General features: G+C 40.4%; 2 protein-coding genes across 2 annotated transcripts; one reads left to right on the plus strand and one right to left on the minus strand.

Moving 5' to 3' along the window:
• The first annotated feature begins 13,078 nt into the window (after positions 1-13,078).
• Positions 13,079-53,125, plus strand: LOC117346236 (vomeronasal type-2 receptor 26-like). The gene is made up of 8 exons (XM_033915641.1): positions 13,079-13,468; positions 15,438-15,529; positions 25,662-25,953; positions 30,680-31,468; positions 34,940-35,167; positions 39,110-39,236; positions 51,409-52,296; positions 53,106-53,125. The coding sequence occupies exons 1-8, from the start codon at positions 13,079-13,081 to the stop codon at positions 53,123-53,125; spliced, it is 2,826 nt and encodes a 941-aa protein (XP_033771532.1).
• A 10,802-nt stretch (positions 53,126-63,927) lies between these two features.
• LOC117346237 (vomeronasal type-2 receptor 26-like) lies at positions 63,928-121,564 on the minus strand. Its single transcript, XM_033915642.1, has 7 exons — positions 121,559-121,564; positions 118,139-118,308; positions 106,494-106,785; positions 105,125-105,910; positions 75,536-75,763; positions 65,309-65,435; positions 63,928-64,814 (listed from the first exon to the last, which is right to left on the minus strand). Exons 1-7 carry the CDS (start codon positions 121,562-121,564, stop codon positions 63,928-63,930), a joined length of 2,496 nt encoding a protein of 831 aa, XP_033771533.1.
• Positions 121,565-121,896: the final 332 nt, after the last annotated feature.

A 121,896-nucleotide genomic window follows, 5' to 3' on the forward strand; every position in this document is an offset into this window, starting at 1 on the left:
GACAGTATGACAAAAGTACTCTGGTTTCACAATTAACTTTGAAATTTCCCTTTGCTCATAAGAATCATACAGATTCCTGGACATATACACTATTCTATAAACCAGTGTATTGCAAACTGTGTGTCGTGGCACACTAGCGTGCCTCCTGAGATTTCGAGCGTGCCTGCAGGCAATCAGCTGGCTCCAGTGTCTCACCTTCTCTCAATGCATCTTCCTTGCGGACACCCCACACTGGTGGCTCAGGGCCCATCTGGAGGGCCTTTGCATTTGCGTGGATATTGATGCGATGACATGACATGCAATAATGTCCATGTGCTTCTGGATGCCTCATGCGGCAGCCACTACGTTTAGTGTGACATGGCTTGACAAAGTTTGCGAAACACTGCCATAAATCGTGCCTAATTTTAAGTGCTGTTTACAGGATGACACTGAGAATTTTTTTTTTTCCGGTACCAGTTATACCTTTCAGTTATACATTTTAATTGTAAAAGTTTCAATACAGGCTCTGGCATCTCTTACCCTGAGTCCAGCACTTCCCTTTCTCCCCTCCACTTTAGTTCCAGCATCCAGCATTCCCCCTTTCCTGCCTCCTTGTCTAGTTCCAGCATGTGTCTCCCTCCCCCCCCCCCCCATGGTCCATCTAACTTTTTTTATACCGCTACTGCACAACTGGTGGTTTAAAGAGAATTTGGAGAGTGGCTGTTTGCATGAGCTCTGCATGTCTCTGAGGCAGACAACACATAAGCACATAAGCAATGCCTCTGCCGGGTCAGACCTGAGGTCCATCGTGCCCAGCAGTCCGCTCACGCGGCGGCCCAACAGGTCCAGGACCTGCGTAATAATCCTCTATCTATACCCCTCTATCCCCTTTTCCAACAGGAAATTGTCTAATCCTTTCTTAATCCCCAGTACCGTACTCTGCCCTATTACATCCTCTGGAAGCGCATTCCAAGTGTCCACCACCCGCTGAGTAAAGAAAAACTTCCTAGCATTTGTTTTGAATCTATCCCCTTCCAATTTTTCCGAATGCCCTCTTGTTCTTTTATGTTTTGAAAGTTTGAAGAATCTGTCTCTCTCCACTCTCTCTATGCCCTTCATGATCTTGTAGGTCTCTATCATGTCTCCTCTGAGTCTCCGCTTTTCCAGGGAGAAGAGCTCCAGCTTCTCCAGTCTTTCAGTGTATGAAAGGTTTTCCATGTCCTTAATCATTCATGTCACTCTCCTCTGGACCCTCTCAAGTATTGCCATATCCTTCTTAAGGTGCGGTGACCAATACTGAACACAGTACTCCAGGTGCGGGCGCACCATTGCCCGATACAACGGCAGGATGACTTCTTTTGTTCTGGTCGTAATACCATTTTTAATAATACCCAACATTCTGTTTGCCTTCTTCGCGGCTGCTGCGCATTGCGCCGTTGACTTCATTGTTGTATCCACCAGTACACCCAAATCTCTTTCAAGGTTACTTCCCTCTAATACTAATCCCCCCATTTGGTAGCTGAACATCGGGTTCTTTCTCCCTATATGCATGACCTTGCATTTCCCTACATTGAATTTCATCTGCCATTTATTCGCCCACTCCTCCAGTTTGCTTAGGTCCCTTTGTAGGTCCTCACACTCTTCCGTAGTTCTGACCCTTCTACAGAGTTTAGTGTCATCCGCAAATTTTATAACTTCACATTTCGTCCCCGTTTCCAGGTCATTAATAAATACATTGAACAGCAGCGGTCCAAGTACAGACCCCTGCGGAACTCCGCTCGTGACTTTCCTCCAGCCCGAGTAGTGACCCTTCACTCCAACCCTCTGTCTCCTGCCTGCCAACCAGTGTTTGACCCATCTGTGTACGTCCCCATCCACCCCGTGGTTCCACAGCTTCCTAAGTAACCGTTCATGGGGTACCTTGTCAAAGGCCTTTTGGAAGTCAAGGTAAATGATGTCTACAGGTTCCCCTTTGTCCAACTGGCTGTTTACCCCCTCAAAGAAGTGCAGTAAGTTTGTTTGGCACGATCTTCCCTTGCAGAAGCCATGTTGGCTCGCTTTCATCAGCCCATTTTTTTCGATGTGCTCACAGATGCTGTCCTTTATCAGTGCTTCTACCATCTTGCCTGGAACCGATGTCAAACTTACCGGCCTATAGTTTCCCGGGTCTCCTCTTGACCCCTTTTTAAAGATAGGTGTAACATTTGCTATCTTCCAGTCCTCCGGAATCTCTCCAGTTTTCAAGGATAGGTTGCAAACTCGTTGGAGTATTCCCGCTATCTCATTTCTTAGTTCTTTTAGTACCCTAGGGTGGATTCCGTCTGGGCCCGGTGATTTGTCGCTTTTCAATCTATCTATCTGTTGGAGGACATCCTCATGGCTCACCTCTATTGCAGACAGTTTTTCTTCTTGATCACCATGGAAGATCACGTCGGGATCACATTGGATGTGTCCTCGCTTGTGAAGACTGACGAGAAGAATTTGTTTAACCTGTCAGCTACCTCTTTTTGCTCCTTTATCACTCCCTTTTTATCTCCATCATCCAACGGTCCTACTTCCTCCCTCGCCGGTTTCTTCCCCTTAACATATCTAAAGAATGATTTGAAGTTTTTTGCCTCCCTGGCCAGTCTCTCTTCGTATTCTCTTTTCGCTCTCCTAACCACTTGGTGACATTCTCTTTGGCATTTCCTGTGTTCATTCCAGTTTTCCCCAGTTTGGTCCTTTTTCCATTTCCGGAATGATTTTTTTTTGTCTCCTATCGCTTTCTTCACCTCATTGTTTATCCATGCGGGGTCTTTTGTTCGGTTTTTTTTGCACCCTTTTCTAAATATGGGGATGTACATATGTTGTGCTTCTTGCACTGTGCCCTTGAATAGAGACCAGGCTTGCTCTACAGTTTCTGTTTTCCTTGAGCTGCTTCTAAGTTTTTTTCTTACCATTGCTCTCATAGCATCATAGTTCCCTTTCTTGAAGTTGAACGTTGTCACTGTGGTTCTTTTCCCTTTTGTTGTACTTACTCCTAATTTGTACTGGATCATGTTGTGATCACTGTTTCCTAGTGGCCCTACTACTTCCACTTCTTTTGCAGGTCCCCCTATTCCGTTGAGGATTAGGTCAAGAGTGGCATCTCCTCTTGTTGGTTCCTTGACAAGCTGATCCATAAAGCAGTCCCTCACAGCCTCTAAGAATTCTGTTTCCCTCGCACAGTTTGAGTTTCCAATACTCCAGTTTATCCCGGGGTAGTTGAAATCTCCCATTACTGTCACATTCCTGTTGTTGCCTTCCCGCCTCAATTCTGCTGCCAGATCTTTGTCGTTTGCTTCCGTTTGTCCAGGTGGACGATAGTATAGACCCAATCTTATGTCAAGGCCACCTTTTCCTGGTAATTTGACCCATAATGACTCCAGTCCTTCCGCCTTTGGTTCTATATCCACTCCGGACGAGGGAATGGTGTCTTTTATGTATAGTGCTATTCCTCCACCCTTCTTGTTGGTCCTATCTCTTCTATAGAGTTTGTACCCTGGCAGCACTATGTCCCATTGGTTATCCTCGTTCCACCATGTTTCCGTGATTCCAATGATGCCTAGGTTTTCTTTTATGGCTATGGCTTCTAATTCTCCCATTTTGGACTTTAGGCTCCTTGCATTAGCGTACAAGCAATTTAAGTCCTGGTCTTTTCTTTTCTCTGCTGGTTTTACATGTGTTTTGCTACCCATACCATCCCCTATTTGGGCTGCCAGTCCCTCATTTCTGTTCCCTTCTTCCTCATTTTTTGGTGTATCTTTTCTGTTCCTTTGTTCCTTATTTTTTGGTGTATCTTTTTCGTCTGCATCCTGATTTCCTGATCTCTACTGTTCCTCTAATTTTATCTGTTTGTCCTTTTTGTTGGTCAACAGCTTCTGTTGTTCGTCTCTTGCCTGTTCCCAACATTTTTCCCTCTCAGTATCTTCTTTGGATACTCTTGTCCGAACCGTCAACGTCAGGTCAACTATCGGCTTTCCCCTTCTTCTCAGTTTAAAGCCTGCTCAATTTCTCTCTTGACGTTGTTTGCTAGCAGTCTCGTTCCTGCCTTGCTCAGGTGTAGTCTGTCCCTCCTGAAGAGCTTGTTCTTCCCCCAAAAAGTTGTCCAGTTCCTTACAAAAAGGAATCCTTCTTCTTCGCATGTTGTCCAGTTCCTTACAAAAAGGAATCCTTCTTCTTCGCACTATCTCCTCAACCATGCGTTTATTGCTTGTAGCTCGGTCTGCCTCTTCACGTCTGCCCTCGGTACTGGCAGAATCCCTGAGAATGCTATCTTCTGTGTCCTCAGCTTCAGTTTCCTTCCCAGGATCTTGAACTGTTCAATTAGTGTAGTCCTGCTGTAATTTCTCCTGTTGACATCATTTGTTCCCACGTGGATTATCACTGCTGTCTCTTCTGTTTCTGCTCCGTCCAGGATCCTCTCGATTCTGTCGGTGATGTCCTTTGTTCTTGCTCCTGGGAGACAGGTCACTAGCCGATCCTCTCTCCCTCCTGCTACGTGACTGTCCACTTCTCTCATGATTGAGTCCCCCACGACGACTGCAGATTTCCCCTTCTTCAGCTTCCTCACAGGTCTCAAGTCTGTATCCTCGGTGTGGTTTAGTCCTTCTCTTTCGGGGCACCCGCCAGTCTTCGTCGTCTCTGCTTGCATGACTCTTCCATGCGATCCTTCATCCTCGGCGTCTGTTGGCCCCTGTCTTCCATCTGTTGGCCCATGTCCTCCATCTTGTGTAGCTGTAGCTTCCTCGCTCCAGTGCTGCTGATGATCCTGCTCTTTTGCCTGCCTGTAGGCCTCCTCGATGAATCTTTCGAGCTCCCTTACTTGCTCCTCGATGTGGCTTTCTCCTGCGGGGTCCTCAGTTGTCTTGAAAGGTGCTTCTGAGATGTGGAGTCCCTCCAGCTCTTGAACCCTGCACTGCAGTCTACCAACTTCCTTCTTCAGGCTTTCCAGTTCCTGACACCGACTGCATATGTATGCCTGCCTTTCCGAGGGAAGGTAGTCATACATATGACACTCTGTGCAGTACACTGGGAAGCTCCTCCGGGTTCCTGCTACTTCCATTTCTCTTTCTTCGGAGTCCACTAGATGTCCTCTCCCTTGTCTTATGTTCTTATGTGTGTGGGCTCTGTGCTCTCTCCTGTGTTTGGCTCTTTCCTGTCTACTTCTTCTGCCGCTTTTTGTATTGGTGGGTCTGTTACTCTCCCTTGGGCCTCTTTCTTGTCCCCGAAGCCTGCTGCTTCTTTATCCTTTCCTGTCTTGTGTGTGTCTTATTGTGTGTTTTCTTCTTGTGCGTGTGCTCTCCCTACATGTGTGCTCGCTTCTTCCTTACCTGGTGTTCTGGAGTCCTTGGCTGTCTTTTCTCGACCCTTCTCAAGGCCCTTCGCAAAGGCGCTCTCGCTAAGGCGAGCGCCTTTGCCGCTCGCCTTCGCCGCGCGCCGTTGGCTCCCTTCCTGTTAAGGGGGAGTCGGGGCGATGATGCTGCTGACGTGGAGGGGGTGGGCGGAGCTTCCTCTCGCCGCTACCCGCTCCTCTCTGCTGCCTCCTTCAAAAAGAAAAGAAAAGAAAAACTCTTCCGGCTTCTCTCACCGGCTGTTTCTCCCCTGCCTCCGCTGCTTCTGCTCCTCTCCTCGCGGCTGCTAAAATGAGGCTCTGTCCATACATATTAGAAGCCAGCAGCCAGATATGTATCATACTCTTAAAAGGAACATTTTGAATTGTGGAATTAATTTTGAGTCTTTACCAGTCACATTTACCGAGCAGCATATGACTGGAATTTGAAACAGCGCGGATGGACACAGAGATATTTTGATTAACACATCACAGTGTTTAATTAGCACAAGAGATCACTTATGATGTGACCGGTGCATTAGCTATTTAGGTGGTTTCTACGACATGCAACTTTTTTGAGCAGTGTAGACTGCTGGAGTTACTGAAGCTCTCTCTCATTACAATATTATTAGAGCTGCTTATCATTTGACCGAGTGCCTATCTATTGTATTTTGGAGTTACAGCAGCATAGTTTTTGATTCTTTGATATTTACTTCTGAAGGGAACTGTTTTTAGTTTGAATTGACACTTCTGAATGGGCCAACCTTGGCGTCTATGCAATCTCATTCAGCATATAACTTCTCTTTACTACGCTTGTGTTTATCAGTTTCCTTACCCCCATCCCAAGGTAGGCTTACTAGATTTTCCATCTGGAAAATCTGGACCCATAGACCTGCCCCAGGCCCACCCAGTTCCACCCATCCCCACCCTATCATGCCCCAGTTCCGCCCCATCATGCCTCTAATCCTGCCTCAGCCCCGCCTCCAATCCCACCTCCACTGCTTGCTCTCATTGGGCAGGACATCTGCGCATGTGCAGTTATGATGCAATGACATCATGCACATGTGATGTCATCGCGTTATATCCGTGCTTGGGCAGGTGCCCTCCAGCCTGAAGGAAAGCTTTTCAAAACCTGGACAAAGTGCCAGGCTTTGAAAAGCTGTCTGGACCCCGGACATGTCTTCAAAAGGATGACATGTCTGGGAAAATCCGGACATCTGGTAACCCTACCCCAAGGCCTACCAGCTGAACAGTGTAGTCATGGAACTCTCTGACCATTAGGGCAACCTGAAGTTCATGAAGACCTTGTTGACCTTTCAACTCCTAATCTCACAAGACAGCAAAATCAATAAGCTCTCTGAGGGTGGGAGTAGAGGGGGAAGATTTGTATGTGAGAGTGGGGAACAGATGGGTTGATGGTGGGTGGGATGTAAGAGAAAGAAAGAGTAGGGTATAAGTAGGGTTACCATATGGCTCCAGAAAAAGGAGGATGGATTGAGACATCCGGGTTAGAGAATGACACAGTGACAAAATTCATCACCATTCCCGTCCCCACGGATAACTTCATGTCATTCTTTAAGGAGAGAGGGAAGAATCAGAGTATGAATGGCCACAACCACTGACCTGCAAGCTTTGCTTTGAGGAATGCTGGTGTAGAAGGACTGAGGCTGAAATAGACACTAAAAAATGACATGGGATTATTTCCCGCAGTTATCTGCGGGGATGGGAACGGTGATGAATTTTGTCACCGTGCCATTCTCTACTCCGGGTTATACTTCCATTGCTTTCAACAGAAGTTAAGCCCAGATGTCTCTATCTGTCCTCCTTACTTCCATCGCTTTCAGTAGAAGTAAAACTGGGATGGCTCAATCCGACCTCCTTTTTATGGATCCATATTATAACCCTAGACCGTATAAGTGATACGATTGCAGGAAAGACAGGGGCATATGGGCTTCAGTCAAATAGGAGAGGTGAGAGAGAAGGAGGCAGTCTGGCTGTAGGCCTCTATAGAAGCATAGGCATCATCTACTGCCACTTATTTAGAAACGTGATGGCAGATAAAGGCCAAATGGCCCATCTAGTCTGCCTATCCACAGTAACCATTATCTCTTCCTCTCTCTAAGAGATCCCACATGCCTATCCCATCCTTCTTGAATACAGACACAGTCTCTGTCTCCACCACTTCCTCTGGAAGACTGTTCCATACATCTACCACCTTTTCTGTAAAAAAGTATTTCCTTAGATTATTTCTGAGTCTATAACCTCTAAACTTCATCCTATGCCCTCTCATTCCAGACCTTCTTTCAAATGAAAGAGACTCCATTTTAAGTTTTTTGTTTTATTAAAACTTGTTATGCCACTTGTTCATACAACAGGTCCAGGCGGTTTACAAATATAGAACCAGTGAAAAAGAACTCCATCTTAAAATAGGACAGACCTAAACAACTCAAAAGCAAACATAAAGAGCAACGTTCACTCATATAAATACGTAATACACAAATATGTCTTGTACCAATGTCAAAACAGAGGAAACTATGCAAACCAAGTTCATCCCTTGTGGATTGTTTGCCAGTTTACTAAGACCCTTTTTCCTCTCTTAGATTCAAACAGTTTTTGTTGATGCAAACATCATCGAATACAACAAATACAACATCAAAGCACATTACATTAGAGATTTCTATTCCGCTATTACCTTGCGGTTCAAGGTGGATTACAAAAGAGATAAAAAATGGAGTGTTACAATGGAAGAACATTTGTCCTTTCTAGAGAGGTAAAGAGTAGGTTATGTAGTTTCTGTGTGGCGGGAAGAGGGAGGGGAAAGGACAGTAAGTTTGAAGTTAGGGCTATTTCAGGAATTTCTTGAAGAATGTAGTTTTTATTTCTTTTCTGATGTTATGGCTGTTTCAGGAATTTCTTCATCAACTTTTATAATATAATATACATAATAAAAGACAAATTCCAATTTCAATAAACCTATATCTATATGTGTTTGAACCTTTACCGTCCCTCTCCACACCCACCCCTCCCCACCCAATAGTACTTTCTTCCCAATGATACTCATAAGAACATAAGAACATAAGAAGCGCCATCTCCGGATCAGACCTTCGGTCCATCAAGTCCGGCGATCCGCACACGCGGAGGCCCTGCTAGGTATTCACCTGGCTTATTTTATAGCCAACCATATCTTTATATGCCTCTCTCAAGGAGATATGCATCTAGTTTGCTTTTGAAGCCTAGGACTGTCGATTCCGCAATAATCTCCCCTGGGAGAGTATTCCAGATGTCAACCACTCTCTGTGTGAAGCAGAACTTCCTGACATTAGTCCTGAACTTGCCCCCCCTTAGCTTCATTTCATGTCCTCTTGTCCGTGTCAAATTGGACATTGTAAATAATCTTCTCTGCTCTATTTTGTCAATTCCTTTCAGTATTTTGAAGGTCTCGATCATATCCCCACGCAGTCTCCTTTTCTCAAGGGAGAACAATCCCAGTGTTTTAAGTCGATCCTCATATTCCAGTTTCTCCATACCCTTCACTAGTTTAGTTGCTCGTCTCTGCACCCTCTCCAGCAGTTTTATATCCTTCTTTAGGTAGGGAGACCAATGTTGGACGCAGTATTCCAAGTGGGGTCTGACCATTGCCCTATAAAGTGGCATTATAACTTTCTCCGATCTACTCGAGATTCCTTTCTTTATCATGCCCAACATTCTACTCTCTTCATTTAACTAAATCCAATTAAGAGATCCAACTTAAAATCGCACTACGGCCCTTAGGATGCAAATCTTGCAAATATGAATCCCAGATTTGTATAAACAACATCTTTTGCTTTCTTATAATTCCAGCATCTCTAGCTTCCCAAATGGCCAACTGATGTAATTGGTTCCGCCAATGCCAAATCCTCGGAGGATCAGGGATCGTCCAATATTGAAGTATACATTTTCTAGCCAAAAGACTCATTTTCCTAAACAACGCCCTATTTCCTTTAGGTAAATGGCCAAAAGCTTCTGGCAAATCCAAAATAAAGAAAGAAGAACAGCGCAAAGATCTTCCAATTATTTTGGACATATGATTTATTATTCGCTTCCAAAACTGCTGAATTATGGGGCAAAACCAAAATGCATGACCTAATGTATGACTCTCCCTCCCACATTTCTGACATAAAGGTGTAGGAAGACCTCCACTATAAAACAATTGTGTTCGTGTGTAAAGAAACACAAGTCATTGACTAATGTATGAGACCTTATTTTTTGCTGGTTATGAGTCATAATTTAGGTCTCTTCATCCTATAAAATCAAGTTATAGGGGTCCTTTCATCAAGCTGCGCTAGCGGGGTTAGCACGTCAGGCATTCATCACACGCTAACCCCCGCGGCTGGCTGTTCAATGCAGGCGTTAGTGGCTAGCAAGGCAGGCGGTTTAACACGGTTTAACATGCACGTTAAACCCCTACCGCAGCTTGATAAAAGAACCTCAAAGTGTTATAGAAACTAACTGAAACCCCAAACGTCCATTAGAAAATATGGATTAGTTCAGATTTAATTGCATCTTTTTAATTCAGTTGCTTAAGAGACCTATATATATATTTATTGAATTTTGCATTGTTTAATTTTTTGTCACTTTATTCTTCAGCATTTGATATCTTTTATTAAATTTGGATGTTATGATATGTATTATCTGAAACTATTTTGCTGACCTTTTTCTGCATATTGTCAGACAAATAAGGACTTAGGTCCTGCCCCCACCCACTTTAGCCTCCCCAAACAGGTAAGTCTATGATATTACTACTGAATAAATGCTGGATTTGACTAAATCATGGAAGAACTTCTTACTTCAGGCCTGTGAGGTAAATGCTGCAATATTCATAGGAACTGAATGAGCATTGGCTCTTCTGCAATTTAGTAAAAGGAGCTCAAAGCAGGCAGATATTCAGGAACACAAAATACTTCCATACTGGGTTAGACCAAAACACCCTCAAACTTTAATGTCTGTTTCTAATACTAGACAATCCAGGCCAAAAGTACCTGGCAGGATCACAAAACTTAGCAAAATTCCATGCTACCTACTCACAGGGATAAGCAGTGGCTTCCTCAGATCTACCTGAATAATGGTTTATGAATTTTACCTCCAGGTATCTGAATGTTGTCAAAACCTTTTTGCAAACCAGCTACCCCCATCTTATTTTACCACATGCTCCAGCAATGAGTTTCAAAGCTTAACCATGAAGTAAGCTAAATCATATTTTCTCCTATTTGTTTTAAATGTACTGCTTAGTAATTTTATAGCATGTCCTCTAGTCTTTACAGTACAAGTATGCAATCGATTTCCATTTTCCATCCCATTCCATTTGGGATTTTAGAATGCTCCATCATATCTTCCCTCACCTAAGCTGAAGAGCCTCCAGCCGTCCTCTCTGCTCGTGTTCTGTTGGAGGCCAGGTTCCTGAAGAAGGGCTCCTCCCGAAACCAGCACGGTTGAACCTTTCCTCCTGGCGCGGTTTTTCCGTCGGTGTGACAGTTTTGGATAAGTATTGTTTATTTTTGGATATGTTCTTCACTTTTTGGCATGGTTTTTGATTTCATTGTGATTTTGTGCGTGCTTTTTGAGGGGGTTTGGCTGGCAGGGTTTGTGTGGGGGTCGCTCAGGTTGCTTGTGTTGTGTTGAGTTTTATTTACTCACTTTGATTGTTGATTGCTTTGATTCTTGCACACACAAGGCGCTCGATGATGATGTGTGGGTGGAGGCTTATTGCCTTGACCCAGAAGTGAAGTGTCGGAGCTGTGCTCCTATTACTGAGGGTTCACACTGAGAGCGCCCTATAACATCATACAGTGTGACATGCTTTTTTGACTTGTTACACTGTATTTGGCTTATAAGTTGTGAGACAAGTTTGGCACTGTGGGCTTCCCCCACGCAGATCTTGATGTGACTTGGTTGCCTTCCTTGTTTTTTCTAATAAATTTTATGACACCATATCAATAGAACAAATTATATTGCATGGATAACAAAGTACATTTCTGCCCAAACAATAATATAATTTACACATTGCACCACCTTTTTGGCAGACCAGTTTAAAAACAACCCCCTTTTTTTCTCAACAAACAGCACTGCAATCGGCTCATTTTTGAAAGCAAAGAAAGAACAGGAAACACATATCATTATTGCACACATTACTTAATTTCTCAGCACTTAAAAAGAGAATAAACAGATACACACCTTAACATTCATCTTCCCTCATTGCAAAATGGATCTTTTCAGCTGCACAAAGCTGACCTCATTGTGACATCATTAAGCTGCACCTTCAAGGTAGTATGCCACAATTAAAAGATGCGCTGGGTGTAGAACTCACAACCTCTGGATGACTAGCACAGGCGTTTAACCATAGAGCTACAGCAGCTTCTGCTTAGATAGATCTCACCACCCTTTCATATCATATTTGACTGATCTGCCTATGTATCATCTCATTAGATATCATGTCACATTCAACACAAAAAAAGCATTTCTGACTCACCAGGTAAATACGCCTGGTCCAACCTCTCAAACTCCCTGGTTCAACTCCCACCTTTGCTCATTTTAATAAGGTCCTAGCAGCTTCCTATTAGCTCTTATAACAGGGTCTACATGGTGGAGTTTGCCATTTGTAATGTGCACATTTCCCTTTCCAGGCAAACCTATTTTCAACTTACCATGGCTCGGACATCCTAAGCAGTGATGAGAGGAAACCTTTCCTCTGACAGCAAGATGACATTTGTGGATCACCTGGTTAATGTGTTTTATTACGCCTTGTCCATCTTCTCAAGCACCCTGGTTCAAATTCCATCCTCACCTTCACTTTTGTTTCCTTGCATCCTAACAGTTCTTATAAGTGGTGGAATATGCTGTTTCTCATCAGCATTCTGCAGCCAAAAGTGCATGAGATACTTTCATGTGCTCCCAACTACAAGCCATTCTAGTAGGAATGTGTTTCTTTTGATGCAATATAGGCATTGGCCAACAGCTATGAGTTAAATCAAATATCAGAGGGCTTGGACAAGTATTGAAGGATGATACATGTGGTGAGATGGATCTTACACACATTAGTATTGGTAAATGCAGTTTGGCTTGACATTTAGGGGGAGAAGTTGGGGTGGGGGAGGGTGTTCAGCATGAGACAGAACAGGTTGCATTAAAAATTAGACAATGGAGGCAGATAATAAAAGCTGAAGCAAAATATATTGAAGTAAAGGCATGGCTAAAAAGTTTTGGTGCCCAATATCAACAACTGAGTAAATGAGTAAACTAAATATTGTTCCAAAGTGAGTATAACAAAACAACAACAAAAAAGGACCAATAGTGAAAGTTATAAATATCTTTCTAGAGCGGCGCTCAGACTCCAAGAATGGAACTTGAAAGTTCAGCGTGGCGACCTAACCCCTACAGAAACTTTCAGTGAATCTATCATTGCACTGGACATTTATGCACTTTTTGAGAGTTAATAATTATTTACCACTTCATGAAGTTATTTTATAACCTTTCAAATTAGACAGTGCAATGACAGATTCACTGAAAGTTTCTGTAGGGGTTAGGTCCCCACGCTGAACTTTCAAGTTCCATTCTTGGAGTCTGAGCGCCGCTCTAGAAAGATATTTATAACTTTCACTATTGTTCCTTTTTTGTTGTTGTTTTGTTATACTCACTTTGGAACAATATTTAGTTTACTCATTTACCCAGTTGTTGATATTGGGCACCAGAACTTTTTATCTGGGTTAGTTTAACATGGCAACTGCTGGTTGGGATACCACATTATCCTTCACTGAACAACAAGCAGACAACATTTTTTCCTCTTTCAAGCTGTTCACCCAGGAAGATGTGTCTAATACTACAGTGGATTGGGACCAGCTGGCATATTTACAAAAAAGAATCATTAGGGCTGAACTACATGCAGCAACGCTGGCTGAGTATTGTCGGGCCAAGCGTATTCCTAGGGGACTACGGATGCGCACAGAACCCCGGTTATTTCTTGACAATGGAAATTTTTTGGAGAAATGGAATGCTATTTTGAACAAGTGTTTTCATGACTTAATGTTGCTTATTGTTGATACCACCAAACATGAATTAAGAACATATAACACTGAATATCAAGATAAAGTTACTGCCATACAAAGTGTAGAACCATAAGAACATAAGAACATAAGAACATAAGCAGTGCCTCCGCCGGGTCAGACCATAGGTCCATCCTGCCCAGCAGTCCGCTCCCGCGGCGGCCCAAACAGGTCACGACCTGTCCAAATCACCAGAAGGGGCCCCCATGCCACCTTGGTTTCCTATTGAGTCCTATCTTACCATCAAAGTCCTAGCCCTCCGGTCTTGCACATGCACGACCTGGTCGGGTTTCTATACTTATTTTCTGGTTAGCTTTCTCAGTATCCCACGATCCCTCCCACCAGATGATTTTGTAACCAAAATAGATTCCTTAAAAAAACAAATGGAGGAATTTAGAACAGACATTAGAAAAACTAAAATAGGCAAATTCAAACGGGATGAGGGCGATTACATCCGGGGGTTTGTTTACCCCTGGATGGATCGCAATAAACGCCTTCGCCAACCTAGGAAAATCACATACGCACAGACATCTAGTGGGTCCGGAGGTGAGGACCCCAGTTCAGATTCCAGCAGTTCAGTTAGTTCAGGTCCTGTACCAACTAGATCATATAAACAACTCCCTGTGAGTTGCAGTCCGTATGATGTTGAAGAGTATGAGACTTGAATAAGGTAGGATGGTGAATACAGTCTGTAACAAGAGCATGGGAGCAAATAGTGCAATGTCCACATTGAAAATGACCTTGAAGTTGTTGAAGATCTAGTTGGTAGACGGTGCAATGAAAGATTCACTGAAAGTTTCTGTAGGGGTTAGGTCCCCACGCTGAACTTTCAAGTTCCATTCTTGGAGTCTGAGCGCCGCTCTAGAAAGATATTTATAACTTTCACTATTGTTCCTTTTTTGTTGTTGTTATGGTTAAAAAGTTACCAGTTTTCCTGCCTGAAATAGTAATATAAACTATTTGCAAACCTTATTCAAGACTTGAACCCCTGATGTATGGAGGATAAAAGCAGTGCTTTAAGGCATAGAGCGAACTTTGTTTAAAACATAGAGTTGCAAGATGCAGCCAGCTTTTCAAGATACTTATAGAACATAGGACAATCAATGAGGTGTGGTGGGTGTGGTTAAGTGGGTATAAGAAGGTCCAGGTGAGCAGAGTTTCCTTTCTATTCTGTCCTATCGCTTATGCAGATGTTTGAGACATTACTCTGTCTTAGTCTTTTAAATTTGCTTTCCTATCTTTGCCTTTCACTTCTCTCTATTCCACAGAGCCATTAACAGCTACATGTCATTCTAATATGTTGTTTTATCTTTTCTAGAAGCAGCTTGCTAGCAGCTCAGATAGTAAGTCCAGGTGAGAATGATATTTTGTAAGCTACTTAAGTGTCCCTATGATAGAACCAAAGAAACCAACCAGCAAGAACTGACTTCTTTTTATGGACTTTCATTGTGTGTTATTGTTTATAATAGTTCTTCTACCTCTGATATCCCCCCTACTCTCCATTCCACAGGGCTGACAAAAAAGAGTGATAACACATTCAAGTCAAGGTGTGTTTGTTGTAAGAGCACTCATGCTGGTAGAAATTATGGTGGTAGCAAAATGGATATGTAAGTAAAATGTATGTGTTCACACATCTGAGAGGGTTTACTAATAGAGCTAAAGTTCATTCTTTGTAGAATCAAATTACAGGACAGTTTAAATCATTTGAGGAATGGTTCTAATGGTTCTAATGATAAGAATAGGTCAGGTGTGTTATGTGGGGGGGGGGACACTGCCTTTCAGTGGACATCAAATCAGTGTACATGGTTCAGGTGGAAAACTCTTAATGAGTGCCTAATGGGTTAGGCATCTTTATTATAAAAAGGGGTCAGCTGTAGCTGTTTATTTTAATAAGGAGTCCAAAGGTATGTTAGCACTTCTGTTACTTCTAGGTGTGTGTTGGAGACTGTGATGTGACATTCAGCCACAACTTCAGTGTTTAATTTTGGAGACATAGGTCTTTGTAACATGTTTCTCTCTATTCTTAATTTCAGGTTGAGTATGCTCATCACCCCAGTGTGTTTACCAGAGAGCAACCAGAAGAGCAGCTCAGCACACCAACTTGCACCTGGCCAAACGATTGTAGGTGAGAAAGCTTACTCTACTATTCTTCATTTGACTGTTAGAACTATACCTGAGTTATACATTTATCTCTCTCTCCTTGGCCGCTGCCTGTATCTTTCAGTCTCCCCCCCCCACCCTGAGCAAAGCTATCTGTCCCTAGCACAGTGTGGCCTTGTGTTTTTCCAAGAGGCCAGAGCTCAAGTACCAACAACTAAAATAGGTGAGAATTATATCATGCAACCTTTCTTTGCCCTTGTGATTAATTAACTACACTTTTTTTTTTTCACAGGTATTTAATGAGAGAACTGTACATGGATGAGTGTTAAGCTCTCTTTTACAAAGAGAAATTAACCAATCAACTCTTCATTGTCTCAATCCATCTTCCATGCTGTTTTCCTGGCCTGTCCAATTAAAATCATATACCATTTTTCACCTTGTGCTTATATATGTTTAGATTATAAATATCAGGGCCTATACACCTTTACTAAGTCACCTTGTTAATTTGAAAGGGAATGGCAGGATCCATTCAGCACTACCTCCAAAGAGAAACCCACACAGGAAACCTATAAACCAATATAAACTTTTTTAATAAAATTATAAAATATATTTTAAAACTTTCCAAACTAAAACTATATACAAAGGGGAAGAGAGACAGAGACAGAGAGGGTGGGTGGGACAGAGAGGGTGGGTGGGTGCCCCCCCCCCCCCCCAAGAGCAGCTTGAGCTACATCAGGAGGAGTCAGGAGGTGTGGAAAAGGCCAGTCATTGAGAGGACGGTGGCACATGGCTGGACGCATGCCCTCCCTCACCATCCTGGAGTCCATGGGCATGCTCCAATCTAGCCAGCCGTTCCATCAATGACTGGTGCTCCTGAATCTGGGTGATCAGAGCCTCCTCTATCTTCCCCAACCTCTCCAACACAGCCCCTAATCCTGGAACCGTCTGGGTTGGAGAGGTTGGAGGGTGCATGGAGGAGGCCAGCCTCCTCCTGAGGCTGGTCATATTGCTCTGGGGGGGAGCCAGAGAGGGAAGGGGATGGGGTGGGGTCTAAAAATAGAAGGGGCGGAGAGGAGGGGGAAGGGGTGTGACGGGGGAAGGGGTGTGATGGGGAAGGGGTGTGGGATGGGTGGCCTCTGGGCAGTGCCCTCGCCCAGGCCTCGCCTTGGGCCTCGGCCCTCTCCTGGGCCTCGGCTTCATCTGCCTCCCAGGCTTCTGCCTGCTCCAGGGCCTGCTCCTCCTCCCGGGCCTGCTCCTCCGCTACCGGAGCCTCCTGCTCCTCTGCCATCGGAGCCTCCCCCTCCTCTGGCTCCATGGCCGCCTCGTGGCCGGCTCCTGGACTCTCAGGGGGTGCAGCTGCTGCTTCGTCTAGACAGGAAGGAAATGGGATACCATCAGGTAGGTGAAGTAAACTATTGAACATGGCATTATTTTACTGCTTTCTTTACGTGAAATATTAATAAAACTGCAAAACATGCACCTCCTAAACGGATCTTTATAAACATTTAGGAGACAGGCAATACCCGGTGACGTCTGCAAGCCCTGCTGCTAGCTCTACTTGTGCTGAAGCAGTACCTATTTGTGAGGTAAGAATCACAATCTTAAAAGTCTTGACAACAGACAATGAGTTCTACTAGATTTCTATTATTACACCTTGCCCACATTTTGCCCTGAAAAAAGGAGATGTTAAGACAGAGGGTGGGAAATTGCAGTCCTCAACATCTCCTTGTAGAAAAGGCTTTCAGGATATGCATGAGAGATTTGCATAGCAAGAAGGCAATGCAGGCAAATCTCTATCCGTTACATTATCAGGTGCTAGAATATATATGTGTCTGTGTTTGTCTATCTCTTTCCTTAGCCGCTTTCTGTATTTCTGTCTTTATTTTTCCTCGGCTGTCCACCCATTCTCCCTTCCTTTTACCTTCCCTGTGTCCACCATCACCCCTTCACTGCTCCCCTTATCCAGCAGCAGTCCTTCTCCCTTTTGTGTTATCTCCCCCTGTTCAGCAGCACCTCTTTTCTGTCCCACTGTCCAGCAGAGGCCACCCTTCCTTTTTCTTCCCATCCCCCATCTCTTCCATAAGAACATAAGAACATAAGAAATGCCTCTACTGGGTCAGACCTGAGGTCCATCGTGCCCAGCAGTCCGCTCACGCGGCGGCCCAACAGGTCCAGGACCTGTGCAGTAATCCTCTATCTATACCCCTCTATTCCCTTTTCCAGCAGAAAGTTGTCCAATTCCCTCTTGAACCCCAGTACCGTACTCTGCCCTATCACGCCCTCTGGAAGCGCATTCCAGGTGTCCACCACACGCTGGGTAAAGAAGAACTTCCTAGCATTCGTTCTGAATCTGTCCCCTTTCAACTTTTCTGAATGCCCTCTTGTTCTTTTATTTTCTGAAAGTGTGAAGAATCTGTCCCTCTGTACTCTCTCTATGCCCTTCATGATCTTGTAAGTCTCTATCATATCTCCTCTAAGTCTTCTCTTCTCCAGGGAAAAAAGTCCCAGTTTTTCCAATCTCTCAGCGTATGAAAGGTTCTCCATCCCTTTTATCAGACGTGTCGCTCTCCTCTGAACCCTCTCGAGTATCGCCATATCCTTCTTAAGGTACGGCGACCAATATTGGATGCAGTACTCCAGATGCGGACGCACCATTGCTCGATACAATGGCAAGATAACTTCTTTCGTTCTGGTTGTAATACCCTTTTTGATGATGCCTAGCATTCTATTTGCCTTCTTAGCAGCCGCTGCACACTGTGCCAACGGCTTCATTGTCAAGTCCACCATCACCCCCAGGTCTCTTTCTTGGGTACTCTCATTTAAAAACATCCCTCCCATCGTATAGTTGTACCTCGGGTTTCTGTTTCCCACATGTAATACTTTACATTTCTCAACATTGAACTTCATCTGCCATCTCGTTGCCCATTCCCCTAGTTTGTTCAAGTCCCTTTGCAGTTTTTCACAGTCTTCTTTAGTCCGAGCTCTACTAAATAGTTTAGTGTCATCTGCAAATTTTATTATCTCACACTTCGTCCCTGTTTCCAGATCATTTATGAATACATTAAATAGCAGCGGCCCTAGTACTGAGCCCTGCGGGACCCCACTCGTGACCTTCCTCCAGTCCGAGTAGTGGCCCTTCACTCCCACCCTCTGTCTCCTACCCGCCAACCAGCTTCTGATCCATCTATGTACATCTCCTTCCACCCCATCTCCTTCCCCTGTCCAGCAGCACCCCTTACCTCGCATCTGCCCTCCAGCCGCCTCAAGCCAACATCCGGGAGAAAGGGAAGAGACCCAGGTGCGTGCGTGCAGTTAAATTCTAAGCTTCAGTGTGGCCTGCTTCCTGCTCGCCTTGCTGTATTGTACACAATACGGCTAGGCGAGCAGGGAGCAGGCCACACCAAACACCAAAAAGTAAACAGAACCCTACAGCTCATGGAAAACGGGATCACGGGGTGGAAGTACGCATGCGCGGATTAGGGTTTTATTATCTTAAGATGATTTCATGAAGAGGTTATGTGTACTGTGCTCACTGAATGGTTTCCAATATTAATACTCACCAGTTTGCGCGGCACGTTCACGCCGCACCCCCTGGAGAAAAGCCTGCTCCTCCCGTCTCAGAAGCCGGCCACGTTTGCGGAGGTCCTCCATCTGCATAATGGAGAAGGAGAGGGGGAGAGAGAGGATGAGTGTCATATCTCACTGTGACCTAACACTCTTATTTATGTCTTGATCTCTATAACACAGAAAAATTGGTGACATATTTTGCTGGCCTTCAGTGATAATAGGATAAGGAGCACACATGGACGTTAGCAGGCCACAATGCTGCATCCTGGGCTATAGGAAGCAACATGAGTAAATTTAGGTTTGTAAACCATTATGGCAATAGTTTAAATAAATGCATTCAGGCTTCTTCTCTTATCCTGGTGTGCCAATTAACTGGGTTGGCTAGGATGAGAAGCAGCAGCATGGTTATGAACTTACAAGTTCAAGGTGCTGAGGGTGTGCTGGGATATATTGCTGTATACATATGGCAAAGAGAAATTACAGGTACATATAGGTAATCAGGCAGGCACACTTCAATATTTAAATAAGTTTGTACTATAAATGAGCTGTTTGGCATCACTTACATGTGACACAAAGTTTAAAAGGTGCACTATATGAATGACCATGATTAAGAACTGGAGGTTGTAGTTCACATCCCACTCTGCCACCTTGGGGGGAGGGGGGATTTAAAAAGAAAGCAATATTCTGTACTGATTTATGTAAAGGAAATATTTTTACTTTATTCTTTGATCATTTGAATATGAATACTTACATTCCTGGGAAAGGAGGCCAGTCTATTGTACCTCCTGGTTAGACGTTCCCAGGAGGCACGGTATTGGAGGAAAGTCCTCCTTCTGCCCTCCACCTTAAAATAGTGGTGCTCCCTGGGTAGGAATAGGCTGGCTAGGAGCCTGGAGTCCTGCTCCCCAAAATTAGGATTTCTCCTAGCAGCCATCATAGAATGAATTGCGTTGTAAATATCGGCGATTCTGTGACTTCACAATGCTGAAACGGCATGATGTCACTCAGCGCCGCTTAGGCGTGTTCATAAAGCCGCAATGATGCTGATCGCAAAAAACGCAAATGGCGCCATTTTTCCGCATACGACGCCTATGCGGGACAAAGTAGGATTTAACAACGTCTATGCGTCAGATGTTAATTAGACGTGTATAGTATATAGAGGGCTGTAAAACAGCAAATTTTTGTCTCCTTTACACTTCTGTGCATTCGTGCTTCTGGTGCTTGATCTGTGATATTGTAACTTTGTGCTGTGATCTCACTGTTACTCCTGTCCCCCATCTTCTCCCTTTTGTTGTGTACTTGTCAATTGGTGTTTTTGGTCTGGTGTTGGTTTGAGAGATGGCTGACTACTTGGAGTTTGTCGTATGTGTAGTTGCCCACGATAGATTGTTGCGCAGAGGAAGGGGTCTGTCCCCTTTCCTGGGGCGTGGCCAGCTTAGAGGCAGAGGCCCAGGCCGATGCCGACCACGGGCCCCCAGGGTATAAAGGCCCAGGGACAACTTCCTTGATATGACAGATGAGCGGTGTATTGGTCTCCTTAGATTTCTACAATAACAATCTTAAACCATTTAAGGATGTTGTGATTACTTACCAAAGGAATGCCAGGGCCCAGTCTGATACATTGAGCAGTGCACAGGCATTATTGTTTCCTTAGGTACTGCTGTAAATGGATCACTCTTATCACATTGATCTTTGTCTGAGGGCCAGGTTGGAAAGGTAAGAAGTGGGGTAGCAAACTGGTGTGTGTGTGTGTGGGGGGGGAACTAGGGGTTGTTATGTCTCCCATTTGCTCACCGGTCCAATGACATGACCTCAGAGCCTGCAAATAGCATAATTAAGAAGATGGCATTACTAGGGAGGACGGACAAGGTGGTATTGTTCCATCTTGTGGTTTGTAGGGAAATATTTTCCTTCTTACACACCTGGGTTTCACTACTCTTCCGTTCCACACATAGCCTTCTGCTTACATTGCATATCATCTCACCTCATCTAGCTACAGTTGCATAACATTACCCTCACCTGCTGCATTGTTAGATTATACATCTGAGAAACCCACACAGGAAACATATAAACCAGTATAAACCTATCATGTCACAATCAGCTCAAAAAAGCATTTCTGGCTCACCAGGTTAATGCACCTTGTGAAACCTCTCAAGGTCACCGATTCAACTCCCACCCTCACCATCCCTCTTTTGCACAGCTTCCTATTAGCTCTGAAACAAGTATGTATGTATGTGGACTTTGTTGTTTTTCATCAGCATTGTGCATCACATACATTCATTTGCTCTCAGCTACAAGCCATTGTGGTAGGAATGGATTTCCTGCTATGCAATATCCGCACAGGGCAACAGATAGAAGAGTTTACTAAAACATCAGAGGGCATGGACAGGTATTGTAGGAAGGTGTACGTGTTTTGATGTATCCTAGAGACATTCCGGTTGGTATCTTCAGGGAAAACTGATTTCTTCTTTTGGTGATTATCCATTAACTATTTCTCTGTTCCCCAGGGTCATTAGCAGGTCTGAGATGATCATAAAAAAACAGCATAATTTGACTCCATGTTACATTTATTGAACCATACCTAAGAATATGGGTTTTGCATATGTGACGGCAGTGCTTTAAACCATTGAGCTACCAGTCTTTTGTCTCAACCGATTGTGATTTGATAGCTAAGTAGATCATACCTTACCACATCACTAAGGTATGCTATGACAGGGGAGCCAGAGACACTGGAGTGAAAGGTGCTGTAGCTCAGTGAGTAAAAGCGCAGTATTGATCTTCCAGAGGTTGTGGGTTCAACTCCCGGCTTGTCTTTTACTTGTGGCATATCTACCTTCCAGGTGTACCTTGATGATGTCACAATGAGGTCAGCATTGTGCTGCTGGCTACTTCCTCTTCCTATGAACTAGAAGCCACATTCAGGTCTGATCTGTGTTTTGATTCTGTTTCTAAGTTGGGCCAGTGTAAGTTATGAGATTTACCTTTGGTCTGAAGAATGAGCTGATTGTAGCAATGTTTTAAGACCAGGAGAGTGTTATTTAGAGCAAGATATCACTTCTAAACTATCCTCTCTCAAATCATGTCTCTGGGAAATCCAGAGAAAGCTCATTGGATGACTTAGGGTGCCTTTCCTGCCAGTCTTTCTGGAACTTAAACTAGGTTTATCAGAAGCCTACAATTCAATTGAAAGGAATTACTTTCCCCCTTGAATCCACCCTAAAAATTCTGGGAGTCACTCTGGACAAGAATTTATCCTTAGAAAGCCACACTGACCACATGGTCAGGAAAAGCTTCTCCGTACTATGGAAACTGCGCACCATAAAAAAAATACTTTGACGACACCTCTTTCCGCCTACTGGTACAATCTTCCATCCTCAGCATTCTTGACTACTGCAACATCATTTACCTTAACGCCACGAAGAAAACCACCAGGAGACTAAAAATAATCCAAAACACCGCCGTGCGTCTCATTTTCGACCTAAAGAAATGGGAACACGTCACCCCCTTCTACCACCAACTACACTGGCTGCCATTCGAATCACTCTGGCTTTATCTGTTTAGATTAGAACTTATAAATAACTGTATCAAGCAGATATATTTTACTTAAAATAACATCTCGTGGTTGGAGATAATGAAGGCATGGAGTAGCTTAGTAAAAAGAGTCTATTGGATGTGTTCTGTAATACTGGGTGATAGATTACCAATAAAGGGGACACAATAGACTGTTCTGGAGAGATACTTCATATCAGTCACACTAACTGGAATCTCAGGTGTATCCAAGGAAGAATAAGTCAAAAATAAGTGACGATGAGGATGATTGTTCAAAGGACTTTTTAAGGGATGAGAGGTCAAAATAAGTATATGAAACAAAAAGGAAAGACTTCTCAGGAAAGAGGTCACAAATATGGTTTTGAATAAAGTTCAATTGCTATAAAGTGCACTTAGGCATACACTCAGAATATGTGTAATCCGACCAAGAGCCGGAGCTCCTATAGCAGAACCCACCGTCCCATCACTATGTATGGCTATTAAGTGATACAATAAGGTATTTTTCTGAAATATCTAACTGAATTTTTCAATGGCAAAAAAGGATGTATAAATCCTGCTTAGTTTGAGCATGTTACAAGGTCCAGACATGGGCCATGTTTCATGGTCTTTTTCAAGGAACCCAGAAAGGAGAGATGAACTTTATTCAAAACCGCATTTGTGACCTCTTTCCTGAGAAGTCTTTCCTTTTTGTTCCAAGGAAGAATAGACACATTAACTTTGCAGAGTGAATGAACTTTTCCCTGTTATTATCAACCATATTATGCAGTTATATTATTAAACTATATCCTGCAGAAACATTGCAATCAAATTAATATTTGTTTCTGTTTTAACAAAGACATATAATCTATTATGTTATATTTAAAAGAAACATCCCATATTTTTAAATAAATGCAGATGTCAGGAGATGTCCCTTAAGGCTGAGCAGCAGGATCCAACGGAGACCATGTGGTATTCAGGTGTTGGTCAGCTAGAAATAGGGTGATCAGCTCAATTTCTCAGTATTTCCTCATTCACCTTCTGTCTAAATGCACAGGTATGACTAAGTCCAGACTAAGTCCAGACTTAACTATTTCTACCCATTATTCAGTTTGATAACATCATCAAGAACTCTATATCTTCGTGCCTCAGTTCTCAAATGTAACAACTGGAATAGCAATACAGAGCAATATCACAGGAGAACCTATTTCACAGCCTTAATGATGGAAGCTTACCTGGTTCTGGCTTTAGTGATGCTCTGTGACATCCAGTGTAATGCGGCTGAGGGTCAGTGCATACTCGGAAACTACTCATCAATACAACCACAACCAGGATACCATAGAGATGGGGACATCATGATTGGGGGACTTGTAACTATGGCAACCTTTTATCCATATGCTAATCCATCCTTCACAACTACTCCCTCATTTGATGGACTTGATTTGTAAGTAGAGTCATGACTTACTTCCATATTTATGATATGCTTCCAAATTTTATTTTAGTTGGTTACTTCATGAACTGCAGATATAAATAAGTACATATTATAGGTATCTTTGGATGTGGATGGCCTGCCTGAAAATTTAGAGCACTGCGGTGAGCTCCAGCCCCAAAGCATTCATTTTGTAATTGCCACTGGTTTATACCATACACTTGATAACTAATTCTCTGTATCTTCATTGCATATGTACAGTTCTCATCTCCTGTAAACCGCTCTGAACTGTTTTGTGGTATTGTGGTATACAAAAATAAAGTTATTATTATTATTATTATTATTATTATTATTAATGCATGCACAGAAATGACTTTTACCCCTGATGCAAGAATTAATGATATATAAACTACTATGGTATTACAACTGTGCAATGAAAGAAAAAAAAAAAAGTGTGCTTTACAGATTGCAGCATCCAGAGTGTTTGTTCCCCTTTCTCTCAGTTGTCATCATTTTTCTAAATGGTGGCAAATAAAGTAGAATCTTTAACAATTTTTTTTAAAATTAAGTGAACTCATGAGTTTTGAATTTAAATCACTTTTCACTCGAGGTGGAGTACACATGAAAGCTTGCTTTGGGGATTGTTCAAATGTTGTAAATATATTTGCAAATGTTTGAAGAGCTCAAAAACATGCATTTTCCGATGCATGTGTTTTATTGTTTTTGCAAACTAAGACTTTCCTCAGTAGTATTAATATGTGGCACTTTTAACAGAAGAAGGGGTGGTTTTCTGGAGGACTATTGGGAATAGGTTTCCAGGAAGCAGCCTGTCATTCCCTACATTCCTTTCCTTTTTTCCCTTCTCCCAACTCCCATCTCCCCTTCCTATACTCACTCCTCTTCCACCTCATCTCTTTTCTCCTTTCCTCTTTGCTTTCTACCTTCTCCTCCTCCCCAAAACTCACTTCCTTCTTTTTTCCCTTATCTCCTCTTTGTTTCTCTTTTACTCCCTCTTTTTTACCCCTTCTTTTCTTTCCACTCTGCCTTCTTCTCCCCTTCCCCTTCTCTTCCTGTCTGCCTGTCCTGTCTTCTTGCTTTCTGAATCACATCTTGGTCTGTGGTGAATATGAACTTCCTTTAGCATTTTCAGTTGTTCCACCATGATTTTGGTTTCATTTTTGTTGCTGGTAGCTGGAAACCTCCACTGATATTTTCAGCTGTTCCATGTCACCTTAGTTCTGCTTCTTCAATCAGCCTCCACTGGCTCTTGGGTTGTCAGTTTCTACATTTAGTAAGATGCATATGGATGGTCAGAAAAACAGAAGTGCTAGAGTCCAGTGATTAAGACTGTATGCATATAAGCAGGCTATGCAGTTACCTGCTGTGGCCTGCCAATATGGCAGGTATGGGCTGAAGAATAGAAAAAAACAACATGGAGAAATGAGAGAGAGATTAGTGAAATATGAAGTGTACACATTTCTATCTTATTATCATATCAATATGTAAAGTGGTGACCTGTACCTTTTCCAACCCTTCTCATAATCCTATTTCACTTTTCTCTATACTAATGTATATATTTCTGTATCTTATAGTTTAATGTTAATTTCATATTATATATCATTTATTCTCCTTGAAGTCCTATATCCTTGAACTACTATAACTTCCTGGCATTTGTGTCTGCCGTGAAGGAGATTAACAATAGCTCAGAGCTCTTACCCAACCTCACACTGGGATTCCACATTTATGAACCTTACAACAATCGGTTTTTAATGTTCAGAGCTGCTATAAACATATTTTCAGGATTGGAACCCGGGATCCCAAACTACAGCTGTAAAACATCTGGTACACTGGCTGCTGTCATTGAAGGTCTTCCAGCTGAGCAATCGAGTGAGCTTTCTAGCCTGTCCAGAATATACCGATATCCACAGGTCAGGGGGCATCTTAATTTTACTCCACACTCTCCTTATAAATCTTCCTAAGAGAAATCAATAATCAGCAACACCACATATTCAAAGAGTCATTTAGAGACAACAGCTTTGAAAAGATCTGCAAGTAAGTAAATAATTAGTGGGGGCAAATATTTAATCATTAGAGCACCTCACTGCACTGTCTCAGTACCCATTTGCAAGCAGGACTCAATCCCAGTGTAAAAGTAGGGCACTGTACGGAGAATTAGAGGGGACATGATAGAAACTTACAAGATCACAAAGGGTATAGAGAAGGTAGAGAGGGACAGACTCTTCAGACTGGTGGGGGAAACAAGAACAAGAGGGCACTCAAGAAAATTGAAGGGAGACAGATTCAGAATGAATACTAGGAAGTTCTTCTTCATGCAGAGGGTGGTGGATACCTGGAATGCGCTTCCAGAGGAGGTGGTAGAGCAGAATACGATTTTTGGGTTTCAAAAAAGGATTGTACAAGTTCCTGAAGGAAAAGGGGATTGAAGGGTATAGTTAGAGGATACTACACAGGACAAAATATCTAAAATAAAGGATCACTCACAGGTCACTGACCTGGGGGGTCGCCGCGGGAGCGGACTGCTGGGCGCGATGGACCTGTGGTCTGACTCAGCAGAGGCGAAGAATATGTTCTAACATGATTAATGCATGAGGATGGCAAGTGATATGGTGTCACAGGGTGAGAAAGGACCTAGATTGGCCACCATGAGAATGGGCTACTGGACTTGAAAGGACCATTGGTCTGACCCTTTAAGGCTATTCTTATAGTTTTATGTACTAAGACTAACCCCCCTCTTTTACAAAGGTGTGCTAAGCATCTTAGTGTGCGCTAACTGATTTAGTGCACGCTAAACACTAACGTGCCCTTTATAGTCTATGGATATGTTAGCATTTAGCATGCACTAAATTAGTTAGTGTGCTTAACACACCTTTGCAAAAGGACCACTAAGTATCTTAATAAAAAATTTGGCCCATGACAGCCTGTGTTTTAAATTTTTGCCTGTTATGTTATTAAGTTTGACACCCTTGTTCTAGGTGTACAATAATAATAAAATCATAAAAATAGGAAATAAATATTAGCACTTACAGGTTGGACAGACAGACATAACATTATTTAATTACTTTGATTAGAAGGGGTTTGAGGGTAGAGGTCTGCATGGTAATGGGAATTGCAGGAATCCCGCGGGTCCCACGGGGGTCCCATGGGAATCCCCCCTAACCCACGGGACTCCGACGAGGAATCCCCCCTAACCCACGGGACTCCCACGAGGATCCCCCTCTGGCCCACAGGACTCCCATGGGGATGGAAGGCTTTGGAAGCAGGGTTCGTCCATATAATATAATGGGCATGTCAGCCTTAGTAAAAGAGGGGATTTATAACAGAAAACAAAAAAAGGGTTCCACCAAAGAGATTCCACAAGGAAAACAGCAACGCAATGCAAACAGAAAAGAAACTGTGGAATTGATGATCCTGTCAAAAGTAATTGCTGCTTTTTATGGGGATGGGAGGGGATGGAGGTAATTCCTTGCGGGGATGGGTGAGGACGGAGAGGATCCTGACAGGGACAGGTGGGGATGGGTAGGATTTCTGTCCCCGTGCAACTCTCTATTTGAGGGTATTACTACAATTTTGTATAGGAAAGAAAGACATTTAAGGTTAAGATATTAGGGAAGGGAAGATTTCCATTGGTGCAGGAGATATGGAGAAGGATAGAAATTCATAAATCGAATGCATCCTTGAATTAAAAAAGTCTTCAGGTTCGACTTAAATTTATCCATAGAAGTTTCTTCGTGGAGATAAGAGGGGATGGAGTTCCATAATTGTGGTGCTTTGACCGAGAAAATGGAGGACTGTGTTGAGGTGTGGGTATTACTTAAAGGTTTTGATTTTGTGATCTTACGGGTCCTTTTACTAAGGTGGGGTAGCCGATTTAGCGTACGCTAATTGATTTAGCGTACACTAATCAATTTAGCCCGCGCTAAACGCTAATGTGTCCATTATATACTATGTACACATTAGCGTTTAGCATGCACTATACCAATTAGCACATGCTAAATCAGTTAGCGTGTGCTAAAACGCTTAGCGCACCTTTGTAAAAGAGGGGGTTAGTGTTCTTGAGGGAGTATATGCACAAATTGGGCACTTTCTATAACAGTGCGGGTACATTTTTGGAATGTCCATTCCCCTTCCATGACTGTCATCTTTTTGATTCCACACAGGGGAAAAAAGTCTTCTAAGATCCTCAGCCAGTAAAAATACTATACTATACTATAAACCAAATACAATGTACAATCAAAAAAGGAAGCATTTATTCTAAAATTCTTATCACTGACCTGGTGAGAAATAATACCTTTGTAGCAAAGAAAAATGTCTGGGGATTGTAAAAATTCTAAAGCTCCTGTTAATGACTGTTGTATTTTCCAAAATTGTACCCGCCTATGGAAAGGGAAAAGAGAGGCAGCTTTAACGAATGTCAGTATGCGCAGATGACACATTATTTAAACATATTAAATCATATAACTCCAGATTGAAACATAAATGGTAGATGAAATATACTTTAGAGAAGTGCCAAGTGATGCCCATTGGAAAAAAATAACCCAAATAGAGAATGACAAGAGGATAAATTTTTACCCATCCCAATGGAAACTCACTTTCCTGTCCCTGCCCCATTCCTGCAAGCTCTGTCCTCATCTGCACAAACCTCAAACACAAGTGTTCGAGGCTTGTGTGGTTAAAGCAGAGCTTACAGGAATGGGGCAGGGACAGGGATAGCAACAAAATTCACTGGGACAGGACAGGAAAATTGAGTTCCTACAGGGATGGGGGTCAAATTTGTCCCCATGTCATTTTCTATTACATGATGCTATGTTCCACATTAGCACCACCAAGACAAAATATCTAGGTATCATCTTGGTTGAAATATTCTATTGAGTAGCTGGAAGCCAAAGAAGCAACAAAATCTTAGGAATTATTGGGAAAGAAACATAAGAAATGAACACGATAATGTCAGTCTATTGCCCCAGGGAGCAACCCTACCTTGAGTGTTGTATCAAATATTGCAGCAAAGGTAGTCACTGAAAAACTAACAATTTTTTTCAGAAAACCAACCTTTTCCACCCTTGATAAAGGAGTTTTTAGCCACATTTTCAACTGACTTCATTCATCAGTTGTTTGAACCTGGCAGGGAAGTTCTTTCACTGGATCTAAGTGCAACATTTGACCGGATAAACTATTTTACCCTTTTTAATAGCTTACAATTATTTGATTGATTTTACACTCTTTGAACCAAAGGGGTCCTTTTATCAAGCCGCGCTAGCGGGGTTAGCGTGTCGGACATTTCATCACGCGCTAACCCCTGCGGCAAGCAAAAAACTAACGCCTGGCCAATGGAGGCATTAGCAACTAGCGCGGTAGGTGGTTTAACGCACGGCATTCCGTGCGCTAAACCCCTACCGCACCTTGATAAAAGGACCACAAAGACTTACAGTAATCTAACCTACTTGTTCTCAAAGCATAAATAACCTTCAGTAGATTAAATAATTCAGGTAGGGCTGTACCAAATGTTCAGATTTTATTTTATTTGGCCCCAGATTCATTATTCATATTCAGCTGAATAGTGATTTAAATTTGAATATTAAAATTCAAAGCTCTACTGTACTAAAAATCCTTTTGAAATAAACACTTGAGCTCTAATTTCATGTTGCTTCTTTATTTCTTATGCCAAAGCTCAAAGTACATTATTCTTATTTGGTATTCATATTATGCCAAATCACATTTTTCCTTATTCATATTCAGTCAAATAGAGAAATATGCTATTTGGTACATCTCTAGTTTCAACTGTCACATCATGCAGTGATTAAAATCTGCGATGATTAGAATACCCTTATTTCATTGTCTTACCACCTTCAGCTTGGTGGCTCTTTTTAGAATTACTTCTAATCTGTGGAAAGTTGACTAAGGGGTCCTTTTACAGAGGCACGCTAAGCGTTTTAGTGCATGCTACATATTAGCATGCACTAACCATGCGCTAATCGCTAACAAATGCATGTTAGTCTATGGATGCGTTAGCATTTAGTGTACGTACACTAAACCATCTAACGCACCTTTATAAAAGAGGGGGTAAATTTATAAGGATGTATTTTTTAGCTGTTTAGGTATGGATTGGGGATGGACAGAAATAGATGTTTTTCTAAAGTCTGTCTCCTACTCCACTATTTATAAAATACAGATGCACATCTAACCAGTCCCAATTTCAAGATTATTGCACGAGTTTGCTAACCTACTTTATGTAAAATAACCTTCCACCCTTAGGTTTTATGGCATTTTTGTGATAGGGAAGCTTCAGGGCAGAATTACAGTGGATTGTTCCTGCCTTGTTGAAATAAATAAATGAAAGGTCTGTGGAGTTGGAGGAGCTGGAGGAGGGTCCCAGGATGAGGCTTTAATTTTAGAATTTCATTGGAAGCAGTGATGAAAGCCACTTGAGGGAAGGGAGAAGTTCCTTTGCTCTCTTCTGTTTCTCCCTGAGATCTCAGTACAGCTCTTCTGCTACTGTATAACATTTGGCTTTAACATTTCATGCTTTTTCTCCTCTGCTCTTTACAGTAGCATTATGCTCTAACTATCTGATATCTGAAATATGATTTTTTTTTAATGACTAAGTTGGTGATAAATTCATTCTGTTATTTTCAGCAGATCAGCTACACCTCAGGGAATCTTGTCATGAGTGACAAAGTTAAGTTTCCTTATTTCTACCGGACTGTCCCCACTGAGTTGCACCTCTGTGCTGGAATAGTCAAATTGTTGAAGCATTTCAACTGGACCTGGGTCGGTATCCTTACAAGTGATGATGAAAACAGCTTGAGGGCTGTGCAGATCTTGAGAGAAGGGATTGAGCAGAACGGAGGTTGCATTGAATTCATAGAAACCATCAAATATATTGGTTCTTTAAAATATCAAAATGTACAAAACATTTACCAGAACATCCAGACATTTTCAACTAAAGTGATTATTTTGTATTGTAATAGACTCTACAAAGAGTTTATAACACATTCAGTCCTTTGGGATATAGATGGAAAGATCTGGATCATCACAGCTGACTCATTATTTTTCATGCCCTCAGACAATTCTGATGGGAAAAGCACCTTAGCTTTCACTGTGGCAAAGAAGAATATTCCAAGCTTCCACAGATTTGTCCGTGAGGTGAATCCTGCTGTGTTTCCAAGTAATTCATTCTTAAAGATGTGGTGGAAGGACCTATGTAATGACCAGTGTCCCAAGAGCATCCAAAGACCCTGCAGTAATAATGAAACATCTGAGTACATCTTACACTGTGATGTCATAGACTCTGGGGAAAGCTATAACATCTACAATGCTGTATATGGCCTGGCATACGCACTGCATGGCATGGCCACTTCTAGTTCAGGAAATAACACTATGTGGCCTGGAGAAAGTGGGAGAGTTGTGGATGTTTTGAAGTGGAAGGTAATATTCTTTGTTAGAGGAAAGTTATTTTCAGGAGGATGTGATGGTTGATAACTGCTCAATGTGAAAGGGAAGCAGGATGCAGAAAAGTTTGTATAGTCACACAGATGCTTTATGCCTAAAATCAGAGACATGAAATTAATGAAAAGACAGAAACTACATGGTAATACTTATTCTGCAGTTTTTCAGAGTTTTTTTTTTTAAATTTCACAGGTTGAATTAAACCTGGATTTTCAGTGTTGGGTCTAACCCAGTTGACAGTATTTAATATTCAGGTTCTTTTGGACTACCAGAAGTTCTGGAGCTAGTTGACTCTGAGATGGATTCTGTAACTATTTCCCATGTCAATGGCCATCTTAAAAGCAGCAACCGCTCATGTGTCAATCACTTGACTGTGCTTGTTACTGAATCATGCCTAATCAACCAAAATAGATGGCTGAAATATAGGCCTGGAAAACCCTAATCTACATCTTTGCCACTAGACCACAGCAGCCATACGCTGACTGTCAGGGGTATATATCCCTGATCAGTTGAGCTGACAGCGGTCAGCTGATTGGGGGAAGTTTCCTGCTATAAACAGCTGAGCCAGGTGTGGTGGACAGATGAACCCCAATCAGCAGGAGGGATGTCTAGTATCCAGCCAATTTGAATCTTTTGCTGCTCCATTGCATCCAAGGAAGCATTGGGAAGGGGTACAAAGGCCCTGATTGATCCAGGTGCCTATGACCTATCCTATGGGTGAGACATTAGGCACCTGGGTCAATCAGAGCCTTAGGCCCCTCCCTGATACATCCCTGGGTGCACTGAGAAGGGGGGCTTGCAGTTTTGAAGAGGCAGGCCAGCCAACTGTAGGAAGTAGGCATCCCTCTGACTAGTCTGAAAGGTACTGGGGTTGAGGTGAGTTTAGGGGTGCTGGGGTGAAGTATTGGGGTTTGGGAGTATCAGGGTGGAGTTGTTAGGATAGGAAGTTCAGGGGGAGTAGGTAGACTTAGACATATGTTTTGATTTTGCTCTTCTATGTATATTAGAATAGGACTCCTAGTATATGTGTCAAGTTAGGATACAAACATATCGTAAACTTGTATCATATATATACTATATATATATATATATAATGCAAAAGGAGCCGTTCAATAGCACTGTGCCGCTTATCTCACGTTCATTAATAATAAACACGATATGGATGTAGAAAAACGTGGCACTTTCCACTCATTCTTTAAAGAGACATGAAAGAGTAATCTCTTTTGTTTCTCTTTAAAGAATGTGTGGAAAGTGACACATTTTTCTATATCCATATTACATTATTAATGAATGTGAGATTAGCGGCACACTCTTCAATATCTATATTGCGTTCTTTGCTACCAAACAGCTACTTATGCATCACTTAGCAGCAACATCTGAATTTCTAACCTATGACAGCATGGATTTTAATAGAGCAATATGCAGGTACTGACTGTTGAAGTGGATCTGTAACACTCCCATTGCAACCAACATTTCAGACCTCTTAGGGGCCAAAACATGATCATGTTGTCTCTACAAAATAAAGTGATTGGGCAGCAAGAGTCACCTTTGTTGTTTGCTTCTTGCTTTCCAAGTTTTGGGAAGTTGTGATCTCCTGTATGTTTGTGATTGGCACCCAGTAATAGCAACAGAGCAGTGGGATTCCTTAAAGGGCACTGCTGTGAACTTCTCAAAAAGGGTTCCAGATAAACATCTTACCAGAACTCTCTTATAGGTTATGGTGAGCCCCTCCCAAACCCACCATATCTACCTGTCTACAACCCCAATAGCCATTATGGCTGCAGGTGGCACCTATATGGCAGTAGAATAGTGTTTAGGGGGTCGGTAGGCTTACATTTTTAACCATGAATGTAGTTGTTAGAGTGGTTTATGGGACTTGCTACTCCTCTCTATGGTTTACTAGCCCACTCCCCACCCCCACCTCTGTGTAGCTCTACTAGGCCTTCCTATAACAGATGCTGATGTTCTGGAGAAAGGTACGTACTTTTTTATTCTGATCTTTGTGGGAGTCATTGAATACTGGGGGAGTGGGTGCAGTCTTTACTTTATCTCTTCAGTGGTTATCTTGTCACTTTGGATACCTTTTTGACATTTATACCTGTTTTTATAATATCTAACTCACTACGTTTAAGTTTCATCCAAGATGTCTAGTAAAACCTTCGAATCCTGCAGGATGACTAAGTATAAGTCATCCTCCATCCCACCCACATGCTTCCCTAACCACTCCTCTAGATACACCCCTTTAATCAGCATTCAGAGGCATAAAATGTCCCTTGACACTTCCAGAAAATTGGTTTGATTATTGGCACTTGGACGACCTGATTTTTAGGTTATCCAAGTGCTGACTTGGGAAGGTTTTTAGAAGTATTTAAGTTTTGATTGTGAGCCCCATAATATACAGTAAACAGATTATAATTTTCCATAGTTATCCTTACCGTGTAGGTTGTTTCCTAACTTGACAACAAAGTAAATGGGGAGACCCAATGATCCACAGTGAAAGCAATTCACCAATGAAAACAAAAACAAAAACTGTGGATACAGATGTTCTGGAGATAATTTATTATACACTGACATATAAAAGCATGAAAATTCAATTAAAAAAGTACAATGATAAAAAATACAGTGATAAAAATCCAACCGGAACCTACACGGTCCGTTTTTCAGCAAACATGCCTTCCTCAGGGGTCCAATGGTTTGCAAACTCACATATAAAAAATTGGAATGAAAACGGTCTATTGTCTTTAAACATTTGAGCAAAGAACACTGCATTTTTTTGCTACTTTAGCTTGTCTGCAGTGTTCTTTGCTCACATGTTTAAAGACAATAGACTGTTTTCAGTCCAATTCTTTATATGTGAGTTTGCAAACCATTGGACCCCTGAGGAAGGCGTGTTCGCCGAAACACGGACCGTGTAGGGTCCGGTTGGATTTTTATCACTGTATTTTTTATCATTGTACTTTTTTAATTGAATTTTCATGGTTTTATATGTCAGTGTTTAATAAATTATCTCCAGAACATCTGTATCCACTGTTTTTGTTTTTGTTTTCATTGGTGGATCTTAACTTGACAAACAGACAGTTTACAGGTTAGATGCCAGTTATAGTAAAAGATTTTTCAATACAAGTTTTCCTTATATGACATATACTGGGGAGCTGGTGCCAATATACAAGTACATTTCTTTGTAATCCATCAGTCAAGGGCAGGGGAGTTAGGTGAAGAGGTATGTTTTTATTACTTTTCTAAAGTTGAGGAGTTCTTCAAGGAATCTAATCTGTGGGGCAATCAATTCCAGTGGCTCGTTATGAAGTGGGAGTAGGAATGTCATTTGGCAGTTTGCAGTAGGAGGGCACGGCTATAGGGCTACATATATCATTCTGGGAGTGGACGGACCCATTTGGGATATATCTCTGCAGTAAGCTTCACTCATAATATTGTTTCTCTTCGCATTAGCTTCATCATTATCTGAAGAACCTCCACTTTAAGAATATTCTGGATGATGAAATATTTTTTGATGAGAACGGTGATCTTGCCATTGGATATGATATTATCAGCACAGTATTTCGACCTGATGGGATACGTAGTAATGCAATTTGTGGACATTATAACCCTTACGCTCCACCAGAGAAGGAATTCACCATCTATGAAAAGGCGATCATTTGGGAGAGCACATTTACGGAGGTCAGATTAAAATAATACTAAAACAAGATAGAAAACATTGAATCATGCACGTATTGAGAGAAATTTGAGAAGATTCATACTAAACTGGCATTCTAGAAAAGATGTTCCAAATTGATCCCCCTTTATAAAATAGTGCCTAGATTGGATTCCCTTGTCTTACTTTGGGCAAGAGGACTTATGCCTGCTGAAATTTTGTGTAAATCTTTGTACTTAATTGATGACAGTTGGGTAAAGAAATCCAAGTATTCTGTAACATGCACCTAATTTCTGGGATGCCCTGACCTGCTCATTTCTCTACAATAGATATACCCATTTTGAGTAGTGTGCTATAAAAGTTAATGTCCATGTTATAGAATAGAATTTATGGTATCTATTTTTTTAGATGCCATATATAGAATTTATCCCCAAAAGCTCATCTGCAGATTGGGCCACTACTCATGCGTAGTATAACAGATCACTTGTTCGTAGAAGTCTGATCCCACCATTAGACAAGACTAGGTGAACACCCAGGGTTGCAACCTTTTGGGGCCAACAAAATGGATCTGACTCCCCAAATTAGGCCCATAACAATTTGATCATTTCCCCATAAATCGTTTGATATTGCCCTATCAAATTCTATACTATGTGAATTCTCTATACATCAGTTTAAGTAAGTATAACTTAAAAGAGGTTACAGCTTATTCAGAAAAAGGCTGCTAAATTGATTTTCAAAAAGAGTAGATATGATCACGTTACTCCATTACTGAGAACATTGCATTGGCTCCCAGTATATTGGAGGGTTCAGTTCAAATGTGCTAGTGTTGTATTTAAAAGTTTATATGGGAATTTTCCCCATTGCTTACTCTTTGTTTTAACGCTCAACAACCTCTTTCAACCAGAGGAATACATACATTTAAATTAATATTTCCTTCAATTAGAGATACTCGAGCTTTGGGCAGGCTTTCATACTCTATGTCAATTGCCTTGGTAAAAATTTGGAGTGACCTCCTTTCAGAAATTAGACTCCTTTCCTCTTTGACATGTTTTAGAAAAACTCTGAAGCCATATTTATTTGATAAATTTTTAGCTGACAAATAAGACTAAGGATTGGATTGGATGGCTGCTATTCAGTAGAGATAGATGGACTGTTGGCAGGTGTGAACTGAATGATTAAAGGAATGGAAGTAATCGATGTAGTAAACAACCAATGGAGAGTACAAAGGTCTTTTTCAAAATGGACTCCAATAAAATGGGTCAACATGTTAAATCAACTACAGGCCTGATTTTATATAATTCATCTAAAAAATTGGCACAAACTGCTGTGATTCTGCAAGGTGTATCTATCTTTTATAAATTTAATTCTAAGCAATGCTGTGTGATCATAAATCCATGCCTTAATGCTTCTGTCTAGGTTATGCATATATTGGTGCATAATCTATAAACTTGCATATACAGTGGAACCTTGGTTTACGAGCATAATTCATTCCAGAAGCATGCTCGTAAATCAAATTGCTCGTATATCAAAGCAAGTTTCCCCATAAGAAGTAAGGGAAACTGCTTTGATTGGTTCCACCTCCTCCACCCCCCCACGAGGCTACCGGCGCTGCTCCATTCTCCCCCCCCTTGAGGAATCTGATGCTGTTCCAAACCCCTCACCGCGATCCAGCTTCCCCCCCCTGCGAACCAGCATCCCCCTCCCCGCTCACATTGCCCCCTCTCCACCGCGATCCTACTTTCCCCCCTCCCGAGCAGTCAATGACACCCTTTACCCGTCTTGGCAACAGTGCCGGTGCCCGAAGATCCTCCCTGTTCTGGCGCGGCTGGGCGGTGCGTCGGAGATCCTCCTTCTTCTGGTCTGGGTTGGGCTGGACTGGCTTTGAGCATTTGCGCATGCTCAAAGCCGTCTGGTCTCGCTCTCTCCGAGATTGAGAGCGAGACCAGAAGGCTTTGAGCATGCGCAAATGCTCAAAGCCAGTCCAGCCCAGCCCAGACCAGAAGAAGGAGGATCTCCGATGCACTGCCCAGCCTAGGCCGCGCCAGAAGAGGGGTGATCTTCGGGCACCGGCACTGGTGCCAAGTCGGGTAAAGGGTATCATTCACTGCTCGGGGGAGGGGAAGTAGGATCGCGGTGGAGGAGGGGGCAACGCGAGCGGGGGGATGCCGGATCGCTGGGGGGATGCCGGATTGCGGGGGGGGGGGGTGCTCATATGCGAGGCAAGCTCGGTTTACGAGGCACCAAGTTTGCGAATGTTTTGCTCGTCTTGCAAAACACTCGCAAATTGGTGCACTCGTAAACCGAGGTACCACTGTACAACCTTGGGTGGATTTCTTCATAAAGGGGGTTAATAAAACCAAATAAATAAATGACTTAAAACACCACCAACAGTCTGCCTTCTTTTCAGCATCTCAAACTACAATTGGTGCATATATTTTTTTTTATAGAATCATACCTACCAAGTTGCACATATAACTTCCAATTTCAATTAATTTCAATTATAAGGTCTTAATTGCCAATTATCAGTGCTGACTAGGTCTACCATTCAAATAAGTTATGTGCATATATCAGCAATGTGTACTAGTGTATGCTCACAACTTTCTCTTGGTACTTCTCCTTCACGTTACACCTTAGCTACACACTTCATAGTGTAAATTAGTGTACTTCAACCACATTTCTCACCACTTTATTCTCTTCCACCTTCAATTCATTTTACTCATTCATATACGAGTATATCTCAATTTTTAAAATTTTTGTTTTATTTTTTAATTTTCTCACATAACTCACAAGGAAAAAAGAAGATGGATGACCTCGGTCCAGGACAAATGACAAAAAAAGAGGCATGAGAAATGTCTGCACCAACCAACAGTTACGTATACATTTATTGACACGATGTTAATAGTCCAACAAGTCCTTGATTAGCACATCAAATGTGATCCTGACTAGGATACAAGTTTCAGCGACTGCGTCGCCTTCCTGTACTGCCACAGGGGCTGTGGCAGTACAGGAACACCTCTATGCACTTTGCAGTGGTGAACAGTGTAAATTAGTGTATTTCAACCACATTTCTCACCACTTCATTCTCTTCCACCTTCAATTCATATTCACTCATTCATATATCTCAATTTTTTTATCTTTGTTTCATTTTTCAATTTTCTCAAACACATACTCACACTTTTTAGGACCCCCCAGAAGAAGGTGGTTTCATCGAAACATGGACTGTGTTGGGTTCGCACCACCTCACACATATGTGTATTTCACTCTTTGAATGTATTATTGCGACATTTGATTGACACGATAAATGATTGAATCAGGAACATCTTTTCCACAGTTCCGTTTTTGCTTTTTGGCTTTACCATTTCACTGTGGATCACTTGGGTTCTTTTCTGTTTGTTACTCATGAGGAGAGGGAGACATCAACAAAGATATTTCTTCACCCCTCACAAATAGAGTATCCACCTGGAATGACCCCCTTATCCACACTGCTGCAACCTCCCCCCACCCACAAAGCACCAATAAAAGCCCCACCCATAAATCAAAGGATCCACACATAGAAAACAACAAAGGATGGGAAGAGAGGGCACAAAAAAATGCAAACACACTCTCTTACATCCATAAATCACAAACTCTCCCCTCAGCTCCTATCCTGTCTCCCACCACATACCATCTCCTCTCTACCTCACAAACTCCCACCCAAATCACATCATCAGAGTTCTTAACAGATCATCCAATCACATAACACTTCCTTAGATATCCCATCCAACAATATCCCTCCCAATCACACATTATTCTATTCACTACAAACCTTAGCCCTATTTACTCTACCAAAATGCCCTCAACCCCTCTCTCCCTAATTAGCTTCCTTTGTGCATGGCTCGGCTGATGTTATCAGCCCACTGATTACTTCTGTGGGCTTCCTTAACTAAGGATTATCTCAATTAATTCAGATTTTTTTTCTCCATCCTCAGATACCTCCACAATCCAAATGCAGCCCAAGTTGTCTTCCTGGGTTCAGGAAATTAACCATGGAAGGAAAGCCTGTCTGTTGCTATGAATGTATCCCCTGTCCAGAGGGAGAGGTATCCAACCACACTGGTGAGAAATTCCATGTGATATTATGCCAAGCTCTTCGGCACTGTTTATTCACTATCATACTTACATTTAGGGCTCCTTTTACAAAGATGCATTAGGGCCTTAACGCGCGGAATAGCACGCACTAAAATGCCACACGCGCTAGCCGCTACCGCCTCCTCTTGATCAGGTGGTAGTTTTACGGTAGCGTGTGCTATAGTGTACACTAATTTGGTGGGTGCACTAAAAACGCTAGCGCACCTTTGTAAAAGGAGCTCTTAGCCTTTTTTGAAAACCCAAAATAAGACAACAAATAAGCATGCACTCATCCTTCTTTATATCACCAACATCAAGGAAAATAATGAAACAGCCAACAATATAAAAAAAAAATATAGGGTTAGCAATACAAAAAATGTGGGGAGAAAAAAACTTCAGTCAGATGTAGGTCAATTTAAAAATCAAGGCCCAGATTCTATTAACAGTACCTCAAAGTTAGGTGCCTAGTCCGGCTCGCTTAGCCAATCTAGGTGCCTAACTTACCTCCTCTTTTACTAAGGTGCTCTAGCCAATTTAGCGCTTGCTAATCAATTTAGGGGTTCTTTTATCAAGCTGCGCTAGCGGGGTTAGCACGTCGGACATTTCATCACACGCTATCCCCAGCGGCCGGCTAAAAAACTTATGCCTGCTCAATGTGGGTGTTAGCGTCTAACGCGGCAGGTGGTTTAACACGTGGTATTAAGCACATTAGCCCCCTACCGCAGCTTGATAAAAGGACCCCTTAGTGTGTGCTAATGATTAGCGGGCGTTAATGCTAATGCACCCATTATATTCTATGGATACTTTAGCATTTAGCACCTGCTAATCGTTGGTATGTACTAAATCAATTAGCACACACTAAATCAGTTAGCGCACACTAAATCAGTTAGCGCATCTTAGTAAAAGGACCCCTATGGTTTTTTTTACATTTCTTGCAATTCCTATTCCTATTCCTATTTATGTTTTTTGTTTTTATTTTTTGACTTTGTACCAATTTTGTTTCTCCTAGTTTCTATGGTTTTGTAAAACACCTTCAGAATTAAGCACCTCCTGATCTGGACATCTGAATTATGATCTCATTGGTATGTAAAATGGGTGCTTATATGTCCTAGTGGAGTATCATATGGGGCTCATTTTCAAAACACAGAGCTGTTCAAATAATATCCTAAAGTGGCAATTTGGACGTCAACATTTCCAAATCATCATTTTCAAAACTTGCTTCCTAGCCTTCCTGCTAAGCTTTCTGGGTTGATTTCCGTAAGCAACACCGAAATTGGCAGCGTCTACAAAAATGGATGCCGGCCACATGTCAGTCAGGCATAGAAACCCTTAACATAATCACTGCCAATGACGCTTAAGAAAAAATGTAGATGCCATCAATGTAGGCTAATGTTTTATATTATAGGCATCTAATTCTATAGTCAATCATGCCAAATGGTGCCTAAGTCCTGTCTACCCATAACCACACCCACTCAGACACCATTAGTTATACTGCTGTACATATGTTAATGGTGCCTAAATTGTAGACACCTTCCGGAACCTACTTTTTAAAATGAGTTTTCCATTGGTTTTAAACAATACAATCAATTACTATGCTGCCTAAAGCTAATTATAGCAATTAAATTACACAGCAGCAAAGCATGATGGAGGTATATTTTGGGCAGACTTTATTGCCACAAGACATCTAATTGTTAACCCAGCTAATCAAACATTTCACCTTTCCCATGTCACCACAATGCCGTTTGGACATCTAGAGCTAGATTTGTTTTAAATCCACATAAGGACCAAAAGGGTACCCAAACTGACCATCCGACCACTTCCCTACACTTCCCCACTGGTCACTGACTCCCATTCTCCAAAGATCTGAAAGAAACAGTACATACCTGTATCTATAACAGCAGTGCCTGATATAGGAAGTCCTAGTAGAGCAGGAAGCATTTGTCTGGAGTAGTCTGGTGGGTCAGGTAGTGAACCACTGAGAGGAGGACCTAAGCCCATATACCACTCTATGAGCCCACCAAAACCCTATTCTACTACCATATAGGGGACACCTGTAGCCCTAAGAGCTATTAGGGTGATAAACAGGTGGGGATGATAGGTTGGGGGTATTTAAGAGGGCTCACCATACAAGATCACTACCATTAGGACCACCTTCAACAACATCCCAAGCCTCCTTGATGAGATAAGAATATACCCTGCAACAAGAGAAGCCATTGCAGAAGACAGGACCTGGACCGACTTCCCATCTGTACAGTGGCCTGACATGAACCGACTCTATAAAAAATACTGTCAAGCAGCAGTGACCTGAACAACTGCCCCACATATCTGATAAAAACAGCCTCCCCCAAATTTAGAGCTCACCTCATGCAATGGGTACAAACTCACGGAAGGTCAATTCCCACAGGACCTTGGTGAGATCATAATCACCCCAATTATGAAAGACCAAAAAAGCTAAATAGATCTCCCCTCCAACTACAGACTCATCACCTCAATACCAATATACGTTAAACTAATAGAAGGCCTAGTTGCACAATACCTCACAAACTACATGGAAGATCACAACCTACTTCACCCCTCATAATCTAGGTTCAGAACCAACCACAGCACGGAGACACTACTAGGAATCCTCCTAGACACAGCCCAACAGCAGCTAAGCAAAGGCAGAAGGATGTTGATAATTCAACTTGATCTCTCTGCAGCATTTGACCTGGTAGACCATACCATACTACTACAAATACTAGAAGCCATAGGGATCTCAGGCAGAGTACACACCTGGTTCCAAGAATTCCTTAAATCAAGATCATACAGAGTCAAGACAAACAATCTTAAATCAGATTCCTGGTATACCCCTGTGGTGTTTCCCAAGGGTCAACACTATCTCCAACGCTATTCAACCTCTTTATAGCCTCCCTTGGGACCAGTCTAGATAACCTAGAACATAAGAACATAAGAGATGCCGCTGCTAGGTCAGATCAGTGGTCAATCGCGCCCAGCAGTCCGCTCATGCGGCGGCCCTTTTGGTCAAAGACCAGTGCCCTAACTGAGACTAGCTTTACCAGCATACGTCCTTGTTCAGTAGGAACTTGTCTAACTTGCCTGGCAACTAAAATTCAATGCAAAGAAATGCAGAGTAATGCATTTGGGGATTAATAATAGGAAGGAACCGTATATGCTGGGAGGAGAGAAGCTGATATGCACGGACGGGGAGAGGGACCTCGGGGTGATAGTGTCCGAAGATCTAAAGGCGAAAAAACAGTGTGACAAGGCAGTGGCTGCTGCCAGAAGGATTCTGGGCTGTATAAAGAGAGGCGTAGTCAGTAGAAGAAAGAAGGTGTTGATGCCCCTGTACAGGTCATTGGTGAGGCCCCACTTGGAGTATTGTGTTCAGTTTTGGAGACCGTATCTGGCGAAAGACGTAAGAAGACTTGAGGCGGTCCAGAGGAGGGCGACGAAAATGATAGGAGGCTTTCACCAGAAGACATATGAGGAGAGACTGGAAGCCCTGAATATGTATACCCTAGAGGAAAGGAGAGACAGGGGAGATATGATTCAGACGTTCAAATACTTAAAGGGTATTAACGTAGAACAAAATCTTTTCCAGAGAAAGGAAAATGGTAAAACCAGAGGACATAATTTGAGGTTGAGGGGTGGTAGATTCAGGGGCAATGTTAGGAAATTCTACTTTACGGAGAGGGTGGTGGATGCCTGGAATGCGCTCCCGGGAGAGGTGGTGGAGAGTAAAACTGTGACTGAGTTCAAAGAAGCGTGGGATGAACACAGAAGATTTAGAATCAGAAAATAATATTAAAGATTGAACTAGGCCAGTTACTGGGCAGACTTGTACGGTCTGTGTCTGTGTATGGCCGTTTGGAGGAGGATGGGCAGGGGAGGGCTTCAATGGCTGGGAGGGTGTAGATGGGCTGGAGTAAGTCTTAACAGAGATTTCGGCAGTTGGAACCCAAGCACAGTACCGGGTAAAGCTTTGGATTCTCGCCCAGAAATAGCTAAGAAGAAAAAAAAAAATTTTTAAATTGAATCAGGTTGGGCAGACTGGATGGACCATTCGGGTCTTTATCTGCCGTCATCTACTATGTTACTATGTTACTATGTATGTTACTATGTTTGTCTTGAATCCCTGGAGGGTGTTTTCTCCTATGATAGCCTCTGGGAGAGCATTCCAGTTTTCCACCACTCTCTGGGTGAAGAAGAACTTCCTTACGTTTGTACGGAATCTATCCCCTTTCAACTTTAAAGAGTGCCCTCTCGTTCTCCCTACCTTGGAGAGGGTGAACAACCTGTCTTTATCTACTAAGTCTATCCCCTTCAGTATTTTTTTTTTATTTGAGTTTAATACATTTACAATATAATACAGATATCAAGGAAAAAAAGGTTTCCACATAAATTTCAATACAACAAACAATACAAAAACAATCCTTTACAAGCCCACTAAAAGGGGAGCATATTGCTTATTTACCAACTAAATTTTTAAAGGAAAACAAAGAAATGGGTTGAGTTCTAATGAACCCAAATCATTCCCAACTAATTTAGGATATTTGGACATTCCTATCCTAATTTCTCATCAAAGAATGAAAAAGAAAAGAAGAGAAATCTCATTTCTGTTCACGAGCTACCAAAAATTGTTGCAATTGAATGGGATCCCAAAAGACAAATTCTTTATCTTGTGTCTTAACCAAATATTTACAAGGAAACTTCAAATAAAATGATGCCTCAAGTGCCAGTACTCTAGTTCTCAATCTCAAAAATTCTTTTCTTCTAAGTTGGGTAGCTCTTGAGACATCAGGAAACATACTAACCAAATCCCCATAGAACTTGGTCAGTCTATTTTTAAAGTAAAGTTTCATTAACAACATTTTATCTGTCTCACTCACGAATGTTAGAATCATTGTGGACCTAGTCTGAATAACATCTTGAGAATCTTCTAAAAACTCTGTCAAATTAACATCTTCAGTTACCAGAAGGTCCACATCCTGTACAGTTTCCTTTTTCTTCTGGGGAATATGATAATTATTTATTGGAAAACTATCTGCATTGGGTAATCCCAGTATTTCCTTAAAATATTTTCTTAATAATATTTCTGGTAATAACAAATGAGTCACTGGGAAATTAACCAAGCGGAGATTCTTTCCCCGATGCATATTTTCTAACATTTCCATTTTTAAATGCAATGACATAGAATCTTTTACAGCAGATAGTGAAACAGCATGCAATGTGTTACTTTGAGTTTCAATCACACCTAATCTAGTTTCCAGACAATTTAAATTGGCATCCACATTCTCAAATTTTTGAACCACAGACTGTGAGTAATCAGATGTTTGTTTCATTGATTCTCTGAGAAACCCCTCAACTTTAGAAATACCTAACCATAAGTCCTTTAAAGTGATATCCTGTTTTTCCACGTCTAGTGGTTGTTTATCCACTACACTAGTAAACTCAAGTGGTTTAGGTATATCAGTAAAAATCAATTTACTTGCTGAAGTGGATGATACCACAGGACCTGTGGAAATAGTGGGAGTTATATTCCCACTTGCACCGGATACTGGATGAAGGGGAGGTGTCCTTTATAGGGGACTCATCGATGCTCTGGATGTGGGAGAATTCAAATCAGATATATTTTGTACTGGAGAGTCTAGGGAAAAAGTCAAGTGTCTATCCATAGGACCTAAAACAACAGGTGTCGAACTTTTAGATTTGACTTTCCTTTTCCCCATGATCAATTAACTTATACGACCTGGTATCCTGCTCCACAGCTCCACGGTGCTCCACAGTACTCCAAGGGGCTCCCAAGGGGCGTGACCTGCCCCTTCGGGCATGCCCCTTTGGCCACGCCCTGCAGCTGCACTCCTGTGGCCGCCTCCGCAGCAGCAGGCAGTGTTTTATGGGGAAGAACAGAGGCACAGAAGACGGACCCGGTGACATCAGGGGTCCGTCTTCAAGATTGCCTGAACAAACAAGTTCAAAGCGCCACTGCTGCAGAGGGCTGGTCGGGGCAGCGACACGATCCTCGGCGTCCTCAGATAAGGCAAAAACAACTCCTGGTCTCTCCGCGGCAGCAGGCAGTGTTTTATGGTGAAGAACAGAGGCACGGAAGACGGACCCAGTGATGTCAGGGGTCCGTCTTCAATGTTACCTGAGCAAACAAGTTCAAAGCGCCACTGCTGCAGAGGGCTGGTCGGGGCAGCGACACGATCCTCGGCATCCTCAGATAAGGCAAAAACAACTCCCGGTCTCTCCGCGGCAGCAGGCAGTGTTTTATGGGGAAGAACAGAGGCACGGAAGACGGACCCAGTGACGTCAGGGGTCCGTCTTCAAGATTGCCTGAGCAAACAAGTTCAAAGTGCCGCTGCTGCAGAGGGCTGGTCAGGGCAGTGACACGATCCTCGGCGTCCTCAGATAAGGCAAAAACAACTCCCGGTCTCTCCGCGGCAGCAGGCAGTGTTTTATGGGGAAGAACAGAGGCATGGAAGACCGACCCTGTGATATCAGGGGTCTGTCTTCAAGGTTGTCTGAGCAAACAAGTTCAAAGCGCCGCTGCTGCAGAGGGCTGGTCGGGGCAGCGACATGATCCTCGGCATCCTCAGATAAGGCAAAAACAACTCCCCCCCTTCAGTATTTTGAATGTTTCAATCATGTCCCCTCTAAATCTCCTCTGTTCAAGGAAGAAGAGGCCCAGTTTCTCTAATATGTCACCGTACAGCAGCTCCTCCAACTCCTTAACCATCTTAATCGCTCTTCTCTGAACCCTTTCGACCAGTGCTGGATGCAGTACTCCAGGTGAGGGCACACCATGGCCCAGTACAGAGGCATGATAACCTTTTCCAAGCTGTTCGTGATCCCCTTCTTAATCATTCCTAGCATTCTGTTCGCCTTTTTTGCTGCCGCCGCACATTGTGTGAACGGCTTCATTGACTTGTCAATCAGAACTCCCAAGTCCCTTTCCTGGGAGGTCTCTCCAAGTGCCGCCCCGGACATCCTGTACTCTTGCCTGAGATTTTTCTTACCGACATGCATTACTTTACATTTATCCACGTTGAATCTCATCTGCCATGTCGATGCCCATTCCTCGAGCCTGATTATGTCTACATGTAACATCATTCAGCTACGCAGATGATATCACCATTCACTTACCCTTCGACCCACCAGCCCCACTTCAATAGAAAAACTGAAAAAAACCCAGTAGAAGCTGTGGAAAAATGGGTGATAGACCACAAATTAAAGCTGTTACTAGAAAAGGACAAAACAGAATTAGAAATAAATGCTACCAAGTACCCAATACAGTCCACCCTAAAACTCCTCGGATGTGATGATAAATAGATGCTGCTCCATGCAAGTTCAAATCAACAAGACCATCCATAAAGCCTTTATAGTCATGCACAACCTGTGAAAAATATGAAAATTTTTTGACAAAGAGCAATACAGGCTCATAGTCCAATCCCTAGTCCTGGGACTCTTGGACTACTGCAACATTCTCTACCTGCTATGCCCTTCAAGCATGATAAAACAATTGCAGACAGCACAAAACATAGCCCTCAGACTGATCTACTCACTAAGCAAATATGACCATATCACCACCGCATACCTAGACTCATACTGGCTACCTATACAAGAGCAAATTCTATTCAAATTCTACTGTCTATTATTCAAAGTAATGAATGGCACTGCCCCCACCTATCTAATCAATTGCCTAAACTAGAACAAATCAACCAGACAAAGGAGAACTCAGCCCCCATTTACCCATCCCCCAATCAAAGGTACACAGTGCAAGAAGATGTATGACAACCTACTAGCAAAAGAAACAGCAAAACTTGATCACCTCCTCTCCAACATGCTGACAATGACTGCCTACAAATCATTTCGAAAAGAAATCAAAAACCTTTTATTCAAAAAATTTATCAAGAAATCCTAACACATCTCTATAACTATCCCCACTGTTGTAAATTTCCCAGCAGTCTCAACCATGTAAACAGCACCCTAATTTGTAATTCTCCTGGAAATGTCCAGTTATCTTCTTCTGTAATCCACCCAGAACTGCAAGGTATTGGTGGAATAGAAGTCACTAATGTAATGTAATGTACATCTGGCACCCTTCATATGAAGTTCACAGCAGTGCATCTAAGGTGCCCCACTGTTCTGTTGGCATGTCTGTGTGGCTAGTCTGCTAACAATGCTGGCCCCTCCTACCTCTAAATGGCTTTTTCTGTGCATCTATTATTTGGATGTCCTGTTGGTCAAAAATGGCTAAAAAAGATTGGCACACTGAGGGAGCAAGAAGTCAAGTTGGTCCATAAAAAAAAGACATTCAGCAGTTTAGAAATGGACATTTTGTCCATCCGAGTTTTGGATGCAATTGTTAGGACGTACAAAATTGGCCTTAGATGAACTATTGAAAATGCCTCTCCAAGTCTAATTTAAACATACGACCTAGATGCCAGTAGCAAAACTAATCATACCACTATTGCATAAGATGTATGGAATCCTTTTTTTAAAAAATCTTTATTGATTTTTAATATAAAACAGTAGGTAATACATACATTACACTAATACCTGTATAGGTAACATATATATCATTCAAGATTTTCAATTTCTTACATATAACAGTAACATAATATAACATAATATATAATATAAATGAAGAATAAAATTACCCAAATGTCACAATCAATATTTACTCCCCTCCCCCCCAACCCCCCAACCCCCATGGATGTGTAAAGGTAAATGAACCTAAGGAAAGATAAAATAAATATACATTATTATATTTTCACAAATTTAGTCAATGGACTCCAAACTTTATTAAATACACTACTAAATCCCCTACATTCCACATTAATTCTTTCATATCTGTATGTAGTGCACACATTCACCCACCAAAAAGTGTAACTTATTCTGTCATGGTTTTTCCAGTTACTCGTGATCAATTGAATGGCTATTCCTGTCATGATCATAAATAGATGACTCATATTTATCTAGAGTGGGTTTCACATGTAATATCGTTCCACAAATTATAGTGACATGGATAACCTGGACATACAGATGATTCAACTGGACATACTGGCCTCACTTGTGTATGCTGGACACTACAGACCTATATTTTCCCATAGCCAGGCCCAGCCTGTACCTTGCTGTCTGTAAACACCTGCAGCCTTTGCAATGCTAACGTTTTTGTCTCCATTCCCTGCTGGGAGGATATTTTTCCAAGGTTCTGCTGAACTGTTATCAGTGCTGTATGACTTCATATGCCAGGCACCTGGAAAGCCATAAAACTTTTATAATGAGCAAGGATCCCTGCAGGACGATGTGGGTGTAGCGAGATGAGAGAACTTGGTACCAAAACATTTGCTCCCTGTCTCTGAACCAAGTTATGAGAACCAAGCAGCTAGATTGTCGAAAGGTCACCTTTGCCAACTTTCAGCATACAAGGACACCATACCGAAGATGCACAGAATTGTAAAACCACTAATAAGCATCTACATATCTCAGCGCTGGAGAAAGAAAGTTCACCAAGAGTTCTCTGTTTCTGCAAGGCCCCCCCCCTACTGGGGAGGGGGGGTGGAGGTGAGAGAGGCGTGGACTGAGAGGAGGAGTTAGATATACATTATTTTATGTACCAATAGGGAATTACATAACCAGAATTCGGGGATGGACTTTTTTTGGAACAAAGGAAGAATTGCTCTGTATAAAAAACACGTGCATTCTAGGTAAAGCCAGAGAGATTCACTTACTTATGCTACTGGGATCTGCTAGCCCCCTGCTAAGCATATGGGTGCAAGTTCTTCTCTCTATTGCATATTCTGAACTGACAATATATTTTTCTGATATGTCTCTGCTGCTGTAATACTGTAAGTTTTTATACTAACAATAAATGAATATTGTCTGTTTTGGAAGATACAATGCTGTCTTGTAGTTATTCCAATGAGGTAAACAAAGCAGCATTTACTTCAAAAGCCTCATATGATATTGGAACATTTAAATCCAAAATTAGATTTATCTGTCCCCAGATTGACTTCCAAAATATATATATATATAAGGACAAAAATATAACAGATGGTCCAAAGTCCCTATATCAATATGACAATGACAGCATCTATTAGACTTAGAACTATCTATTCTATTTAACCAAACTGGGGGTCCAGAAAATCATATGCAACAAAAATAACCATGTTTGTCTCATAGATGCTGATGCTGTGCATTTCAATCTCCAAGTCCAAATTTGTGGCCAACGAGACACAGAAATATACTGTTTTATCTTGATGCTCCAGATGTCTCTAAACCTATTTTTTGGCTTTTTATTCAAAAATCCAGAAATCAATTTGTACCACTGGGTAGCCTGATGTCCTACTAGATCAGTTTGGTAGCAAAGGATTTGCAAGATAAAATAAGTTTTTAAATTCTTCCATTCAGGGAACCCACTCTGAATAGCCTGCTTCAACTGCAACCACCTATATCAGGGGTGTCAAAGTCCCTCCTCGAGGGCCGTAATCCAGTCGGGTTTTCAGGATTTCCGCAATGAATATGCATTGAAAGCAGTGCATGCACATAGATCTCATGCATATTCATTGGGGAAATCCTGAAAACCCGACTGGATTCCGGCCCTCGAGGACCGACTTTGACACCTGTGACCTATATTGTTGATGTATGGAATCCTTGAAAAGCTTACATTTCAGCAGCTGCAAGTACTGCTAAGAGATAATGCATGGGTTGATTTGCAGTGAGCACATCATCCATTGATTTCTCTTCTTTCAAAAATTCAACAAATTTGCCTCCAAAATAAATGTTCAATCCTACTTCAGTTTGATATATCTGCAGCGTTCAATGTAATCCATCATGATATTCTTCTTCAGTTACTTTCAGATATAGGACTCCATCAGGCATTTTTGGATTGGTTTTCCAAATTTTTTCTGTATCATTCCTATTCAGTGAACTTTGAAGGTAATATTTCTGATTCTTGGCAGCCTTCTTGCGGGATTCCTAAGGGTTCCCCACTCTCCCCAATCTTATTTAATCTTTATATGACTACTTTGAATATCTTTAAGCTATCAACTTGGGAAACTCTGTTTACTTATGCGGATGATATGTTCATACTGATTGAGATAGATCTGGATGCTACTGATCTAGTATCTAAAGTAAATATTTGTATCTCTAAACTTCAAGCCTAGGCTCAGTCTGCCCGGATGAAGCTTAACACTACCAAAACTAAATTACTATGGTTAGGCCCAAAATTGGACTCTCTTCCTCTTTCGGTAGCCTTGGTCTCTGGATCCTCTCTACAAATTGAGTTTTCTGCTAAGATTCTGGGAGTCTTTTTTGACTCCTCTTTTTCTTTTAAAGATCAAATTAATTCTGTGGTTAAGAAATGCTTTTTTAGTCTACGTATGCTGAGGAAGGTTAGACATCTTTTCTATCATTGTCACTTCTCTATTTTAGTTCAATCAATTATATTATCTTGCCTAGATTATTGTAATGTTATCTACCTCAGTATCACAAAAACCTGATACTGCAGAATACTGCTGCTAAATTGATCTTTAGGAAATGTAAATTTGACCATGTGACTCCGCTGCTTCAGAGTCTTCATTGGCTCCCAGTTTATTTTAGAGTTCAATTTAAGTGTGCTTGTGTGGCTTTTACAATTTTATATGGAATTCTTACTCCTCTTATTCCTTTATCATGGAATGTTTATAGATTCTCTTATTCAAGAGGTAACCAACAATTTAAATTATCCCTTCCTTCCAGGAAAGGGATTAAAGGAGTTAAGATTTTCAGTGAATCTTTGAGTTTTAAATTTTTACAACTTTGGAATGACCTTCCATCTTTTTTAAGAAGTTCTGGCTCACTTCAATTTTTTCATAAATCTTTAAAAAAACATTTTATTTGCCAAACATTTTAAAAATTGATTTTCCTGAAATTTGCTTTTATTTTTAATGTTCTTATCTGTTTAAGTTAATTATTGTAAACCGAGTAGAGCTTTTATAGAATGATGGCTCAGTATATAAAACCAAGCATTAGATTAGATTAGATCCATTACTTGTTTAATGTTTGCTACTGTCTGCCATTTTGAAAAATTCCTTACTATATGGGAAAAATCATTCTTTTATGTCATATAACTGATGCTATTTATGAGATAATGGACAATAATTTTCATTCTCAGACATGGACACCTGTACAAAATGCCCAGATGACCAATGGCCCAATCAGAAGAGAGATGCCTGCATCCCAAAATTGATAATCTTCCTAACTTATAAAGAACCTTTGGGGTTAACTTTGATTTTCATCTGTCTTTTCTTATTTCTCATTAATATTATTATTTTGGGGATCTTCATTCATTACAAAGATACCCCCATAGTGAAAGCCAACAACCGGGACCTCAGTTACATTCTCCTCATCTCTCTCATGCTCTGCTTCCTCTGCTCCATGGTATTCATTGGCCAACCTGATAAATTGACTTGTATTCTCCGACAGACTGCCTTTGGGATCACATTCTCTATTGCTCTCTCCTCCATATTGGCAAAGACCATCACTGTAGTCATGGTCTTTCAAGCCACCAAGCCTGGAAGCAAACTCCAGAAATGGATGGGTTCCAGGGTCTCAGTGTCTATAGTCCTTTCCTGTTCTCTTATTCAAACTGTTATGTGCCTTGTCTGGTTGTTTGTTGCTTCCCCATTCCCATATATTAATAAGAGATCAGAAATTGGAACAATCCTAATTGAATGTAATGAAGGGTCAATAGTTGCATTTTACTGTGTTCTAGGTTACCTGGGAATTTTGGCTGGAATCAGCTTCATTGTAGCATTCCTAGCTAGAAATCTACCTGACAGGTTCAATGAGGCCAAGTATATCACCTTCAGCATGTTGGTGTTTTGCAATGTCTGGATCTCTTTCATCCCAACATACCTGAGCTCCAAGGGTAAATACATGGTAGCAGTGGAAATATTTGCGATCATGGCCTCCAGTGCTGGACTTTTGGGCTGTATCTTTTTCCCTAAGTGCTATGTGATTCTGCTAAGACCTGAAAGGAATAGTAGGAAATGCCTAAAAGAATGAAATAATTAGTTTTTGTGCAAAGGATGGATTAAAACATTGTTATCAGGCATCAGTTGTTGGGCAAGTCAAAGTTGAGTGTGTGTGTCACAGTCAAAGTTGAGTATGTGACGCTGTGGTTAAAGTTACAGCCTCAGCGCCATGGGGTTGTGAGTTCAAACCCACACTTTTCCTTCTGACCCTGGGCAAGTCACTTATTGCCCCAGGTACATTAGATAGATTGTGAGCACACTGGGACAGACAGGGAAAAATGCATAGGTACCTAAATAAATCCATGTAAACTTCAGAGCTCTCTTGGGAGAAAAGTATAGAAATTGAATTAAATTTTATACCAATAAAGTGTATTATTCATTGAGGTCATCCTAATTTTCACTTATTGTTAATATAACTAATTTAGATATTATATACAATTTGACTATAACATTCAAGTAAATATGAGTTATAATGGTCAATAATAAAGTGGTTGAAGACACATTTTATTGAAATAACTTTACAAATGGTCACATAGATAGCATTATTTTTAAAATTTGGACACATAAGATGTGCATCAATTTATGCAGATACGAACATAAGTGTTTCCATATTGGGTCATACTGAATATATTAAAGCCTAGCATTGTGTTTCCAACAGTGACCAATTTGGGTATTAGGTACCTGGTAAGATCACAAAAATAGTAAAACAGATTTTATACTGCTTTCTTAGGGAAACCCCCCCCCTCCAGTTGATTTTTAAAAGTTCTTCTTAACAATGAATGGCATATAGATTTAGTCCAAATCTTCTTTAAATCCTGCTAAGCTAACTGCTTTAACCACATTCTCTGGCAATGAATTCAAGAGTTTAATTGCACTTTGACTGAATATACAGAACAGTATATTGTATTCAATTTGTTTCAAATTTGCTACTTAGCAGTTTCATTGTATTCTCCCTCGTCCGTGTATTTCTGGAAAGAGGAAACAAGTGATTCACTTCTACCTGTGCAACTCCTGGTATCATATGAATAGATTTTTGTTCTTTTATTGTGCATATGTTCTTAAAAAATCTGATACCCTTTGTCAGTTGTGTAATTTCACCCACAGTGTGTCCAGAGAGTAAAGAGGCATGTTAGGAGGCATAATATGGGTAAGCTTTGGGTGGACTTTGGGTGGGATTAGACTTGGATGTCCTCAGTTATAACTGAACCTTTCCTGGGATGTCCTTGATGGGACTTAGATGTTTTATGCTATACCTGTCTTAGAAGGTACCCAAACTGACCAGATGAACACTGGTGGAATGAACTACTGACCCTGCAAACTCCCCGTGGACACCCCCCCTCCAACCTCACAAACATCTGATTATAAAAGTCCATACCTGTCTGTAAAATGGCAGCATATCTTATGGTAAAGCCTACTAGAGCATCACAATGGTGTCTTAAGTAGGCTAAAGAATCATTCAGAAGAGGACCCAGACCCATAAGCCACTTTATCCACAACCTTTATGGTGGAATGTTTTAGCCCACCAAAATCTTACTCTACTGTCATATAGGTATCACATGTAGTTATAAGGGCTATTTGGGTGTGAGCCAGGTGGGTATCATGGGTTTTGGGAAGTTTTGGGATGTTCACCACAACTTTTAAGGGGGTTATGATGAGATGTGAAGTTCAAAGCAGTGCCCTCTAAGGTGCCCCATTGCCCTGTTGGTATATCTATGGGGCCAGTTCATCATAATGCTGATACCTCCCATGTCCAAATGCATTTCATTTGGATGTTTCCAACTTGGGCCTTATTTTGGTTGAAAATGGGGTATAGCTTTGGATACGCTGGTGGTCTGTTCATTATGTTGACCTAGACATCTAAGTAGATGATTTATAGATGACGCATAGCTGTTCATGCATTGAAAATAGTCTTTTTTATGCTTCTGATTCAGACATTTGGCTTCAAATGTCCAAATCTCTGGACTGTGGAGGTGTCTGAGGATTGAGAAAAAAAATCTTCAGGTGAGACTGGGTTATGACTTTTCAAAGTCAGTGTTACTTTTATGTTTAAATCTAAGCCAATTTTACTCATTAGGTTGTCTTCTTTACCAAACTACTCAGTAGAATATGGAGGGGGTGAGTAGGATCTCTATACTGACAGGAAATATAGATAATCACACTCATTTCAAAAGACAAACACATCCCAAAAAAATGGCATATAACCTTTCATTTGAATGTTTTAATCACCAAAACCTCCAAATCACAATTTTAAAACAATGTTCTAGATGTTTTCTATGCTGTCTGTCAGTAGTTAGAAGCATGTTTTGGGTAGGACCAGGGTGGGCTTTTGACCTGATTGTTTTGCAAAAATAATCAAACATTTTTCAAACTGTCCAATTTGGACATTTTTGCTAGACCTGTTTTAATAACAATTAAGTGCCAACATGGTATCCAAACTGATAGACCTCATCAAACCATCCAAATATGTGAATGAAACAGTAATACGTATCTATGTGACAGTAGTAGATGTTTTGGCCAGTCTTAGAAGAGCTGCAAATATGTCTCTGGAGTAGCCTGGTGGTCAGCGAAGTGGACTCCAGAGAAGGGGATCCAAGTCCATATCCCACTTGTGGTAGAAGTGTGATCCCACCAAAATCCTACTCTACTGACATATAGGTGATACTTAAAGGAATAAGGGCTATAAGGACTGAATTCTGTTGGATAGAATAGGTTTGGAGGGTTCTCCATACTCTGTAAAGGGGTAATGGTGAGATGTGTATCTGGGAACCTTTATGTGTAGACAGTCTTTAAAAAATGATGAATCCTCCTACATTCAAAGTATTTATTTGTTCATTTTTCATTTGGAAGTTTTGTTTTCAAAAATGGTCAAAAAGATAGATGCACAAAGGGTAAACATCTTGAAAGAACATTTTTGAAAAAAATTAGACCTATATAGAAAATGCACCTAAATATGAAATGTTTGACTTAAAGTGGTATATATACTGAAGGAATTTAGGGAATTTCTGGAAGCTCCACTGACTGACCTTTTCAATGAGTCTCTAGAGTCTGGAGTTGTACCGGAGGACTGGAGAAAGTCAGATGTGGTCCCTCTCCACAAAAGTGGAAGAAAGGAAGAAGTAGGGAATTACAGGCCAGTAAGTCTGACCTCTGTGGTAAGCAAATTAATGGAAACACTTTTGAAACAGAGAATGGCCAAGTTTCTAGAATCTGTTGGATTACAGGGCTTGAGGTAACATGGATTCACAAGAGGTAGGTCTTGTCAGACAAATCTGATCAGTTTCTTTGGCTGGGTGACAAGAGAATTGGATAGAGGATGTGCGCTAGATGTGGTGTATTTCGATTTTAGCAAAGCCTTTGACAGTGTTCCATACAGATGTCTAATAAATAAACTGAGTGCCCTTGGGATGGGTCCCAAAGTGACAGGCTGGGTCAGGAACTGGTTGAGTGGAAAGTGACAGAGGGTAATGATCAATGGAGATCACTCTGAGGAAAGGGATGTTACCAGTGGTATGGCTCAAGGTTCTGTTCTTGGGCCTGTTCTTTTTAACATTTTTATAAATGATATTGCTGAAGGGTTGTCGGGTAAGATTTGCTTTTTTGCAGATGATACCAAAATCTACAATAAAGTAGACACACTGGATGGTGTGAATAACATGAAGAAAGACTTGGTGAAGCTTGAAGAATGGTCTGAAATTTGGCAGCTAAAATTTAATGCTAAGAAATGCAAAAACTAGAGGGAACAATACAGTTTAGGGAGTGAAGAACTTATATGCACAACGGAAGAGTGGAACTTGCATGTGATTGTATATGATGATCTTAAGGTGGCCAAACAGGTTGAAAAGGTGACGGCGAAAGCTAGAAGGATGCTAGGTTGCATAGGGAGAGGTATGGCCAGTAGGAAAAAGAAGGTTTTGATGCCTCTGTATAAGACTCTGTATAAAACTCTGGTGAGACCTCATTTAGAATATTGTATAAAAAGGATGGAGTCAGTCCAGAGGAAGGCTACTGAAATGGTGTGTGGTCTTTATGATAAGGCGTATGGGGACAGACTTAAAGATCTCAATCTGTATACTTTGGAGGTAAGGCAGAAGAGGGGAGATGTGATACAGTTGTTTAAATGCCTACATAATATAAATGTGCATGAGTGAAGTGGCACTCTAGGGGGCGCTATGGTACATTAATGGAATGGATAGTGTGCAGGACATGATGGTGCAGTATTTTGTGGAGTTTTTTCCTACAAAAATGCCTGCTTTTCATATGGTTCTAGGTAACTCTAGTTAGATACAAGCATATATGTTAGTTAAGGCCATGCCCAATAGAAGCGTACAAAAAGTTGGTGAATAAAAATCTGAATATGGATGTAACCAAGGCCAGAAAAACAAACTACAGATTAATATTAAGGAAAAGAATAATAATATTCTCTTTATGTATTTTGCTATTGAGCCAGAATCATAGAGGAAATCAGCTAATGCATAACATACTAGAGGTATTAAGTACTCTTATGACTCCATTTTGGTTCTCTGCCTTTCTGTAAGTATCTTCTTCTTGGATTTACTCCATTTTGTGTACGGTCTATGTCCCTTCTGTGTCTTTGTTCAGTTTCCTGCCTATAAAAGCTAGTGTTCTTTGTGTGGACTACCATGCCCAGGGGAAATAGGAGAAACCTCATGGCTTAAATATTAACAGATGGTTCTGAAAATCTAACAGATGGTTCTGAAAATCTTTCATGAACAAGGTTTGAATGCAGAATTGATTAGAAATGAAATATGAATATTACATATGAATGTTTGGGACCCCGAATGATGTATGCTATGAATGATATGTGAGTGAATGATTTGTACTTAATTTCAAATGTTTTATACATATGTAAGATGCAAGAAACTCTAAGGAGAAATCCTGAGGCAACATCTGGAAATGGTTAAGTTAGAATCAGAGACACTGTACCAGTCTTTGCAAAGCTCAGAGCAGGGAAAGGTCAGCTACATTAAGCCATGATTCTACTTACAAGACATTTCCTTTAAATGAGGGAGGAATTGTGAAGGATGGACCATCTTGTGGGAAAAAGTTGTTCAGCGTTACAAGCCCCCCAATCATGATGTCCCCATCCCTATGGTATCCTGGTAATTGCTTTATTGGTGGATAGTTTCTAAGTATACACTGTCCCTCAGCCATATTCCACAGGATGTCACAGAGCATGACTAAAGTCAAAACCAGGTGAGTTTCCATCATTAAGGCTGTGAAACAGTTTCTCCTGTGATAATGCTCTCTCTTGCCACTCCAGTTGTTACACTTGAAGATTGAGACAGAATGATGTAGGATTCTTGATGGTGCTATCAAATTGGACATTTGAATAATATTCAGAAAGAGTTAAGTGTTAAAACTGGACTGAAGTGGACCTGTGCATTTACACAGAAGGTGAATGTGGAAAGAATGTGCTGAGCTGATCTCTCTATTTATAGCTGACCATCACCTCTGAGGATACCATGTGGTCTCCATTGGACTCTGCTGCTCAACCTTAAGGAATATCTGCTGCTGACATCCACATTTATTTCAAAATATTGAATGTGTATTTTAAATATAACCTTATGGATCATTACAACATAGATGCATATTTATTTGATTTCAATAGCTGTGGAGGACATGGTGTAATTACAGTACATAACAGTTTATGATAACATCAAAGATGAAAAAGTCCAGAGTGTGATATGTACAAATTACACCGGTCACAAGCATTTTGCTACTGGAGTTCTGTCACCTGTACCTTAACAAGGGCCACATACTGACTCTAAATCTGAAAGCAGTTTTCATCTATCTCATCCTGTTTTTAAGTTATGCATCAGTTTGTTTTTATTTAATTTTCATCAATAACACTACCGCAAAGCGTAGTATTTTACTGTTTCTGTAACACAATATTGCATTTTAGGACAGCTCACCGATCACATATACCACATATATCACATATATCAGATATACCACATATATTACATATATTCAATTACAGATCTGAAATCAGCATCATTAAGGCCCTCTTTTACTAAGGTGCACTAACCGATTAGTGCACGCTAATCAATTTAGCGTGCAGTACTCGGTTAGTGCACCTTAGTAAAAGAGGGGTAAATTGAACACCTCTTAAGTTCTCAGTAGCAAAGAAAAATTTTTTTTTTGCTGACCAGAGTTATCTCTCCAGAAAAGTCTATTGCAGTGTTCTTCAACCACCGGTCCATGGACCAGTGCCGGTCCACAGAAATTTCCTGCCGGTCCACAGGGCCAGCACATAGATCAGGCCCAAAACAGTGTTCTTCAACCGCCGGTCCACGGTGCGATGATGTGGCATTATCTTCGAGCCAGCTCCCTCTTTCTAACTGATTCAGTGCACAAAGCCACAGGCAATGGCTCCTATGGGCGTCCTGCGCCTGAACCGGAAGCCTTATCTCTGACGTTGCAACGTCAGAGGGAAGGCTTCCAGATGAGGCACAGGACATGCAAGGTGCAATTAGTACTATTATGGGGTGGGGTCTGGGGTGGAGATTGGGCAGAGAAGGGCCTAATTAACAACATAGGGAAAAGTTACATCAAATGGAAGTAGGGGTGTAAGACCTTTAATATGGGGAAGTCTCAGAGTTCTGTAGAGGGAAGCTACATATCAGCAGGATTTGGGTAGGCCCACGTCTCCCTCTACCAACAACCCCCCCCCTACACCTTCAAACTCTTGTCACATTACCACACAGACACTTGGTGAAAACTTAGCCACAGCTTTGTTTATTGGTAATAACAATGCTAACAAATTAGCATAACAATTGTCCCAAGCTTCAGTAGAATATCCAATTATAGCCCCTGACCGAGTCATGTCGGCAAGAATCTGAGGGGTAGCATGTTCTATACACGCCCCATTCTCCAGGATCACCCAACCCCCTTGCACAGCTCCCCAGCCAGCCCACAGCTCATCCCCCTGATCAGCAAAGCTGCCATTAGCTTTGGATACTGCTCCCAAGTCTTAACACACCAATCCCTGTAGGCAAACATAAAGGGAGGTTGGGTGGGTAAATCTGCCTCGGATGACTAGGTCAGCCCTGAGTCCTTTGAGGTTCCGGCTCTTATAGCCCACCTTCCTGGCTCCTCCTTTGGTTGGATGCAGCCACAGGAGGAGCCAGGAAGGTGGGCTATAAGAGCCGGGACCTCAAAGGACTCAGGGCTTACCTAGTCATCCGAGGCAGATTTACCCACCCACCCTCCCTTTAGGTTTGTCTACAGGGATTGGTGTGTTAAGACTTGGGAGCAGTATCCAAAGCTAATGGCAGCTTTGCTGATCAGGGAGATGAGCTGTGGGCTGGCTAGGGAGCTGTGCACGGGGGTTGGGCGATCCTGGAGAATGGGGCGTGTATAGAACATGCTACCCCTCAGATTCTTGCCGACATGACTGGGTCAGGGGCTATAATTGGATATTCTACTGAAGCTTGAGACAATTGTTATGCTAATTTGTTAGCATTGTTATTACCAATAAACAAAGCTTTGGCAGGAAAACCCCTCAACCAATCACACACCCCCTTCCATCGAAACCACCCCAAGCCCACCAATGAGCATGCACGTGGGCCTCCCATCCCTTAGATATTTCCTTAGATTGCTTCTGACTCTGATGTCTTATCTTCATCCGATGCTCTCTCATTCCTGACTTTTCCATGATTTGAAAAAGACTCACTTTCAGTACATGGATTCCCTCCTACTAAATAAAGCCTGTGACTGTGCTATGGCCCATTTAGTGATGTGGAAGGGTCACTTTCAGATCATTCTCAGATTTTTACCCAGAACTCTTGAACATTTGGAGGGGGGGCTAGTTTTACACATTTATGTTAATAACAGATTTTTGGGGCCATATTATAATTTCATAACGTGTTAGTAGTATATGCACCCATTGATTCATGGGTTAGAACACTTTAAAATTGGTTTTTGATGCAATCATGCTTTGTTCAGCTGCCCATTTGAGGATCCTGGAATTTGGGCTTCTGCAGAATGATGATAATATCCTCAAAACCTCGAGGGAAATGCAAACCAATCAGTACTAGTAAGAAATGCAAATATGCAGTAAACCAAATCAATGACCCTTTACTTTCTGTGCATACAATTAAAGTAGTTTACATATAAGACCAGGTTCTACTAATGGTGCCGGTATCAGCAACTGAATAAAAAAATGGCCACTGATCATGTATCAATCATGCAAAGGCACAATTTGTAGAATTGCAGCTACCTCAAACATAGGCACTGGAAATGTAGGCCAGGGTTTTCAAGGCCTACATTTCCTGTACTTATGTTTGATGTGAATCATATCTACAGAGGTGCCTAGGGATGTCTAAGGTCATTTCTGGCATTATGGTAGGTCATGCCTACATTGACCTCCATAGATGTGATGAATGTGCTTACATATATTTGTTGTTATTATTGATTTTTGAAAAATAAACATCAAGTAACATTTGTATAGAAAGCACATTAGCCATTACAAATTCAATCAAAACTATAGGTTTAAATGCTCCTAACAATAAGAAAATAAAGTAAGCTTAGCTAATAATTCTCAAGTCCTCCAAAAGATCCAAGATAATGAAGTTTAGCGAGAAAGAAGAAAATAAACAAAATATACTATTTAAGAATAATAGGCTATAGAGCTGGGCTTGGAGTCTCATATTCAAATCAATAGGGCTCAAGATTTTTCAGTTCCCAGGCACGATAATGACAAAAGTGCTAGGTTAAAAAAATACATATTTAACAGAACGGTAATACACAATGCACTTACAAGGGTGTGGCAGAAAAAAGTAGCACCCAGAGATGTGACCCCAGGTTTCATGAAAAGAAATTCACAACAATGCTTTTGCATCTCTCATGAGAGATCAGGGAACATTTGAACTTTAAAACCAATAAATTTTTTCTGATGTAACATCTTCTAATGTACGAATGCCTGCCTGCATCCAATACTTCCAGAAGATCCCAGATCCACCTATTTGAATCTTGGAGTTTAGCCCTAAGGATTGATAAGTGGATTTCAAAGTTTTCCAGGTGTCAGATAAAATATTATTGTCCTTCACATATCTGGGTAATCTGATACTCAACACATGGAATAATCGTAATGGGGACATCAATTGTCACTCTAAATATAACCAATCAGGGAGATTTTCCATGTGCTTTGGGGAGGATCCAATACATACCCTGATACAGTATATAGGCCTGATGATACCTATAAATATTGGGAAAATTTACCCCACCTGCCGCAATTGGTTTTTGTAAAGATACTAAAGCAATTCGAGCAGTTTTACCCAGCCAAACAAATTTATCAAGAATACTATTTAATTTCTTATAAAAGGACCCCTGAAAATAAACTGGCAACATACTCATTTGGTAGCAAACCACAGGCAGAATCAAAATTTTAACCGTTTGGACTCTCCCCCACCAAGACAGATGTAATGGGTTCCATTGCTCACACATTTCAGAAATAAGGATCTTTCATTTACTTTCATCGTCTCTTTCAACATTTTCTGAATCCAAATACCTAAATATTTTATACCCTCTTCCTTCCAAAGAAAAGGGAATGTGTCAAATAATCATTTTGGATATTGTACGTTTAGCGGAAGAACCTCTGATTTACTCCAATTTATTTTTTATCTAGAAAATTTTCCGAATCTATCAATCAAATCTAGTAAATGTGGAATAGTAGTTTCAGGATTCCTCAAATGAAGCAAAATATCATCTGCATAAGCAGAGACCTTATATTCCCAACCTGCATAAGGAATACTATCTACTGCATTTCCCTATGTAATTAGTACTCACATGTACCAAGACAGCAGGTCCCCACAGCACTGTCTGAAATCTTATATAAGTGATGCATGAGGTCTGCTACATTCGCACCAGGCAAACAAGTGACAAGTTGATCCTCTTTTCCACCAGCTACCCAACTATTTACTTGCCTAATGATCAAATCACCAACTATAACAGCTGTCCTAACCCTTCCCTCCTGAGTAGAAACCCCTGGAGATATATCCTCAGTGCAAGAGAATATTGCATCCCCTGGTGGGCAGGTCCTAGCTGCAGGATTATTTCCTACTTCACCAGGGTGATGCTCTCCTTCAAGGAGACCTCTATCCTTCAAGGCAGCACAGGGGCTACCAGACTGAAGGTGAGACATCGCTACAACATCCCTGTAGGTCTCCTCTATGTACTTCTCTGTCTCCTCTAGCTACTCTAGCCTCAAGGGAACATACTCATTCTCTGAGAGCTAGTAGCTTTTTGCAGTGAGCTAACACATAGAACTTCTTGCCAACTGGGAGAAAATCATACATGTGACACTCAGTGGAAAAGATTAGATAGCACCCCTCTTGTTGTTGGGATACTGTCTACATCTTATTATTGAGATTAATTAATTAAACCTTATTAAGCTACTAGGGATATATTAGACTAGAACAGAGAGCCTTAGGATTATATTGTATGCTTATTTAGGCCCTCTTTTACTAAGGTGCGCTAACCGATTATCGCATGCTAAATGCTAATGTGTGCATGTTATTCTATGGACATGTTAGCATTTAGAGTACGCTAATTTGATTAGTGTGCACTAATCGGTTAGCGCACCTTAGTAAAAGAGGAGGTTAGTGTTTAATTCTTGGGAGGTAATGAAATATAATACAAATATGTAACAAAGAGTTCTCCTGTTGTCCCCTTTACAAATGATATTTTGGGGTTGGATGGGGGCTTATAAACATGAGGGGAGTATATGGGTTATACATTATTACATGCAGTGGTGATCTAGCCAGTTTAGGCACCTTTGGGACATTTAGATGCATCTAAAACAGGTTTAACTACAGACATCTAAGTTCCATATATGATGTCCTGGAAAACTGTGATTATCAATGCCCACAACCCAAAGATGTGAAAGAAACAGTACATTCCAGCCTGTGTGGCAGAAGGACACACAGAAACATCTGAACAGAGCAGTGCGGAACTCTAGGGGTTACTGCAGTGAACATCACTTTATAAAGTTCCACGTACATATTACACCATAACCTACTTATATTGTATTTTGAGCCCTCTAAAACCCACCCAAAACCTACTGTGCCTACAGAAAGAAGATACCTGCAGGCATAAGGGTTATTCTTGTGGTGTACAGGAAGGTAAAGTAAGTTTTGGGTAGGTATTGGAGGGCTCACTCTATCATATAAGCAGCTGATACTGACATATGTACCTTGGACTTTTATGTGGCATTCACTATAGTACTGTGCCTCTGCTGTGCTCAGCTGTCTGTGAACAGTTTGCTAAGAATGCTGGCTGCTTAAGCCATCCAAAAAGCTTTTTCTCTGCATCTTCCACGTGCAAATCTTTAAATTCAAGAATGGTAAAAAAAGAAAAAGAAAGGATAGACATATTATGGTCCAAAATGTCTAGGTAAATCATTTTCAAAGATAAATAAATAAAGATAGGCATAATGCAGTTTTGAAAATGAACATTTTCTGTACTGGTTTTCTGGATACTTTTCTCAAAATGTACAAACTGAGACTTTGAAGTCTTATTGAAATTCCCCTCCACTGGTATAAAAAGGACATTGAACATTGACATGACCAACAACTGATGCCTAATAAAAATATTAAATTAATGCATCATTTGCACAAATACTAATATTTTCATTTTTATACTAATTTTCTGATGTTCCTTTCAGGTCTCAGCAGAATCACATAGCACTTAGGGAAAAAGATGCAGCCCAAAAGTCCGGCACTAGAGGACAGGATAGCAAATATTTCCACCACTACCATGTATTTGCCCTTGGTGCTCAGGTATGTTGGGATGAAATAGATCCAAACATTGGAAAACACCAGCATGCTGAAAGTGATGTATTTGGCCTCATTGAACCTGTCAGGTAGATTTCTTGCTAGGAAAGCTACAATGAAGCTGATGCCAGCCAGAAATCCCAGATAACCCAGGACACAATAAAATGCAACTATTGACCCTTCATTACATTCACTTAATATTGTTCCAATTTCTGATTTCATATTAAGATATGGGAATGGGGGAGCAATGAACAACCAAGCAATACACATAACAGTTTGAATAAGTGAACAGCAAAGAACTATTATAACTGAGATCCTGGTACCCATCCATTTCCTGAGATTGCTTCCAGGCTCAGTGGCATGAAAGGCCATAACTACAGTGATAGTCTTTGCCAATATGGTGGAGAGAGCGATGGAGAACATAATCCCAAAGGCAGTCTGTCGGAGAACACAAGTCAGTTTGTCAGGTTGGCCAATGAATACCAAAGAGCAAAGGAAGCAGAGCATGAGAGAGATTATGAGAATGTAGCTGAGGTCCCGGTTGTTGGCTTTCACTATAGGGGTATCTTTGTAATGAATGAAGATCCCCAAAATAACAGTATTAATAAAAAATAAGAAAAGACAGATAAAAGTCAAAGTTAACCCCAAAGGCTCTTCATAAGTTAGGAAGGTTATCACTTTGGGGATGCAGGCATCTCTCTTCTGATTGGGCCATTGGTCCTCTGGGCATTTCATACAGGTTTCCATATCTGAAAATGAAAACAATTTCCCCATTATCTCAGAAATAGCATCAGTTATATGACAGCAAAGAATATTTTTTTCCTTATAATAAGACATTTTTCAAAATGACAGACAGTAGCAAACATTAAAGAAGTATTGGATGATGTGTTTACTGATAATAAAATCATGAATTATCTCTTAGAATTAGTTGCAATTGAAATCAATGCTTATCAAGGATTCCATACATCTTATACAACTGATGTATAATTAGTTTTTCCAGTTGTATCTAGCTCATATTTTTAGATTAGACATAGGGTATTTCTCAAGGACATGTAAAGATCCCTTTTCCATTCACCACTGAGATCACAATTAAGACATTCAGATCAGAATGTGCCCAGTTCTGCTGAAAAACCAGAAGTGCATGTGTATTCTCTAGGCAATGCTGAGTCTTCAATAAAGGCTGAATATAAGCATGATAGTAAGTTCTCAAGATCATGGCACATTATAGCATGAAATTTCTTACCAGTGTGGTTGGAGATTTCTCCCTCTGGACAGGGGATACAATCATAGCAGCACACAGGCTTTCTTTCCAAGCTTAATTTCCTGAACCCAGGATGGCAACTTGGGCTGCATCTGGACTGTGGAGGTGTCTGAAGATTAAGAAAAAAATCAGAATTATTTAAGATGATACAAGGTTATGACTTTTCAAAGTTGTTGTTATTTTTCTGTCCATTAAGTTTTCTTTTCATTACCAGGCTGCACCGGAAGGATGCATCGTGCTCGGCGGTTTGCCCTGCCCCCAGCAGCCGTTTTGGCATCTGGCCTGCCTTCCAGCCCTCTTAAGGGCTCAGCAGACCGGGCCTTTTCCTGCCGCAGCACAGTGAAGGGGAAGGGAGATCGAGTTGTCCCCCTTCACTGCACCGGAGGACGCATCATGCTCGGCGGTTTGCCCTGCCCACAGCAGCCGTTTCGGTACCTGGCCTGCCTTCCAGCCCTCTTAAGGGCTCAGCAGACCGGGCCTTTTCCTGCCGCAGCACAGTGAAGGGGAAGGGAGATCGAGTCGTCCCCTTTCACTGCACCGGAGGACGCATCATGCTCGGCGGTTTGCCCTGCCCCCAGCAGCCGATTCGGCACCTGGCCTGCCTTCCAGTCCTCTTAAGGGCTCAGCAGACTGGGCCTTTTCCTGCTGCAGCACAGTGAAAGGGAAGGGAGATCAAGTCGTCCCCCTTCACTGCACCAGAGGACGCATCGTGCTCGGCGGTTTGCCCTGCCCCCAGCAGCCGTTTCGGCACCTGGCCTGCCTTCCAGCCCTCTTAAGGGCTCAGCAGAACGGGCCATTTCCTGCCGCAGCACAGTGAAGGGGAAGGGAGATCAAGTCGTCCCCCTTCACTGCACCGGAGGACGCATCGTGCTCAGCATTTTGCCCTGCCCCCAGCAGCTGTTTCGGCACCTGGCCTGCCTTCCAACCCTCTTAAGGGCTCAGCAGACCAGGCCATCTCCAGCCGCCTCTCCACTAACCAGGCTATCTCCATGGAGCCTCGATTCGAACCAACCCCCCAGCAGGGCGTGTGAGCCAGCCTGCTCTGCCCCCCCGACCTGCGGAAAGAATCTTAACTTGAGCGAAGCGGAGCAAGGAAGAAGACCCCAACACCACTGCTTCCTCACCCCTACAGCAAGAATCTGACCAAGACGGCCTATAAATGGGTATGAGAACCTCCACCAGCACCAGGTCACCTAATCCGAAGTCCTCTCCGGAGAAGTATTCGCATGTTTAACCAACTGCATGTGTAACCTATTATTAAAAAAAAACCCAAAAACAATCCTGATAAGTACTTGCATGTGTAACCTATTGTAAAAAAAAAACAAAAAAAAACCCCAACCCTGATAAGTACTTGCATGTTTAGCTTATTTGCATGACTAACCAACTGTCTAGAAAAATCCGATAAGCATTTGCAAGTTTGACCAACTACAATCTCCCAACAAAATGGCCTCGGTATACCAGCATTTACTACTATTTCTCATATTTTACTGGTACTGCTACAAAAGCAGGTTAGCCGATGCCCTATACTTCACTCCTATCCCAATCCACACAAGAACCCTTCACGCCAACTTAGAAACCCAGAGACCTGCCCACCACTTCCTACATGACTGTTCTGAAACGGGCCTTTCCAAATACCAATCGTTCCCCCCTCTCATAGATCTAACAGACCCTCCTGCAAAAACCCACGGAGACTGAGGAAAATCCCCTTCACAGTAACTACTGACTCCCCACTTTTTCAAACAATCCAAGGTTTCTACCTAAATATTAGATCTTTAACGAACAAGGCACAATTGGTGGAAGATTGGCTCGAAGAGGCCAATCCTGACTTCGTCCTGCTGCCCGAGACATTGCTGGTCTCCGATAGCGACATCATCATACATGAGTGCCTCCCACCTGGGTTCACCATCATTTCCCAGCCCAGAAACAAGGGAAGAGGGGGTGGCTTAGCCATCATTATAAAAGACTCATTTAAATCCTCCGTCTTATCCTCGAAGTCCTCAGTAGATCTCGAAATCATCTCTTGTAAGCTCAGGTCAGACCAATTAGAAGAAGGCTTAATCATCACACTATTTTACATCCCTCCCAAGAAATGTCCCTCAGCTAAGGATACATTCTTCGAATACCTCCTCATGAACTCTACAGCTGGCCCCTACAACCTACTGACAGGTGACCTGAACATCCACCTAGAGCAGGGTGAACAAGGCGACACTAAAAAATTGCTATCCTTTATCGCTTCCCTAGACTTCTTTGTACTACCCCCAGAAAGAACCCATTAAAAAGGACATCAACTAGACCTAGTTACCTTTTCCTCCAAAGACCTAGCCCACCCTAAAATGCTCTGGCACCAAACCACCTGGACCGACTCCCTATGATCTGACCACCGCCTATGTAATTTCCAACTCAACTGGCAAGCCAAATGTACCCCTACCAAGCCCAAAGGGACAAAAAGAACCAGGAAAATGACAACTTCCAGAGGCCTGGTTAACCCAACTGAATTCTGGTCACACTACGAGATCTCGACAGACTCAGACTCTCTCTCTATAGACTCCTGGACCAACACAAGCACACAAATTCTAGACAAAATGGCTCCCATCAAATTTTAAAAAATGAGAAATAAAAACCTAGATGGCTGGTTTGACGCTGAACTAGGAACTGCGAAACGAGAACTACGAAAACTGGAAAGACAATGGCTAAAATCAGGAGACAACAAAAGAAGAACAATTTGGAGACTAAAATTAAAAGTATACAAAAAACTTATAACTACTAAATGCACAAATTCTTACGCACAAAAAAATAAACTTTCCCAACACCAACACCAAGTCTCTATTTAATATAGTTAACAACCTTTATGATATTCAGGCCTTTTCCCGTATCATGACAGACTCCCAGCCATCAGCCAATGCTTTGGTTGAATTCTTCAACTACAAAATTAACAACCTATGATCCAACCTACCGACCTCCTCAACCTACCACTTGAACTACCCTGTCGCCCAACACACTGATGAACCCAGGGTAGACATGCTCTGGAGCGACTTCTCTATCCCCATCTGGAACCAATTCTGCAAACTCTACTCAAAATATGCCGATTCGTACTGCAGATTAGACAACTGCCCACCTAACGTCATGAAAGCCGCTCCAGTCGCCTTCAAAGCCAAGCTACACGATTGGCTCTCCTCCCTTTTGCTGTCTGGCACATTCCCCAAAGAGTTAGGTAAGATATTAATCACACCGATTATAAAAAATCCCAAGGAACCCATTAAGTTGACCTCTAACTACAGGCCCATTGCTAACATCCCCCTTTTTGTAAAGCTGATGGAAGGCCTGGTAAACCAGGATTTAGTATTGTACCTCGACAAATTCAGCATACTTCATGACAACCAATCTGGTTTTCGTTCCGGGTTCAGCACGGAAACAGTTATTGCTTCACTGCTGGACTCCCTCCTGAACCTATTCAGCCAAGGCTCCAGTGTACTGATCCTTCAGCTAGACTTGAGTAGTGCCTTTGACTTAGATGATCATGCCATCCTAACTGACTGCTTAGAATCAATTGGACTCTCCGGCAATGTACTGAAATGGTTCCAAGGTTTCCTGACTAAACGGTCCTACCAAGTCCATATCGATAACAATCTATCCCCCTGCTGGGCAAACCCATGTGGAGTCCCTCAGGGCTCCCCCTATCCCCCACCCTTTTCAACATTTACCTTGCCTCATTGGCGGCCCTACTAAAAAAACTAAAAATCAAATTTTACATCTATGCTGATGACATCACCATAATCCATCCTCTAACAAACCTGACTCCAGAATTGAAGAACCAACTATCATCAACATTGAATCATATTGAGTCATGGATGACTGAGTTCAGACTGAAACTCAACTCTGAAAAAAACAAATTCTTCCTGGCGAGCCCAAATGACAAAATCAAAGACACTTCAATTTCCCTGAATTGACAAACCTTCTCAATTGTCGATTCCATAAAAAATCCTGGGTGTGACGCTAGACCACTACCTCACTCTGGATATTCACACAGAGTCACTAATCAAAAAAGGCTTCTCGACACTATGGAAACTCAGAACCATCAGAAAGTATTTCGATGCAGCATCCTTTCGCCTGCTGGTACAATCCTCCATCTTGAGCCTATTTGACTACTGTAATATCATCTATCTGGGGTCCCTCAAGAAAACCTTACATAGACTCCGAATCATACAAAATTCTGCAGTGTGACTGATGTTCAGCATAAAAAAATGGGACCACATAACCCTGTACTACCAAAAACTCCACTGGCTATCACTAGAAGCAAGAGTGCTATTCAAATTTGCCTGCCTTTGTTTCAAATCTGTCCTTGGCATGGCCCCGCTATACCTGGTCTCCCACTTTAAATTTGATTGTTCCACCAGACCCACACATAGAATACGTTTGTTCAGTCACCCTTCAATAAAAATCTGCCAATACAAAAGATTCCTAAACAGAACGCTAGCCTTCCAAGCAAGTCAACAAAACAACTGGCTAGGCAACTTCATCAAACTCTCCTCATCCTACCTTAACTTCAGAAAACTAATTAAAACAAACCTGTTCAACCGATTTGTAACCAAGAACCCTTAAACCCTCTACTGCACTCCTTTTCACATCTTCTTATTTCCCCACATTGTGACTTTATGTAACCAAAATCCTCACTGTTATTTTTTTCTTCTTCGCTGTATCCAAAATCTCCATTGTTATTTTCCTTCGCTGACTGTCCAGCTCTTCTTGTTGTAAACCGCCTCGAACTACTATGGCTTTGGCGGTATATAAAATAAAATTATTATTATTATTATTAGAATATAGAGAGGGTGCATATGATCTATATATTGACAGGAAATATAATCATTCAATTTTTTTATTTAGACCCTCTTTTACCAAATCGCACTAGCAGTTTTTAAGGTTGGGAGCTGTGCTGAATGCTGCACGCTGCTCCTGAAGCTCTAAGGAACTTTATGAGTGTCTGGAGTTGTGCACAACATTCAGCGTGGCCCCAGCATTAAAGCCGCTAGCGCAGTTTCATAAAAGGGGGGGGGGGGGTTAATTAATTGCACACAAAGCACTAATCTTTAAAAATAAAATTAGAAACAATATAGCCAATTTTACCATTGAAATGTAAATTGAAACAAGGAAAATGCAAACTTAATATAAAGTCCACAATTAGGGGGAACAAGTAAGAAAGAAGAAATCCCTTTCAGGAAAAAGGGCAAATACAAATAATTATTTTAGAAAGAATAGAGCAGTTAACTTTGACTACTATTATCAGAATTGAGTAATCCTGAACTTGCCTAAGTTGCAACAGGAAAATAAAATAAACATTCTGCTTGATGATCTCTTATAGAAATGCTGTCCATTCAATGCATTAATCCCAATACCAGTGTATTTTAAATGTATGTACTACCAACCCTCTCTAATAGAATGTATGAAATGAACAAGCTAGGTTAGAAACATAGAAACATAGAAAGATGACGGCAGATAAGGGCCATAGCCCATCAAGTCTGCCCACACTATTTACCCACCCTCTTAAATCTACTGACCCCCTAAAGAATAATTGTAATTATAATGTCACTCTACTGACCCGCTCATTCAGTCCTAGTGACCCTATCCCTTGGCATGACCTCGTAGGGATCCCACATAGGTATCCCATTTGTTCTTGAAGTCTGAGATGCTGCGTGCCTCGACCATATTGGTATATTTCAATATGAAAATCTTAACTGAAATACCTCAGCCCCACCACTCCACCGCTATAATAATTTCAAAAGCGGGAGATTTATGTGGTGCCTCATCATTGGTAATTCGTTGTTAAACGCTGTGTCTGTGTTCATACAAGTTTCCAAGTTTCCAAGTTTATTATAAGATTTGATAAATCGCCTATTCCATGTTCTAAGCGATGTACATCTATAAGTTACAAAGTTAGGGTAAACATACAAACTAAAAAAACTTAATATTAAACAAGTTAAAATAACATAAAAGTACTTAACAAAAAATCACATGACTAGACAAAGGCAACAAGACTGATTAACATGTATGATCAAAGAAAGGTAAAATTATGGGGAGAAATACAATTCAATATAAAAGAAACATTTAAGGTTAAAAACATTAGGAATAGGGGAGAAATTAATTTAAGATGTAAAAAAGAAAAACTTCAATTAGATCAATTAGATCACTAAAAGCGTCTTTGAAAAGGAATCCCTTTAATTTACTCTTAAATTTATCTAGCATTCTTTCCTCTCTCAAATAAATTGGCAAAGCGTTCCAGGCTAGAGGGGCCGTAACTGAGAAAATGGAGTGACGTTGTGTACCAATAACTTTTAACGACGGAACAACTAATAAGTGTTGTTCCGTTGAGCGTAATACTCTCGAAGTATTATAGGGGATTAAAAATTTATAAATAAATGCTGGAGTTTTAAAAATTATAGATTTGAAAGTAAGTAAATTGAATTTGTATATTATGCGATATATAACCGGCAGCCAATGTGCTTTCTCTAGTAAAGGCATGATGTGATCGAATTTCTTGGCGTTTTCAATAATTTTAATCGAGGCATTTTGTATGATTTGTAAGCGTTTGATTTCTTTTAGGGCTATTCTTTTAAATAAGGCATTACAATAGTCAATCTTTGAAATGACTAAGGAGTGTATCAATATATTCAGGGATTTTGGGCAAAGTCTTTGCACTTGTGAGTCGGATGACTACGGCGACCTCGGGAGACCCTTGAGACAGCATGGTTTGTGCGAAACATGTCGGGTCAGACTCCCAGGTTTAGCTGTGTGTAGAAGCTAAGTATACACTTTTACACTAATCTATTTATTACTAAAAAGTATAAAAAAGAAAAAAAACTTTTGTATGAACACAGACACAGCGTTTAACAACGAATTACCAATGATGAGGCACCACATAAATCTCCCGCTTTTGAAATTATTATAACGGTGGAGTGGTGTGGCTGAGGTATTTCAGTTAAGATTTTCATATTGAAATATGCCAACCTAGCTTGTTCATTTCATACAGTCCATTCAATGCAGGCATTTAAACCATGTGGTTGAACTATGTGCAGCTGAAATATCCAGCAATGAGTTGGCAGTATCATCAATTTGGAAAATGAATTCTGTAGAATGATATCTGATTGGCTGGAAATAAGTAAAAGGGCAGAAGCTAGGCATTGGAGGAAGTATTTCCTTCGGGGCATCAGTAACTGTCATTCAAACAATTCTTCCTCAGAGCAGGTGTATTCCACATATTAACAAAGGTGGAAACAAGAGCTGACATGCCTAAAAGGTGAAGTGAAAGAAGCTATTAGAGCAAAAAAATCCCCATAATTTAAAGAATGGAAAAAGGACCTAAATGAAGAAAATAAAAAGAGACATAAGAACTGGAATGTTATATGCAAAACATTGAAATAGAAAGCTAAGAAAGAATACAAAGGGAAACTTTCCAATGAGGCAAAAACTCATAACAATTTTTTTAGGTACATCAGAGCAGAAAACCTTTGAGGGAATCTGTGGAACCATTGGATGATCAAGGAGCAAAATGGGTGCTCAGAGAGGATAAGGCCAAAGTGGAGATATTTTGCTTTGGTCTTTATAGAAGTTGTAAGAGATCTACCAAACTGGAAATGGTTTTCAGGGGTGATCATGTGGAAAAACTGAAAAAAAAATCTTGTTGAATCAGGAAGATGTACCATGCCAATTCAAAAGGTTAAAAGGTCATAAATCACCTGGACCAGATGGTATACATCCCAGGGTACTAAAAGAACTCAAACATTAAATTGCTGACCAACTGTTAGTAACCTGTAATCTGTCGCTAAAATCATCTTTAGTACTAGAAGATTGGAGGGTGGCCAATGATACGCTGATTTTGAAAAAGGATTCCAGGGGAGATCCATGAAATTACAGACTGGTAAGCTTGATTTCAGTACTGGGCAAAATGGTGGAAAATTATAAAAAATAAAATTTAGGAACAATATACAAACATGATTTAATGAGATAGAGTCAGCATGGGTTCAGCTGAAGGAGATATTGCCTCACCAATTTGCTACACTTCTTTGAAGGTGTGAATAAACATGTGGATAAAGGTGAGCCAGTTGATGTGTTTCTTGATTTTCAGAAAGCTTTTTACAAAGTTCCTCAAGATAGGCTCCTAAGAAAGTTAAAAAATCATGGGATAAATGGCAAAGTTCAGTTGTGGATTAGGAATTGGTTATTGGATAGAAAACAGAAGATAGGGTTAAATGGTCATTTTTCTCAATGGAGGAGAGAAAACAGTGGAGTGCTGCAGGGATCTGTACTGGGACTGGCACTATTTAACTTATTTATAAATGATCTGGAAATTGGAATGACGAGAGAGGTGATTAAATTTGCAGATGTCACTAAACTTTTCAAAGTTGATAAAACACATACAGATTGGGAAAAATTGCAGGCAGATCTTAGGAAATTGGAAGACTGGGCATCCAAGTGGCAGGTGAAATTTAATGTACCCAAATCACAGTTATCAGATGCTAGGGTCCATGTTGTGTAGCCTCCATGAGCTTGGGCTACTGGACTTTATCGACCATTGGTCTGACCCTGTAAGACTATTCTTATCTTCTTATATTGTTATGTTCTTATCTATCTGTATGACAGCATCAGATATGGCCAGTCCTAGTAGAGCTACAAGCAGCTTTCTGGAGTAGCCTGGTGTTCATTGAAGTGGACTCCAGGGAAGGGGATCCAGGACATGCCCACTTTAACTGCTACAGTTGAAATTGTGATCCTATCACAATCCTACTGTGCTGACATATATGTGATACCTGAAGGCATAAGAGCCATATGTGTTGCATTCTGTTAGACAAAATAATTTGGGTGAGTTTGGGAGGGTTCCCCATACACTGAAAAGGGATAATGGTGAGATGTGTACCTGGAACCTTTTATGTGAAGTTCACTGCAGTACCCCTAGGGTGGACAGTCTGAATCCTCCTACTTTCAATAGGTTGCTTTGTTTGTTTTTTTTATTTGCAAGTTTTATTGTTCAAAAATGGTCAAAAAAGATAGATGCACAAAGGTTAAACATCTTGAAATAACATTTTTGAAAAAAATAGACCTATATAGAAAATGCACCTCAATATGAAATGTTTGACTTAAAGTTAGGGTGATTGGGAAATGTCTTGAATAATGCTCCTGTGCTGGTCACCCTTAAAAGTTTGATGAAATGTTATGAAAAAAATATAGCTGCTTTTTCCCACTTTTCATAAGACTTGGGGCAGTGTTATTTAGTAACTAAGTAAATGTAACTAGTTACTGTATTAAGTAAAAGTTCATCTATTGAAACATGAAATAATATTGGATCCTACTTCCACCCAGAGAAACCTGACAATGTCAGGAGTCTGGAGTACACAAGCCACAAGAGCTCCAGGGAGATGGCTAGACTCTACAATTGGTAGACCCCAAAAAATGGTCACTCCAAAGGGCCCATTGTGTGCCCTTTGATGTGGGTCAAGTGTGGGTAAAAAGTGGATCATGAGATTTGCTAAAGATAAAGCAAAACAATATTACATTGTCATCTAATTTTTAAGGAGTCTATAAAACCTGCTAGTGCTTCTATTTTACTGATTTATATAGAAACATGATAACAGATAACTCTGTCCTCTGCCTACTTGAGGGTATAGGCAAACTATTTGACACTGCCTACATGAAGTTGCAGGCCAATTGCCCTTCCATTATGGCTTACTGAGTGTTAGGTACTAGGCTAGCATTCCTCCCCTTGAGCGTAACTCATGGAGTTCCTGTTTCCAAGAATTCAATCATTTAACCAAAGTTTCAATAGGCAGTTCTCACACCCAACAATGATCTTGATAATCTGTTCAAAGAGCTATTCTATAAAGAGTGTAGTATGCTGGTTTAACATGGATCTTTCCATTCTCTACTGTTGGGTGACATGTACTAAACCTCTCAACATTTTCCTTCTTATCTTTATTTATTTATTTTTAATTTCTCTATATTGCTTAAACATTAAGCAGTTCACATGAGTTAAAACAAACATAATACTTATGACAAACTAAAATTTTAAAGTCAACAGGGGAGAACTGTCCTTTCTTTTCCAAAGAACTAAGTCATAAGAATGCAGTGAGAAACAACTGGTTTTTTAGCTGTTTCTTGAATTGAATCCGATCAATACATTGTCACAACTGACCCACCAAAGCCTTTGTATTATTGAAATCTGACCTCGGTGAATGAGCTCTCCCATATGATCATCTCCTCATTGATGGTAAATTCCTGCCCCGTTGGAGCATAAGGGTTATAATTTCCAACAATTTCATTACTCCTTGTTCCATCAGTTAAAGTGATTATGTTTATAATATCATATCCAATGACAAGATCACCGTTCTCATCAAAAAAGATTTCCTCAGCTAGAACATTCTTAAAGTGGAGGTTCTTTAGATACTGATTAAGCTATTGAGATGAGAAACAATTTGATTAATGAAGCTAACTGCTAATATAGATCTCTAGCATCAAGCAGATATAGACCTTTTACTAAGGTGCATTAATTGATTAGCATGCTAACGTGTGCATTTTAGTCTATGGACGCATTAGCAGTTAGCACGTGCTAATCGGTTAGCACACCATAGTAAAAGAGGGGGATAGTCTTCTCTTGATTATAGGGATATTCTTTCATTTCAAGCAATATTAGGGTGGAAATTACTTTTAAAGCAAACAGTTTAATGTGTGAACTTTTAGTAGCAGCTTTGCAACACTGATTTTTTTAAATTTATTTATGAGTATTTGTTCATTTTATAGTCTGTCCTCCCCATATTCTGAAGACATCAAAATGCAATAATTATTTATTTATATTTACTGGGATTTATTCACTTTTTTATGAATAGATTCACACAAAGTACTCTTAAGTATTTTATCTTTCTATTACAGCAGCCTCACATCTAACTGGGGTACTTGGGGCAGTGGCAGGATTAAGTAATTTTCCCAAAGTCACAAGTAGGCTTGGATTGAATCCACAACCTCATGATGCTGAGGCAGCAGTTCTAGGTACTAGATTACCTCCAGGAATTTTTGAATATTGACAGTTATGATCCAAATTTAGTGGTCAATATTTTGTAAACTACAGTAGAGCAACATATAGGATATGCATTTTCATCATGTCACCCAATATGTTTATATCAACACTTATCAGTCATCAGCTGTAGCAATCAAAGATCATGATAGGAGACCCAAAATACTGCCAAAGTAAACTAGAATGAATATTTTAACAGTGTTGTTTGCTTAAGATGAACAAAGGGTGACAATCTCTAGCTCAAGTCAGAGATATTGTGTTTGACTCCAAGCTTGATGATCTCTTTGACATAGTTCATGACATTGCTGTCAACATAATATAGTAAATGATGGCAGATAGAGACCTGAATGGTTCGTCCAGTCTGCCCATTAATTATACCCATTAAAAATACATGAGTAAATTAACTTGTCTCTTCTTTGATATTTTTGAGTCATAGATTGTAAAATCCACTTGGTATTATCCTAGGTTTCAAATGCTGAAATTGCCGTCCAAGCTCACTCCAGCCTATCCAACCATCCTGTTTGCAGAATATCTACTGTAAAGTCTGGCCATTAGTATCCTCATGTCCCATGTTAGTGAAGTTCCCATTGACACCATCCCTAGCCCATCACACACTAAATCACAGTATAGAGCAGGGGTGCCCAACACGTCGATCGCGATCGACCAGTAGCTCAGGAAGGCAACGCGAGTCGATCGCGGAGCCCATCCCGGGCTCCGTGATAGACTCGTGTTGCCGTCCTGATCTACCGGGCCGATCAGCCTTCCTCTCCAGTATTCTCTGTAGGGCCTTTTAGCTGGGCGGTCCGCCCAGCTGTCATCTGCTGCCGCCGCCGCTGCTGAACATTAAAAAAAACCTAAAAAATCCGGCTTGGAGATTTTAGCCCGTAGCGAACTTATGCTCCGTGGCTCTAATGTGTGCTTGCCGGCTTCCCTTCTCTTCCCTCCGAAACCGGAAGTTATGTCCGGGGGGGGGAGAAGGGAAGTCGGCGCGCACATGTTGAGAGCCCTGAAGCAAGCGTTCGCTACGGGCTAAGGCGGGAGACAGGTTAGTGAAGCATTTGCTCTTCTTGCTGCCGGGTCCTGCCTACTTTCTGTTTCCGCGAAGGCAGGACCCGGCAGCATTTCCCCCAATAGGTCGATCGCGATCTTGGGCCAATCAGCCTTCCTCTCCCTGACGGCAGAATTGACTTCGGGGAGAGGAATGCTGGTCGGCCGAAGCAGGGACAGCTTGGGGCGGCATCGGCTTTCGGGCCTGTTATTGGTGGCGGTTTGGGTCCTGGTCCCCGATGGCAGTGGCTTGGGGGAGGGCAGGGAGAAAGAAAGAAAAAGGGCAGGCAGGGAGACAGAAGGAAAGAAGAGAAACAGAAAAAAAAGAAAGGGAGGCAGAGAGAAAGAAAGGGAAGGGAAGAGGAAGGAAAAGTTGGGGGAGGGAATGAGGTCTGGAGGAGAGGACGCATACAGGCTAAAAGAAGGGAAGAAAGATTGGATGCACAGTCAGAAGAAGAAAGTGCAACCAGAGACTCATGAAATCACCAGACAAGGTAGGAAAAATGATTTTATTTTAAATTTAGTGATCAAAATGTGTCTGAATTTATATCTGCTGTCTATATTTTACACTAAGGTCCCCTTTTACTAAACCGCAATAGAGTTTTTAGCGCAGGGAGCCTATGAGTGTCGAGAGCAGCGCTGGGCATTCAGCGTAGCTCCCTGCGCTCTAAAAACTGCTATCGTGGTTTAGTAAAAAGGGAGGGGGGTATATTTGTCTATTTTTGTATGGTTGTTACTGAGGTGATAGTGCATAGAGTCATCTGCTTTGACCTCTTTGAAAAACCCTGGAATAGGAATGATAATTAACATTTTCTATGCGTACAGTGTGCGTTGTGTTTTTTTAAAATTTTATTGTTGGTAGATCATTTTGACTTGGTCATTTTAAAAGTAGCTCACAAGCCCAAAAAATGTGGGCACCCCTGGTATAGAGGATGCAGACCGTGCAAGTCTATCCAGTACCGACCTTAGCTCTTTAATTTACATTCTTCATTTTCTAATTAGAGATTCTCTATGTTTATCCCACACTTTTTGAATTCCATCACCATTTTCCTCTCCACCACTTCCCTCAGGAGTGCATTCCAGGAATCACCTACCCTCTCCATAAAAAAAATTTCCTAACATTGCTCCTGAATCTTCCTCCCTACAACCTCAAATTATGCGCTCTAGTTTTACCATTTTCTCTCCTCTGGAAAAGATTTGGTTCTATATTAATATCTTTCAAGTATTTAAACATCTGTATCATATCTCACCTATCCCTCTTCTCCTCCAGAGTATACATATTTAGGGCTTCCAATTTCTTATTATTATTCTTTTGGTTCAGACCCCTTTCCATTTTTGTCACCTTCCTCTAGACTGCTCCAAGTCTTTTTATGTCCTTCACCAGATACAGCCTCCAATACTAAACACAATACTCCAAGTATGGCCTCACCAATGACCTATATTGAAGCATCAACACATCCCTTCTTCTGCTGGTTATTCCTCTTTCTATATAGCCTAGCATCCTTCTGGCTACAGCCACCACCTTATCACACTGTTCAGATGCCTTTAGATCCTCAGACACAATCACCCCAAGGTCTCTTTCTCCATCAGTGCTTATCACTCTCTCACCTCCAAGCTCATATTTCTACCCTCTAAATGCATCACTCTGCACTTCTTCACATTGAATTTTAGTTGCCAGACATTAGACCATTCTTCTAACTTTTGCAGATCCTTTTTCATGTTTTCCACTCCCTCTGGGGTGTTTACTCTGTTACAAATCTTGGTGTCATCTGTAAATAGGCTAACTTTATTTTCTAGCCCTTCAGCAATGTCACTCACAAACATATTGAACAGAATCGATCCCAGCACTAATCCCTGAGGCACTCCACTACTCACCTTTCCCTCCTCCAATGAATTCCATTAACCACCATCCCTTGGCATCTATCCATCAACCAGCTTCTAATCTAGTTACCATGTCAAAGGTTTTGCTGAAATCTAAGTAAATTGTACCTAGCGCACGTCCTTGACCCAATTCTCTGGTCACCCTGTGAAAGAATTCAATCAGATTTGTTTTGCACGGTTTACCTTTAGTAAACCCATGTTGCCTTGGATCTTGTAATCCATTAGATTCTAAGAATAAGAATTGCTAAAGACAAATAGTTCTTGATGGGTCAACCTGATCGAAGAGAAGAGGATCTATTGCAAGAATTGTTGCATCATTTATTACAAAAAAAGAGGAATTAGGGGCAGAACATTGCAAGATATTGTAAAATTTGCAATGAAAAGAAACTGAAACAGCAGTATATGAACTGACCTTGCTTGATGGGGAAGTCACACACAGAAACTGGCAATGCCTGACACTTGTCTTGGAAAAGGGTTTATGGGCAATGGGGAGAAAAAATGAGGAAGGTATGAAAGAAGGGATTGAGAACTTGGAGGGCTCATAAGTAGGTCTATGCAGGGAAGAACAAGGATTAGAAAATGGAAGGTAGTCAAGGGGATGGTGTAAGAGTGGTAGCCATGCTTAGGAATGAGAGGAAATGTAAGAGCTGTTATCAAGGTGGGTAGAGACTAGGAGCATGAAGAGTGGCATTTGCAAGGGTATAATCAATATTTCCAAACACCCATCCCCTTGGGATCATCTACATATGCCCAAACTGAGATCAATTTTCTTCATTAGCTGATACCCATCATCTATATTGTTCAGACAGTGTGTTTCTCCACCTATCTGATCTACTGTCAAAAATGTTACTTGTATTAGAAATATGATAGAAAACCCAGTGGACTCCAAGGGGATTTTTGATAAATGGAGGGGAAAAGCTTCAGACTCTTGCCTGTAAACTGCAATTTAATAAGCACTCAGGCTAAAAAATGGAACTACTTCATTGGCCAAAAAACCACCTCCTTCCATACAATCCCCCTAAATTTTTTTATAATTTTGTTATTTTTCAATAACTGGGAGCAAATAAAAAGCTCTAGTATAGACGGGGGGGGAGGGGGGGCGCTAGTGAGCTTCAGAGGGAATGGCAGCCTGAATTTGAGCTCCGGTGGAACACTGCTATTAAGAATACGCACTCTCACTGCAGACATCTCCTCTCCTAACTTACTCTGTGAGTGTTGGACACCTCCTCGATTGTCTATCGAAAGATGTCTGCTACCAAAAGCGGTAAGTGCATGAAAATCAATCCTCCCTCTCCCTCTAAACTGCAGGTCTCTAAACCGGAGGATGCGCCTATGAACATCTTGATGGAAGAAGTTAGTGCTCTGAAAGACATGCTTTCTGAAACTAACAACAATATTGAGGATATCAAACAAGACGTGTCCATTATGATAACAGATATTCTGCATTTTCGCACCCGAGTGGAGTCGCTCGAGCTCAAACAGCATGCCACGGATGAAAATGTTAAAGACCTGCAGCGTCATTTTAAGCACATGGTGCAATTAGAGAAAGACCTGGATGAGGCGAACAACAGGGCCCGTAAACGGAACATTCATATTCTTGGATTATCGGAGGGTCGGGAAGGCTAAAATCTAATTAAATTCCTACAAGACACCATCCCCACTTTGCTTGATATCACCTTTGCTCAACCTTTTGAGATCGAAGCGGCCCATCGCATCAGCTCTCACCATGCACCACATGAGAATTTTCCACGACCGGTTATACTGAGCCTTCTTCGCTTCAATCAAACTGTCGAGATTATGCAAAAAGCTAAACTAAAGGCGCCATTAAAGTTTGAAGGTAGGAATCTGATGTTCATTCCCGACTTCAGCAAGACCTCTGTGCGTCTGCGGAAACAGCTTCTTGAATATCGACCTCGACTTAAAGCCCTCAACGCACACTTTGAGATGTTTTACCCAGCTCGTCTGAGGGTCACCATACAGAATCGTACCAAAGACTTTACAGATCCAAACCTGCTCGGTGACTATCTGGAATCTATCTCTCCCAGCACAATTGATACTACGTGACTGTTGCCTTGCTGCTCATAGTTGTCCTTCATACATGCTCTAAAGAGCCCACTCAGTTTCTACTTCTTTTTGCTCTCTTCTTTTTAACTCTCATATTACAGTTCTATTTCCTTTTCTCCTCTTTCACTTTGCATAGCCCCTGTTTTGACTGTCGGGATGGCTTCCTTTCTCATTACTTTAACTTGATTTCTCCTGACTTTTCTCTGCATTCCTCAGTCTTGTCTACCTTTTCTATAATGCTATTTATTGTGGACTGTCCTACACAGATGTTTCTAACCATACAGGAGGCTCTCCTTTCTTTTCTTTTCTGCACATTGTCATTAATCTGATGACTACTCTTACTTACAATCTTGCTGTGACTTGTCATGACACACCGCCATCCCTTTTTGGTGGTGTCTCACCGTTAGCGTCCTCTCCACATGGATATAATCACTTCTATCCTACTGTATGTCTTGCTGTCATTCTTTTTTTCTCTCTCTAGAGATCTCTCTAACATTGCTCTTATCTGCTGTTTATCCACTTGTACTATTACTTAATTGTGTATTCTCATGAGTGTACTAATATTTACAGTGTTTTGCTATGGTTTGTTCATGCCTGTTGTTTTTTCTCCACTTACTGACCCGTTGGTCTACTCCTTCTGCTGAATGGTTTTTATTCAGCATAAGGAGTTCACATAATACGGAAGTGCTGTTTCTTTATCGACCTTATGCACAGTATATGCTCTTAATGTAGTTTTCTACTTCAATGCCTCTCAAATGTATATCGCTTAATGTGAAAGGATTAAATAACCCTTTGAAAAAGGTCAAAATACTTCAATATGTATCCCAGTTACACCCGGACGTGGTCCTCCTGCAAGAAACGCACCTAGATGCTTCGGAAGCGTCTAAATTCCTTTGTAACTGGGCTTTACCCCCTTTTTTTTCACCTGCTAAAGACAGATAAAATGGGGTCATCATACTTATAAAGAAACATCCTGATTTATTGGTAACTGATCAAGCTTGTGACACTGAGGGAAGATGGGTGAGGGTTACATTATCTCACTGTCATTTGTCTTTGGCTATATTTAACATCTATGCCCCTACAATGAATTTTTTCATGATCTGGCGAACTCCATCACTGCCATGAGTGGACTCCCATTTCTCATTGGAGGTGACTTCAATCTTGCTCTGGATCCTCTGCTGGACAGGAAATCGTCTGCCCCACACAAACCAACTAAGGCATGGCTGACTTTGCTGGACATTATTCAACACTTGAATCTCTGTGACCCCTGGAGAGCTATTCACCCATCTATAAGCACATTTTCTTTTTTATTCTCCACCTAATTCGTCTTTTTCAATAATTGATTATTTTTTTACATCTGCTTCCGTACTTCCCAGTGTTTCTAAAGCAGACATCCACCCCATACTTGTGTCAGATCATGCCATGATCAGCATGGACCTCAGCTTGTTGAACCCCTTCACTCCGAAGCCCTGCTGGAGATTTGACTCTACACTTCTTGATGATCCTAATTTTGTGGTTTATATAAAAAAAAAACCTACAGGAATTTCTTCAATTTAATTCTATGGACCAAACTAGTTGGACCAATTTTTGGGATGCGCTCAAAGCGTATTTACATGGTGTAATAATCTCCTACAAGTCTAAGAACAACAAAGCTGCTGCACAACTCCACTCTAGACTGGAGTCTCAGATTTCTTTGCTTGAATCACTTTTCTGTAATGATTCGACTAACACTGCTCTTCTTGACCAACTAGGGAAGTATCGTCTTCAGTATAATGCTTTATTGGCTACCACTGCAGGAAAGACATTGTTTCTGAAAGATGCGACTTATTACGCTGAGCATGACAACTCTGGTCACCTGCTGGCCAATTATTTAAAGTCTCAATCGGAAAGAACTTTCATAACATCCATAAAATCTAAAGAGGGCGACATACTCACTTCCAGATCAGCTATACTATCACCTACTCCTGAAGATATCAACAGTTTCCTTGATAGGATTGACTGTCCTAGTCTCACTGCTGCTGATAATGAACTGTTTTGTTCACCTATCACTGAAGCTGAAATTGCTGAAGCCCTAGCGGGCATGGCCAAGAAGAAAACTCCTGGTCTAGATGGCTTTCCAGTGGAATTTTACATTACATTCCAATCTCTCTTTCTTCCTGTAATGCAGGGCCTGTTTGCCCACCTGATTCAATCTCGAGTATTTAGTGGTTCTTTTACTGAAGCTGTGATCATGGTCTTACCTAAAGCTGGCAAGGACAAACAAATTCAGAGCTACTGTCCTCTATCCATGATAAATGTAGATGCCAAACTTTATACGAAAGTTATTGCTGGGAGATTGCAGGAACTCCTTCCTCGGTTGATATCCTATGAACAGACCGGCTATATGCACGGCCGTCTTTCCCACGACAACACGAGACTCTTCTTTAATGTCCTCAAGCGTGTGGAAACTCTGGATGCACCTCATCTCGCCATTGGACTTGACGTTGAAAAGGCCTTCGATAGAGTCGAATGGCCTTTTCTGTTTTGTGCCTTGTAGCACTTTAGCTTCTCTGAATCTGCTATCAGCATGCTAAAGATCTTATACAGCTCTCCTTCCACTAGAATTCTAATTAACAATCAAGTGTCAGCTCCTTTCCATCCCAGTCGTGGAACCCGCCAAGGTTGCCCATTGTCCTCCTTGCTCTTTAATGTTGCATTGGAATCGCTCCTACTATGTATCAAGAATAACACTAACATTAGTGGAGTGTCAGCTGACCAGGTTCTTCTTAAATATTCGGCCTATGCTGATGATATATTGCTTTACACCACTCCTGACTCCCTGCCCCATATTCTAGAAACCATCACTGCGTATGCCCTTGTCTCTGGCTACAAACTCAATCAATCTAAGTCTGAAATCATGCCTCTTAATCATATTAAGGTTAAACATGATCTTCAGCACTTTAATTTTGCTTGGTCTGACACTGCTTTGAAATATCTGGGCATTTACTTTGCACCTACCATTGATGAAACTATTTCTCTTAATGTCAGCAAAATAACATCCATGGTCAAAGATCTTCTGTCGCACAGGTTGCCCCTGTGACTCACATGATGGGGTCATCTAAGCACTATTAAGATGATGATTGCTCCCCAAATCATCTACTTTTTGAATATGATACCCATCCTACTGCCCAGCGCTTTCTATGCTACCATTGAAAGAACTCTTACTGCCTTTTTATGACGTTCTAAACTGCCAAGAATAGCGTCCAAACTGAAAGCCAATAAGGAAGGTGGGGGAGTCAATTTCCTGGATTTTCGCTCATATCATGTTGCTTTCATCATGCAGCAAACCTCATACTGGTTCATGCCTACTCCTAATACTTACGTACCGATTTGGCTTTCCTGGGAGTCATCTTGTCTCAAGGACCAACCTCTTCATCTTTTACCCTTCCAACACCTGCCAAATCTGCGAACCCTATCTTTCATAGTGCAAAATCTGTTGTTGGTCTTCTCGAGAAACATTTGCCTCATCCTTGGGCCTCCATCATGTATGCCTCACTCTGGAACAACACTGACTTCAGAATACATGATGAACCCATCTGCTGGCCTGAGTGGCAGAAAACTGGAACTTGGACTGCTCAAGATCTTTGTGATGATACTTCATGGATGTCATTTCATCAACTACAGCAATGATACCGTCTTGCCAATTCCCAACATTTTCGCTGGATTCAACTGATTCACTGTTTATCTTCCTTCAAACGCACCTCTCCACTCACCTCTGACTACTCTCCTGGTCTCTTATCCATATGCACTAAATTGCATGCTGTCAAAGGTTGTGCATCCAAGTGGTACAGATGGTTGCAAGTGGAAATTCATCACCAGCCTCTAGGTACAGAACACATGTGGGAATTTGACTTGCAGATCTCCCCCCTGATGGATACCTGGAAACGTGTGTGGCTCTCGTCAATACGTTCCTCTTGCTCTTCCTCCCTGAAACAATCCATTTATTTTGTACTACATAGGGCCATATGGATTCCGCACAAATTGTCCCACTTCAAATCTTCTGAATCTGGACTCTTGTTGGTCGTGTGCTAAAGAAAAGGGCACCTTTCTACATCAACTCTTTCAGTGTCCTCTGATCTACCCATTTTGGCAATCCATCTGGAAAACAATATGCGAGACCTTCTGTATTACTTTCCCAATCACACCTGCTATTGTTATCCTCAGCTCTCACATTATTGACTGGGACTTGTCTGATGGAGATTCAAAACTTTTCAACTTGTTGCTGCACCTGGCTATTAAATTGGTTCTGCAAAATTGGAAGAATGTTTCAGTGGTGAACTATTGCATGTGGTGGAACATGGTCTGTGTCACAGCCAAATATGAAAGAGCTGCTGCCTTCAAAAATAAAACTTTGCACTCTTTCGAGCGTACTTGGCAGCTCTTATTGGATGTTTCTTTCCCTCCTAATGTCTGAACTGTGTTGTTCATTGTATTTCTGGGTTATTCTATATTTGAATGCTGTTTTAGCTTCTTTTTCCTACTGGTTATACCAATGACTATCTGATCGTTACTGTGCGTCTGACTTGACTGTACTGCACTTCTGTATTCATTATTTCATTGTTCTTCTTCATTGCTGTTTTTGTTCTTATATTGAAAACCTGAATAAAACTTATTGAAATAAAAAAAAAGCTCTAGTATAAACGGGGCCAGCTAAATGCTGTGTTTACTATGTGAATGGTGTCTAGGTGCGACCATAAAATCGCAACTTACTAATGTAACCCCCTTACATTCAGATGAATGCTGTTAAGAAAGTGTTATCAACACCAATAATCAATATTTTCCCTGCAGCAATATGGTTATACTAAATCAAGCATAATGGTGGTGAAATGTGAAGTTGTTTTGTAACATAGTAACATAGTAGATGATGGCAGATAAAGACCCAAATGGTCCATCCAGTCTGCCCAACTTGATTCTATTTAAATTTTTTTTTTATTTTTCCTTCTTAGCTATTTCTGGGCAAGAATCCAAAGCTCTACCAGTTACTATGCTTGGGTTCCAACTGCCAAAATATCCATCAAAACCGACTCCAGCCCATCTACACTCTCCCAGCCATTGAAGCCCTTTCCAGCCCATCCTCTCCCAATCGGCCATATACAGACATATACAGAGAGTGCAAGTCTGCCCAGTACTGGCCTTAGTTCAATATTTAATATTATTTTCTGATTCTAGATCCTCTGTGTTCATCCCACGCTTCTTTGAACTCAGTCACAGTTTTACTCTCCACCACCTCTCTCGGGAGCGCATTCCAGGCATCCACCACCCTCTCTGTAAAGTAGAATTTCCTAACATTGCTCTTGAATCTACCACCCCTCAACCTCAAATTATGTCCTCTGGTTTTACCATTTTCCTTTCTCTGGAAAAAATTTTGTTCTATGTTAATACTCTTCAAGTATTTGAACATCTGAATCATATCTCCCCTGTCCCTCCTTTCCTCTAGGGTATACATATTCAAAACTTGCAATCTCAACTCATACGTCTTCTGGCACAAGCTTCCTATCATTTTCATCACCCTCCTCTGGACCGCTTCAAGTCTTCTTACATCCTTCCCCAGATATGGTCTCCAAAACTGAACACAATACTCTAACTGGGGCCTTACCAACGACCTGTACAGGGCATCAGCACCTTCTTCCTTCTACTAGCTACACCTCTCTTTATACAGCCCAGCATCCTTCTGGCAGCAGCCACTGCCTTGTCACACTGTCTTTTTCACCTTTAGATCTTCAGACACTATCACCCCAAGGTCCCTCTCTCCAACTGTGCATATCAGCTTCTCAGTTCCCAGCATTATTCGTTGCGATTATTAATCCCCAAATGCATTACTCTGCATTGAATTTTAGTTGCGTGGCATTGGACCATTCTTCTAACTTTTGCAGATCCTTTTTCATATTTTCTACTCCCTCTTCGGTGTCTACTCTGTTATGTGCCCAAACAGTACCATTGCATAAAGGTATCATATGTGTTGTGCCAAAGCTTCAAATAACACCCAATATGAAATTTCAAATTATGTTGTAATATGTCGTGTGCTATTAACTGACATACAATGATGCTACATGTCAAATGCCAATATTTTATAAAATGTATAGCATACTGTATATGTACCACAAAAAGCGAGTATTAGACCTTCCAAATAAAATTAGGTCCTCTTTTACTAAAGTGCACTAACCAATTAGTGCACGCTAAACATTAACACGTGCATGTTAGTCTATGGCTGTGTTAGTGTTTAGCGCGCTAATTCAGTTAGCATGCGCTAATCGGTTAGCACACCTAAGTAAAAGAGGGTTTTAGTGTTCAACACATGTCTAAAAACAGAAATATAAAAGTCAAATCCAGTAAATTATTAGGAAATTAATGCTGGGTTTTACTAAACCAAGGAAGAGCTTCTTATCATGATTTAGTAAAAATAGCCCTTAAAGAAGATTAAGCACCCATATTGAAAAATACCATATTAATAATGAATAATGCCTAAAAACTGCCATTAAACTATAGTGTAAGTAAAAACTATAAAATATTAAAAAATTAGGCTACTAATATAAAGAACACAAAACTTAATACATAGAAAATATGAAAGGTTTATGGCATTTTTCATCATCGGAGCTTAATCTTTAATGTCACTTCACAATTCTATTCAAACAAACCAAGTCAAGTACAAGAAAATGTGTACACTCTATCCCAACTCTACTTGAAATAAATTGAAATGAGTATTCACCAATACAGCAATACAGCCACCAATGATAAAAGTGAGGAGGAAAAAGACTCATAACCCTACTGTCTCCTTAAATCTATAAAAGACAGCAAAAGGGATGTTCACTGGCATGAAAAATCTCCTTCACTTTAATATTTTCAGTAGCTTTATGCAATACAAACAAATACAGAGCAAAATAATAGCAAATAGGAAAAAAAAGCTTATCTGTGATTGGAGATCTAACACACCAACGATGGCCAGCGTTTAAGTATTAGAGCTGGTTCAAGGTGTGAAAATGAAGATCCAGCCTAAGATAACATTAAGCAACCATTTTCAATCACGGAGATACATATAAATCTCTCCATTGGAAATATATGCAAATGAAAAGTGAATATCTGTGTTTACATCCATCAAGACAAGTTCCAAACTCTTCACAAAGATGGCCGCCAGATGCCGATCTCAAGACTGAAATAATAATGGTCCCAAAATCTAATTTCCATGGGTGTCAGTGGGCAGCCATTTTAAATACCATTCAAAAGAAAACCAAGTCAAACACCTCAAATGCAGAGCAAACAAAAGTCAAAATTGGCATAATTTATAATAGATGGCTCCACTCTAGATGGAGGTTCAAACCCTCAGGTTCCTCACATGGCAGTTTGTGGATCCAAAACTGTTCAAGATGAAAAAATCAAAGCCTCCTACTCTACCATCCTCAGGAATACGATCCAATATGTTGTAGAAGAGATCTTCAAAAGTATGATTGTGTTCCAGGTAATGCAGCACAATAGGCACTTAGGGGTAAATTCTCTATTAGTGCATCTAACTTAGGCATGCTTTAGACGTCCGGGAAACACAAGTGCCAATTAAACGGTGCTTAGGAGTGCGGTAGACGTCCCTACAACCTCTTCGCGCAAAATAGACGCAGGTTTCTGAAACGTCATTAAGACGTCTCCAATGGACCCGTGATAGACGTGGGTACGGTTTTTTTTTGTTTTTTTTAAATTATACTTTATTTATACTCTTTATTATCACTCATTCAGCATTGTAAGTATAGGATGATGAAAAAGATAACTAAAACACAGTATACCATTTTGTAAACTATATATTAGTTAATCTAGCAATATCAGTGAGGTAGGGAATGGCAGACAGATAACACTTCTGTGTTGTATCTTTTTCCTCTAGGATATCAGAATTGTACAGTTTACCATTAATACAAGGAAAAAAATATGTTATGTTTCAAAGGAGAACTAGAAGATGAAACGTACCGAGTGGGTGTTGAACTTAAATTATCAGTATGGAAGGTGGGAACCGGTAGATGTGTGCTACACAGAAAGCTGTACAGAAATGTCATACTCACCTCCTATTAGAAGTGGAAAGGATAGGACTTTGAACACCATATAGACTTTTTATAAACTTTGTTTAACTTCCACAAAGACTGGCAGGAAAGGCACCCTAAGTCATCCAATAAGCTTTCTCTCGATTTCCCAGAGACATTATTTCAGAGAGGATAGTTTAGAAGTGATATCTTGTTCGAAAGAACACTCTCCTGGTCTTAAAACATTGCAACAATCAGCTCATTCTTCAGAACAAAGGTAAATCCCATAACTTACACTGGCCCAACTTAGAAACAGAATCAAAACACAGATTAGACCTGAATGTGACTTCCAGTTCACAGGAAGAGGAAGTAGCAAGCAGCACAATGCTGATCTCATTGTAACATCATCAAGGTGCACCTGGAAGGTAGATATGCCACAAGTAAAAGACAAGCCAGGAGTTGAACTCACAACCTACAGATGATCAATATAGTGCTTTTACTCACTGATCTACACCTGTGTCTCTGGTTCCCCTGTCATAGCATACCTTAGTGATATGCTAAAGTATACTCTACTTAGCTATCATATCACAGTCAGTTGAGGCAAAAGACTGGTAGCTCAATGGTGTAAAGCACTGTTGTCATGGATGCAACACCCATATTCTTAAGTATGGTTCAATAAATGTAATACAGAATCAAAATTATGCTGTTTATTTTATCAAACTCAAGCTCAACTTTGTAATGTATTGTGTATAGTCTCGCTAATGTGTTTGTGATGAAAATGAGATGTGATAGGTGTATATCCTATATAATAAAACCCTAGCTGTGCATGCGCACATACCTGCGTGCTTCTGTGATCTCTGCTCTGTGATCAGTAGGTCTGTGGCCAGCAGGAGTGCAGATGCAGCAGCCAGGTGACTCCCCCCTCCCGCCCTCACTCACCACCAAAACCACCACCGCCAAAGCCTCCTCCTTCTGCCCATCCGGGAGGAGGGCTCTGAGTCGCTGAAGACTGTTCCAGATCAGCTTACACGGTCCCTAAAAAATGAACCTTTTCATCTGAGGCGCAAGGCTGCGGTGACCTCCCTCCCCCGGCTCACTAAGGTTTCGTCTTAAGAAATTCAAATGCGTTGTTGAAAACGCAAGTGACTGTTCTCTGTCATCCTAGACACTCCTGCAACACCCCAACAACACACTCCTGCAGCATAAACCCCTCATGTTATAATCAAGTGAAAGACAAGCCGGGAGTTGAACTCACAACCTATGGATGATTGGTACAGCGCGTTTTACTCACTGAGCTACTTAACTCTAGCCCTAACCCTAACCATAAAGTAGCGTCTGATGTCATAGACGCCGTTAGAATTTTGAAATCGTTTTGGACGTTCATTGGGTGTTCTCAGATCAAATACACCTGTAGATACTTGCAATGATTACCCCTTGTCAAAGCTTGTACGTAAAGCCATTTCTGGAGACTCCCATTCCCAAATCTCCAACATAGCTCAGTGCTTAAAAGCACTGCATGTATCTTCCAAAGGTCAGGGGTTCAAGTCCTGACTAAGGTTACTAAAGACATAATATTATTTTTTTTTCCACCCACCCAAACATGCATAGCTAAGCTAAACTATGTGAACCTCACTTCCCAATCTTCATTTATTTAATTTATAACTTGTCATTGTGTTTGTTCAAATGTAGATAGTGTGAACCTAAATACATGGGGGGAGGTGAAATTTCATTAGGTTTACATGGTAAGCTTCTAAGCTTGTACCTAAAGTCATTTCTGGAGACTCCCATTTCCAAATCTCCAACAAGCTCAGTGCTTAAAAGCACTATATGTATCTTCCAAAGGTCAGGGGTTCAAGCCCTGACTAAGGTTACCAAAGACATAATATTCTTTTTTTTTCCACCCATCCAAACATGCATAGCTAAGCTAAACTTGTCATTGTGTTTGGGGAAGGTGAAGTTTCATTAGGTTTACATGGTAAGCTTCTAAGCGTTCTGCTATACTTTTTTGTATAACAGCGATATCGGCGTGGTTTAGGATGTAATCAACAGTGTTGATGTAGCGCGGATCGGCCGCTGCAAGCACGCCCAAGCGGCACAAAAACGTCATCGCGTTGTTTTGCGTTGTGACATCATAGAATCACCCGTTCTTCATACGCAGTTATTTCTCCTAAAATGGCTGCCAGGAGACAGCCAAACTTTTCTACAGCTGACACCAGACTCTTGGCCAAGCTGTTTCTCCCCCGGGAGCATCACTACTTCGTGATTCCTGGCCACCGCAGGTCATACCTGCAGTATAGAGAGTCCTGGACCCGCCTGACCCGGCGGTACAATCGAAGAGCCTCATGTCCCAGGGAAGTAAGTATTCCAAGTCAGGCCCTCACAAATAATCATGTCAAATGTAATGATGATGGAAACCTGTCTCAATCAAATTGTCATGTTTTTGTGGGTAAATCTTGATTCCTTTTAAAAACTACAATTGTGCATAATAAATCTTTTACATTGAATACTGAAATTAAAGCACATCCCAAAGGAGCAGTAGTAGGATTTCAAATGACAAATTCAGCTCCTAGAAGGCATCTATTCCATTCACAACATGCACACAACTAATTTTTGGGTCACAAGCTTCGCATTTGTAATAGAAACATCTTGAAATCAACTTTGCCAAAGGAAAACAAATACCTTCACCTTTCCTGTATCAATCTGCTGGTCTAGGGAGATAGTGGTATGACGTTTAAAGTGACAGCATCAGTACCCTGACGTCAGGGGTTTCAAGCCACGCTGCTCCTTCTGACCAAACTATTTTATTGCCCCTGCTGCATGATTGTAAGCTCACCAGGACATGCTGTAATGTGGGGCAGTGCTGATAGGCTACAGCCTCAGCACCCTGGGGTTGTGAGTTCAATCCCACACTTCTCCTTGTGATGCTGCCCATGTCACCTCAAACCTCCCCCCCCCCCCCACTGTTCCAGGTACAGTAGAGAGATAGTGATGCCTCCAGCACAGAAAGGGGAAAATGCTGGAGTACGTGAATACATTCATGTAAAACATGTGGCAGAAGGGGGTGGAGGCAGGCAGCAAAGCGGATAGGGGCTCTTGGAGGGCAGCATACTCCATTTTTATATGCTTATAGAGGTCAATACTTAAGTAAACATGTTATGCCACAGTGCTAGATGGCACTCATCATATCCCTCCCTCTCTCTCTCTATTATCCAGGTTGAGGATCTCAGGAAAAGGGGGCGGCTGCTGAGGCACCAGGAGCGGGCCTTCCTTGAGGGGGTGATGGAGGAATTGCGCGCTGAAGCCGGTGAGTAATGAGTCCAGCGTGTGTTTCTTTGTGATCAGACTACCAGAATAAATAGATGAAAATGCTTGAGTAGCTGTAAACCATTCTTAATCATAAAATCTGCAGTAAAGCTGCTATTGTGATATCATGTCACAATGGCTTTATGGTGTTCTACTTGCCTTACTTACTTACGCTGCATTTTGATGTTTACAGTGGAGTAGGTGCTTTGCATCCTGTTATTAGCATTTGAAGAAAATAACGTAGTAAAGAATGTCATGTTCAAAAGTGTTGTGGACATATCTGACTGTATCCTGTTTCCCTCTTGTCAAGCAGCAGCGCAGGCACCCCCTCAGGAGGCACCGCAGCTGATGGAGGGAGCCCCACCCTGGTCCTCGGCGGAGGAGGAGAGGGAAGAAGAAGAAGGGGAGGAGGAGGAGGAGGGGGATTATTCTCCCTGGGAGCCCTCAGGACCACCCACACCGCCTGCCCCACCACTGCCCCCTGGACCTCCACCGCCTGCACCACCACTGCCCCCTGGACCTCCACTGCCTGCACCACCACTGCCCCCTGGACCCCCACCGCCTGCACCACCACTACCTCCAGGACCCCCACCACCATCCCCTGTTGGACCTTCCCCTTCCCCCACCCATAGCCCTTCCCCTCACTCTCCTGCCCTTCCTGTTCCCATCCCACCCCCTTTCCTTGCTGTTCCCCCCCAGGAGCAGCCCGACCAGCCTCAGGAGGGGGCGGTCAGGGAGATAGAGCCCTACTCTGCCCTCTTGGAAGAGGTGCAGGTATTGAGAGGGTGTGTTGAGAGGATGGAACATGCCCTCTTGCGGCTGGTAGCCAAAAGAGGGCATGGTGCTAGCAGCCATACACCCTCTCAATAACTGCACCTCTTCCGCCCCCCTCGCCTGAGGTAGCTCAAGCTGCTCTTGGGGGGCACCCACCCACTTTCCCTGCGTTATGTGTTATATGTAAATAGTTATATTTTTCAAAAGTTTAAATTTTTAAAAGTTTTATATTTGAATTAAAAATGTTTTTATAGTTTAAACTTTCTTGTGTGGTTTTAACCTTTTAGCATCAGCAGTTTAGTGGACAGAGGCCAAGGTAGATAGGGGTTCAGGAGGGACTGCTGAATGGGCCCTTTTCAATATAACAACAAGGTGACATATAGAAAGTTTAACAATCTTTATTGGGGTCTGTCATTCATTCTATTACCTGCTAGCCACTCTGATGTTAAATCATTGCAGAATCTAGGAAAGAAGCAAGTGAATGCAAGGGTATATGCAACTGTAGGTAGATGACGACATCTCAGCTATGATGTGCAAAGTAAGCCAGTCCCTGTTCCAAAGTAAATGGCTACATAAGGAAGAGAATATAAGTCACTGTGGTAGATTTGTTGTTGAGGAATAGGGTTACTGCTAGTAAGAGTTGGCTCCACACCAGGAGAATCCAAATGAGACATGTGGGTTTTTCTTCCTTTCACGGAAGGTGATGGAAGTAAAGGCCACATACCTCAATCTATCCTCCTGGTTCTTGAGCTGCACTATTTTGGTTAAGCAGGTGTGGAAACCACAAAGATGCTCATAGCTGCACTGCTCTCAGTAATACAAAACTCCATCTGACAATACTGCAGTTGCCTGTCTAAGACACCTGAAAACAGAAAAGAGGAGAAGATGGTTTACACAAGGTTCACAAACAGGGGGTTCAACCCCCAAGGTCCATATATGTCCTCCCTTCCCTGAAACAATGTGTTAACCTCATTTATGTTGAGCTGCTTAGATGTCACCGTGGTATAGTTGTTAAAGCAATAGCCTTAACTCGCTGATGGTGTGGGTTAATATCACCTGTAATCCTCCACTGCTACTGTTTAGAACTCATGTGAGGGAATAGACTAACTGAAAACAAAAAGTTTGTGTGCATATAACAGCAGGAATGCGTGCCATTGTGTTCTATGAGGCCAACATTATCAATTTACTATTGTTCCTGAAAGTCATCAAGGATACCTGTGTGAAGAGAACAATAGAAGTGTGAAACATTTATTTCACTCATCAGAAGAGTGACTCAAGTGAAGAATAGTAGAGTAAGCAAATAAAGCTTACCATATATCATTCTCACCTACAACTGTTTGGCTAGGTGCAAGCTGGTGTGCTGAGCTGCTCGTCTGGTCTCTCTCTGGCAAACACATAGGTGATGAGCAGAGTTAACCTGAAATGAAGAATAGAGAGAAACTGTTAACAAAGACCTATGTCTCCAAAATTAAACACTGAAGTTGTGGCAGAACACACACCTAGAAGTAACAGAGGTGCTAACATACCTTTAGACTCCTTATTAAAAATGGCAGCCATTAGGCACTCAGGAGTTTTCTACCTGAACCATGTACACTTATTGGATGTCCACTGAATGGCAGTGTTCCCCCCCCCAACACACCCAACCTATTCTTATCAATGAGTTAGTACACAGAACCATTCCTCACCTGATTTTAACTTGCCTGTAATTTGATTCTACAAAGAATTAACTTTAGCTCTATGAGTAAACCCTCTCAGATGTATGAACACATCCATTTTACTTACATATCCATATTTCTACCAGCAAAATTTCTACCAGCATGGTCTTCATCAGTCTTCTCAGTCATTTTTGTCAGCCCTGTGGAATGAAGAGTAAGAGATATCAGAAATAAAATAACTATTATAAACAATAGCACACAATGAAGCCCATAAAGAGAAGTCAGATTTTGCTGGTTGGTTTCTTTAGTTCTATCATAAGGACACCTAAGTAGCTTACAAAATATCATTCTCACCTGGACTTACTATCTGAGCTGCTTCTAGAAAAGATAAAACAACATATTAGAATGACATGTAGCTTGTTAATGGCTCTGTGGAATAGAGAGAAATGGGAGGCAGAGATAGGAAAAAAAATGTAAAAGACTAAGACAGAGTAAAGTCTCAAACATCTGCATAAGCAATAGGACAGAATAGAAAGGAAACACTGCTCACCTGGACCTTCTTATACCCATGCACGCCTATGTAGCGTCTGACGTCAGTAGGGCGGGAAAACTTTCTCAATGCCTATTGGGCGTGCTTCCTAACCACGCCCATCACACCTCATTGGCTGTCCTATGAGGGTGTGTTTGAACGTGTTCTACAAGTAGCCTGAAAAGATGTCTTCATCTTACAGCATGGCTCCAAAACTGAAATCGAATTTCTTGCATGGAGAGTTGCAAATATGGAAAATGGAGGTGGGGCAGACCATGACATTATGAAAGCAGGGAGAGTGGTGGGTGTGGGCATCTGTGTGTAACCTGACCTGGCCCCTTCTTTTCCTTAACAATTGAAGTGCTAAGGGAAAAGGAGTTTAGCTATAATGTCATAGTAGGCTGAGATAAAAGAGTGGTAGCTCAATGGTTAAAAGCGCTGCTTTCACTGAGCCCCAAACCCATATTCCCAAGTGTGCTTGAATACATGTGAGGTGGAGCTCCATTTTTCTCACACGCTAATCTTCATTCTATGCACTGTACTAATGCATATATGACTGTAAGTAATCTGTTCCGTTTAGGCGTCATACCGGAAAAGTGGTGTTTTTTGCCCTTGCCGATCAGCGTCATTTGTGCTGCAATTCTTTAATACATAGTTGATATTTGTTTTCTACTTGAAAACCTTCCAAATCTTTAGGCATTCCTTTGCTTAAACTTATTTGAGTTCATCCTGATATGATCGCTAATGAGCATAGACAGCTCAGTCAAGTATGATATGGAAGGGTGGTGAGATGGACCTAAGTAGAAGCAACTGTAGCTCTATGTGTTAGGCACCAGCCTGTGCTCCTAACATCCAGAGATTGTGAGTTCTACACCCAGCACATCTTTTAATTGTGGCATACTACTTTGAAGGTGCAGATTGATGAGGTCACAATGAGGTCAGTTTTGTGCAACTGAAGACCTCCATTTTGCAATGAGGGAAGCTGAATGTTAAGGTGTGTATCTGTTTATTCTCTTTTTAAGTGCTGATAATGTGTGCTGTTTTTTCTTTGCTTTCAAAAGAGAGCCGATTGCAGTGCTGTTTGTTGAGAAAAAAAAAGGGGGTTGTAAAAGCCATGTGTAAATTATATTATTGTTTGGGCAGAAATGTGGTTTGTTATCCATGCAATATAATGTGTTCCATTGTTATGGTGTCATTATATTTATTAGGACAGAGAAAAGATGAAAATTACCTATTCAAACTCACTATTGGAATTATTGATGAAAAAACACAGCGGACGTCTGCCTCGCGTCTAACAAAGAGCCGCAATTACGATAGTTGAAACGGCATTGAAATCCAAGTTAGACCAGGGTTTCTTACGTCTACATAATACACGATATTTAGACATGGTTGCTCGCTCAGGTAGCGCTCATCTAGTGTCCCCATTTGGCACGCCCATGGAACGCCCACGGAATGCCCACGTCCAGAGCTGGAGACGGGGCTATGCTTTCTATAGACGTCAGTTCGTCAACTACCTCATAGGGACGTCTATGTGTCGTTAATTTCCCAATTAACATTAATTAAGACCCTTAACTCCGTAATTATTCACTTACATCGGACGTCCAAAGCACGCCTAAGTTAAACGCAGTAATAGAGAATTTACCCCTTATAGTCTGTTATTCCCAAACAAAACTTTTGTGTTTCATCATTCTAATCTTAAATACATGGGAGGTCCTTTTACTTTTACTAAGGTGCGCTAGCCGATTTAGTGCACACAAATTGATTTAGCTTGTGCTAATCGAATTAGCATGTGGTAAACACTGACGCATGCATGTTAGTCTATGGATGCATTAGTGTTTAGTGCGCACTAATTCAAATAGCGCACGCTAAATCAGTTTGCACGTGCTAAATTGGTTAGTGAACCCTAGTAAAAGAGGGGGTTAGTTTTGGGCAGAGGCAAACAATTACATATGCCATGAATGAGGTATTTCAGGTGGTGTTATGCAATAACTTGAAACTTCTATCTGAACATGGGTCTGTGAAAAAATATTTTAATTCTAAAGTAATGGGACAGATCCAGCATTTAGAACATTTGTGGTGGCTACCCAATCTGGCCCCAAGAGATGGTCTTGATATCTGGAGGACTTAGGAGTTCTTTTGAATTACATTGATGTGTGAATGCTCTTCTGAGGTGAGGGTCCTTGAATGTCTGATGCATCTGAAGGATGTTCCAGTGATGTCACAACAGCTGAACAATGTCCTTGATCTTAAGTGAGTATCACAAAATGCAAGTGGCGGCAGCTCCATCGTTGGTGTGTTAGATCTCCTATCACAGTTATAAGCCTTTCTTTTTTGCTGTCTATATGCTATTATTTTGCTCTGTATTTGTTTGCATTACACAAATATATTATTATTTCCCTAACCACTAAAATATTAAAATGAACAAGGTTTCTTTTAGTTCAATAATATTCATTATCTTTTTTAAAATCACAAATAACAGAACATTCCCACATCCACCAAGGCACCAACAAGAGCCAGGTTTTATATATTTATACATCAGTCTGAAAGGGTAGGCCTACAAAACCCTATTCCTAAAAGTCGCCCAGTCATCCTCTCCCACTGTTCCCCCAAATTCATGCTCCCAAATGTGCTTCAAAGCCATACATTGATTAACCCCCTTAAACTTTGTCGTGGCTCATGGCTAGCGCTGTTTATGGTACGATGAAATAGATGTCAGAAGCATGATAGTGCAGTATTTTTGTAGCGCCAGTTTTTCATATGATTCTGGGTAATTCTAGTTAGACAAACATCTGTGTTAGTTAAGGACCACGCCCAAATAGAAGCGTACGGAAAAAACAGGTGGATAAAACATTTAAATATAATGTAGCTAAGGCCAGAAGAAAAAACACACTAAAGATTAATATAAGGAAAAGAATGGTGTTTTCTTGTGTACTTTGCTGTTGAGCTAAATCATGGTGGAAATCATGATTACATGATTACATGGAGTCCAGTTTAGGTTCTTTTGTATGTGCTATAACTGTCCTGTCTTAGGTCACCATCTTGTGCCAGTGAATAGTTTCTGTTCTTTGTTCAGCTTCCCGCCTTTAGTCTCATGGTTCTAATTGTTAACAGATGTGCTCAGGCCAGTTAGGAAAAGCATATTAGACTCCATATTCCAAACTGAGATATAAAATGTATGAAGTATGAATGGCCAAGATATGAATGAAATTATGAATGTTTGGGGCCCATGAATGTAATATGTGGTGATATATAAATGGTTTTATAAGCAGAAACACTAAGAAAAAATCTTGAGCACAACATCTGGAAGTGATTAGAGTCAGTCTCAAGAATAGGGAGAAGGGGGGCATTGGAAGCCCACGCTTCAGGAAGAGGAGAGGGGGATTTAACCCCCCCATTTTTCCTCCTGAGTAAGGTTTCTGTGTAAGGCTGTGCAATTTGAATCTGTCAGCTTAGGAGTTTTTTTTCCTTTAAGACTCAGAACTTGTCAGCATGGAAGGGCTGAGAATTTATCAGCACCATGTTAATAATTATAGATTCTCCTGAATGTTATAATGTTAATTCAGAAATCAAAAGTAATTTTCTGAAAACTTTGTATAACTTTTAAACATGGAGGAATGTTTCTTTGTCTAAACTTTAAGACCACCCATAGAAATGTTATTGGTCGTCAAACTTGATGATGTCACTAAACCAAAAGTTATATAATAGACTGTAATGAGATAGAAAAACGAGACCATTGTGAGAAGGCCAGTCTTTGGCCACGATGATGATCTCCCATGAGCGCAACGTAAGCAATTATGCTGTTCTTTTGATCTAATAATGGGAAAATAGAACCAATAATTCAATAAATCCTGGTTATAATTTTAAAACCTTATGCTGGTGTCATTTTGCATGTAGAATTATTTTCAAACCTGAAGCTTTCACAAATGGCGTCAATGCCCCATGCTCAATTGGTGCCGAAACCCGGGAACTACTAATTTGACGCCTTGAAAAAGCTTATAGGTTATTCATAGAAACTCTAGGAACTCTTGAGATTTCGCATGGTTGTGTAACAAAAGGTAGTCACAGGTTGACTGGCTGCGCAGGAATATGGCGGAAATTAGAGATAAAACGGGACCGGAAAACTGGAAAATTGTGAGTATTACGCCTGTTTAAAGAAAAAAAATTAAAAATAATTAAAAAAAAAAAAAAATTAATTAAAAATAATAATAAAAAAAATTTTTTTATTTAACAATAAGGAGCATGCTGCTTGTATATATCTGTACATAATAAATTTGTGGGTAGAGGGATATGAAGTTAGTGGAAATTAAATATTAATGGAAAAAGAAAAAGAAAAAATTAGAAATAAAAGTAACACAGAAAGAATGTTGTGAAAAGAAAGAAAAAAAAATCCCTTGCAGTGCTGGCATTTTTTCCATCTGGCTTTTAAACTGAGCAGTGCCCGTCTGAAAGAAGAAAAAAAGTAAGGTAGAAGTGCCCAGTAGAGAGCAGGTCTCCTCTGTGAACGTAAGTTTTTGCTTGTTTGAATTATACTAAAAATGCTGAGAAAATAGAAGCTTTGTCTCTGAACTAACTCTTTCTCTCTGTGAAAAAGAAAACTGTCTGTTTTAATCTGACTTTGAAAAGTTTCCCTCACCCGTCTCTTTGTTTGAAAAAACGGGCTGAGGGTACCCCCTCCTTCTTTGTCTCCCTCTGCATTTTCAGTGCCTATCTGAAGTAACTACTTTGAAAAGAAAAAAGAAATTGTGTTTCTCAGCTCTGTCTTTCTAAACTCCAGTTCTGTCTCTCTCTGTCTTTTTTGCTCTGCCCTAACTGTTTCTCTTGTCTCTGGAAAAAGAAAAGAAAAGTTAATGGTATCTTACAAGAAGTCCCCTCTCGCTCTATGCTGTTCCTTTGTTTGAAAGAGCGGGCTGCAAATGGGGGATTTTCACCCCCACCTTTTTCCTCCATGCCTTCCACAGAGCTATCACGTGAGGAAAGAGGGGGAGGGAATAGCAGCAATGGAGTCCTTTGTCTCAGGGCTACAGATTTTCCAACAGGTATTTGCTTATATACTAGTCAGTTAACGAATTTGATTCTTCTTTTTTGAGAAGTCTCGGAGCAAGTCTGTTTTGCATATTAAAAGGGTTTATTGAGAACTGGTAGTTTAGCAAGACATGAGAATCCTATGTATCCGTGGCTTAAATTTGTTTCCGATGTAGTAGAAAAAAAGAAAAGCTTATGTAGTGTGAATATCAGGATTCAATGTGGTCTCTCTCTGATAAAACTTTACCAGCATGCTGTTTAGAGTTCCGGAAAGTTTGTGTATGTTGTTTTTGTAGTGTAGATCTGTGCTGTTAAGAACAATTGAGGTACTTTAGTAGCTTCAGAGCTGTTTGTAGCCTAGGGCTATGTCAAAGAATGCATTAAAAAGATGTTATGTAGCCTGTATGTTGTTTCTTTATATTTTAAAAAAAGGTTATCAGAATATTGGAAGAACAGAACTGTAGGATCTGAAGGAATTGGAAAGTGATTTTTAAACGAGATGGTTAAGTGAAAAGGAAAAGAAAGTTAAATGTCTGGCGATTTCAAAGCAGGGAGATAGTTTGTAGAACGAATGTACAGAAATGTGGAAAGAAAGCTTGTGAAATGTGTTAATTAGAAGTTCGATAGGGAAGATGGGAGAAGAGAAAAGAATTCTGCTGGACTTGGGAATATATTCAACAGTGAAAGGATAATTTTGTGGAAAAGAAAAAGATTTATTCCAAAAAACAGATACCATGCTTAAAAGCAGGCAAGTGTGCATAAGGGAAAAATAAAATCCCTGCCTTTATATTTTTATCTCAGGGTTCAAATTAGTTTTGAATATGAATTTTTGTGCCCCTGCATGGTTTATAAAGTATTTTTAAACTTGTGCATTGTCCGAAATGTATGATTAGGGAGTAATTAAATTTAAATGCATTTTAAAATTAAATTGGGAAGTTTAAAATAAAAAGATTAAGAAAAATAGAGGTTAAGTACCTATATTTTTTTGAAAATTGAAATAAATGTGAAACAAAGGGCTTGCTAACTTAGTTAACGGAAAAGAACAATTATAATAAACTTTTATGTAAGTGGATGAATTCGGAATTGAAATTTTGCTTACTTTTTACAAGTAAGCTCTTCAGGATAGGAACCTAATAAAGAATATGGAATTGAGAATAATTCCCTGATGTTAGAAAAAAAGAAAGTCTAATTTTACCATGTAGAGAATGTGTCTGCATGTTTAAATTTTCCTGTGGCCATATTTTGGTACTACAGGACCCTGAAAAAAAGTCTATTTAATCTGTATGTTTTGTGTTTCAGTTAAGAACCTTCTTTGAATCCTTTCAACAATTCAACACAGAGACTGTAACTCTGCAATACAAGAATTAGTACAGTTTGCAGAGGGGATAACGTGCCATGTGTTTCTTTTGTCTTTGTTCTTTTGTTAATGACCATGTGCTTTCCTTCCAGGATTTACACTGACCAGCAGTACCACATTCCACCACTAGAGATGTGGAGAACACAGAGAAAAATTCCGATGCTGAATTTTCGGCGGGAATTTCAGTGTTCCTTTGTCTTCAACTAATGAGCTGTGCTTACCTTTCAGTTGTACCAGTACGGGTGTAAAGAAAAAAGCAGTTCCATAGTTACAGAAAAGCCAAGCTTGAATTATGAAAACGTTGCAGCATGAACTTTTTAAAGCCATGATTTAAATTTCACTGAAATAAATTTAGAGACTCCGACCTTACAAGTTGCTAAAACTATTTGCAAAAGACATTTCTGGACTCATATAAAAAATTTTGAACGAAAAAACAGACTTTATCTTAAACCATGTTACTTTAAATCACTTCATTTGAATTAGGCTTCTGAACTTTAATTATGCTTTTGCATAATTTCATAGACTTATTTTGATATTGTATTAATAACTGTATTTTCTTTATCATTGTCTTCATGCATTGTTCTCAGAAAATATTTTGTTTATCCTGTGTTTTAAATTTTATTTCATATGACTGTATTTCTATACACAGTGGCAGCTTCTAAGCTGTAACACAGTGCCACAATATTGTTTAATTGGGTTTAACAGCTGATATCATCAGTCCTTTTAATGATTTTAATTTAAATTTGAGAAATGAGTTCCTGCAACACACACAGAAAAAGAAAACTTATATCTGATGTGCATGCATTATCTGCACATGAGTACATTTCCATATTAAGCATATATTTGGGTTTTCTTAACACTGTGCATTATTTTACACTTTATTGATTTAATTCCAAGGTTTTATAACATAACACTTTTGAGCATAGGGACTAATTAAATTAGGTAATACTGAGGTTCTCTTTATCTTAGGGAAATCTAGGGTTCTATTTTTCTTTAGCTATACTTTCTCTAAATTTTCTGACTTTTAAACTTTAAAAGTACTGGAGTTTCATGAATACCTCTATGAATAAAACAACAGACGTCTCTGCTCTAGGACTGTACTTGCACCTAGAACAGACACTGTCTAACTACCACTGGAATGGTAAGTTTCCTATATGATATGGTTTAGACAGCAACTTACATAAATGTACACTTGAATGGGTTTTATCTAGGATAGTGGATGGGATTTGCTTGCATTCTCACTAGAGAATTCAAGTAAGCTTTGGGTAAGATCTTCTAGGCACCTGCCGTTGCAGGCCTAGGTAGTACATTTTTCTGGCTTTTGCTATCTAATTGGCATTTAAAAGAATATACTTGCACAGACACACTGATCCATAAGAAGAACCGTACCCTGAGTGAACCCCAGCGCCACAGATAAGACCACGAGCTCAATTCTGAATATTACTTCATAAATTCAGTAATATCCAAGAGGGGATTGTCGTGGCTCATGGCTAGCGCTGTTTATGGTACGATGAAATAGATGTCAGAAGCATGATAGTGCAGTATTTTTGTAGCGCCAGTTTTTCATATGATTCTGGGTAATTCTAGTTAGACAAACATCTGTGTTAGTTAAGGACCACGCCCAAATAGAAGCGTACGGAAAAACAGGTGGATAAAACATTTAAATATAATGTAGCTAAGGCCAGAAGAAAAAACACACTAAAGATTAATATAAGGAAAAGAATGGTGTTTTCTTGTGTACTTTGCTGTTGAGCTAAATCGTGGTGGAAATCATGATTACATGATTACATGGAGTCCAGTTTAGGTTCTTTTGTATGTGCTATAACTGTCCTGTCTTAGGTCACCATCTTGTGCCAGTGAATAGTTTCTGTTCTTTGTTCAGCTTCCCGCCTTTAGCCTCGTGGTTCTAATTGTTAACAGATGTGCTCAGGCCAGTTAGGAAAAGCATATTAGACTCCATATTCCAAACTGAGATATAAAATGTATGAAGTATGAATGGCCAAGATATGAATGAAATTATGAATGTTTGGGGCCCATGAATGTAATATGTGGTGATATATAAATGGTTTTATAAGCAGAAACACTAAGAAAAAATCTTGAGCACAACATCTGGAAGTGATTAGAGTCAGTCTCAAGAATAGGGAGAAGGGGGGCATTGGAAGCCCACGCTTCAGGAAGAGGAGAGGGGGATTTAACCCCCCCATTTTTCCTCCTGAGTAAGGTTTCTGTGTAAGGCTGTGCAATTTGAATCTGTCAGCTTAGGAGTTTTTTTTTCCTTTAAGACTCAGAACTTGTCAGCATGGAAGGGCTGAGAATTTATCAGCACCATGTTAATAATTATAGATTCTCCTGAATGTTATAATGTTAATTCAGAAATCAAAAGTAATTTTCTGAAAACTTTGTATAACTTTTAAACATGGAGGAATGTTTCTTTGTCTAAACTTTAAGACCACCCATAGAAATGTTATTGGTCGTCAAACTTGATGATGTCACTAAACCAAAAGTTATATAATAGACTGTAATGAGATAGAAAAACGAGACCATTGTGAGAAGGCCAGTCTTTGGCCACGATGATGATCTCCCATGAGCGCAACGTAAGCAATTATGCTGTTCTTTTGATCTAATAATGGGAAAATAGAACCAATAATTCAATAAATCCTGGTTATAATTTTAAAACCTTGCGCTGGTGTCATTTTGCATGTAGAATTATTTTCAAACCTGAAGCTTTCACAAATGGCGTCAATGCCCCATGCTCAACTTTCAGCACACAGTTGAAGCTTCTTTTTTTTATTCTGCCCAATTAATCCCACAGAAATCTTGCAAACCAGTATCCCCCTTATGAACAAACCTTAATAGCCTACAACCAGTGATTACCTTTTTGCTGACTCTTATACATTTAAGGGGACAGTGTGCGTTGGGGCTTTTTCCATCTCACTTTTATCATTGGTGGCTGTATTGCTGCATTGGTGAATACTCATTCTGATTTATTTCAAGTAGAGTTGCTGGGATAGAGACTTCACAATGATATACCATTACTTCTTTTCTGAAAATCACATTTCTCTAAAATAGGATATTACCTTCCATGGGAAAACATCAAAAAACTTCTCACTTTCTTCACTCCACTTTGTGTTTTCAGATCTAGAAGAGACCATGTTGTGCAGTGCGTGTGCCAGGGCATACACAGCATTGTATACATTATAACTGTCTCCAGAGTTTATGACATCACAGTGTATTAGGTAGGCAGATGTTTTATCACTGCTGCAGGATCTTTGGATGCTCTTGGGGCACCGGTCATTACACAGGTCCTCAAACCACATATCTATGAATGAATCATTTGGAAGCAGAAGAGGATTCACCTCACGGACAAATTTGTGAAAGCTTGGAATATTCTTCTTTGTCATAGTGAAAACAAAGGAATTTTTCCTTTTACTGTGGTACGAGGGAAAGAAAAATAGTGATTCAGATTTGATGATCCAGACCTTACCAGATGCTTCCCAAATGATTGTTTGTTTTATATACTCTGTGTAGTGTCTATTACAATACAAAATAATCACTTTAGTTGAAGATGTTTTGATGCTTTTGTAAATTCTTTGCAGATTTTCATACATTAAAAATGCAGAATTTTGAAATGTTTCTATGAATGCAATGCAATCTCCATTCTGCTCAATCCCATCACTCAGGATCTGCACAGCCCTCATGCTGTTTTCGTCATCAGATGCAATGATACCAACCCAGGTCCAGCCAAAATGCTTCAATAATTTGACTATCCCAGCACAGAGATACAGCTCACTGGGGACAGTCTGGTAGAAATAAGGAAACTTTTCTGTGTCACTCATGATAAGATTTCCTGAACTATAGCTGATCTGTTGAAAATAACAGATTTAATTTGGTTATAAAAAGATGACATTCATTTCTTTATCAAATATTCAGAGAATTACTCTACTGTAAAGACCAGAGGAGAAAAAGCATGAGATGTTAAAGCCAGATGGTATACATTAGCAGAAGAAGAGTATTGAGATCTAGAGAGAGAGCATAGTAAAAGGAAGCATCCCCTTCCACTTGAGACTTGCACTGCTGTTGTTGATCCAATTTTTTTTCTTTTCTTGTCCTGAATTAGATTACCTTTGGGGATAGTCTTTTCTGCATTGAATTACTGTCTTTGTTTACAACTTTTTATTTTGAAATCACCATTTCAATTCTGCAGTTTGTCAAAGTTAAGTGTGAATGGTTAATAATTTGATTTGGTGTTTCCTGAATATTGATTTCTCTAGTCCCACTTTCATCAAACTACACTATTGAGCAGAGTGGGCTAAATGTCAAGATGCTTATTCTAATCCAATGAGCAATTTGGCATTTAGCTCGCACTGCTCAGCAGAACATCTTGATAAAGAGGGTAAAAAAGAGTGTTTGAAGAGGGTGTGGAGTAAAATTGAGATATCTCTCCACCTGTGGGTACTTGTATATCCTGGACAGGCTGGAAAACTCAATCGATTGCTCAGTTGAAAAACCTTCAATGATAGCAGCCAATGGACCAGATGTTTTGCAGCTGTAGTTTGGGATCCCGGTTTCCATTCCTGAAAATATATTTATAGCAGCTCTATAAGTTAATAATAAATTGTTGTAAGGTTCATCAATATGGAATCCCAGTGTGAGGTTGGGTAAGAGTTCTGAGCTGTTGTTGATCTCCTCCACCGCAGACACAAAAGCCAGGAAGTTGTAATAGTTCAAGAATATAGGACTTCGAGGACAATAAATGATAGATGATATGACATTTGCATCAAACCATAAGATACAGAAACAGACATTAATAGAAGAAAAAAGGGAAATAGGATTAGGATTAGAAATGATGCTATTTGCAAGCTTTACAAGTTCATTTGATAATAAGATAGAAAAGTGTATGCTTCAGGATTATTTAATTTCTCTCCCATTCCTTTGTGTTTTCTCTATTCTTCAGCTCATACCCACCATATTTTCAGGTCATGGCAGGAAAATGTATATCTTCTCTGTAGATAAACAGCCTTAATCACTGGACATCATTGTCTCCATTTCTCTGCTCATCTTACAAAGTGATCAAATAAAAAAGAGGAACAGTGTGCAATCACTCCAAAGTTACAACCAAAATTAAACACTAATAATGATATCAATGAGCACAATGAGGAGAAAAGTCCTCAGCTTCCCCTTTGTAAAAATACTGGAATTTTTGCAATGACAATCTAGTGGAGTTAGGGTTCTTATCATGGGTCAAAAACCTCATTGTTAGAGTTCTGAAAAATGAAGATGTATCAGAAGTGGACACTTGAGAAGGGAGCTCTGTTACCTTGTTCTGCCAATACTGCTTGTTAGTCTTCCCCTGTCTGAGACATGGGGAAGAGGAAGGGGCCCTTCATTCTAACCCTCTAGCGGTGGTAACCCAGCAACAATTAGTGCAGTTGATGATTGCAGAGGCTTTTTCCAGACCAGGCAAATCTGTACTTCCTAAATTGGGGGAGAGCCTGATTTCTTTGAGTGAACACATGCATACGGAAAGGGCATCACTGAGCCCAGAGCAGTGGATGATACCATCCCAACTCAGAAGTAGACTGGTGGAAAGAGAGCTGGGGCTGTTAATCCTCAGGATGGAATCTTTGGACACTGGCTTAGGAGGGAGCCCAGCACTAGCCTCAATAGTAGAGGGAGAGCAGGGAGAAGTTCAACAAAAGTCCAGCACCAGGGCAGAGGTGTTAAGTGCTTCTTGAGGGTCCACCTTACAATTTGAGGTGTTGTAAAAACTGCTAAAATAGACTTGGAGGCACTGTGGCAAGCCATATCTATTATGGACGCTAATCTAAAGTTATCTTTTTCTACATTATCTACTGACTATGTGACTATCTTCTCCAAAGTGGAGCAATAGGATTTGGCTATTACTCAAGTAAAAGAAAAAGTGGAGAAGCAAGAGACAAAACTCTCTGAAATGAAACAGATACAATTTGAACTGGTAAAGGAAAGATATTATTTTTCAAGGAAAATTGCATTACATTATATTACATCAGTGATTTCTATTCCGCCGTTACCTTGCGGTTCAAGGCGGATTACATAAAGGATCTATCTTGTCAATTCCAGAGGAATTATAGAATAGTTAGATTGATTTGTAGAGATGAGGTGGTTCTTGTAATGTTAGGTTGTTTTAGAGAGTAGAGAGGTGTTTGGTTGGTTTTGATTGTTGGGTATCAGGGTTTTTTTAAATATTATGGTTTTTATTTCTTTTCTAAAATAGAGATTTTTGAAAGCCAACTAAGAAAAAATAATTTGATACTTTTGAATTTTTTTAAATCCCTCATGATCTCTCCCATTCAGATGATTAGGAATACCTTATAGAAATATGTATTCCAAAAACAAAAAACTGTGGATACAGATGTTCTGGAGATAATTTATTATACACTGACATATAAAAACTCAATTAAAAAAGTACAATGATAAAAAAATACAGTGATAAAAATCCAACCAGACCCTACACTGTTGGATTTTTAACATTGTATTTTTTATCATTGTACTTTTTAAATTGAATTTTCATGTTTTTATATGTCAGTGTATAATAAATTATCTCCAGAACATCTGTATCCACAGTTTTTTGTTTTTGTTTTCATCGATAGATTATTTTCACTGTGGATCATTGAGTTTCCCCATTTTTCTATATTATGTATTCCACCAGAAAATTTACCTCCTATTCTTAGAGTCAATTACCTTAAGCTTCCACTCCTAATGAGATTCAAGGAGATAAAGGGGTAGATATGGATTTAACAACTTTTTTGGAGAACTCACTGGAGGTCGTAACAGAAAGGAGAACCCTTTTACTTACCTTAGCTTTGGAAAGTGATAGGGAATATACTGTATATTGCAATTGCATTTCCAGCATTTAAATGATCAGTTTTTGGGCTTTAAAATTTGTATATTTCCAGACATGTCTCAAAAATCCCAGAGGCGGAGGAATGAACTTTTGGCATTAAGGCCAAGAATCCTGGCCTTGGGTGAATATTTTTGTTAAAATTTCTAGTAAAATATTTTATTACCTATCAGACCAAGAATTTCCTGTTTTTTGAACCCAAACAGCTGTTAGAGTTTATTGAATCAAAGGAAAGAGGAGTATTCATAACAAATGATGTGTAACTTGCTCTACCAGCTTTAGGTTATGCAGAGTATTACCGCTTTCTTATATTGTATGTTAATTCTAATTGAGGTTTAATTTCCTGTTGATTTTTCTCAAATATTGTGGACTAAATCCCTCTTTTACTAAGGTGCGCTAATTGATTAGCGTGTGCTAAACGCTAACGCATGCTTGTTAGTCTATGGACACATTAGTGTTTTGACTGTGCTAATTTGATTAGCACACGCTAATCAGTTAGCGCACCTTAGTATAAGAGGGGGTTAGTAAACAAGGGGATTAATATCTGAATAGTATTGTTTCCTTTTTTTCAGATTTTTTATTTCCACTATGATGTAATTTATCTGTATTCAAGTTGTAATTATTATGCTTGATTGTAATAAGAAAGAAGTTATAAATAATTTTTTTAAAAACAATCTCGTTGTGATACCAGTATGTGAAAAAAATATTTTTGTAATTTTTTGATAATTAATCAACATCCTGTTATGTAATTTATGTGTTTTTCAAAAAACTTATTTTTAAAAAATTTGTATCGAAGTCACAGTGATCTTGCTGTCTCAAATAACTTCTGAAAAAAAATCACAATGATGTCAATAAATTAAAGAGGCTGTAAATGAGTTAGAAATAACAGTCACAAAATGGAAGAACACTTATTTTAAATGGCATGATGGAGGCCTGTCTGTTTCCCTTAGAGCTTCTTCAAGGGGGATGTCCTCCACCTCAACCGAAGGGGACAATATTATCAGCAAGTCATGTTAAAATTTTCAAAACAGGATGGACCCATGAGGAGAGGACAATACCTAGAGCCAGGAGATGCATAGCACAATTTGAAACCCAGATTACAGTGACACAGCTCTAAGTAAAACAGTGAGGCCACCGTCAGGCATTTAAGATAAGTATTCTTCCATTTTGTGGCTGTTATTTCTTTTTTTTTTAATTAATTTGAAAATTATCACAAGTAATACACTTGTTAAAAAAATACAGATAGGAAATAACAACATAACGAACAAAATTATAAATGCAGCATTTGAATTATCATCCTTCTTAGACCTCAAAATCAAGAAAAAAGAAGGAGGAATCCAATACATTCCATGGAGAGAAATACAATCAAAAAACTTTTATCAGAAAGCTGACTACGTTAAACAACCCCACTTATCATAAATCCAACAGATCATATATATTACTTATCTTTAGAGATCTTTTTAAGGTCTAGAAAGTCTCTCAATTGTGATGGTAAAAAGAAAGTGTACTTAATCCCCAAATATCGAATCAAACATTTACAAGGGTATGCCAAAAGAAAGGAAGCCCCCCAACTTTTAGTCTCATCATGCATAGAAAGGAATTCTTTTCTGCGGTCCTGTGTTATCTTAGATACATCAGGATAAATCCAAATTCTTTGTCCTGAAAATTCTTGATTTAAATTCCGAAAGTAAAGTTTCATTATAAGGTTTAGGTCTTGTTCAAACACCATGGAGACTAAGAGCGTTCCCCTTTCCTTAACATCAGAAAGGGATTCCTCTAACATTGCAGTCAAATTTTTTTCCACCACCAAATTTCCTCCTTCATCAGCCTTAGTCATAGCAGTAGGAATATAATAAATTTTATTTATAGGAGGAATAGATTGTCGAGGAATTTTAAGAATTTCGATCAGATATTTTTTAAAGTAGTCAAGAGGATTTAATGTCGATGATTTTGGAAAATTTAGTATTCGTAAATTTAGTCTCCTATTAAAATTCTCAAATTGTTCCAATTTAGTATGCACATATGTCTTATCTTTAACCAACGTTGATGTTATTGCCTTTAAGTCTTTAACTTCAGATTTAACACAGGTTATTTGTTCAGCAGAGTCATGTTTAGTTTGTTAAATTATTTTAGATAAATTATCCACTTTCTTTGAGAGATTAAGTACCTCTAATGTTGATCCTGTAAGCTTGCTGTCGAGGCTCTGCAAGGCCTGCCAAATGGTCTCTAGAGTTACCACTGGGGGAGTCTGAAGCAGCGATGAACTCGCAGGGGCTCCCAAAGTCAGTTACTCAGCTGTCCTTCCCACGGGCGCTCCTTCCTCCAAACTCAAGTCCAGATCCGCGACTTCCGCCCCTGGACTCTCTGTCGGGGCAACCCGCGTTGACGTTGGACACGGCAGTACGCTGGATACCGGAGGGGACAGTGAAATTTCATGCCCTAGGAAGCTGGACGCTCCATCGTCCAGACTTGCAGCAGGGCCCTCTTCTCTTGGTTCCGAGGTTGTAAGCTGGCTCAGAAACCTCTCCAGGGTTTGTTGCTGTACCGGTGTAGAGGTTCTGAGCTGGGAGGAAGCCGTTCTCAGAACCCCCTTCCTTTTGGTATGTGGCATCAGGACGCAAAAAGCTCCGTAGAGGAATCAAATATATAAAGAATATCAAGGAGTTAACCGGCCCCTCGGGAGAGGTAAGAGACGCCAGACCTAGCGTGCAGCCATCTTGGATCCTCCCTCAACCTTTGTGGCTGTTATTTCTATGTCATTTATAGCCTCTTCAGTTTATTGACAGCATTGTGATTTTTTTCACACTCAGTTATTTGAGACAGCAAGATCACTGTGACTTTGATACAATTTTTTAAATAAATTTTTTGAAAAACACATAAATTGGATAACAGGACGTTTATTGATTATTTAAAAATTGTAAACATTTTTTCAGAGATGGCAGATGGATGGTTAGCATGCAGACAGAAGGAAGAAGGAGACCCTGGCAAGCAAGTTATCAGAAGACAACCAGAGCCTTGGACCAACAAGATTTGAAAAATAACCAGACAACAAAAGGTAGAAAAACTAATTTTATTTTCTGTTTTGTGATTACAATATGTCAGATTTGAAATGTGTATCCTGCCAGAGCTGGTTTTAGACCGCAAACATGAGCTAGGATTTAAAAGAGAGGAAAAGTCCTTTTTGTTTCTTTATTTTATTTACACCACAACGCCAGTGTGGTTAGGAGAAGCCAAAGGTGGGTGAAAAAGCTATAAAATAAACCCACCAGGATGTTTGGAAAAAACAAACAAACACCCAATTGGGCAGGAAAATCGAATCAAATCGAAAAACCAATTCAATAGGCTGAATCGAATCGAATTTTTTTTCCTGAATTGGGCAGCACTAGTTTGCACTACTGTCTTTGACTTTAGGACCTGGGATTGGGGAGAGATGGCATCCTCAATACTTTATAATGCAAGTGAAACGAGGATTTGATCAGACTTTTGAAGGGTCTGCAGAAAAAAAATATTGTATAGGCCGGGGACATGAGACAGCAGGAAATGGGAACTTTTCTTCCTTCTATTTTTGTGAATGGAAAGGCTGAGGATGTCAGAGAGATCAGTTAAAATATGTGCTTTATAAGAAAATATAATAATGTGTTTTATAAAGTTTATAGCATAGCTGGCCTACCCAGTGAGGTGTTCCTAGTGGTGGTGGTGGCAGCGTGTCAATGTGTTGAGAGGAAGAGGTGGTCTGTGAAATTCTGCTGAGCAAACTCCGGGCCCATTTCCACCCCCCCAGTTAGTCCACTACACTCAACTGGTTCACACACTGAGTGGGTCTTTGGGTATTGTTTTGGGATCTCTTCCAGTGGTTTATCAGTATCTCCTTCTGGTCCAAGGAAGGAAACTTTGTTATCCTTAGCATTGACCTACAGAATATGTTTGTAACAGCGCTGCTTGTGTGGCATTAGGCTAAGTAGTGAATTAAAGAAAAAAACAGACCTTTCCACATTTTTGCACTATATAGTGGGTGTATGAGGAGATTCACATTTCCTGTACAGCTAAGTCCGTGTGAAGTTACCTTGTGCTGTATTTGACATCTAGCAAGGTCTCTGTTTGGAAGGAAAGATCTAAGCTTAAAAATGAAGTGGCCAGAAGTTATGGTAAAAGCAGATAGCGTAGCTGGTTTTAAGAAAGATTTGAACAAATTCCTGGAGGAAAAGTCCATAGTCTGTTATTAAGACATGGGGGAAGTCTCTGCTTGCCCTGGATCGGTAGCATGGAATGTTGCTACTCTTTGGGTTTTGACCAGGTACTAGTGATCTGGATTGACTACCATGAGAATGGGCTACTGGGCATGATGGACCATTGGTCTGACCCAGTTAGGCTATTCTTATGTTATGTTCTCATCTGTAGGGGCCTTTGTTTTCACTTCTTATTTTAATGTATTTTTTTCTGGGAACTTTTAGTGTTTTTTATAATGGGAACAAAAATGGAAGATAATTAATGTGTGTGGAATGGGAGGGGTAACTAATTTCTTCAGCTAAATAATTCAATCCACCTCAACCAGACATAGGAGAACTCACGCACCATTCACACACTCTCCAACCAAAAACCTCAAAAGAAAAAACTGTTTGGCAACCTCCTAGCCATTCAAGCTGCAACAATCGACCCCCAACTCTACAACCTATTGACCTCGACCATAGACTACAAAACCTTAAAAAAGAAATAAAAACCCTTTTATTACAAAAACACATAAAACTGAACTAACACAATCAGAAGTGTCCCAAGCATCACCTGCAACTATTCCTTATGTACTTCTGATGTCATGACAATTCAGACATAATTTATGTTATGTTATGTTTGGAATAATGGTTACATATATGAGTTTCAATAAAAGAAAATTTTCACTGCCTGTTTCTATTCTGACTTTTATTCCATTTCATGGTTATTACAAAAAATATTTTTTTACATGGGAGGGTGGGGGGTGTCAAAAAAATGATGGGCCCCGGGTGCCACATACCCTAGGTACACCACTGTGCATAACAAACTTCCAACATGTCTCCTTGAACACAGCAGTTAAGAAATTTAGCAAGATGTCTAGAAATCAGCATTTAGATGTTTTGATAAGAAAAATGTCCAAGTGCCAATTTATGCCATTTTCTGTAACATATTTGCCATATTAGGATAAACCGAAGGTCCATCGACCCTAATTTCCAACAGTCCCCAACACATGTCACAAGTACTCAAGGAATTGCAAGATCCCGTGGAATAAAACAGATTTGATTCTGCTTATCCTAGGAATAAGCAGTGGATGTTCCAAAGTCCATCTCAATAATGGTGTGTGGAATTCTTTTTTAGGAATTTATCCAAATCTTTTAAAACTCTGCTAAGCTGATTTCACCACATGTTCTGGAAATTCATTCCAAATTTTAATTACATATTGAGTAAAGAAATATTTTTCAGATTTATTTTTAATGTACTATTTAGTTGCTTTATTGCATATCTCCTAGTCCTAATATTTTTGGAAACAATAAACAAGTGATTCACATCTACCCTTTACACTCCACTCAGTATTTTATAGACCTCTATCACACCTTCCCTGAGCTGCCTCTCTCCCAGCTGAAGAGCCCTAGCCACTTTAAACTTTCCTCATAGGGACATCATCCCATCCCTTTTATTTTCTTCATTGCCTTGCTATGTACCTTTTCTAATTCTGCTATATCTTTTTTGAGATACGGTGGCCAGAATTACACACAGTATTCAAGATAACTCAAGCTGTATTAGAGTTTCCACATAGGTATTCAAGTTGCAGCTGTACCATAGAGCAATACAAGGAGATTATAACTTTTTCATCTTTGTTTTTCATTCCATTCCTGATAATTCCAAACATTCTATTTGCTTTTAACCACAGCCACATACTGAGCTGAGGGTTTCAATGTATCCTCAACAATGATACCCAGATCCCTTTCCTGGGCACTGACTCCTAACATAGAACCCAAGAACATGTAGCAATAGTTTGTTTTCCAATTTTTCACATGCATCATTTTGTTCGTGCTTTCATTAAACATTATCTGCCATTTTGATGCCCAGTCTCCCAAAGTCCTTTTGTTATTTAACAACTTTGAACCAATTTGAGTCATCAGCAAATTAAATTATTTTACTAAATACTCCCATATTTAGACCATTGATAAATGCATTAAAAAGCAGTCCCAGCACAGACCCTTAAGGAACCCCATTATTTACCCCTCACTAGTGAGAATATTTACCATTTAAACCTACTCTGTGTTTTTTGACCTAAGGGCCACCGCGTGAATGGACTGCAGGGCACGATGGACCACTGGTCTGACTCAGCAGCAACAATTCTTATATTCTTATGTTCTTTCAACCAGTTCTTAATCCATGGCAATCCAATTTCCTCAGAAGTCTTTTATGAGGTATTTTATCAAATACCTGTTGAATATACAAATACACAATATCATCCAGCTCATCTTTATCCATCTGTTCATTCACTTCTTCAAAGAAATGTATTAGGCTGGCGAAGCAAGATTTCCCTTGACAAAATCCATTGGCTTTCTCTCATTAACCCATGCTCATCTTTGCTTCCTTATTAGCGCCTTGCATTTGACTTGCCATTCATTCTGCTGTTGATAATTATTTTCCAGTCATCTCCTGAGGCAGGAGCCAAAATCCTTTGAGGTCAGTTTATAGAGCTCATTGAATATGGTAGGATAATATTGAAAAATAAGAAGATTTATTGAAGGTGTAAAAGTGGGTGTTTAGTTATTTTAGGCTTTTTATTGTTCCATAGTTTATTCCCTCCTGCTGACATGTGGAGCGAAACTCAAGTCGAGGGACCAGTTTAGGCCACTTCGGGTGTGCATAAGAACATAAGAATATAACATAAGAACATAAGCAATGCCTCCGCTGGGTCAGACCTGACGTCCATCTTGCCCAGAAGTCTGCTCACGCGGTGGCCCAACAGGTCCAGGTCCTGTGCAGTAATCATCTGTCTATACCCCTCTATCCCCTTTTCCAGCAGGAAATTGTCCAATCCTTTCTTAAACCCCAGTACCGTACTCTGCTCTATTATGTCCTCTGGAAGCGCATTCCAGGTGTCCTCCATACATTGAGTAAAGAAGAACTTCCTAGCATTCATTTTGAATCTGTCCTCTTTCAACTTTTCCGAATGCCCTCTTGTTCTTTTATTTTTTGAAAGTTTGAAGAATCTGTCCCTCTCTACTGTCTCTATGCCCTTCATGATCTTATATGTCTCTATCATTTCCCCTCTAAATCTCCTCTTCTCCAGGGAAAAGAGACCCAGTTTCTCCAATCTCTCAGCGTATGAAAGGTTTTCCATCCCTTTTATCAAATGTGTCGCTCTCCTCTGAACCCTCTCGAGTAACGCCATATCCTTCTTAAGGTACAGCGGCCAATATTGGACGCAGTACTCCAGATGCGGACGCACCATCGCCCGATACAACGGCAGGATAACTTCTTTCATTCTGGTAGTAATACCCTTCTTGATTATACCTAGAATTCTATTTATTCTGTGGTGATTTCAATTGATGTTCACTTCTACAGCAGAGGAAACTAATTAAGAGAAACATTGCATTGTTCCCAGATAAGTATATTGTTTTATCTGGGTTGTTAAGTTACACACGATACACAACATGGGACTATGCTGCGATTATGATGGTCCCATCTAGCAACCTCTGCTGTAGATATCACTTTGATTTTATTTTGAGCACTGAGGTATGTGGATCTGAACACAGTACTTTAACACATATAATTGACTGATTATGCAAATGTTTGATGGTTCATTATACAGTATATTATATATCATATAAAGTGGGATTTTTTTTAGCATGTAGAGCCTGTGTATACAGTAGCATTGCAAATAATTATTTTCAGTCAGATCCTTCTTCCTCTTTCTGAAGAATTCTCTTTAACTCTGATAGCTTCCTTCAAATCACTCGTTAACCACACAGGGTAGCCTTTAGTCATATTGCTTCCTTTTTTAACACATGGAATATATCTAGTCTGGGCTTACCCCCCTCTTTTACTAAGGCACGCTAATCGATTAGCGTGCGCTAATCAATTTAGTGCATGCTAAATGCTAACACATGCATGTTAGTCTATGAACACATTAGCATTTAACATGTGCTAATTCAATTAGCGTGTGCTAATCGGTTAGCATACCTTAGTAAAAGAGGGGGTTAGTGTTTTGAAAGTGCCCTAAACTGTTTTTAATATACTTGCAGTTTGTATGGCATTAATTTATTGCATAAGGAATAATCTTCTTTTTTATACACGCATAAGACCACTGAATGCTGGAGCTTGGTGTATCAAAATAATGCATTTTATTCCATCTGGCAACTGACTGCACATAACCAGTGAAGCGTAAACCTGAATATTCATTGAAATCTAAAACCACAAAATTTCCCTAATTCTTTAGTATCTAAATGTCAGCACAGTTTGCATAATAAAATGATATGGGCTGATAAATTTTGTGATTTAAATGGTCATAAAAGACTCATCCCACTTATTTCACTCAAGGTCAACCATTCAGTGATACCGTGCAGCACTTAACTGGGACGTGTCAGTACAAATATTGACACTTAACCCATCTTTTATTAAGGTACACTAACTGATTAGTGCGTGCTAATCGAATTAGTACGCACTAAACGCTAACGCATCCATTAGCATTTAGCATGCGCTAATCGGTTAGCGCACCTTAGTAAAAGAGGGCCTTAGACATTATCAAAAAAGTGAGGTCAAGGGTAGTCCAAGGAGTGTCAATAAGCTATTATATTTCATTTCAAGTTATTAGCAAATGAAAATAAGCAGAAAAAAATAAAAAATCTATATATACGAACTAGTATTCATAGAACTTGGAAAAACAGTTTGTACTCTTTCTGTAATATGGATTGGCAATATAAAAAAAAACACAGTATAAAACTTATATTCCAATATAGTACACAGAAAACTACAAAAAAACCACCATTTTCTGGCTCTCCCTTGATCTTCCTACTTATGTTATCCTACCCATTTTATTGTTTTTCAAATTATACAGTAGTTGGGAATAAGGTAATATTTCAAGTTGACCTTCCACATACAAATATCCCTCTAATAAATGTTAGTTATATCTGCAATTCATGAAAGAAGCATCCAAAATAAAATTCAAAAGCATATCTCACATAAGGCGTTAAGCCATGATGCTACTTACAAGCTATTTCCAGAAAATGATTGAGGAGTTGAGAGGAATGGACCTTCATTTAGATAAAAGCTTGTCACAGTTACAAGGCCCCCAATCATGATGTCCCCATCCTTATGGTATCCTGGTTGTGGTTCTACTGGTGGGTCATTTCTAAGTATACATTGATGCTCAGCTGTATTCTGCAGGATGTCACAGAGCATCAATAAAGTCAGAACAAGATGAGATTCCATGAAACAGTTTCTGTTCTGATATTGCTCTCACTTGCCACTCAAGTTGTTACACTTGAGAACTGAGACAGGATGATATAGAGTTCTTGATGATGCTATTGAACTTAATATTTGAGCTTTGGGCAAAAATAATTAAGAATTAAACTGGACTTCAGACCTGTGTATTTACACAAAGTAAATGAGTAAAGACCTTGAAATTGAACTGATCACCCTATTTCTAGCTGACCAACACCTATGAGGATACATTGTGGTCTCCATTGGACTCTGATGTTCAGTCTTAAGGGATATCTCCTCCTGACATCTGCATTTATTTTAAAATATAGGATGTTACTTTTAAACATAACCTTATGAATAATGTGCCTTCAAATATTTATTTATTTGAAATCAAATATTTCAAATAAATAAAAATTTGATTTCAATAGTTATGCAGAACATAGTGTAAAAAAGTGTGCAGAAATTTATGGCTATATATTTTGTGCATGCAGCATATATAGACTCATTAAATATTACAGTTTGAATTTAATATCCGATATTTCATAATTTTTAAGACCTCAGTATTGCAGCCCAGGAAACATCTTATCTCTGGGTATATAGGCACTCACTTCTCCATTTGTCACTTTAATAGAACACTTATAATAAACTAAATACACTTTTATGGTAAATACAGATTTTCATCATAATTAAGTTTTGAACTTTAAAGTATAAACTTTACTTAGCTTTTTTATCATTTGTCAGCAGGGACACTAACTGACATGTTTCACCATCAGGTTATCTCAAGGAACCATCCCCTATTATACCGCACATCATGTACACCCAGTATATATGCTTTTTATCATATACCCCCTCTTTTAGTAAGGTGCACTAACTGATTTAACATGCGCAAACAGATTTAGCACGCGCAATTCAAATTAGTGTACGGTAAATGCTAACGCATCTATAGACTAACAAGCATGCATTAGCGTTTAGCATGCACTAATTCAAATAGTGTGCACTAAATCAGTTTGTGCATGCTAAATTGGTTAGTGCACCTTAGTAAAAGGACCTAATAGTATAATAGCATAACATTTTATGATAATAGAAAAGATGGAAAAGTCAATTTAGTTTCCTCAGTTTATGTGTTCATGCTGTCATGGATACTTTCTCAGATTTCAATCGGTGTGATCTTTACAAATTATCTCTCCAGAACAGTCTAATTTGTAAAATTTCTAGATAATTTATCACTCTGTATAGCAGAGCACATCAATAATCCCTTTGTAAAACCCTCTACTCCACCTTCATTATCTCCAACCACAAGGTTTTATAATAAAAAGCAAAATAAATCTGCTTCATATAGATCAGGGGTCTCAAAGTCCTTCCTTGAGGGCCACAATCCAGTCAGGTTTTCAGGATTTCCCCAATGAATATGCACAAGATCTATGTGCATGCACTGCTTTCAATGCATATTCATTGGGGAAATCCTGAAAACCCGACTGGATTGCGGCCCTCAAGGAGGGACTAAGATCCCTGATATTGATCTATGTTAAAAAGATAAAGATGAATATTTTGATAGGATTTCTAATTCTGAATTTGGACATTTCATGCTAAACATCTAAATTCAGGAGTGGAGGAACATCTATTTTTGAAAGGAACATAGTATATATACAGTATATTTACAGTATATTTACAGCCTCCAAATTCAAGCTAGTGAGAAATGGCAGCTTGAATTTGAGCTCCGGCAAAATACCGCTTTAAAATTGAGAATACACTGCCTCAACATAGACATCTCTTTGTTCAAAATAATAGCAGTGTGTGCTGGACACACTTTCTTTCATTGGATAAAAGATGTCAGCATCCAAGGTTGGTAAATGAGCGAAAATTGATCCTCCCTCTCCCTCTAAATAGGCCTTGAAATCGGAGGACGTTCAGATGACTACACTAATAAAGGAGATTCTTGCTTTAAAGGACATGATTTCTGAAACAAACACTAACATCGAAGACATTAAACAGGATGTGTCTACCATGAAAATAGATCTCCTCCATTTTTGCACGCATGTGGAATTGTTTGAGACTAAGCATCACGACACGAACAAGAACATTAAGGATTTGCAGTGCCATTTTAAACGTGTGGTGCAGCTTGAAAAAGACCTGGATATAGCAAATAATAGAGCCCACAAGAGGAATATCCGCATTCTTGGTCTTTCGGAGGGAAGGGAAGGCCAAACTTTAATTGCCTTGCTCGACATAACATTCAAGATTGAATCTGCTCACAGCATCAACTCCCAGCATATGCCTTATGAGAACTCCCCGAGACTTATGAGAACTTCCCGAGACTTCATTTCAATCAAACTATCGAGATCATGCAAAAAGCTAAATTGAAGACACCGTTGAAGTTTGAAGGGCAAAATCTGATGTTTGTTCCTGATTTAAGCAAGACATCTGCATGCCTGTGGAAACAATTGCTGGAATACAGACCTTGCCTCAAAGTCCTTAACGCTCACTTCGGATGTTTTACTCAGCTCGATTGAGGGTCATCATACAGAACCGCACTAAGGACTTTACAGACCCAAACCTGCTCGGTGATTACCTGGAATCCATCTCTCCTAGCACTATTGATGCTACTTGAATGTCGTTGTGCTGTTTCTAGACCTCACACAGGTGTTATCGAGCCTACTCGGCTCTTTGCTCACTTCTGGTATTTTCTACTTTATTTCTTATCCTTACTGAATTTCTTCCTATTCTCTTTATTTTTTGTAGTTTCTGTCAATATTAGTCTGACAGTATTTCCCCTTTTTTCCTAACTGTAATTTTCCTTGCTTCCTATCAAAACCCATCATTCATGACTACTCCACCTATATTTCTTTCCTTTTACATACTATCTTCTCCAATCTGCTTGATCCTTTCTTACAGCATATATTATTTATTCAATGCTTTCATGTTGTTTGACTTGCCAAATCTGCCCTTTCCTTAATGTTGTATCTCTCACCTCGATCCCTTCCTTTTCCCATGTGGACATTACTATCTGTACCCTTCTCTATCGTTTCTCTCCTTCTTCAGGGATTTTCTTTTCATTGCTCATGTATACCGTTACTGCCTTATGTATTCTTTTTTTTAATAAAATCTTTATTCTTTTTAAATCTTACAATAAGTGTGACAGTGAGTTAAAACATTTTAACATTAAATAGAACACTTAATAATCAGCAATAATCCAAATCATATAACTTACCTCCATCCCCACCCTTACATAGCAAATATTTGATAAAAAATTTCAAGATGTGTGGGAGCCATTAACAATGTATTGTACTGATTAGATGATATTTTTCCCCTTAAATTTACAAGTTCAATTGTGAGGGGGGAGGGGATAATTTTATTGTTACATATTGTATAAGGTATTTATTATATGATAGGAAAGGGTGGGAAGGGTGGGAGATAATTGCATATCATTTGTACCATTGATGATTATTAAGTGACATATTTATTGTTCATTTGTTTGGACATATTATCACACTTATTGTAAGTTTGAAAATGAATAAAGAATTAAAACAAAAATTCCCCCTATCATTC

Source organism: Geotrypetes seraphini, chromosome 12 (assembly GCF_902459505.1).
Source record: "Geotrypetes seraphini chromosome 12, aGeoSer1.1, whole genome shotgun sequence".
NCBI lineage: Eukaryota > Metazoa > Chordata > Amphibia > Gymnophiona > Dermophiidae > Geotrypetes > Geotrypetes seraphini.

What these genes read in the sequence shown, in the direction of transcription:
- LOC117346236 (XM_033915641.1), top strand. Translation starts at nt 13,079, where the DNA reads ATGGCAACTGCTGGTTGGGATACCACATTATCCTTCACTGAACAACAA. An exon ending in AAGTTACTGCCATACAAAGT is followed by an intron (nt 13,469 to 15,437) that starts GTAGAACCATAA and finishes TCTTAATTTCAG; the next exon opens with GTTGAGTATGCTCATCACCC. An exon ending in TAGTAGGAAATGCCTAAAAG is followed by an intron (nt 52,297 to 53,105) that starts AATGAAATAATT and finishes CTAACTGCTTTA; the next exon opens with ACCACATTCTCTGGCAATGA.
- LOC117346237 (XM_033915642.1), bottom strand. An exon ending in TCATTTTCTGGAAATAGCTT is followed by an intron (nt 106,786 to 118,138) that starts GTAAGTAGCATC and finishes TTGTCCTCGAAG; the next exon opens with TCCTATATTCTTGAACTATT. An exon ending in GGGAGAGCTCATTCACCGAG is followed by an intron (nt 65,436 to 75,535) that starts GTCAGATTTCAA and finishes CTTAATCTTCAG; the next exon opens with ACACCTCCACAGTCCAGATG.